Here is a 136,732-nt window from a genome sequence, read left to right on the forward strand (position 1 = left end):
CACCAAATTTAGACAGAAGGAAGGAAAAAGAGAGGAAGAAAAGAAAAAAAATAAAAGAGAAAGGCTGGGCATAGTGGGGTAAATCTATCAGTCTAAGTATGCAGAAAGCATAAACAGAATCATGCTCCAGGCCTGGTCCCAGCCTAAAGTAAGATACTATTTGAAAAATAATAAAAACAAAAAAGGCTGGAGTTGTAACTCAAATGGTAGAGCACTTCTCTGGCAAGGCCCTGAGTTCAAAACTCCACAACTCAAACAAAAGAAAAAAATCTAAGAACTTGAATACACATTGCATGACTCCAAAGATCCACAGATTGCCAATTAGCACGTGAAAATCTGACCCACATCACTAATTATTAAGAAAATATAAATCAGAGCCACAATATAGCACTCATACCCACTATAATGACAGCATGAAAGAGTTAGTGAGGACTTCCCAGAATTGTGCAAATGAAAGCGGTGCAATTAAAAAAAAAGAAAGCGGTGCAATTGGTAAGGCAAAGTTACTGGTTCTTGGATAAGTGAAAATAGCATAGGGCCCAAGTAATTCCATCTCTTATGCTACCCAAGAAAATGAAAACAAGGCGTGGTCATTCCAACTCTCACTCTCCAGTGTTTACCACACTCCAATCAAATAGATTAATTCAGCCCAAGGCCAAAGGGTTTTTTGTTTTTTAAGTGAACCCCAGATGCTCCTTCCCTGCCACACTGCCATCAAGTGTTCCACTGTCGCAAAAGAACCGCGTCTATGCGTCTTTTCCCTTCTGCCGTCAACCGCGCTCTAGCTTAGCCCCCCCCCCCCTTTCCGGAAAGACGCAAAAAAGCTACTTAACGAGAGTGACAGCGCGCTTTACGACAGTTGCTTTGTGGTAGCGCTGGAGGAGGAAGATGGCGGCTACCTTAGTAACTGCAGCGGGAATGGGACCTTCCCCGGCCTGGGGGCCCGAGGCCCTTGCTCCTGATTGGGAAAACCGGGAAGTGACCACAGGGGTGAGAAAAGAAAGAATCAGGGTTCAGGAGATGTGAACCCAGCCGAGCTCGGGGGAAGGGGGAAGCCTGGGTGGGGTTGCGCGGGGCGGATGGGGGAGGGGAGGCAGACCCTGCGGCGCGGGAGGCTGCGGGAGACGACTTCTCGGGATGCTGGAGGGGGCCAGTACTTCATTTCGTAGAACTTCATTCTGCCTGCATCCTGAAAGCGACCGAATGTGAGAGCTGACATTCTGATCTTCTGCAGGTGTTGACCCCCCTTGAGTGTTGCACAGATTTGGTAGTCTGGAAACCGGGTGAGGGACGGTTGAAGTTGGGGTGTGAAAAAGCCTAGACTCACCCTTCCCTTCCTTTTTCCTAGACCACGATCATGGCTGTGCAGTTTGACGGGGGCGTGGTTCTGGGGGCTGATTCCCGAACAACCACTGGGTAAGCCGTGCTCAGGACAGATTGGTGAACACCCATCTTTCTTAACCTGCCCTGTCTGCCAGCTCTTTTTTTTTTCCTGCCGTACTAGAGATCAAACTCAGGGCTTTGCACATGCTAGGCAAGTGTTGTGTCACCGAGTCATCTCCTCAACCCTTCCTGCCCATCCTTGCCCTTCACAGACTGTGGAAAAAGAAGTTTCAAATCCCCCTGAAGATAAGGATTTATCCCTGAAACGACTACTTCCAGTTTCCCTCATCCTTTGGTGAAATATTTGTAAAAATCTGATCTCCATCCAGTTTTGAGTGAGAATCACTAGGTAATAACTTGATTTTTTTTTTTTTTTGAAAGGAGGATGATTTGGGGTTCTAACTCAGAACCTTGACTTTGCTAGGCAAAAGTCATTGCCACTTAAGCTAGTCTCTGATAATGCTTTTAGATAATTTCTCCCCCCAAGTACTGGCCAGCACTGTCCTTTAGCTTTTTCACTCAAGACTGATGCTCTACCACATCTAGCTTCTTTTTTATTTGAGTCCGGTCGTGGGTCCTGAACTCTGGGCCTGGGCACTGTCCCTCAGCTCTTCAGCTCAAGGCTAGCGCTCTACCACTTGAGCCACAGCATCACTCCTGGCTTTTTTCTTTTTGCTTATGTGGTGCTGAGGAATTGAACCCAGGGCTTCAGGCATTCAAGGCAAGCGCTCTACCACTGAGCCACCTTCCCAGCCCCCACATCTAGCTTTTTGATAGTTAGAAATAAGAGTCTCACAGACTTTCCTACCCCAGGCTGGCTTTGAAACTGTGATCCTCAGATCTCAGTCTTCTGAATAGCTGTCAAAACTGGCTTGAGTCATCAGCACCTAGCCTTGAATTTCTGTCCTTGAGCCCTGAAGGAGTGGATGGGATGGATGGAAGTAGAAGGAAGATGAGGTCCTTTCCTCACTATTCTGCCATCCTGTAGGTCCTACATCGCCAACCGAGTGACTGACAAGCTGACCCCCATTCATGACCGAATTTTCTGCTGTCGCTCAGGCTCAGCAGCTGATACCCAAGCAGTAGCAGATGCCGTCACTTACCAGCTTGGTTTCCACAGGTGCTTGTGGGCAGGGGAGGAGCAAGTAGCCAAAGGGATCTGGGACTTAAGACATTGTCTTAGGTTCTGACACTTAACTTTCTCGGTGTCCTCTCCTTCCCCAGCATTGAGCTTAATGAGCCTCCACTGGTTCACACAGCAGCTAGTCTCTTTAAGGAGATGTGTTACCGATACCGTGAAGACCTGATGGCAGGAATAATCATCGCAGGCTGGGACCCTCAAGAGAAAGGGCAGGTCAGACCCTCCCTCTGCCAGAGCACTGGAGTCATATCTGTGATCACCCTATCCTAGCCATTTTTTATTTCTCTTTTTTGTCTCTACCTCATTTTTTAACTCTCCCTAAAGCAGCCTAAAATGGACACCTGTATTGGGAGAAAGTAAATTTGGTGACTTTTCTCCCTTCATCTGGCAGGTATACTCCGTTCCTATGGGAGGTATGATGGTAAGGCAGTCCTTTGCCATTGGAGGCTCTGGGAGCTCATATATCTATGGCTATGTGGATGCTACCTACCGGGAAGGCATGACCAAGGATGAATGTCTGCAGTTCACTGCCAATGGTGAGTATTTGGACTTCTGGGCCTATGACCTTCCTACTCTCCTACCCAAACCTTTTTTTTTTTTTTTTTAATGTGCTGTTCAAGGCTAGTTCTCTACTACTTGAGACACAGCTTTGCTAACAGTTTTTTGATGGTTAGTTGAAGATAAGAGGCTCAAGGACTTTTCCTGCCCCAACTGGCTTCAAACCATAGTCTTCAGACCTCAGCCTCCTGAGTAGCTAGGATTACAGGTGTGAGCCACCAGCACTGGGCCCTTTCTTTATTCCTTATGGCATTCCCAGCAACTAACTCTAAGCCCAACTTTCTCCTTATATCCACAGCTCTCGCTTTGGCCATGGAACGGGATGGCTCCAGTGGAGGTGTAATTCGCCTGGCAGCTATTGAAAAATCAGGAGTAGAGCGACAGGTCCTTTTGGGAGACAAAATACCTAAATTCACTATTGCCACTTTACCGCCCTCCTGAATTCTGAGATTCTAGAATACAATAAGAGACAACCCTCCACCCCCATACTAATACCAAATTTAATAAACAGTTTGTCAAACAGAATCTTTGGACTTTGGGGTTCTTTTCTTGACTTCAAGCCTGAACTTGTCTAGGCAACTCCTGTTTGTGCACTGAGCTTTCAGGAAGTTGGGAGAGAGATAAAGTGAGCTTATGAGTGCTTCATTACTACTAGAAGGCCTTTGAGTGTGTGGTTTATAAGTGTTTTTTCAGACCACCTGGATAAAGCCACTTAAGCCACCAGAATTGGTAGATGTAGGAGCTACCAACTACTCCTTTCCTGTTCAAGTTTGGGGTAGAAATCTAAATTTTTATATGGGGGAATCATCTTCCCTACTTTGCCTCCTGCTAGTCATCAGTGTTAAAACGCATAAGAACTCTCTGACTTTAACCCTTCCATCTTTATCCCCTCTCATCTCATCCTAATGCCAGTATGCAGCAGTGTGACATCTTGGCTTTGGGGAAAGAAGTGGGCCTTGTCTGCAAGTGGAATTTAAAATGGATGTTGGGTGACAGTGGTCAGACGTGGGAAGAGCTTTTGGCCGGCTCTGGAAGTCACCATTTCCATAAGAGGCTGAGAATGGACTCTGGCCCTTCCATAGCTCTCCCTACTTAAGCCAAGGACTAAAAGAGCTTAGTGGCTCTTGTTAACAGTGATACATTCCCAGTCTATTAATAAACCTCCTTTTCTCCCCACCTATGGGTCTGAGGTTCATAGAAACTACATTTGAAATACTCCCCTGAGAGGTTCAGTGAACAGGAGAGAAGATTTCTACAAAACTGATCTGAACTAAAAAGCCAAGAAGTGATAGAGGAGAGAGAATTCCTAAGGAGATAATGAGGTTTTTGATTCAGTGAAGAATAGAGGAACCTCTGAACCTAAACATGTGTACCTCAAAGTTAAGTAACATGCAGTACTTTTTTTTTTTTGGCACAGCCCTGGGACTTGAACTGGGCCTGGGTGCCCCTGAGCTCTTCTGCTCAAGGCTACTGCTCTACTACTTACGCCATAGCTCCACTCTGGCTTTTTGGTGGTTACTTGAAGTTAAGAGTTTCACAGACTTAGCTGCCCAGGCTGGCTTTGGACTGTGATTCTTAGACCTTAGCCTCTTGAGTAGTAAGAATTACAGGTGTGAGCCACTGGTGTCTGACAGTACTTTTTTTTTTTTTTGTCGGTTGTGGGGCCTGAACTCTGGACCTGGGCGCTATCCACCAGCAGTTCAGCTATAGACCAGTGCTCTACCACTTGAGCCTCAGCCCCGCTTCAAGCTTTTTCTGCTTATGTGGTGCTGAGGAATTGAACCGTGAGCCTCATGCATGCAAGACAAGCACTCTACCACTGAGCCACCTTCCCAGCCCCTGACAGTACTTTTAGATTTTTGTAGCAGAGCCTGTTCTTACAGACCTTCCTGTCTTACCATCACCTTTTTTTTTTTTTTTTGGTTATGGGGCTTGAGTTCTAGGCCTGGGTGTGCTGTCCCTCAGCTCTTCAGCTCAAGGTTAGTGCTCTACCACTTGAGCCACAGCGCCACTTCTGACTTTATCTGCTTATGTGGTGCCGAGGAATTGAACCCAGGGCCTCATGCATATGAGGCAAGCACTCTACCACTGAGCCACCTTCCCAGCCCTCTTACCATCATCTTTGATTCTTTTTTCTTCTCCCTTGCACGACAGGTTCAACCTAGTAGTTATGTTCTAAAAATGTGTTCAAAGGGGGCTAGAAAGTTGGCTCAGTGGTAGAGTGCTTGCCTCGCATGCATGAGCCCCTGGATTTGATTCCTCAGCACCACATAAGCAGAAAATAATCTGGAAGTGGTGCTGTGGCTCAAGTGGTAGAGTACTAGCCTTGAGCTGAAGAGCTGAGGGACAGCGCCCAGGCCCAGAGTTCAGGCCCCATGACTGACCAAAAAAAAAAAAAATGTTCAAAGTAAATAATAGAATTAATCTCCCTCTAACCATGTCCACACTACTGTTCTGAACCATACTTAGCCTTGTACAATCCTTTTCCTGTACAGCAACCAAAGGATCTTTGTAACGGAGACTGTGTTGCTTCCTTGCTTAATGTCTTCCCATTCCTTACCATGATCTGGAAGGCCCAGCAAGTCCCCTCACATTGACACTCAAAAGCCACTGGCTTTTTTCTGTTTCCTTCTATGGGATTTTGCATTTGTACTTATAACACTTGGCTATTTTCTCTGCCTGGGCCTATTCTTTCATAATCCCTACCCCTCTCAGGTTCTAGGAATGTGACCCAGGGCCTCACACATGCTAGGCAAGCACTCTACTGCTAGTACAATGCCACCCTTACACATTCTTTTTATAATAAACTGTATTTTTTATTTATTTTTTTTTTGGGGGGGGGTCCAGTCGTAGGGCCTGAACTCTGGGCCTGGGCGCTGTCCCTCAGCTCTTCAGCTCAAGGCTAGCGCTCTACCACTTGAGCCACAATGCCACTTGTAGCTTTTTTCTTTTTGCTTATGTGGTGCTGAGGAATCGAACCCAGGGCCTCAGGCATGCAAGGCAAGCGCTCTACCACTGAGCCACCTTCCAAGCCCCAATAAACTTTATTTTTTAGAGTAGAGTAGAAAGCCCAGAGAGCCCACACCCCCATGCACAGACTCCCTCACTGTCTATACTCTTCCATCAAAGTAGTACATTTGTTGCTATCAGTGACTCACATTGATACATCACTCCTTGGTTTTCCTTTAGCTACTCATCATTCAAGTCTCAGATCAGATGTCATCTCATCAGAAAGGCCTTTCCTAACCTCCTGAAACTGGAGAAATCCCACTCTTTCTGCCCCACTGATATTACCTGTTTAATTTCTTCATAACAGCATCTGTTACTATCATCACTCTTATTTACTTGCTTATTGTCTGCCTTCCCCTAATAGAAAGTCAGCTTAGAAGAAACAATTTTTGGGCTGGGAAGATGGCTCAGTAGTAGAGCGCTTGCCTTGCATGCATGAGGCTCTGGGTTCAATTCCTCAGCACCACATAAGCAAAAAGAAAAAAGCCGGAAGTGGCACCGTGGCTCAAGTGGTAGAGCGCTAGCCTTGAGCTGAAGAGCTGAGGGCAGTGCCCAGGCCCAGAGTTCAGGCCCACAACCGGACCCAAAAATTTAAAAAAAAAAAAAAAAGAAGAAGAAGAAACAATTTTTATCTGGGTGCCAGTGACTCAATACCTGGAATCCTATAATCCTAACTATATAGACAGCTGAGATCTGAGAATGACAGTTCAAAGTCAGCCTAGGCAGGAAAAGTCCATGAGATCCTTATTACCAGCAAAAATCCAGAAGTGGAGGTGTCACTCAAGTAGTTGAATGTCAGCTTTGAGTAGAAAAAGCCAAGTGAGCACGTAAGGCCCTGAGTTCAAGCCCCAGTACTAGCACCAAAAAATAAATAATCAGCCAGGTGCTGGTGGTTCATGCCTGTAATCCTAGTCACTCAGAAGGCTGAGATCTGAGGATCACAGTTCAAAGCCAGCCCAGACAGAAAAGTCCCAGGAAAGTCCGTGAGACTCTTATCTCCAATTAACCACTAGAAAACCAGAAATGATACCTTGGCTCAAAGTGGTAGAGCACTAGCCTTGAGCTGATGAGCTCAGGGACAGCACCCAGACCCAGAGTTCAATACCCATGACCAAAAATAAGTCTTTTTTTTCTTCCTGGCCCATTGGAGTCAGGGAATAGGCACTAGATACTGTGTAGATATGCTGCTTCTTAATCCCATCTACTGTATTGCCCAGACCCCAACCCTGCAGATACTGTTACCACACTCAACTTGCTCAAGGGAAGTTTGCTTGATTTCAGCAAATTTACTTTCCTGCTAGCCCCGCCTGGGATCAGTGTTTTGTTCACCATTCACTGCCCCACTCCCAACACACACATATACAAACACTTGGCAACTCAGGACAAATTTAATGAGGCCATTTCACATTTGGAGGAGCCCAACTCTAGGACCGGAAGGAAGGTTGCCAATTCTTCCTGGAAGTTCAGTCCTCCTGAGAGTCCCCTTCAAATGGTGGAGTCATTGGCTGAGGCCACATCATGGAGCTGGTGGCGAAAGGAGAGTCGGGCTTTCCTACTGAAGTAGGCACCAGTGCCCTGGGAAGACAGCCCTCCTTCAATCACAATGGGAACAATAGCTGGGCTGGGATCTGGAGGAGCAGTGGGATCCAGGCCTAAAAGGGGGATTGAAGGAAGAAAAGAGGGGTTCAATGTTTAACTCCCCTCCACCTTTATCCACAGTTGAGAAGGAAAGAAGCTAGAGAAGATGCCTGGGTTTTTTTTTTGTTTGTTTCTGTTTTGGGGTACTGGTCCTGAGGCTTGAACTCTGGGCCTGGGTGCTGTCCTTGAGCTTTTTTTGCTCAAGGCTAGCACTCTACCACTTGGGCTATAGCTCCACTTATAGCTTGTTGTGGTTAATTGAAGATAAGATTCTATGGACTTTTTTTTTTTTTTTGCCCAGGCTCGCTTTGAACCATGATCCTTAGAACTCAGCCTCCTGAGTAGCTAGGATTACAGGCCTGAGCCACCAGCACCTAACTATGCCTGGAGTTTTGAAGAGGTGCGGAGTGCTGGTGGTAGAAGCAGGGTTGTGAAGAAGAGATATTGAGAGAGAATTGCCTTCATGGAGATGCAGCCAGAGCAATTACAAAGTCTCCCTGCTCTCCCCAAGTCTCTTTTGCTCCAAAGGGCCCCCGTACTTCAGATAGTGCTCTGCCATTTCCATCTTGCAATGCTTAAAGCTTTATCACCCTGCACGGTGAAGAATCCCCCTCCCACCAGGGATCCTCTTCTGCTCGCTGATTTGAAGGTTGGTGTCTCTCCTACTCAGCTGCCTGCCTGCCAGCCCCCTTTATCCTCATCTACCTCCATACCTGCTCCTCTTTCAGTCCTCCGCTGTCTCCGGCACCCACACCATGGGAAACACCAAGCGCCCTTCAGACCCATCTCAACAATGGAGGGATAGGGGTTGCTGGGAATGGCCAGGATGGCCCCTGGGGCAGGCGTGGTTTCTAAGCCCCCCCACCGTGGGCAAAACTACCACTTAGCCTCAGACCGACTAGTCATTATAGGCGCCAAGGGATAGAAGGGGGGAGAAGAGGGAGGAGGAAAAGGATGGGGGGAATACCCCCATTCAAACACTTACTTTTGTGCCCCCTTAATTTTAGGGTCCTCTCATACTTATGGAAAAGCTGGTGGATGTTGGCAGGGGTAACATGGCAAAGACAGACACAGGGGGCTATGGCAGAGTGAAAATTCAGTAGACAAATACTTGGTGCCCTGCTAGATTGCGATGTGTGTGTGTGTGTGTGTGCTGGGGTTTGACCCCCAGCCTTTCTTGGTGTGCTATAGGTCAAACACAGAGCCACCTGCATGCTAGGCAAAGGCTCTGGTTCCTCATTAATCTTCTTCCTCCTCCTCTTTTTTCCCCTTATACTTTAGAATGAGAATTTGGGGTCCCAAGATGTAATTGTTTTTCTTTTTGATACAAGGTTAGAACTTGAACTCAGTACTTGATTCTAACTGCTTTTTTTTTTTTTTTTGGTCAGTTGTGGGGCTTGAACTCTGGGCCTGGGCGCTGTCCCTGAGCTCTTCAGCTCAAGGCTAGCGCTCTACCACTTGAGCCACAGCGCCACTCCCAGCTTTTTCCTTTTATATGGTGCTGAGGAATCTAACCCATGCATGGAACTCATGCATACCAAACAAGCACTCTACCACTGAGCCTCCTTCTCAGCCCAGTACTTGATTCTTTTTTTTTTTGTCAGTCATGGGGCTAGGGCGCTGTCTCTGTGCTCTTCAGGTCAAGGCAAGCAGCTACAGCACCACTTCTGGTTTTCTAGTAGTTTATTGAAGCTAAGAGTCTCACGGCCTTTCCTGCCCGGGCTGGCTTTGAATGGTGATCCTTAGACCTCAGCCTCCTGAGTAGCTAGAATTACAGGGGTGAGCCACCAACGCCTGGCCCAGTACTTGATTCTTTTGCTCATTGGCTGGCATTCTACCAACTGAGCCATGCCTCCAACCCTCAAGATGCAAAAAAAAATGTTAATCTTTTTTTTTTTTTGGCAATACTGGAGTTTGAACTCAGGGCCTCATACTTGTTAGGCAGGAATTCTAACACTTAAGCCACATACTTTCCCCTCAGCCTCCCGCCTTTTTTTTTTTTTTTTTTTCTTTTTGGGTCCGGTCGTGGGGCCTGAACTCTGGGCCTGGGCGCTGTCCCTCAGCTCTTCAGCTCAAGGCCAGCACTCTACCACTTGAGCCACAGCGCCACTTCCGGCTTTTTTCTTTTTGCTTATGTGGTGCTGAGGAATCGAACCCAGGGCCTCATGCATGCAAGGCAAGCGCTCTACCACTGAGCCACCTTCCCAGCCCTTGCCTCCCTCCTTTTTATTTCCCAGATATGGGGCTTAAACTCAAGGCCTAGGCCTATCCCTGAGCTGTTTTGTACAAGCTATCTTTCTATCACTTAAGCCATAACTGCACTTCCAGGTTTTGGGGGATTCATTGAAGATCAGAAGAGTCTTAGGGACTTTCTTGCCTGGGCTGGCTTTGAACTGTGATCCTCAGATCTCAGCTTTCCTCTGAGTAGCCAGGATTACACACATGAGACACCAGTGCTTGGCCTCCACAGTCCCTTTTGTTTTAGGGTTTTTGTTTTTGTTTTTCTGACTGGATCTTTAGTTTTTTTCCCAGGGTTGGCTGTGAAGCACAAATTCTACTTAGAGCATCTCATATAGATGGGATTATAGATGAAACTACCATGCTTTGATTATTTGTAGAGATGGGGATCTCACTAACTTTTTGCCCAGGCTGACCTCAAACCTGAATGCAAGTGGCTCATGCCTGTAATCCTAATCGGTGGGTAGGGAGACTCCATCTCCAATTAACCAGCAACAAGCCAGCTGGAAGTACAGTTCAAGTAGTAGAGTACCAGTCACAGGCTAATAAGCCAAGCAGCTCAGAGCCCTGAGTTCAAACCCCAGTACCACAAAGGGGGAAAATTATAGACAGATAGATAGGCAGATAGACAGATAGATAGATAGAGTATTTATATACTGTCTCCAGTATATGAATACAGGCATAAGACATCATGCCCAGCCTCTATTTTTTTTTTTTGGGGGGGGGGGTCCGGTCGTTGGGCCTGAACTCTGGGCCTGGGCGCTGTCTCTCAGCTCTTCAGCTCAAGGCTAGCGTGCTCTACCACTTGAGCCACAGTGCCACTTCTGGCTTTTTTCATTTTGCTTATGTGGTGCTGAGGAATCGAACCCAGGGCCTCAGGCATGCAAGGCAAGCACTCTACCACTGAGCCATCTTCCCAGCCCTCTATTTTTTTTTTAAGAATGAGAAATTTTGCTGGGGAAATGGTCTGGTAGCCTTTTTTTTTTTTTTTTGTCGGTCGTGGGGCTTGAACTCTGGGCCTGGGCGCTGTCCCTCAGCTCTTCAGCTCAAGGCGAGCGCTCTACCACTTGTGCCACAGCGCCACTTCCGGTTTTCTAGTGGTTTATTGGAGATAGGAGTCTCACAGTCTTTCCTGCCCGGGCTGGCTTTGAACTGGGATTCTCAGATCTCAGCCTCCTGAGTAGCTAGGATTACAGGCGTGAGCCACCGGCACCCGCCTTCTGGTAGCCCTTTTTAAAATTCAATTCGGAATCTTCTGGCCATGACCTCCTGAGTCCTGGATTTCAGACATGTATGACCCTTTTTGTTTGTGTTTTGTTGTTTTACCATGTGAAGCTCACTGGGTTGCCCAAGCTGGCTTCAAACTTGAATTCAAGTGATCCTTTTGTGTGTGTGTGTGTGTGTGTGTGTGTGTGTGTGTGTGTGTGTGTGTGTGTGTGTGCAAGTACAGGGGCTTGAACTCAGGGCCTGGACTTTGGTCCTGAGGGCTTTTTTGTTTGTGTGTGTGTATGTGTCGTTGTGGGGCCTGAACTCTGGGCCTGGGCGCTGTCCCTCAACTCTTCAGCTCAAAGCTAGTGCTCTACTACTTGAGCCACAGTGCCACTTCGGGCTTTTTCTGCTTATGTAGTGTTGAGGAATCGAACCCAGGGCCTCATGCATGCATGGCAAGCACTCTACCACTCAGCCACCTTCCAGGCCCAGAGGGGTTTTTGTTTGCTTTGTTTTTTAGTTGTGGGGCTTGAACTCTCAGGGCCTGGGCCTCTTTGTGATCAAGACTAGCCCTCTGCCATGAGAGCCACAGCACCATTTCCTGTTTTTAGTTGTTAACTGGAGATAAGAGTACCTCCAGGGGGGCTGGGAAGGTGGCTCAGTGGTAGAGCGCTTGCCTTGCATGCCTGAGGCCCTGGGTTTGATTCCTCAGCACCACATACGCAAAAAGAAAAAAGCCGGAAGTGGCGCTGTGGCTCAAGTGGTAGAGCGCTAGCCTTGAGCTGAAGAGCTGAGGGACAGCGCCCAGGTCCAGAGTTCAGGCCCCACAACCGGACCCCCCCCAAAAAAAAGAGTACCTCCAGGGATTTTTCTGTCCAGCTTGCTTTGAACCAAGAACCTTAGATCTCAGCCTTTTGAGTAGCTAGAATTACAAGGGTGACTCACCAGCACCCAGTTTCAAATGATCCTCTTGATTGCTGTGACTACAAGTGTGTACGTGGGCCCAAACAGTCTTGTCTCTAGGTAGATGCTAGAGACTTTCACTTGTTACCTTATCTCAGTCATCTCAATCATAAAGTCCTATCCCTGAGGTACCCCCAGCCCTCAAAGGTCTTTTGAGGTGTTATTACCATCCTGATTTTACAGATGAGAAAAGGGAGACACTAAGAGATAAGGTAAGTACATTGCCCAAGGTCATATGGGCAGTTATCCAGGCCAGAAACCCTGCCCCTTAAACCCCACCCCAAGTCATTCTGACTCCAGACAAGGCTCTATTAAGGAGCACACTGAGCTTCCGAAGCACATTCCTGCTGGAAGCCTCAGGACCAGCACCATTGCCAAGGACCCAGAAATGTTCTGGAGTAAAGCTGTGCAGAAGCACTGATGAGTACACTGTACCATCACACATATGCAAACTTGATCATTTGGGGTTGTTGTTTCGTTTTTGCAGTACAGGGATTCAGGGCCTTATGTAGACTAGAGCTTTACTTATTTAATATTGTACATAGTTAACACTAGGTAAGGGCTCTACCATGGAGCTTCTGCCCCCAACCCCTGAATTAAAAGTAAAAATTACTGAAGCAAAAAATGTAAATGTAGGGGCTGGGAAGGTGGCTCAGTGGTAGAGCGCTTGCCTTGCATGCCTGAGGCCCTGGGTTCGATTCCTCAGCACCACATAAGCAAAAAGAAAAAAGCCGGAAGTGGCGCTGTGGCTCAAGTGGTAGAGCGCTAGCCTTGAGCTGAAGAGCTGAGGGACAGCGCCCAGGCCCAGAGTTCAGGCCCCACGACCGGACCCAAAAAAAAGAAAAAAAAAAAGTAAATGTAATTGATACTTTTATTATGTATCATATCAGTATCAAGGCTTGACCTCAGGGCCTTGCACTCTGACTTGGCTTTTTCCACTTAGGGCTGGCGCTCTACCACTCGAGCCACATCTCCAGTTCCAGCTTTTTACTGGTTAATTGGAGATAAGAGTCTCATAGTCTTTTTCTGCCTGGATTGGTTTTGAACTTTTATCCTCAGATCTCAGCCTCCCAAGTATCTAAGATTACAGATCAGAGCAGGTGCTCATCACTTACACTTGTAATTTCTAGCTATTCAGGAGGCTAAGATCTGGAGATCAAGGCTCAAAACAAGCCTAAGCAGGAAAGTTTGTGAGAGTCTTATCTCCAACTAACCACCAAGAAGCCGAAATGGAGCTGTGGCTCAGTAGTAAAACATTAGTCATGAGCCAAAAAAGCTCAGGGACAGCACTCAGATCTGAATTCAAGCCCCAGTACAGGACAAAAAGAACAAAACAAAACAAAACATTCCCATCATTCCAGTACATTTCTTTGAAGAGGTCCTAGGCAACTTCTGATCAGATTTCCATTACTATCTATTGGGTTTGCCTTTTTTCAGAGCTTTATTTACTTTAGGTCTTTTTCTTTTCTTTTCTTTTTTCTTTTTTTTTAATTGTGAAAATACTATACAGATAATGAGTACATTTCTTATCAAGCATTGTTGCCTCCTCCTTAGTTTCCCCTTCCCCTCCCTTCCCATCCTCCCCCCCACCCCCATCCCACTGTCAAATTTGTAAAGTTCATTTTCAACATAACGACTTGTACATCTCGTTCTTTAGGTCTTTTTCTTCTTCTTCTTCTTCTGGGGTTTGAACTCTGGGTTCTGTCCATGAGCTTCTTTTTGTTTGTTTGTTTTGTTGGTCGTAGGGCCTGGACTCTGGGCCTAGGCACTGTCCCTCAGCTCTTCAGCTCAAGGCTAGCACTCTACCACTTGAGCCACAGAGCCACTTCTGACTTTTTCTGCTTATGTGGTGCTGAATAATCAAACCCAGGGCCTCATGCATGCAAGGCAAGCACTCTACCCCTGAGCCACCTTCCCAACCCTTCCCTGAACTTCTTTTGCTCAAGGCTAGCATTCTATCGCTTGAACCACAGTGCCACTTCTGGTTTTTTCTGTTTATGTGGTACTGAGGAATGCTTGCATGTGAGGCAAGCACTCTACCATTAAGCCACATTTCCAGCCCTTTAGGTCATTTTTAAATTTAGAGAATATTAGTTTTTGAAATCACATTCATGTAGGAAAGACTACATATTTATCAGATTTTTTTTTTTTTTTTGGTCGGTCGTGGGGCTTGAATTCTGGGCTTGGGTGCTGTCCCTACGCTCTTCAGCTCAAGGTGAGTGCTTTACTGCTTAAGCCACAGTGCCACTTCCGGTTTTCGAGTGGTTTATTGGAGATAAGAGTCTCATGGACTTTCCTGCCTGGGCTGGCTTTGAACCGTGATCCTCAGATCTCAGCCTCCTGAGTAGCTAGGATTACAGGTGTGAGCCACCAATGCCCGGCTAAGACTATGTATTTAATACACTGTGTTATTCTGTACAAGTAGGTGGGGGTTTTTTGCTTTTCATTTTTGCCAGTTTCAAGGCTTGAATTGTCCTGCTTACTTTTTTTTTTTTTTTTTGCCAGTCATGGTGCCTGAACTCTGGACCTGGGCACTGTCCCTCAGCTCTTCAGCTCAAGGTGAGTGCTCTACCACTTGAGCTACAGCGCCACTTCCAGCTTTTTCTGCTTATGTGGTGCTGAGGAATTGAACCCAGGACTTCATGCATGCAAGGCAAGCACTCTACCACTGAGCCACCTTCCCAGCCCCGAATTGTCCTGCTTACTAACTGTAGCACAGAGCAAGTGCAAAATAACTGCTTTTTTTTTTTTTTTGACAATCCTAGGGCTTGAACTCAGGGCCTGGGTGCTGTCCCTGAGCTACTTTTGCTCAAGACTAGTACTCTACCACTTAAGCCACAGCATGGGCTTTTTCTGTGTATGTGGTACTGAGGAATCGAACCCAGGGCTTCATGCATGTTGGGAAGCACTCTACCACTAAGCCACCTTCTCCAAATAACTGTTATATGAATGAATGCTACAATGTAACTTTATACAGTGATGAACTTGTAGTCATCATCCTTTGGGGCTTTTATCTTCTCATTCCTTTCATCTACAAACGCAATCTGGACCAGGTCAAATAGACTTCTCGGCTAGCCTGATAAGGGGGTGGCACCAGCAGGTCGCCGCCAAGCAGGCGAATCCTGCCACGGATCCCGGGGCCGGAGCCGCTGTGGAGGAATTGTGTAGCGACGACGACGCGCGCCCTCTGGATGGCAGGACACACTCCGCCCGACGGCATGGGACAGACGCAAGGACACTCACCGGGAAACAGAGGGCGGGACCGGGGAGTGGGCGGCCCCCGGGGCCGGGTTGCGCGCCGGACGGCGGGGCGGGCCGAGGGTGGCGAGGGCGGGACAGGACGGGTGACAAACCCGGGGAGGTGAGGCGCGGGGGAGGGGGGGGTGAGGGTGGTGGAAGGGGGCGCTCGTCCCGCCCCCCGGAGAGGGCAGGCCCCGAGCCCCGGCCCCGCCCCCGCCAGCCCGCTGGGGTGTGGGCCGATGCTCCGGCTGCGCCCTGCTCGCTGCGCTGCGCGGGTGCCGGCGCCCGCAGCCTGGGTGAACGGGCCCGGGGAGCGGAGGGTCCCGGGCCCCGGAAATCGGGAAGGGTTGGGGAGCAGGCTGGAGCTGCCGGGCCTTTGGAATCAGCCGCACACCCAGATTTCAGGTTTGTCTCCCGGGCGGGGAGCGCGTGACTTCCTCATTCCCGCCTGGACCCCCGCTCCCAGCGAGGCTGGCCCGGCTTGAGCCCCGGGGTCCCCGAGGCGGCTCAGCCCTCCGGCGCTTCTTTCCGCGGCTCCAGAGCCGGCGTAGTTCCGGGCTATCCCGGCCTGCAAGGGTGTTTCCCAGGACCCCGCCCGCGGAATGGGGGGGGCGCGTGGAGGGGGCCGGCGCGGGGGGGGGGGGGTTCTGCGTGCGGGACTGAAGGAGGGGTGGGGGCTAGAGGGGTGTCGACGGGGCGGGGTCTGCGTGCGGGCCGAGGTCGGCGGTGGGGGAGGGACTTGGGTTCGGGGGTCGGGGAGGTTTTCTTTAGGGCCGATCGCCTCCCTGAAACGACCTCATATTCCTAGGATGACGGCAACCCAGGAGAGCCCCTTCCCTTATGGAGACTACCTGAACTCCAGCCAGTTGCACATGGAGCCTGATGAGGTGGACACTTTGAGAGAAGGAGAGGACCCAGGTACTTAGGAGGATGGCCCTCAAAGAGGTGAGAATTTAAGGTTGAGTCTACATCCTTGGGCTTGCTTTCCTCACAGCTGACCGGATGCACCCCTTTCTGGCCATCTACAACCTTCAGCCTCTGAAGGTGCACCCCTTGGTGTTCGCCCCCGGAGTCCCTGTCACAGCCGAGGTGGTGGGCACTGAGAGATACACCAGTGGATCTAAGGTAGCAGGGCTGGCACTGGGGGGTGGGGATGGTCAGTAGAGGAAGGTCTGCCCAGACCCAAGGGCCTAAGACTCTACTAGGGGACATACATTGAATTCTTTACACCCTTAGGTGGGAACCTGCACCCTATATTCTGTCCGCTTGACTCATGGAGACTTTACCTGGACAACGAAGAAGAAGTTCCGTCATTTCCAGGAGCTACATCGCGACCTCCAGAGACACAAAGTCTTGATGAGTTTGCTTCCCCTGGCTCGGTGAGGGGCAGCCTACTTCCTGTGAGGGGCAGGTCCCCCTCATTCCTGCTCTGTCTCCCCACCCCAGGCCATCATCACCTGTCTTTCTGACTCCCCAAGACACAACCCCCTTTGTTTCTAACCCCCCCCCCCCTTCTCAGGCCATAACACTCCTGTCTCATTCCTTGGCTGTTGGTTCCCCCCTCTCCTGACCCTGGTTACTAGGAAACTTTCCCTGCTCAGCTTTCCCTGTTCATGGTTCTGTGCCAGCATCTCAGGCAGGCTGGATGCCCAAAATGCCCTTGGCATCTTCCCCCTTCTCTTGTCTCCAATCCCAGGGTAGAAAGCCCTTTTTTTTTGGTTTTGTTTTGTTTTTTCCCTGCTAGCCTTGAGGGCTCTGCCCCTCCTCCAAGCCCCCATCTCTAGTGTGTCAGGTACCCAAGCCTCCCAGCTCTTACTGACCTCACTCCATCTGCTCTGCAGCTTTGCTGTTCCCTATGTTCCAGCCCAAGAGGCAACTGACAGGGAGATGCCCCCTCTACCCAGAGGAGGTCCTGAGGGCTCCACCAGACATGCAGCCAGTAAACAGGTATGACTGGACACCATGTCCTCTGAGCATCCAGGGTGCAAGAGCCTTTCTGGTCCATCTTCTTCTCTTTTTTAACTTTTGTTGGTCTTGGGATTTGAACTCAGGGCCTGGGTACTGTCCCTGAGCTTTTTCACTCAAGGCTAGTGCTCCACCACTTTGAGCCACAGTTTCATTTCTAATTTAAGTCTCATGGGCTTTCCTGTCTAAGTTGGTTTTTAACTGTGATCCTCAGATCTCAGCTTCCTGAGTAGCTAGGATTACAGGCCTGAGCCACCACCACCTGGCCCATCTTATTTTCCCTCTTCCATCTCCCTTCAGAAATACCTGGAGAATTACCTCAACCGTCTCCTAACTATGTCATTCTATCGCAACTACCATGCCATGGTAAGGTCCAGGGATTGGACACTGGGGTTCTTTTGAGGTGGAAGAAGATCTCAGACCCCTAGGAGGCCAAGAGAAATGTTAGGGGCTGGGAAGTTGAAAATCAGGTCTCCCCCTAAATCTGTGTGTTCGTTCCTCTACAGACAGAGTTCCTGGAAGTCAGTCAGCTCTCCTTTATCCCAGACCTGGGCTCCAAAGGACTGTGAGTGTGGCCCCTCATCCAGCCCTCTGCAGATATCTCTCCATCTCTTTTGGCCTGAGAATGAGGCAGACAGTAAAGGAGTCTGGAGTCTCCATCTAGCATTGCTTCCTGATTTTCCCTACAGGGAAGGGGTGATCCGGAAGCGCTCAGGTGGTCATCGAGCTCCTGGTTTCACCTGCTGTGGCCGGGACCAAGTTTGTTATCGCTGGTCCAAGAGGTGAGGTCTAAGGCCAAACAGCCAGGCAATGGCTGGGGCAGAGCGCAGGCAGGGAGGATTGTACACAGCCCTTCCACTGCAGGTGGCTGGTGGTGAAGGATTCCTTTCTGCTGTACATGTGCCTGGAGACTGGCAACATCTCATTTGTTCAGCTCTTTGATCCTGGCTTCGAGGTGCAGGTGGGGAAAAGGAGTACAGAGACCCGGTATGGAGTGCGGATTGATACCTCCCACAGGTAAGATATCCCTGGTAGGAGAGTCATCCCTGAGGGAAGTTGAGCAGGAAAGAAGTTTGGTTTTGGGGTTTTTTGGTTGTTTCTTTTTTTTGTCAGTTGTGGGGCTTACACTCAGGGCCTAGGTGCTGTCCCTGAGCTCTTTTTGCCCAAGGCTAGTGCTCTACCATTTTGAACCACAGCCCTACTTCCAGTTTTCTGGTAGTTAATTGGAGATAAGAGTCTCGTGGGGACTTTTTTGCCCCTGCTGGCTTCAAACCAATATCCGCAGATCTCAGCCTCCTAAGTAGCTAAGATTACAGGTGTGAGCCACCAGTGCCTGGCAGAAAGCCTGTTTTACACCCAGTTCCCACCTTCAATCTGGCATGGTGGGGTTTGTTTTGGTGCCCATACTGGGTCTTGAACTCAAGACCTGGGTGTTGTCCCTTATCTATTTCACTCAAGGCTGGCAAGCTATCACTTGAGTCACACCTCTGCTTCTGGCTTTTTGGTGATTAATGGGAGATACAAATATCATAGACTTTCCTGCTTGGTCTGACTTTGAAATTTGATTGTCAGATCTTGCCTCCTAAATAGCTAAGAATACAGGTGTGAGCCACTGGCACCAAGTATTTTCTTTTTCTCTTCTTTTCATTGTTTCATTTTGAGACAGATTCTTCTTATGTAACCCAGGCTGGCCTTGAACTCATAAGCCTCTTAAATGCTGGGATTCTAGAAGTGTGAAGCACCATACCTGGCTGATGAGTTTTTTAAACTAGGAAACTAGTCCAACCAGATGCTTTGGATGTCTTAGGGTCAGGTATTAGTCAGTGTAAGCCTGAAGATTGATGTGATGGGTCATATTGGGTTATCTCCATATTAAGGAAGATCAGTCAGGAGGAACTCTTGGGAAAGTCCAAAGCCAGCCTGAGATACTTAGCAAGTTTGAGGCCTGGGTGACATGTCTCCAAAGCAGAAAGCAAATCACAAAACCAAAAAGAGAATTCTATTCATTTATTCATTCAACAAACTTTGTGCCTGACACAGTATTTGTGGGTTGCTGGTAACCCAACTTTGAGTAAAGCAGGTATCTGCCTTGTGTCTCTGGAGTCCTGATTAGAGACTAAGAGATAGGAGGGATGACAGCCAAAAGTGGGGAGGTCTCTGGGAAGACCCTAGGTATAGAGGAGAAGGAGGATTAGTGGTCATCTCCTTGTTCCTGTCCAGGTCCTTGATTCTCAAGTGCAGTAGCTACCGGCAGGCACGGTGGTGGGGCCAAGAGATCACTGAGTTGGCACAGGGCCCAGGCAAAGACTTCCTCCAGCTACATCAACACGACAGCTTTGCCCCACCCCGGCCTGGGACCCTCGCCCGGTGGTAAGATGCTGATGTCCTTCTCCAGCTCATTTGTGCCTTTCTTGATGCTATTGCTTCTTTCTGACTTCTTCTGACCTCTTTAACCTCATTGATTTTTCTGATGCCTTTTTAACCTTCCTAAGGGCCAACCTCAGTGATCTGCTCAGAACCTCTTTAGACCTTATAAGTTACATGGACTCTCTGTTTATGGTATCAGATCTCTCCAATTTATCTTTCACATAAATAGTTAATAAGCATCTTTTAAAAAAAAATTTTTTTGGGTCTGGTCGAGGGGCCTGAACTCTGGGCTTGGGCGCTGTCCCTCAGCTCTTCAGCTCAAGGCTAGCACTCTACCACTTGAGCCACAGCGCCACTTCTGGCTTTTTTCTTTTTGCTTATGTGGTACTAAGGAATCGAACTCAGGACCTCAGGCATGCAAGGCAAGCGCTCTACCACTGAGCCACCTTCCCAGCCCTTTAATAAGCATCTTATTAAGCATCTACTTTGTGCCCATGGTCTGGTGCTGGCTGTCAGGCACAGGCTTATCTGGTTTAGGAAGGAACATGATCTAATTGGAAGACTCTATGAATTTGCCATACTGGTATTGTGGTATATAGTTGAGGAAGGGATGTCAGGACCAGTTCCCTGAAGGCACATGGTAAGGTTTGCATTAGTAGGATAAAGAAAATAGAGCAGGGAAGCCCAAGCAGAGAATAGGAATAGCTTGGTATGTTTGAGAAGTAGATTGGGAGTTGAAGCAACTGATTCTATGCGGTCCATCATGCTAAGCCTTGGAGATTGAACTTTATAATAGGCAAGAAGAGTTGTGGAAGGAGAGAAAGAGAGAGAGGGAGAGTAAAGAAGGGAGAGAAAATGCTGGTCCTGGGGTTTGAACTTAGCCTGTTTGTGCTCAAGGCTAGCTAGCACACTACTAATTGAGCCACAGCACCATTTTTGACCTTTTTTGAGTAATTTATAGGTGATAAAGTCTTTTTTTCTTTCTTTCTTTTTTTTTTTTGGTTGGTCATGGGGCTTGATCTCTGGGCTTGGGTGCTGTCCTTGCACTCTTCAGCTCAAGGCTAGTGTTCTACCACTTGAGCCACAGTACCACTTCCGGTTTTCTAGTGGTTTATTGGAGATAAGAGTCTCACAGACTTTCCTGCCTGGGCTGGCTTTGAACCGCAATCCTCAGATCTCAGCCTCTTGAGTAGCTAGGATTATAGGTGTGAGCCACCAGCTACAGGCTATCCCTAAGCTTTTTTTTTTTTTTGTCAGTTGTGGGGCCTGAACTCTGGGCCTGGGCGCTGTCCCTCAGATCTTCAGTTCAAGGCTAGCTCTCTACCACTTGAGCCACAGTACCACTTCCAGCTTTTTCTGCGTATGTGGTGCTGAGGAATTGAACCCAGGGCCTCATGCATGCAAGGCAATGAGCCACTGAGCCACCTTCCCAGACTCTCCCTAAGCTTTTTTGCTTAAGGCTAGCACTCTACCACTTGAGCCAGAGCTCCACTTTTGTCTTTTTGGTGATTAACTGGAAAAAGAATCTCACAAACTTTTCTGCATGCGCTAGCTTTGAGCCTTGATCCTCAAATCTTAGCCTCCTGAGTAGCTAGGATTACAGGTTTGTTGACCTGGGTTTTTTTGTTTGCTTTTTTTTTGTTTGTTTTCATGTTGAGCTGTGTTTTTAGTTTTTTGGTTTTTTTTGGGTCAGTTGTGGGGCTTGAACTCTGGGCCTGGGCACTGTCCCTCAGCTCTTCAGCTCAAGGCGAGTGCTCTACCACTTGAGCCACAGTGCCACTTCCAGTTTTCTGAGTGGTTTATTGGAGATAAAGAGTCTCATGGACTTTTCCTGCCCGGGCTGGCTTTGAACTGAGATCCTCAGATCGCAGTAACTAGGATTATAGGTGTGAGCCACCGGCGCCCAGCCTGAGCTGTGGTTTTAAGATTTGGTTTTGAGGGGCTGGGAAGTTGGCTCAGTGGTAGAGTGCTTGCCTTGCATGAATGAAGCCCTGGGTTTGATTCCTCAGTACCACATAAGCAGAAAAAGCCAGGAGTGCGCTGTGGCTCAAGAGGTAGAGTGCTAGCCTTGAGCTGAAGAGCTGAGGGACTGCGCCCAGGCCCAGAGTTCAGGCTCTAGGACCAACAACAAGAACAACAACAAAAGATATGGTTTTAAAACAGGGTCCCACTATCTTTTGATTGGGCTGGCCTTGAACTCTTCCTGAGTAGCAGGGCTTACAGGTATGTGCTATCATGTCATATAAGATTAAAAAAACAAAACAAAAAAAGTAAGTAGTAATAATAGTACTTAAATAGCATTTATTATGGGTCATAACTGTTTTACATATATTAACTTTTAGGATGCTCCCCACAACTCTATGAGGTAAATTGTTATCTCATTTTATTGATAAGAAAACTAAGCAAAGAGTTGTTAGCTAATTAAGGTTATAACTCTTGTGAACCATGAAACTAGGAATCAGTTCAGACAGCCTGAGTCAAAAATGTTCTTTTCCATCACCCTAAATTGTTGGTTATTAAGAAGTCAGGAGTTGCCTGATGCTAACAGCTCATTCTTGTATCTTAACTACTCAGGAAACTAAGATCTGGAGGAATGAAAATTTAAAACCAGCACTGGCAGAAAAGTCAGCAAGATTCCCATCTCCAGAATAACCAGCAAAAAGCAGGGCTAGAAGCATGGCTCAAGTGGTAGAGCACCAGCCAGGCAAACACAAAGCTCTGAGTTCAAACTCCAGTACCACCTAAAGGAAGAGAGGGAAGGAAGGAGACAGGAAAGATTCCCAGCCCTGAAAACAAAGTTAAGCAATAAAGTAACACATTAAGTACAAATTTTGCATCCCTACTCATTGCACACCTACACATTGCACAATCCTTTACTCCACGTCACCGTTTTTTATTCCTCCTCCCAACAATTCCATTTTTTCTTTCCAGAAGTAACCCAGTAACCCAGGGGTTGAGAAGTTAGCTTAGTGGTAGAGTGCTTGCCTTGCATGCATGAGACCCTGGGTTCGATTCTTCAGCACCACATAAGCAGAAAAAAGCTGGAAGTGGCACTCTGGCTCAATTGGTAGGGCACTAGCCTTGAGCTGAAGAGCTGAGGGACAGCGCCCAGCTCAGAGTTCAGCCCATGACCAAAAAAAAAAAAAAGAAGAAGTAACCCAGGCAACAGTTTGGTATTTATCCTCCTAGATCCTTTTCTGCAATTTTAGTTTTTGCTTGTATATGTTACTTTTTGCCTTATCACAAATGACATATCACATGCCCTCTTCTGCAACTATTTCCACTTAATACATATGTTAGAGAGTCCACATTTAGGTCATTTCCTGACTTTCACTCTTACAAATAATGCTTCCATAAATAGAATTTTTGCCTAAGCATTTTAGAATATGTATTTCTAGAAATAAAATTGCTCTATGTACTTATTAGTACTTAAGAATATGTGCAGCTAGGGCTGGGAAGGTGGCTCAGTGGTAGAGCGCTTGCCTTGCATGCCTGAGACCCTGGGTTCAATTCCTCAGCACCATATAAGCAAAACGAAAAGAGCCGGAAGTGGCGCTGTGGCTCAAGTAGTAGAGTGCTAGCCTTGAGCTGAAGAGCTGAGGGACAGTGCCCAGGCCCAGAGTTCATGCCCCACGACCGGACCCCAAAAAAAAAAAAAAAATGTGCAGCTGCATATGTAATGCATTCCTATAATTCCAGCATTTGGGAGCCTGAGGTAGGAGAAATCTTGAGTTTAAGGCCAGGCTGAACTACATAGTGAACCTTATATAAAAAAGCAAGCCAAGGGGCTGGGAAGGTGGCTCAGTGGTAGAGCGCTTGCCTTGCATGCCTGAGGCCCTGGGTTCGATTCCTCAGCACCACATAAGCAAAAAGAAAAAAAAAAGCCGGAAGTGGTGCTGTGGCTCAAGTGGTAGAGCGCTAGCTTTGAGCTGAAGAGCTGAGGGACAGCGCCCAGGCCCAGAGTTCAGGCCCCACGACCAGACCAAAAAAAAAGCAAGCCAAAAAAGTATATATGCATTTTATATAGGTGTGTATACATATATATGTATATTTAGTTATGGTCATTTGAAACAAATATTTATTGGCTATTGTTTTCCTGAACAATGCCCGACAAAAAAGAAAAAAAAAAAAAGAGATGAGAGAAATATGGTGGCTCATACATGTAATCCTAGTTATTCAGGGAGCTGAAGTCTGAGACTCAGGGTTTGAAGCCAGCCTGAGCAGAAAAATCCATGATAACTTTTATTGCCAATTAACCCACAAAAAGTTGAAAGTAAAAGCTTGGTTCAAATTAGAATCATTGGTAACACACAATAGTAACACATGAGGAAGTGGGTAGTTTCATAGATTATGGGAATAGATATTGGTTATTTACTTTTTTGTGTGTGTCAGTCGTGGGGCTTGAACTCTGGGCCTATGTGCTGTCCCACAGCTCTGCAGCTCAAGGCTAGCACTCTACCACTTGAGCCACAGTGCCACTTCTGGTTTGCTGGTGGTTTATTGGAGATAAGAGTCTCACGGACTTTCCTGTCTGGGCTGGCTTTGAACTGCAATCCTCAGATCTCAGTCTTCTGAGTAGTTAGGATTACAGGTGTGAACCACTGGCGCCTGCCTGACTTTTTTTTTTTTAGACAAGATCTAGCTATGTAGCCCAGGCTGTCCTTGAACTTATTATCCTTTTGCATTAGCTTCCCAAGAGCTGGGATTATAGTGTAATATCACACTTAGCTGGTCATACCAACTTTTTAGAAGACAGTTTGGCGGTATCAGTCAAAATAGCAAATATTTGAAGTAACATCTTTTTTGTTTTGGTCTGAGACTGGTACTCAAACTCAGTATCTGATGGCTAACATACTACTAACTGAGCCTTGACACATCTTTCTTTCTTTCTTTTTTTGTCGGTCATGGGGCTTGAACTCTGGGCCTGGGCGCTGTCCCTCAGTTCTTTAGCTCAAGGCTAGCGCTCTACCACTTGAGCCACAGTGCCACCTCTGGCTTTTTCTGCTTATGTGGTGCTGAGGAATCAAACCCAGGGCCTCATGATGCAAGGCAAGCGCTCTACCACTGAGCCACCTTCCCAGCCCCCACATCTTTCTTTCTTTCCTTCTGTGTGTGTGTGTGTGTGTGTACCTGTACTGGGGCTTGAACTTGGTTTTTTGCTCAAGGCTATCATGCTACCATTTGTGCCATACCTCCACTTCTGCCTTTTTGCTGGTTAATTGGAACTAAGAGTCTGTCAGGTTTGTCTGCCTGGGCTGACTTTGAATTGTCATCCTCAGATCTCAGCCTCCTGAGTAGCAAGAATTATAGGCATGAGCCACCAGTACCTGACTGTATGCCCTTTTCTTATTGATTTATATATGGCTGTCTTCCACTACCTTAGTTTTTTGTTTTTTTGGTTTTTTTGTCGGTCGTGGGGCTTGAACTCTGGGCCTGGACACTGTCCCTGCACTCTTCAGCTCAAGGCAAGCGCTCTATGGCTTGAGCCACAGCACCACTTCGGTTTTCTAGTGGTTTACTGGAGATAAGAGTCTCACAGACGTTCCTGCCGGGGCTGGCTTTGAACCGCGATCCTCAGATCTCAGCCTCCTGAGTAGCTAGGAATACAGCGTGAGCCACTGGTGCCCGGCTACCTTAGTTTTTTATGTAGCTTATTCTGGCTAATCATACTGATAAACCCTACTTTGATTTATCTGATGCCATCTGACCTCTCTAATCTCGGACACTGCTGTCGATCTCTGACCCGTGACTATCCTCTTTGATCTTTACTCTTCAGAGCTTTCTGGCTTCTGACTCCCCTGACCTCCTTGGCTTGGCCTCCCCCCAGGTTTGTGAATGGGGCAGGGTACTTTGCTGCTGTGGCAGATGCCATCCTGCAAGCTCGACAGGAGATTTTCATCACAGACTGGTGGTAAGTGGGGAAAGTGGGGTGGGGGGAGCAGGACAAAGCCTGGGGCAGCACACAGGGGAAGGGAAGGAATGGTTGGTTGTCCAGCACTTAGTTTGCTCCCTCCACCCTATTCCAAATCCTAGGTTGAGTCCTGAAGTTTATCTGAAGCGTCCAGCCCATTCCAATGACTGGAGACTAGACATTATGCTCAAAAGAAAGGCGGTAAGAAGCATGGACAGGCTGGAAAGGGGAGGCCTGTGGGTAGAGGTTAATTAGGACTGCAGCATAAGAGAAAACTGGGGATCTGAGGTTTCAAGAAGGAAGGAAATGTAACTGTCCTGGCTCAAGGCCTGACATTCATCACCTTCTCCCTACTTCCTCTTCCCAATACATAGACTTCTCTTCTAGTGTCCATATGCTGTCTATATTCTGTTACCTAGAGGCACCCATTCTGTCTCTTTCACTGGAACATCACTAGTTCCAGTACGGAGCACAGCATCTGTTGCGCAGAGGGCATTTGTGACTGTGGATGAATGGGAGGAAGGATACACGAATGGCAGGTGTGCAGATAAGTGGATGGATAGATGGTAAAAAGGGAGAGGAATGGAAGGATATGAGCTGGAAAGGTGGAAATATAGAAGGATGTGTGGGAAGGTAGATGAATGACAGAGGGTAGATAAGATGATGAATAAATGTTTGGGAAGATGGATAATGAAGTGTAGGTGACAGATGACAAGGCAAGAAGAGAGCTGACAGTCTATGTTTGTTATAAGTGTGATGGCACGTGGGAGAGCATCTGGTCTCTCCAGGCAGGGTGGAGGGTATACAGGCATCAGAGTGTGGTGAAGGTTTTGGGAGGGTGGAAAGGAGCCACTCCGGAAGAGGCACTGGGATCTGATTCTTCCACTCACCTAAATTTAAGGAGGAGGGTGTCCGGGTGTCCGTACTACTGTTTAAGGAAGTGGAATTGGCCTTGGGCATCAACAGTGGCTACAGCAAGAGGACTCTGATGCTGTTGCACCCCAACATAAAGGTGACGCTTCCTTGCCATTCTTCCCGACCCCTCTCTGGAGGGTCAAATCCTTTCAGCTTTTTCTCCTCTTACCTTCTCATGAAACACACACCCTCATGAACTCCGGTATCTGCTCCAGGTGATGCGCCACCCAGACCTGGTGACATTGTGGGCCCATCATGAAAAACTTCTGGTGGTAGACCAAGCTGTGGCCTTCTTAGGAGGGCTGGACCTTGCCTATGGCCGCTGGGATGACCTGCACTATCGACTCACAGACCTTGGGGACACCTCTGAGTCAACTGCCTCTCAGGTAATTCCCCTGAGACCTTCTCAAGCTCTCCCAAGCCCAGATAACATAGATTCACACCCCTTTCCAGTTGCATCCTTCTTCTGCTAGTCATCTACTGGGTTTCTCAGCCTCGGTTGCTGCCCCTTAGCTTTTTCACTCAAGACTGGCACTCTACCACTTGAGCCACAGCTCCATTTTCAGCTTTGGGTGGTTATTCAGAGAGAAAAGTCTTGGGCGGGGAAGGTGGCTCAGTGGTAGAGTGCTTCCCTAGCATGCAGGAAGCCCTGGGTTCTACTCCTCAGAACCACATAAACAGAAAAAGCTAGAAGTGGCACTGTGGATCAAGTGGTAGTGCTAGCCTTGAGCAAAAGAAGCTCAAGGACAGCGCTCAGGCCCTGAGTTCAAGCCCCAAGACTGGCAAAAAAAAAAAAGTCTGAGAAAAGAGTCTTACGGACTTTCCTGCCTGGGCTAGCTTTGAACTGTTACTCTCAGATCTCAGCCTGAGTAGCTAATTATAGGTATAAGCCACTGGCACCCAGCAGCACCCACTGTTTTTTGTTTTTGTTTTCTGGCCATGAGGCTTGAACTCAGGGCCTGGGCACTATCCTCAAGCTTCTACCACTTGAAGCCACTGCTCCACTTTCGGTTTTCTGGTGGTTAATTGGAGACAAGAATCTCACAGACTTTCCTGCTCAGGCTAGCTTTGAACTGTGATCCTCAGATCTCAGCCTCCTGAATAGCTAGGATTACAGGTGTAAGCCACCAGCGCCTGGCTACCCACTGTTTTTGAAACAGGATCTCTCATTAGATATCCCAGACTGGCCTGAAACTCTTGTGCATCACCACATGTAGCCAAAAACTCACTTTGAAAATACTATCACCCAAGTGGCGCTGTAGCTCAAGTGGTAGAGCGCTCGCCTTGAGCTGAAGAGCTGAGGGACAGCGCCCAGGCCCAGAGTTCAAGCCCCACGACCGTCAAAAAAAAAAGAAAAAGAAAATACTATCACCCAATCCCTTCCCAACATCCACGGACCCCCAAAATGCAGCTGAACGTGAAGGGCTGGCATGAGGGGCTTTCTGTGTCTCTCATACTTTAGTGCCCTTGTCTTCTCCTTGGCCTGGTTCTCTAGGGCCTATGACCTCATCTTGCCCCTGGCCTTGGTGTGTCTTCTGCAGCCTTCCACCCCGTGCCCAGACTCTTCGGGCACTCCAGACCTGTCTCACAACCACTTCTTCTGGCTGGGCAAGGACTATAGCAATCTTATTACGAAGGATTGGGTGCAACTGGACCGGCCTTTTGAAGGTGAGGCTCCCCTCCTACAAGGCCTGTGGGAGCTGGGAGCAGGGCAGGAAGATGGGGCTGGAGCTGGGGTGGGACTGGGTGAGTCAGTCAGCCTTTGCCTCCTCCCTGTTCCAAGAATTCCTCACACACACCAGCCCTGACTTTTCTCCTGACCCTTCTGGGTGGGGCGCTCAGATTTTATTGACAGGGAGACTATCCCCCGGATGCCATGGAGGGATGTGGGCGTGGTCGTCCATGGCTCAGCAGCACGAGACCTAGCCCGTCACTTTATCCAGCGCTGGAACTTCACCAAGGTGTTTGCTCCCTTTGGGGTAGTAGGGGGAGCTGGGGGGAGGGGGGTAGAAAGAGAGACAGAGACAGAGAGAGACAGACAGGCTTAATTGCTACCTCCTTCTAACTCTGCCATCCTCCTTCTACCTCAGACCACCAAGGCCAAGTACAAGACACCCATGTACCCCTACCTCCTACCCAAATGCACCAGCACTGCAAGCCATCTGCCATTCACACTCCCCGGTGGGCAGTGCACCACTGTACAGGTAAGGCTCCTGACTTCCACCAGCCCCTTCCTTTCTTGCCTTTAGCCCTATGTTCCACTTCCTTTCCTGATGGGAGAACCATTACCCTTCCTCCCTCCACCCCCCATCCCTGCCCCAGATTCCTCTTTTCTTGTGATTAGGAATCACATCATATCCACCATTCACTAGGTGCTGCGGTCTGTGGACCGTTGGTCAGCCGGGACTTCGGAGAATTCCATCCTCAATGCTTATCTCCACACCATCAGAGAGAGCCAGCACTTCCTCTACATTGAGGTCTGACTGGGGTGAGGGTGGAGGTGAGGACCCAAGAGAGAACTTGGGGATGCCAATAGGATCAGTATCTAGGGCTGGTGTGGCTGGGACTGAAGCACATAGAGAATCGTGGGGCCAAGGCCTCTGGGCTGGGGCTAGGGACTGGAGAATGGGAGCCCAGGCAGGGACCAGGGCCAAGCGGCTGATGTTGCTTTCTGGTCTCTGCCCCAGAATCAGTTCTTCATTAGCTGCTCAGATGGTCGCTCGGTTCTGAACAAGGTGGGCGATGAGATTGTGGACAGAATCCTGAAGGCCCACAAGTAAGGTGGACTGTCAGGAAGGTGGGGGCAATGGGTATGGTTTAGACCCAGCTAGATGGGGTGAGCTCCCTGGATCTGTCCAGTGCTGACTCTGCCCCTCTGTCTAGACAGGGCCAATGTTTCCGTGTCTACGTGCTCCTGCCCTTGCTTCCTGGCTTTGAGGGGGACATCTCCACAGGTGGCGGTAACTCCATCCAGGCCATTCTGCACTTCACTTACAGGTGACTCCCCCCCCCCCACTCCACCTTTCCATGGCCCCACCTAACCCCTCCCCATTCCTTCCTGTTGGACCTCCCTCTCTCCCTCCTTCCCCCCTCTCCCTCTTCTCTCTCTCTCTCTCTCTCTCATACTGGTACTGGTACTTCAACTCAGGGTCTCACAATCTTACTTGCATTTTTACTCAAGCCTGGCACTTGGGTTGGGAAGGTGGCTCAGTGACAGAGCATTTGCCTTGCATGCATGAGGCCCTGAGTTCGATTCCTCAGCACCACATAATCAAAAAGAAGAAGCCAGAAGTGGCACTGTGGTTCAAGTGGTAGAGCACTAGCCTTGAGCTGAAGAGCTGAGGGACAGCAACCAGGTCCAGAGTTCAGGCCCCACAACCGGGCCCAAAAGAAAAAAAATGAAAAAGACTGGCACTCTACCACTTGAGCCATGGCTCCATTTCAGGTTTTTTGGAGAAAAGAGTCTCATGGACTTTCCAGCCTGAGCTGGCTTCAAACCACAACTCTCAGATCTCAGCCTTCTCAGTAGCTAGGATTACAGGCATGAGCCACCAATGCCCAGCCTTTTGGGCCTTTGAGGTCTACCTTTCTCCTGATATTGGCCCTCTCAAAACAAAACAAAACAAAACCCAAGACAGCCTTACTCTTTCCTTTCCCTCAGGACCCTGTGTCGTGGGGAGTATTCAATCCTACATCGTCTCAAAGCTGCCAGTGAGTGCTGGGGACTATGGGGGACTGGGGAGGCCACATTCTGATATATGGGAAGAGGGAGCTGAGGGGAAAGGAAGCCATCATTCTAGCATGCCTGGGGGCTCCTCAGGACCTAGGTGGCCTCTCACTTCTAGGAGAAGTATACGCATTAGACTAGGCAGGGCTGAAGTGAGGAGAGGTGGGAGAGGGGAGCCTTCAACTCACTCTCCCTCCTCTTCCCCGTCTCTTGAGCAGTGGGGACGGCATGGAAGGACTATATGTCCATCTGTGGGCTTCGCACACATGGAGAGCTGGGCGGGCATCTGGTCTCAGAGCTCATCTATATCCACAGCAAGATGCTCATTGCAGATGACCGGAAAGTCATCATTGGTCAGTATTGGATTTGAGCCTGGTGTTCAGAGGAGGGTGGGGTGGGACAAGGTTCTGGGAGATGACAGAGACTGCATCTGGGGCTCAAGGTAGAGATTGCCTCAAGTCTGGTGCTTGGGTGAAGGTGATGAGGAATTCTGGGAGAGAAATCCTCCAACCCAGACAGACACCATGTGTCCCATACACACCCCAGGTTCTGCAAACATCAACGACCGAAGTTTGCTAGGGAAAAGGGACAGTGAGCTGGCTGTGCTGATTGAGGACACAGAGATGGAGCCTTCCCTCATGGATGGGGTAGAGTACCAGGCCGGCAGGTTTGCCTTGAGTTTGCGGAAGCACTGTTTCAGGTAGGTCAGGTGGGATGCTACTAGATGGAGGCAGAGCAGTTGGTATGGAGGGCGGGGGGCGCAGGAAGATCCTGACTTTTTGAGCTGGACATGAAGTCTCCTTAGAGCTAGTTCTGGATTTCCCTGTAGGCACATTAACCCAGTTAAGAGTATTAGCAAACTAAGGACACACACATACACACACACACACACACACAAAATGAGGGGATGCTAGGGGCTCACATCTGAAGGCTAAGATCTGAGGATTGCTGTTTGAAGCCAGCCTGGGCAGGAAAGTCTGTGAGACTCTTTTTTATTATTATTATTATTGTGAATATACCATACAGAGGGGTTACAATTACATGGGCAAGATAACGAGTACATTTCTCATCAAGCATTGTTGCCTCCTCCTTTGTTTCGCCTTCCCATCCCTTCCCATCTCCCACCCACCCCCACCCGCAGCCCCCTGTGAGACTCTTATCTCCAATTAACCACCAGAAAACTAGAAACTAGAAGTGGAGCTGCAGCTCGAAGTGGTAGAGTGCTAGCCTTGACAGAAAAGCTCAAGGATAAGTCCCAAGACCAACACACACACACACATACACACACACACACACACACGAAAAAATACTTATATTTTTAAGAATACATATATTTTTAAGAATATATATATAATATATATATATATATATATATATATATATATATATATATATACATACACACACACACACACATATATATTCAGCCAGTCCTGGGGCTTGAACTCAGGGCCTGGGCACTGTCCCTGAGTTTCTTTTGCTCAAGGCTAGCTCTTGAGCCACAGTGCCACTTCCAGCTTTTTCTGTGTATGTGGTACTGAGGGATCGAACCCAGGGCTTTATGCATGTAAGGCAAGCACTCTGCCACTAAGCCGTATTCCCAGCCAAGATTTTTTTGTCAGTTGTGGGGCTTGATTTCTGAGCCTGGGCACTGTCCCTGAGCTCTTCAGCTCAAGACAAGCATTCTACCACTTGAGCCACAGAGCCATTTCTGGTTTTCTGGTGGTTAATTGGAGGTAAGAGTCTTACAGACTTTCCTGCCCAGGCTGGCTTTGAACTGTGATCCTCAGATTTCAGCCTCCTAAGTAGCTAGGATTATAGGCATGAGCCAGCTAAGAATAATTTTTTTTTAATATCAAAATAGTTATCAGCAGGCAGTGGTCGCTCACATCTTCAATCTTAGCTACTCAGGATGCTGAGGTTTGAAGCCAGTTCAGGCAGACAAATCTGAGAGACTGTTATCTCCTATTAACCAGAAGAAAGCTGGAATTGGAGGTGTGATTCAATAGGTAGATCACCATCTGCGAGCAAAAAAGCCGAAAAAGCTGATTGAGAGCACAAGGTTCTGAGTTCATGCCCTAATACCAAAGTAGTCATCAAAGTAGAGAAAAATCTACTGGACTCATTTGAACTTATTTTACTGTTTATTGAATCTATTATTAAGTATTAAAACTAGGATTTTTTTTTTTTTTGGGGGGGGGGGTCCGGTTCTGGGGCCTGTACTCTGGGCCTGGGCGCTGTCCCTCAGCTCTTCAGTTCAAGGCTAGCGCTCTACCACTTGAACCACAGCGCCACTTCCAGCTTTTTTCTTTTTGCTTATGTGGTGCTGAGGAATCGAACCCAGGGCCTCATGCATGCAAGGCAAGCACTCTACCACTGAGCCACCTTCCCAGCCCCATAAAACTAGGATTTTTTTTTTTTTTTTTGCCAATCCTAAGGCTTGAACTCAGGGCGCACTGTCCCTGAGCTTTTTTTTTTCCTGCTTTTTTTTTTTTTTTTTTTTTTGGTTGTGGGGCTTGAAATCTGGGCCTGGGCACTGTACCTGAGCTCTTCAGCTCAAGGCTAGCACTCTAGCACTTGAGCCACAGTGCCACGTCCAGTTTTCTGGTGGTTAATTGGAGATAAGAGTCTTAAGGACTTTCCTTGTGAGCTGGCTTTGAATCGTGATCCTCAGATCTCAGCCTCCTGAGTTAGCTAGGATTACAGGCCTGAGCCACTGGTACCCAGCTTCCTGAGCTTCTTTTGCTCAAGGCTAGCATTTTACCACTTGAGCCACAGCACTACTTCTGGCTTTTTTCTGTTTAGGTGGTACTGGGGAATCAAACCCATGCTAGACAAGTACTCTATCACTAAGCCACATTCCCAGCTCTGAAACTAAGATTTTAGACCCCAAGCACTGATGTTAAGTTTGACCACTCAATCCTATATGCCAGAGTTGTTGTGAAAGGCAGAGAACAGAGATTTATTACATGGTAACCATGGAAAGACAGAACTTTAGTACGTTTTCAGCACGGTCATCTTCAGGATACAGACACTAGCTTTAGGATAGAGAAAATTGGAGGTGGAAGATGAAAAAATATGTATAGTTAAAACAGTACCAAAGTGCCAGGCTCTGGTGGCTCATGCCTATAATTCTACTTTTTTTTTTTTTTTTTTTTTTTTGTCTTTTCTTTTTTGGTACTGGGGATCGAACCCAGGACGTTGCACTTGCTAGGCAAGCACTTTGCCACTGAGCTACATCCCAGCCCCCATGCCTATAATTCTAGCTACTCAGGAGGCTGAGTTCTGAGAATCAAAGCCAGTCCATCCAGGTAGGAAAGACCGTAAGACTCTTATCTCCAATAAACTATCAGAAAAACTGGAAGTGGTGCTGTGGCTCAAGTGGTAGGATGCTCAGTTTGAGCTAAGAGCTCAGGGACAATGCCCAGGCCCAGAGTTCAAGCCCCATGACCAATAAAAATATAAAATACAAAAATAGAAAAAAAAAAACAAAAGGAAGTGGCGCTGTGGCTTAAGTGGTAGAGTGCTTGCCTTGAGCTGAAGATTGCAGGGACAACGCCCAAGCCCAGAGTTCAAGCCCCACGACCGACCAAAAAAACAAAACAAAACAAAAAACAGTACCTAAGCTAGGTACCAGTGGCTCACGCCTGTAATCCTAGCTACTCAGGAGGCTGAGATCTGAGGGATCATGGTTCAAAGCCATCCTGGGCAGGAAAGGTTGTGAAACTCTTTTTTTTTTTTTTTGCTTATATGGTGCTGAGGAATCGAACCCAGGGCCTCATGCTCTACCACTAAGCCACCTTCCCAGCTCTGGTTGTGAAACTCTTATCTCCAATTAACCACCAGAAAACCGGAAATGGTACTGTGGCTCAAGTGGTAGAGCACTCACCTTGAGCTGAAGAACTGAGGGGCAGTGCTTAGGCCCAAAGTTCAAGCCCCATGACCAACAACAACAAAAAAGCCCCAAATCACAGGCATTACCTGGTTATCTAAGCTTAGTCTTTGTCTCTAGAGGCATTCCAGAAAAGTTAATCACTTTACCATAGGGACAAGTGGCCTAGCTGATGATGAGAGTTTTGGGCTGCTTCCTTTAAGATGCTAAGAAAGCATTGCCTCTTTGAGGGGCAGTTTGCCTTCCATACAAGATGATTATTGGTAGCGGGTTTCCGTAGAGTAGTGGTTATCATGTTTGCCTCACAAGATGATTATTGGTGAATCTTCTCTTTACTGGAGCCAAAGGTGGTTTTAAACTGATTGCTTCAGAGAATAGCTCAGATCACAGGGCACAGATATGAAGTTGAGGGACTTTTAGTTAATTCACAGGGCTCAGCAAAAGCATCTTTTCAGTTGTCTCTCTTTTTTTTTTTTTTGGTTGGTCATGGGGCTTGAACTCTGGACCTGGGCACTGTCCCTCAGCACTTCAGCTCAAGGCTAGCACTCTACCACTTGAGCCACAGCATCACTGCCGGCTTTTTCTGCTTATGTGGTGCTGAGGGCCTCATGCATGCGAGGCAAGCGCTCTACCACTGAGCCACCTTCCCAGCCCCTCAGTTGTCTCTTACAGTACCTGGAGAGGAAGGTCATGACTTCTGTGGTCTTTAGAATCAATCTGGCCCCATTGGGACCATTTCTTCCACAGTGTGATTCTTGGGGCAAATGGCCGGTCAGACCTGGATCTTCGAGACCCTGTCTGTGATGACTTCTTCCAGTTGTGGCAAGAGACCGCAGAGAACAATGCCAATATCTATGAGCAGGTGGGAAATGAGGGGTACTGGCCTAGAGTGACTAATGGGTTATCCTGTTCTGTGACATGGAGAGAAGCCCCACTACACAGTCCTTCTAGAAAGGGGATGAAGGCTGAGTGCTTGTGGTTCACATCTGTAATCCTAACTGCTCAGAAGGCTGAGATCTGAGAACCTTGGGTCCAGATTAGCCTGCAGAAAAGTTTTTGAGCCTTATTCGGTCCACTTGACCAGCAAAAAGCCGGAAGCAGAGGTGTGGCTCAAGTAGTAGAATGCTAGCCTTGAGTGAAAAAAAAAAAACAAGTGAGAATGCAAGGATCTGAGTTCAAGTTGCAGTACATACACAAATGTGTGTGTGCATGTGCATACACATATGTGCGTGCACACATACACACACAGAGGAAAAGGAATTAATAAGGGTCTGATAGCACTTACTACTGGGAATTGAGTATCCCCAGTCAGTATGAAGGGTATTTCAAGGAGATATGAGATGTGTAGAGTCCATCCTAGCTGGCTTGAACTCTTGAGACTCCCCTAACCTAATTAGCTTCCATGTCCTTTCTCTCATCCTCAGATCTTTCGATGCCTGCCAAGCAATGCCACACGTTCCCTGCGAACTCTCCGGGAATATGTATCTGTGGAGCCCCTGGCTGTGGTCAGCCCTCCCTTGGCTCGGTCGGAGCTCAGCCAGGTCCAGGGCCACCTGGTTCATTTCCCCCTCAAGTTTCTGGAGGAGGAGGAGTCTTTGCTGCCCCCGTTAGGGAGCAAGGAAGGCATGATACCCTTAGAAGTATGGACGTAAGAAGGTCACCAGGTCTGCCTCCCTGCCCCAAATCCTGAGAACCGAGGGCCAGAACCCCTTGAGCTCTGGAGAGATGGAAATCCCTGAAGAGGATTAGAGGAGTCACAGAGTACCCTTACTTGGAAAGTATGTAAAGGGGGTACCTCGAGCCTGGCATACAAAGACAAAAATGGGGTCCTAGTGATGTTCATCCATCTGCTGCCCAGCTGAAACCACTACTACAAAGGGGAAGCATGGGAACTGGGCCTCTTATTCCAGGAATATAGGGTGCTGTCTTAGGCCTTTCCTGACTCTCCCTCCTCCTGCTCTTAACCCCCTCCATGTTCTAGGCCCATTCCTAGCCCACTGCTCCAAGATGGAGGGCAGGATGGATCCACTCTGGCTGCAGCCTCTGCTGGAGATTAGGACATGGAGTACATATTAACTCCCTCAACCAACCAACCTGTTGAAAGACACTAATTTTGTACCAGTTCAGTAAACATTTCATAAATAAAAAATGTAGGAGAAACTCATGTCCCTTGGAGGAACTAAGTGCTGCTGTCTTACCTTATTTTTCTTTTATTTAATTTTATCATCAAGGTGATATACAGAGGGCTTAGTTAGATAAGTAATGAGTACATTTCTTGTCTAACAATGTTACCTTTCCCTTGTTTTCTCCCGTTTTCCCTCCCCCCTCTTACCTTCTTTACTTCAGTTCTTTCTGCATTTCTGTGCTGCTGCTTTTTTTAAATTAGCATATATTGTACAAAAGGGTTAGCATTTCTTTTTTCAATTTTAAAAATTATTATTAGGAAAGTGATACGCAGAGGGGTTACAGTTGTATAATTCAGGTAAAGGAAGTTTAGGAAGTGGTGCTTGCTCAAGTGGTAGAGTTGGGCTGAAGAACTCAGGGATAGCACTCAGGCCCAGAGTTTAAGATCCATGACTTGGGACTGGGAAGGTGGCTCAGTGGTAGAGTGCTTGCCGTGCATGCATGAGGCCCTGGGTTGGATTCCTCAACACCACATAAGCACATAAGCAGAGAAAGCTGGAAGTGGCACTGTGGCTCAAGTAGTAGAGCGCTAGCCTTGAGCTGAAGAGCTGAGGGACAGCGCCCAGGCTCACGACTACCACCACTAGCAACAAAAAGATCCACGACCGACTGAAAAAAAAAAAGTACATTTTATTTTTTATTTATTTTATTTTTTGTGCTAGTCCTAGGGCTTAAACTTAGGGCTTGGGCACTGTTTCTGAGCTTTTTTTTGCTCAAGGCTAGCACTCTACTATTTGAGCCTCAGCTCCACTTCTGGCTTTTTGGTGGTTAAGTAGAGATGAGAGTCTTAAACATGCTAGGCACCAGGGGCTCATGACTGAAATCCTAACTACTCAGAAGGCTGAGATCTGAGAATCAGGGTTCAAGGCCATCCTGGGCAGGAAAGTCCATAAAACTCTTATCTCCAATTAATCATCAGAAAACTGAAAGTGGTTATGTGGCTCAAAGTGGTAGAGCGCTAACTTAGAGCAAAAAAGCTGAGGAACCACTCCCAGACCCTGAGTTTAAGCCCCATGACCGACCAAAAAAAGTCTCAAACATTAATCTAGGCTGGCTTCAAACCCAAATTTTTAGCTCTTAAGTGTCCTGAATAGCTAGGATTACAGACATGAGCCACTTATACTTGGCTACTTCTTCTTCATTTATGCAAATAAACGACAGTCATCATATTCATCCTCAATTTCCCTCCCTTTCATGCTGGTAGCCCCTCCCCCAGCAGAACTTGTTTTACATTTTACTTTCCTGTCTTTTTTTGGGGGGGCGGGGAAAGGGTGGTCAGTCCTGGGGCTTGAACTCTGGGCCTGGGCGCTGTCCCTCAGCTCTTCAGCTCAAGGCGAGCACTCTACCACTTGAGCCACAGCACCACTTCCAATTTTTCAGGTAGTTAATTGGAGATAAGAGTCTTACAGACAGGCTGGGAAGGTGGCTCAGTGGTAGAGCACTTTCCTTGCATGCCTGAGGCCCCGGGTTCGATTCCTCAGCACCACATAAGCAAAAAGAAAAGCCGGAAGTGGCGCTGTGGCTCAAGAGGTAGAACGCTAGCCTTGAGCTGAAGAGCTGAGGGACAGCGCCCAGACCCAGAATTCAGATCCCACGACCGGACCCCTCCCCCCCCCAAAAAAAAAGAGTCTCACAGACTTTCCTGTCTGGGCTGGCTTTGAACCTTGATCCTCAGATCTCAGCCTCCAGAGTAGCTAGGATTACAGGTGTGAACCATGGACTCCTGGCTCTGTCATTTTTTGTTGTCACAATTTTTGTTTTGTTTTTTTGGTGGTTTTGAACTCAAGGTCTCCCTCTCATTGGGCTTATTACTGAGCTGGCTTCTTACCCCTGGAGCCATGTATCTAGACCAGCTCCTTTGCTGGTTATTTTGCATATAGACTCTCTTGGACTTTTCTGCCCCCAGGCTGATTTCTAACCTTGATCTTGTAGATCTCAGCTTCCCTGAGCTTCTAATGCCCAGCTTCACTTTTTTTTTTTGTAGTGCATATTAATTGTACCATAGTGTTTCATCATGATGCTTTATACATGTATGCAGCCTTCTGAATAACTAGGATTACAGACACCAACATGGCTTATCTATTTTTATCAGAATGACTCTCTGCTGTTTTCCCAGTCTCCTTAATCTTCAGCTGGGTGCTGGTGGCTCACACCTGTAATCCTAGCTACTCAGAAGACTGAGGTCTGAGGATCATAGTATAAAGTCAGGCCAGACAGGAAAGTCCCTGAGACTCTTATCTCCAATTAAACACCAGAAAACCAGAAGTGCCACTGTGGTTCAAAGTGGACCAAAAAACTGGAAGTGAAGCTATGGTTCAAGTGGTAGATCACCAGTCTTGAGCAAAAAAAAATCTCAGGGACAGCCCTTAGGCTCTGAGTTCAAGCTGCAGAACCACCATGTATATATAGAGAGAGACACATACACACACACACACACACACACACACACACCACACAAATATATATCACTGAGATTCCTTATGCCATCATACATAGCTACAATGCATTTCAAAATTATTCACCCTCCATTTTTTTCCTCATCTCCTTAACACAGTCTCAAAGTTAGAATCATGTTCTTTGTGTATATAAATGTACATATATAGATTATATTCAGGAAGGGGTGCTGTGGCTCAAGTGCAGCGCACTGGCTTTGAGCTGAAGAGCTCGGGGCAGCACCTAGACTCAGAGTTCAAGTCCCATGACTGACAAAAAATAAATTAAAAATTAACAGTATTATATTCATACATATGTGAACACGTATGTCTTTTATTTTTTTGGGTCCAGTCGTGGGGCCTGACCTCTGGGCTTGCGCACTGTCCCTCAGCTCTTCAGCTCAAGGCTAGCGCTCTACCACCTGAGCCACAGCGCCACTTCCGGCTTTTTTCTTTTTGCTTATGTGGTGCTGAGGAACTGAATCCAGGGCCTCACGCATGCAAGGCAAGCGCTCTACCACTGAGCCACCTTCCCAGACCCATGTATGTCTTTTATGTCTAACTGACCCATATGAGTAAAATATATAATATTTGGCTTTTTTTTTTTTGTCGGTCGTGGGGCTTGGACTCTGGGCTTGGGTGCTATCCCTGCCTTCTTCAGCTCAAGGCGAGCGCTCCTCCGCTTGAGTCACAGCGCTCCTTCCATTTTTCTAATAGTTAATTGGAGATAAGAGTCTCACAGGATTTTTCTGCCCGGGGTGGCTTTGAACCATGATCCTCAGATCTCAGCTTCCTCAGTAGCTAGGATTACAGGCGTAAGCCATGGCGCCAGCTTATTTGGCTTTTTTCAACTTGGCTTTATATTGCTGAATTTAAATATTCTCCAATTACATCAATTTTCCTATACCTTCTCTTGACACCCTTCCTCTCTCCCTTCTGCAGTCTCTGTACCTCCTTGTCCAAGGCTAGCCTGGGCAGAAAAGTTTACTAGGCTCCATCTTCAAAAGATGTGGCAAAAAGCAGTGCTGAAGGCATGAATCAAGTAGTAAAAGCCAGTCTAGTAAGCCCGAGGCCTTGAATTTAGTCATCTAAACTCTCAATCCCTCCCTCTCTTCCCCCTTTCTCTCGCTCTCTCTCTCTCTCTCTCTCTCTCTCTCACACACACACACACACACACACATACATCCAAGAAATCTCCCTCCTACACAAAGCAATCTCCTGGTACTAATTGGCATTTTGTTAATTAGTCTCATTGTTGGCACCAAGTGCCTCTTTCCCCAAGGGAACCATTGCCTACTTAATGGTGGGGCAGGGTAGAAGCAGCAGCTGCCCCAGGACAGTGCACGGACCAAGTGGGCTTCTTCTGTTTTCACATCATCTGCCCTCTCTTTTATCTTTTTTCATCTTCTTCCCCTAGATTGGGTCTTGCCTAGGCTGACCTTGAACTCTTCATCCTCTTGCCTCCGCTTCTTGGGTTCTGGGATTTCAGGTGTGTGCCCCCAAGTCAGGCCAGTCCTGGAGTCTTGACTGGAGGCAGAGAAGGAAAGCAGAGAAGGCTTAGGATATAAAGTGGCTAGGGCTAGGAATGTGGCTTAGTGGTAGAATGCTTGTCTAGCATGCATGAAGCCCTGGGTTCGATTCCTCAGTACCACATTAATTGGAAAATCCAGAAGTGGCACTATGGCTCAAGTGGTAGAGTGCTAACTTTGAGCAAAAGAAGCTCAGGGACACAGTGCCCAGGCCGTGAGTTCAAGACCCAGAACTGGGAAAAAAAAAAAAGTGTCTGTAGGGGTTGGGAGTGTAGCTTAGGGGCAGAGCTAGTGCCTAACATGCTGGAGGCTCTGGGGGAAAAAAAGTATTAAACCCAGAATGGAAAGAGTCCAAGATCAGTGGTAGCTCTTGAGGACAGCTAAGTCTGGTCCAGTGTCCATTCATCTTCCAGGGGACCTATAATTAGTTTTCCTGGATCAGGCCAAGGGCACTGCTGCATGCAAAAGCACATGGTTCTATTACTAAGCTATACACCCAGCCTATCTTATGTTTGATATTTTGATTCTTTCTCCATCTCGCTCTTCCTTCCTTCCTTCCCTTCCTCTCTCTCCTATCCTGGGGCTTGAACTCGGGGCTTGGGTACTGTCCCTGAGCTTGATTGCTCAAGGCCAGCACTCTACCACTTGAGCCACAGCTCCATTTCTGTGTGTGTGTGTGTGTGTGTGTGTGTGCACGTGTGTGAGAGACAGACAGAGAGAGAGAGAGAGAGAGAGAGAGAGAATTGCATCACACACTTTCCTGCTCAGTTTGGCTTCAAACCTCAAACTTTAGATCTCAGCCTCCTGAGTTGCTAGGATTACAGGGATAAACTACCAGATCTCAGCTTGCTTGTCTTTTCTCTTTTCCTTTGTTTTCTTTTCTTTGCCAATATTGGGATTTGAACTCAAGTGCCTGGCCATTGCTTGCTCAGCTTGCTTGTTGTTTGGCTGATGCTCTATCATTTGAACCACACTTCTGAATTTTTTGCTGGTTAGCAAATGAGCCATAGTGCCACTTCCAACTTTTTCTGCTTATGTGGTGCTGAGGAATTGAACCCAGCCTCATGCATGCAAGGCAAGTACTCTACCACTGAGCCACCTTCCCAGCCCCACTAAGTACTTTCATATATATAATTTTATTTTATTCCAACCTCTGTACTATTATGTCTGTTTTACACATGATTATTGTAGCGCTTCAGAGGTTAGTGATTTGCCTAAAGCACTAACTTCAAAATTTGTGTTTTACTTACTATTCAATGATCTTGATGTGAACCTGCCAGGTAACAAAAGTCTTCTTTTTTGGGGGGTACAGGGCTGGTCCAGAGGTTGAACTCAAGCCTTAGGTGCTATCTTGAGCTTTCTTTGCACAAAGCTAGTGCTCTACCACTTGAGCCATAGTGCCCACTTCCAGCCTTTTCTGTTTATGTGTTAACTGAGAAATCGAACCCAGGGCTGCATGCATGCTAGGCAAGCACTCTACCATAAGCCACACCCCCACCCCCTGTCTGGGAGACTCTTAATCTCCAATTAACTACTCAGAAAAAGCTAGAAGTGGTGTTATGGCTCAAGGGGTAGAGTGCCAGTCTTGAGCACAAAGAAGCTCAAGGACAGTGTCAGGACCCTGAGTTCAAGCCCCCCAGAACTGGAAAATAAAAATCATAGTGAAAGAAAAGCTCAGAAAAGTAAATCCACTTGTTCAAAGTCAGTCAGTAGTCTAATAACATGCTTTTCTGTATTTTCATAAACATCATCAGGCTTCGAGGGAGGCTAATAGCTTGGGGCGCTGTGCCAACAGGACTAGATCTAAAGTGACTCTTGCAAGATAGGAAGGTACTGGATACAGTTTCTTCTCCTTCCACTTTGCCACTGAGGATTCCATCAATTGTTCCTCTGTGGAGAACACTTTGCTAAGAGAGGTGCAGAGATAAAGTTCGGCAGTAGGATCACTTACCCGGAGATAGGAGATCCACTCCCCAGCCCTCCCTCCTCCAGCTAGGGAAGGGAGTCAAAGGGCCCTCAGAGGCAGCCAGACTCCCCTCCCTCTCCGCCCCCCACGTGGTTTCTCCAGCCGAGTTCTCCCCCAGAGCCCCCCCCTCCGCGGCTCCGCTGTTGCCATGGCAACTGAGTGGGTGGACAGCTCGTCCTCTCCAGAGGCTAGCAGCCCTCGCGTGGGGAGTTACCATAACAACCCCCCTAGTAATAGAGGGGGTTGAATTCCGCCTCCCTTCCCCCGCAAATAGAGAGGAGGGTGGCTTGATTGGCAGCTGGGCATAGGGAAGAAAGAATGAAAGGGAAAGAAAGGCATCAAAGGAGATCTACGGAGAAAAAATAAGGAAGAGAAAGGGGGGGGGAGAAAAAAAAACAGGGAAAGCGTGTGCGCACGCGCAACAGCCGGTGGGCGCGCTACGCAGCCGCCTCGGCCGCCACCCACTGCTTTCACGCCAGGCTCGCAAGGTTGCCCAGTCCCCGCGTGCGCCTTGCGCCGGGTCTCCCGCGCGTGCGCGCAGGTGTGGGCGCCTAGGGGGAGGGGGGAGCCCTGCGCGCTCACGTCACGTTCCCTCTTCCCCCCTCCCCTCTCCTGGGGCTCGGCCGCTCAGCGCCTGCGCAGAAGCTCCGGCGGCTCGGGTTGCAGGCTCCCGGGCGCGCACGCTCCCCTCAGCCGGTGGGTCGGTCCTCCCGCCGGCCCTCTCCGCCCCGTTCCACGGGGGAGGCGCGGTGGAGCCCGCCCCCAGGGTCCCCCCGATGGGGTTGAAGCGGCGTCGGCGGCAGCGGAATAACCGAGCCGGAGCGTGAGCGGCCCCGGGGCCCGGTTTCCCCCCGCGGAGGCCATGGGCGACTCAGCCCCAGCCCGCAGCCTGGACGACATCGACCTGTCCGCCTTGCGGGTGAGCGTCCTCCCTCCCCTCTCCCGGGTCCCCCTCGCACTCGGTTCCAAGCCTCGCTGCCGGCGACGGGGAGCGGCGGCCGCACGCTTCCCCGGCTCCCCGCTCGTCCCCTCCGCCAGCGCCGGGCCCCTCGGCGCTCCGCGCCCCATTCCCGGGCTCCCGCCGCCCCGGGGCCCTCGGCCTCCGCTCGTTCTCCTCGCTGCAGATTCTGAGAGCCAGCTCTCGGCCTCCACCCTGTGGGTGCCCCGCCTCCACACTTGCCTGACCCCCTTCCCTTCATTCTGGGGGGTTCGGGACTCCCTCCAGAGTATCTGAGGGTCACCTCTGGGTTTGCCTGCACCCCACCGTCCCCAAGCCCACGGAGAGACTTCCTTGCGGCCTCTCACCCATCTACCCTCTTGCTACCCACTTTCTCCTTCCTCCACCTCCTCTCTCTCTCGGCTCTTCAGATTTGACTTTGCAACTGCCTTGACAGCCTCCCCCTCATTCTTTCTCTTCCTCGCCTACCCCTGAATCGCAACTCTCTGCTGGTCGGCATTTCAGCCTCCCACCCCACCCCACCACATCCACGGTCTCCCTCAATCCCACATTCATTTTTCTGTATCCCTTCTCTGGCGTTTCAAGTGCTGCAGTCCAGATCCAGGCATTTCCGGTCTCGGGGTCCCTGCAGATTACATTGCCAACTCTGCAGCCATGTGTGTGTGTGTGGGGGGGGGGTGCGGATTGACAAGTGCACTGATTCCCTTGGGAAACTCGAGCTGGGAAGAGGATGTTTACATACATGTACACACACAAAACATGCTGCGTGTTTTGGAAGGCAGTGAGGGTGCAGGCCATGGCAAGCTGTCTCAGGGGAGGTGTTCATTAGGAAAGGGGTTAAGAGGAAACCATCGCAGCGGAACCCCATTTCTTGTCCACGTGGTCTACTTACTTGCTCTCCTTTAAGAGCATTTATGTTTTTCTCCCAGGAAGCTTTGGCTTAAGGGCAGCGTAGTGATTTCAAGGTGAACGTTCCAGACTGTTCCCCAGGTGGTGTTTTGATCCTGTACCCTTTCAGGTTTATCAACAGGCCAAGGTGGGGGGGGGGAGGGGAAGAGGAGGAGGGAAGGCGCGAGAGTGCAGAGTGCGATCCAGCAGTTTTTTTTTTTTTTTTTCAGGAAACCCCTTGTGTACATTGTCTTATGGTTTTTGAGCCTGGGGTATGTGGGTGGCAGGGTGGTGAGAGGAGCAGCTTGCCCACACATAAATGCCCCTGATAGGACTGGAGGGAAAAAGAAACTAAAGAGAGCAGAGTCATGTTGTTAATTGGGTTTCTCTAGGTGACACACTTTTTCTTGCCATTCAGGTCATAATTTGTTTGGTGCAGTACTGGGCTATGAGACCTGACTTGCTGGAGATAAAATAAGTTGCTGAGGAGAGAGACTGAACAGTGAATTCCCATTCCCCCATGTTTTCATAGGGAGAGAGTCTGAAGGATTCAGAGGTTAGCCTAGTCAGGGTTTAAACTGGGGTGCTCACCTCAGTTGGGATGTAAGCAGGCTGGAAGTCCAGGTTATGAGTAAAAGTTTCCTCAGGTACACTTTAGGATGAGCCTCCACCTTCCTGTACCATCTTGGTTGTTGATAACTTTGGCCACCAGTTCTTTGGTTTTGGTGACTGAAATATAATACAAAATGGGTGGATCCAAACCATGACCTTTGATTTTGACGCTTGTAGGACTCTGCTTGCTTTTCTTTTTGTTTCTTCTGGTAGCATGGCTTGGCCCCCAACCTGAGATTTCCAACAATTCTACAAGTACCCTTTGACCTTGGAAATGATATTTCCCTCCGGACTTCCTGCTTAAAGAACTGTTAACTTCCTTCCTCAATTATCTCCTGCCTTATTTTCCTCTCTTTTTGTTTGAGAGAGCCAGGTGACCTGCTCCCTGGTCTTCTGTGCATTCTGCTTAGGATCCTGATGAAAACATTGCACATCCTCTTATACTACCACTACAAGACTTGAAAGAGATAGCTGAGTTTTCTTTCTAATAGAGCTGGAAAGGACTGTTTTCTCCTTGCTGCTGATCCTTTCTCAGTGCCATCCCCTCCACATCACCTCTGAGAGCTGCTCTGGCAGGGTTAAGCACTCAGTCATCCTGGTTTAGCTCCTGACTGCTTTCCAGAGAGACGTGGTAACCTGAAGAATTTGCAGCCAAAGTGTGTTTCCCTTTACTGTATCATCTTGTGTTGGGGACTGGGGTAGAGTAGCTGGCCCTAGAGAGCCCAAGTTGTCTTTCTCCTCTTGTTTAAAGATAAGGCTTGCTTTTCAGCTAGTGATGAGATTAATAGTACGCTATTAATCATGTGTGGGGAAGCCAGATGGACCTGACACTTTGTGACCACAGCCACACTTGACCTCTTTGTGGTCTGTGCCTCTACCAACATGGTAGAGCTCTGGAGTTGCATTCTTGAGTTCTTAAATCCTGACTTACTTGCTTCCTCTGTAACTAGTCCTTCATTCTCCTTTGCCTTCCCGCCCCATACAGCAGACTGTAAACCTAACCTTTTTATCTACAGTCTATTTTCTCACCTATACGGTGGGAATGGTAATAGCACTGAATTTAGAGTTGCTGAAGATTAATGCAAACGAGTACCTATAGTTCTTGGTGCACAGTAATCATGTATGTGGTAGTTTTTATTATTGCATCAGTCAGAGAAGCCTTCCAGAACAATTCTATCACATCTCCCTCCCCTTGCTTTACTTATTCTTGTTATTTGTTCATTTAGTGGTACTGAGGATGGAATCTAGGGTTTCATGTTTGCTAGGAAAGTGTTCCACCACTGAACACCATTTTATTTTTTTCTTTCAACCTTAACATGTAGTTTCAGGTTGGGGGAATAGCTCGATGGTAGGTTTGTCATGCACAAAGCCCTGGGTTCAAGCCCTTAGCACCACAAAAGTAAAATATAAGTGAAAGCATGGATTTTGACTGTTTTGTTCATTTTTGTGTGCCTCAAACAATATTTTGCTCATAATGGGTCTCAAATGTTTGTTAAGTAATAACAATCATTACAATAATCGAATATAACACTTGGTATAACAGTAAAAAAAACTCAGCACAGTGCTAAGAGTTTTTCTACCTCTAAACATATACATACACATACACATTGCAAACATGATTACAAACATGTCTTTTTTGAGATGCTTTTAGATTCAGACCTTGTCTTGCTTAGATGCAAGCTTCCATCTGAGTGATGACCCTTGCCCTAGTATTAGGATCTTCCAAGAGAAAATTTGGACCTCTTGTTTTAAACCTCCTTTCTCTGTGTCCAAGCCTGGTTATATTCCAGAAGAGCCTTGTGATTTGTAACTCTGGGCTTCTCACAGTGGGTAAAGTATGAACGGAAGTGGGCAGGAAATGTTGACAGATCCCAGGCTGTCCTCTTTCCTTTCTCATTGCCTCTTTTTTGGTTGACCCATTTCATAAATCTCTTACTGTCCAGCCAGCTAGAAGTTTCAGACCACAGAGGAGCTGGTCTGTGTTGCTGTATTGAAATGATGTCATGGAGGACATTTAAGAAGGTCTTATTACTAGGTGGTAGTTGTTGATGGAGATATTCCTTTTCAAGCGTTGTGCGGTGTTGTGTCTGTTCTTTGGGGAAGTCTCTTCCCCTTCCTTTCTCTTCAAGTAACTGTGGAACCAGTACCAGTTGGAAAGCTGGCAGCTCGGGGCATATGTTTCTAGGCTGCTGAGCAGTGCAGGACTGCTGCTGTGTTCTGATGTGAGAGCTGTCCAAATGTTGACAGCAGACAGAGGACTGGGAAGACTGACCTCCTTCAGCAGAAGGGCATTTAGTGCCTTTTTTTTTTCCCCCTAGAAAACTGCACATGGGGGTTGTTCTTTCCAAAAGTGCTGGTGACATTTGGAGTGAGATGCTGCTGTAGCAGAATGATGGAAGATACCTTAGAATGTTGCTAAAATTAGGCGTTCAGTCACGTCCTAGACAAGGGGAGGGCTACAACACAATATTTCAAGTGGTGGGAGAGGACAGATTGCCATTGCTCTTAGCAATACATTGAGGGGAACTTTGTGGAAAAGTGAGGTTTTGACAGGTAAAAGATAGGAAGGTGAGGCTGGGAAGGTGGCTCAGTGGTAGAGTACTTGCTTTGCATGCATGAAGCCTTGAGTTCGATTCCTCAGCACCGCATAAGCAGAAAAAGTTGGAAGAGGTGCTATGGCTCAAGTGGTAGAGTGCTAGCCTTGAGCTGTAGAGCTGAGGGACAGTGCCCAGGCCCAGGGTTCATGTCCCATGACTGACTGAAAAAAAAAGGAAGGTCAGCAAGACAGCCACCCAGTGTTCCCTTTACTCTTACCTTCAAGAGCTTGGTTAACATCATGCTATATGGGATCTTGACATCAAATCAGGCTTCTGATGCGTTCAGCTATAAGCTGTGTGCCTAACATGCACAGTTAGGGTTATGTAGAACATTCATTTAAGGGACCGAAGGACAGGAAGTGTTTTGTTGCTTTTGATAAGCTTGTGTTCTGGTGTAGCTCTGTAAATAAGAACTACAACCCAACTATATACTATAGTGCTGGGCCTGGAGAGCATCTCCAGAAGCTGTCTCTCTGTGGAACCTTCAAAGTTGCATCTGAGAAAGGACTCAGTACTATCTTTCTTGCATCATTTAGACACTAGGTATTGTTAGTGTTCCATTGAGAACCATATTCTAGATCCTATGGGAAGGCTGAGATATTGTACTCACTATTATAGTAAACTGCTTAACTAGAGTTCTGTAACATCCATCTAAGAAATGCCTTTGTAAGCTCAGGCTTGTTTTCTCTACCCACCTCTTTCTGTCTGTCTCGTCTATCTCCATCTCTCTCTCTTTGTCTCTGTCTGTCTCTCTTTCTCTCTTTCCGCCTCTCTCCCTCTCCCCTCCTCCCTGTCTTTCTTGCTCTCTCTTGGATTTGTTGGTATTGTTTTGTTATTTAGATGGACTCCATGCTGCCTAGGCTGACCTCAGACTACTTGGACTCAAAAGCTCCTTCTATATCAGCTTCCAAAGCAGATGAGAATAGGCTGAATAGGCTAGATGCCCAAGGGTTGCACCTGTAATCCTACCTACTAGGAAACTGAGATCTGAGGATCAAAGGCTTTCCATTTCTCAACTTTTTTTTTTGGTCTGTCCTGGGGCTTGAACTCAAGACCTAGGTGCTGTCTCTGAGCTTTTCTGCTCAAAGCTAGTGCTCTACCACTTTGAGTCACAGCTCTGGTGGTTAATTGGAGATAAGAATCTCACAGAGACTTTATCTGCCCAGGCTGGCTTCAACCCTCGATCCTCAGAGCCTCCTGAGTAACTAGAATTACAGTTCGAAGCCACTGGCACCCAGCCCCTTTCACTTTTTCATACTAATCAACCAGTTCTTAACTTGAGTCTGGGATTCTGTATCTATAGGAAGCTTCTCTAGAGGATTGAGAAAGTACATTAGATTCCATTTTTGCCAATAGTAGGGAATAGTGGAGAGAGGAGAAAGGAAAGGGACCCAAAAGGAGCCCCTGAAGATTTTATCTAGTGGTCAGATAGCCTGAGAGTGTACCTGCAATATGTAAATAGGATTTTGTGTTCTGGTCGAGAAAAGGCCTGGGGCTAGTAACAGAGGACACAGTGGTGAAGAAGACAGATATGGTTTTCCTAGTCTAGTAGGGAGAAGGTTAAGTATAGCTGGCCCTCGGTATCTATGGTGTCTACTTCAATGGATTTAAACCAAACTCAGATAAAAAAAAAAATACTGGAGAAGCTAGGCCTGGTAGCACATGCTTGTAATCCCAGTACTGGGGAAGCTGAAGCAGGAAGATTTTAAGTTCCAGGCCAGCCTGGGCTACATGGGGAGACCTTGTCTCAAAAAAATCTAAATATAGGAAAAAGCTGGGTGTGGCGGTAGACACCTGTCATTCCAGCTACAAGCATATTACTGTGAGGATACATGCCTGGACAGGAAATGAGACACCTCTCTTCTGCCAAGGGCCATGGGATAGTTTTACAGTAACATAATTCAAAAACCATACAGAATTATGAATACAGGTTGAATTATATGTGTCTATCCTATCATGTACCAAATAGTTTCCAGGGCCTTATAGTGCCCATAGGCTAGACATTCCCCATTCTGTAACCTTGAGGATAACCAGTGCTAAAAAGGGAGGTTCATTGGCAGAGTGCCTGCCTGGCAAGTGCACGGCCCTGAGTTCAAATTCCAATACCTTCTACAACTCCCAAAAAACAAATTTGTGTGTGTGTGTATGTACACACATACATACACATACACAACTATATATTCAGGGAAATTTTTTCTTCTGTATTTAACATGTACAGATTTTTTAAAAATCTTGTCATCATTCAATAAACAATACAATATAAAACTATTTACATTGTAGTAGGTATTAAAAGTAGTGTAGAGATTATTTAAATTATTACCCAGAGAGCCCAGTGTTGGCAGCTCACACCTGTAATCCTAGTTAAGACCTGGATGATTGTGGTTCAAAGCCAGCCTGCGCAGAAAAGTCCATAAAACTCCATCTCCAAAACAACCAGGAAAATATAGGGTTGAACGCATAGCTCAAGTGGGCAAATGGAAGCCACAAGCAAGAAAGCTGAATGAGCCCGGCGCCAGTGGCTCACACCTATAATCCTAGTTACTTAGGAGGCTGAGATCTGAGGATCTTGGTTCAAAGCCAGCCTGGACAGTAAAGTCTGTGAGACTCTTATCTCCAATAAACCACTAGAAAAATGGAAGTGGTGCTGTAGCTCAAGCGGTAGAGTGCTCTCCTTGAGCTGAAGAGCTGAGGGACAGCACCCAAGCCCAGAGTTCAAGCCCCACAACTGACCAAAAAAAAAAAAAAAAGCTGAATGAGAATGTGAGGCCCACTACCAACAGAATATGAGCCACAGTACCAGCACATGCGTGTGCACGCGCACACACACACACACACGCACAATGTATGCAGGAGGATCTGTATAGGACCTGTGTAGATAGCATACTAATTAAGGGACTTGAGCATCCATAGATTTTTATATCCTCAGAGAATATCCTGGAATTAATCTGCCCACAGATACCTATGGATGACTGGATATGTAAAATTGCAAGCCGTGGTAAGGACTTTAACAGAAGATTTTAGTATGCCGTGAGTACATGATAGTGGTAGTTTGGAGTTGGCTAGATTTGGGAAACCCCGGAGGGAGGCCATTTTTAGTGTGTAGCATTTGGTCAGCAGTCAAGGGCCAGGACTCTGAGGAAGGATGGGGACTACAGAATTGACTTGGGTTCAAAAGGATATTATGGACTTTCCCTATGGGAACTGAAAAAATTGTTTTGAAAGGTGAGGTCATGAAAGCTTATAGCTTTCATGTATGTTTATTGGGGAGAAGGTCTCTGGGTACTAGATCTGTGGTCTCACTGTGGCTCTGGGATGAGGGTGGTGTGTGAATGTACTTGCAAGCTGGTATATGAGAGAGAAGGGTATTCATTGTGTGTGTGTGTGTGTGTGTGTATGTGTGTGTGTATGTGTGTGTGTTTTGTTTGTTAGTTGTGGGGCTTGAACTCTGGACCTGGGCACTGTCCCTCAGCTCTTCAGCTCAAGGCTAGAGCTCTACCACTTGAGCCACAGCGCCACTTTGGGCTTTTTCTGTTTTTGTGGTTCTGAGGAATCGAACCCAGGACGTCATGCATGCAAGACACTCTTGCACTGAGCCACATTCCCAGCCCCTATTTGTTAGGTATTATTAGTCCAAGTGATAGCTTAGTGATGGCCAGAGTTTGATAGGTAGGTAAGTCACCTGGAAGAAGAACAAGTAGACCCAGCCTTGGGCTTAATGTCTGTGGGAAGTGGGATTCTTCCTAATGTTAGATAGAAACTATATAAATAGATAAGACTCTCAATTTACATTGTGTACAAGTAAAGGATGAGTGGGGTGTGTAGGGGGAGTGTTAGTGATTTGGCATGTTTGAAGTGAAATAGGGCTGGGAAAGTCTTAAGCAGAATGGAGGAGCCAGACTCCAGGAGCAGCTTGAATGTCAGGTGGATGGTGGTGTAGAAGATGGTGGGATGGGCTGTGAGAAATATTAATGTAGGATCCAGGGAGGAGCCTGAGAAGCTGTAGGGAGATGAATGGAAGGACTATTTGCCTAAGAAAAATGGTGATGTTTGGGGAGGGAGGCCAGAGGAGGTAGTAAAGGCCTGACAAACCTGTGTCCCCACAGAAGGAGACTGTTAGAGCCAAAGGCAGTCACATCTGGGAATCCAACCACTCATCGTCCATGACTTAAGTATATATCGCAGTGAATGCTTTTGGTTCCTGGACACTTCTACCTTGCCTTTGGGATGAAAGGCCTACCTAAAACAGGCCTGCGGATAGCTGGTCTTCCGAGAGAGAATGGAAATTTTCTCACTCCCTTTTTTACCAGGGGTTATGCTGAATTAATTAATCCTGGAACCACATATCAAGAGGTTTTCCATAAACAGTAGTCCTTGCAGGAAAGGACAGGATTAGAAGGGCTAAGTAAAGACTATTATACCACCTAATAGCCACCTCAGCTTTGGTGTTGCCCACCCCCTAAAAAACAAAAACCTCCACTGACAAGGCAGGCTTTAACTGATTACCTTATCCACTTCTTCACAGGCTTTCTGATTTAATTTGATTAGATATTACATTACATTGAATGATGTTTTATGTGTTGGACTGTGATCTACATTTCCTATTGACTCCTTAATGTGCCTTTAAAAAGCTGAGTCCATAGAAAGGGTTCAGCAGTTACTTGCTTGGTTAGAGGAGGAATATAAGTATTTCTGTGATTTGTCCTTTCCCACTAAATTCAAACTGCAGGACATAAAAGGTGCCTAGTATGTGCTGGGCCCCAGGAGACCTCAGAACAAATACATACTCAGTGTTGCTCAGTTGGGATGGTACTGGCCTCCAGGAGATATTTGGAAATGTTGAAGAAGGAGGTTTAACTGGGACTGGGTCTTGGGAGCACTAATGATACTTAGTACCTGGGAATGAAGGATGTCTACCATTCTGCAGTCTCAGGGACTATGTGTGCATTGAATAATTGTTTCTCCACAAAGATTGCCTCTAGAGTCCTGGTGAGTGAACTTCCCGTGGGTGGACCTGGAGAGACCAGGAAACAACCAGATAGGATTCTGTGGAGTCAGAAGGAGTACCTATATTCCTTTGTTTACTTCTTCCTGGGTGGGAAGAGGAATGTAGGCTCTGAATTACTCTTAGGCATGGCATGTATCTCTTAGACTAACAGCTTTTATTTGTCTGCCAGCACACCTCTGAAGGTAAAATGGGTAGGCTCCAAGCCAGACTGTAAGGAAGACTGCTTTCATGTTCTCTCCTCACCACCCACCCACACTTTCTTTCAAGGCACATTTGTAAGAAAGTGGCTGAAGCAGGCAGTCCTTGGGCTTTAATTCTCAGTGGCTGAGGAAAGAGTCTTCAGGAAATCATTTGAACAGCCTAAGCAGCATGAGGCAGAGGTAGGCGGTGCATGTAGTGTTGAGAAAGGGTGTCAGCACATTGTCTTTTCTCTTGTGCCCTTTGAACCTATGGTTGTCCCCTTAAAGACAGATGTGAACAATAATTGTCATCTCTTGAGATGCTGAGGGTAGAGGCTCCTTGCCCTAGTGTATCCTTTGGTGGCAGGGCCGCTGAAGTTGTCTTTCCGCGTAACTATCTCCAGATCTGAATTAGGAGAGCAGAACTAGGTGCCTAGCATTGTCTAGCTGAGGTTTAGAGAAGTCCCTCTGTCCCTAACAAGCTGTTCCTCATCGTGGAATGACCACAGACCCACATGACAGAGCAGGGTTATGACAGGCAGCACATAGTTAGGAGTCTGTGGTCTCTGTACCCTCTGTCCTCTCTAGTAAGCCCTTCTTTTTTTGTCTGTCTTCAGTTCAGAACAAAGATCGCTTTGATACTAGTCATTTATATTTTAATGTGGGTTCTTTGGAGTTTGGGGGCTGGCATATGAACAAGGAGCAACTTGCTATGCAGTAGGCTCTTTCCTTATGTAATCTCATTATCCCTCACAATAACCCTTTGAGGCAAATGATTGCCCACACTTTCAACATGAAACACCAAGTCTTAGAGAAGTTACTTGGAAATGAGGTAACTTGTCTGCCGTTGGACAGCCAGTAAGTGGCAGGCCCCAGAATCAGCTTCAGGACTGATTTCTCCCAGAGCCTCGGTTTCTCCAGCCTCTTGCTCCCAGGTGGCACGGAAGGGGGCACATGTGGCATGGAGGGAGCATGTGTGGCAGGAGGGCAGAGTGTTTCCAGTGTGCAAGACTGCAACCAGCACTGTTTTCTGCTTGCTTTAACTGCAAATGTGTAATATTTCTGTGATCTGTGGCAAACAAGTGAACACCATCCATGTTTCTTGGTAAAGAACCTGGAGACTAGCACTTGGCCTATTTCATGGATTAGAAACAGACTGTTTGAGGAAGTGGCGCTGTGGCTCAAGTGGTAGAGCGCTTGCCTTCAGCTGAAGAGCTGAGGGGCCAGTGCCCAGGCCCAGAGTTCAAGCCCCCAGCTGACCAAAAAAAAAAAAAGTTATCCAGAAACAGACTGTTTGATCTTCCAGGAACAAGTGGTTCAGATCTGTGTTTTAAAGGAGAGACCTTATTTGTGTACTTGAAACTTTTTTTTGTGGGTAGGAGGAAACTGCAGGTGGATTGGCATTAGTGGACACATTTTTGGAATACAAAACTACATAGGATCTGTGCCCTAAACTGATGGCAGTTTCATTGGGTTGCTGGGTAGAATGCTCCATTGACAGGAGAGAAGGACATAAAAGAGTTCAGAAGATTTTGTTTGAAAGGGAATGTTAAATAATTCAAAAGAGGGCCTGTGCTTTGGAAAGAAGAGAAAAAGCCTGTGTCATTACCTTTTTCCTTAAAAACAAAAAACAGCTTTTTTATTATGGTTAAATATTCACTATACTTTACTTTTACTTTTTTTTTTTTTTTTGGTAGGTCTTGGGACTTGAACTTAGGGCCTGGGCAGTGTCCCTGAGCTCTTTAGCTGTAGGCTAGTGCTCTACCACGTTGAGTCATAGCTCCACTTCTGGTTTTCTGGTGGTTAACTGGAGATAAGAGGCTCACCAGGAGGTACTGGGAAGGGGACTCAGTGGTAAGAGTGTTTGCCTTACATGGGTGAGGCCCTGGGTTGGATTCTTCAACACCACATAAGCAGAAAAAGCCAGAAGTGGTGTTGTGGCTCAAGTGGTAGAGCATTAGTCTTGAGCTGAAGAACTAAGGGACAGCGTCCAGGCCCAGAGTTCAAGCCCCATGACCCCCCCCCCCCCCCAAAAAAAAAAAAAAAAAAAAGATTATCGTGGTCTCACGGGACTTTTCTGCCTGGGCTGGCTTTAAACTATGATTCTCAGATCTGTCTCCTGAGTAGCTAGGATTACAGGGGTGAACCACCAGTGTCCAGCTATTTTAAGTATTTTTAAATGTATAGCTCTATGGCACAAAATACAGTCACATTGTGCTAGCATCATCACCATCTAACTCCAGAACATTGTCATCTTCTCCAACTGAATCTCTGTACTCATCTACTGTTCCCCCAGACCAGGCAGCCACTATTCTTTATCTGTGTGTGAGGAGTTGAGTTAGACACAACAGATGCTTCATATTTGTCAAGACAGGTGAAATGAACTGTCTCATGAATCTATGTGACCATCAGCCCAGAACACTATCTTCATACTGGCTCTAATAGAAGGTGATAACAGCCTTGAAAGAAGGTGCAAATGGGGCTGGGAAGGTGGCTCATTGGTAGAGTGCTTGCCTTGCATGCGTGTGGTCCTGGGTTGGATTCCTCAGCACCACATAAGCAGAAAAGGCCAAAAGTGGCGCTATGGCTCAAGTGGTAGAACACTACCCTTGAGCTGAAGAGCTTGAGGGACAGCTCCGAGGCCCAGAGTTCAGGCCCCACGACTGACAAAAAAGAAAAAGAAAAAAAGAAGAAGGTACACATGAAATGACTGTAAGGCATCACAAGAGGATGGAGCAGTGTAAAGAGAAGCAAAGGTTTCTCTTCCATGTTCAGAGATCCCAGCTTTAACTTTCCTGTTTTATTATTATTCTGTGTTATCTGCTTATTCTCATCCTCTTCATCTTACCTTTAGGGCTCTAGAAGTTGGAAAGAAGGTCATTTAGAGGATGAAGATGATAAGATTTAACTGCCATTCTGCATTTATTACATGAAGGGTTCTGTGAGGGTGTCAAAGGGAAAGTTTAGAGCCAGGTTAGGCATCCCTCTCATGGACAGACCCAAGGCAAGAAGTAGAAGTGTGCTAGAGATCTTAAAACAGAGGTGATCAACTTGATGACCTGCCTAGCTTTCTAACTTGCCCTTGTCCACACTACTTATGGTTTCTACTTCCACCTTCATCTAGGAAATGGGAAAAAGTGGAGAGGGAGACAGGCTTGGTATTCAGGTGATCCAGGAATAGTGGGAGAGGAGATCAAGAAAGATTATTGTCTAGGGGCTGGGAAGGAGGCTCAGTGGTAGAATGCTTGCTTCGTATGCATGAGGCCCTGGGTTCGATTCCTCAGTACCACATAAGCAGAAAAAACTGGAAGTGGCATTGTGGCTCAAGTGGTAGAGTACTAGCCTTGAGCTGAAGAGCCAAGGGACAGCGCCCAGGCCCAGAGTTCAGGCCATGACTGACCCCCCCCCCCAAAAAAAAAAAAAAAAGAAAAGAAAAGAAAGATTATTGTCTAAAGAGTCCTGTCTAGGATAAATCAAAATCCAGGCAATGGGGACAAGAGGGAAAAACTGGGAGAGAGAAAGGAAAGGGGTGACATTGTCTAAAAAGAGATGTACTCATTACCTGATTATGTAATTGTAACCCCTCTGTACATCATCACTTTTATAATCATAAAGAAGAGAAAGAGGAAGAAGAAGGAGAGGGAGAAAAAAAGAGAGAGAGGAAAAGAGAGAGAGAGAGAGAGACATATCCAGGCAGAGGTCTCTGACAGGAGGCCTCTGGGCAGTAAATTGGGATGGTATTGTGGTGGTGCATTGATCAGGACTGTCCTCCTGGATTGCCAAGCAAAAGCTTGCAGCATGAATCTTCTATATTTCCTCAAAACAGTGTTGAATCTCAAGGAAAAGCTAGTGAACTCATGAGACCTTTTTCTCTGTCTGCTATGCAGGACCTTAGGGAAGACTGCATTTACATCACCTTCATTGGCTGACCAATACTCAGTGCAGGTCCTCCCTCTGCACAGCCTGCTTTTTTCTTAGATCAAGAGACTGAGCCTCATCTATCCAAATTCAGTGTTCACAGTTTGAATGAAGGAGTGTTTCAGTTGCTCACTTCTAGAACTCTGACCTTCCTGAGGGGTTATCCTGTGGTCTGGTATTATGCACGTCTGGATGTTACTATCACCACCCCTAGAAGTAAAAAGTAACTTAAGTGCTTGTACGTAAAGTAGAGCATCTCCTAGCCATCTTACATTTCAAAAGGCGTCAGCAATGAGTAAGCCAGGGTTCCAGAGCTAACTTCACTGGAAGACTGGTAATACCTGGTTATTCTGCTGGGTGGCTCAGTTCCCACCAGAAATGAAATGGTCATGTGACAGACATCCTGGGGTACCAACTACAGTCTCTGTAGATTAGGTATATTTTGTAGTTTAACAAGAATTGCCCTGCTATTACTCAGATTTCCTGCCATGGCATGGTGATCTGCTTGGGTAAAATTGGTGTCTCTAAAGAGCTCTCCATTGGAGGCCTGTTGGCATGTAGGCCTATTCAGTTTGGGCCTTTGGCCATGTGATCCATGGAGGGAACATGACATTAGGAGCTTGGAGACCTGGTTCTATTTCTAGTTTTTAGTCTCTCTGGGACTTGGTTTTCTCACTTGAACAACTGAGGCTTTCAGAGGCTTAATCAGAATCGCTTGGGTAGCATTTAAATAAACCCTGAACATGGGCTGGGAAGGTGGCTTAGTGGTAGAGTGCTTGCCTTGCATGCATGAGGACCTGGATTCATATTCCTCAGCACCACATAAGCAGAAAAAGCCAGAAGTGATGCTGTGGCTTAGATGGTAGAGTACTAGCCTTGAGCTAAAGAGCTGAGAGACAGTGCCCAGGTCCAGTGTTCAGGCCCCACGACCGAAAAAACAAAAAACAACCACAACAAAAAAAGCCCTGCCCAGGAGGTGATTCAGTTCACTAGGGCAGGGCCTTAGTTTATGTGCTTTTCCTGTGAGCAGATGGTGACTTCCTGCAAAGAACAGCAGGATCACATGATTGCTAAGGGCCCTCTAGACCCACAAGGCCTTTTTCCATCCCTAGAAATTTTCAAGTGCCTACTCTGTGTTGTGCTGTTTGTTTTCAGTACTAAGACAGGAGTAGATCCAATCTGGAATTTTTTTATGTTCTCTAGAAGGAAAAATGCTTGTATGAGATGGTGTTGATATATTAAGCTGGGCAAAAAGGGATTGAGAAAAATGATATTGGGGTAGCGGATGGTGGCCAGGATGGGCTAGGGTCTCAGAGCTGCTCTAGAAGAGACATAGTTCCCATTGTGTGAGAATCTCATGTGGGTGTGATGTGGGAGGGGTAGATATAGGGTGATCTGTGGGAAGGACACAGAATAAGTTAGGTGCCCTCAGGTACCTCAGAACTGTTTCCTGAGTCTTTCATTGCTGACAGGGAAGAGCAGTCAGAACGAATGAGATTATTTGAGAAAGCAGGGAATTTGATTTGCATTTTAAGGATCAGGAGGGACCTAGAATAGGTATGGCTCTTCTAAAAGTGTAGGCCTTGAATACAGATGTGGATTCAAATCCCAGTTCTGCCACATACTGTATGTATCAATACTACATACCTCATTTTTGTCCTTTGTAAAATGAGGACAAGAGAACCCACCTAATAGGGCTGTTCAGAAGATTAAATAATGGTGGGAAGTGCTTCACCTGATAAATGCTTATTATTGAAAAAAGTACCCAGAAGGAGTGTCTCCTGGGCTCAGTTAACATTCCTTTGCTCCTCACCCAGTGTTTTATTTAAGAAAGAGAAAACCGCCCAGCCTATTGATTTTAGTCTCAATGGCTGAGTCACAGCCCCTGGTGTAGGCCTTGTATTCTGTGTACCTGGCTCCCTTTCCCTGTACTAGAGTCTGCCATCTACTGAAAGTCTTCCAGCTCCACTGGAAGAAAGAATGACTTGAAAATCACACCAGAACATGTAACCTATTTGTCCTGCCCCCTAAGTCAGGAATTCCTACAATCCCTGTAAGTCATTCACTCTGGCCCCATGTGCCAGAGTGAATGGACCCACCCAAGAGCAAGCATTCAACCTGCAAGGGAATGCGTGTGCCTCACCTTAGAGACATTCTGGCAAGTTACACTTGGGATATGAGAGGGGAGACATCTAGACAAGTGCGTGAGTGTTACCATAGCATTGACTCAGGGCTAAGTGGTTGAGGGTGGGTGGTTTCTTCCACTGCCTGGAGACTTGCGCTTCTTTTCTGCCTTAGAACCTTTGCTTCTCCCCCTCCTCATTCCTCCACTCTGCCTCGGCTTTTGCTTTGTTAAATATTACTTGTCTTTCTGGTCCCAGCTTAGGTGGTACTCCCTTACCTGGTCTTTCCTGGCCCTTCCCTACCATTACATGGCTCATCTTTATGTTAGTTCTTAGGATCTTTTCTTCAGTTTCTCACAGGTGCATGTTCTGTAATTGTTTTTCTTTTCTTTCTTCCTTTCTTCCTTCCTTCCTTCTTTCCTTCCTTCCTTCCTTCCTTCCTTCCTTCCTTCCTTCCTTCCTTCCTTCCTTCCTTCCTTCCTTCCTTTCTTTTCTCTTTCTTTCTTTCTTTCTTTCTTTCTTTCTTTCTTTCTTTCTTTCTTTCTTTCTTTCTTTCTTTCTTTCTTTCTTTCTTTGTTTTGTTGGTCATGGGCCCTGAACTCTGGGCCTGGGCACTGTCCCTCAGCTCTTCAGCTCAAGGCTAGCGCCCTACCACTTGAGCCACAGTGCCATTTCTGGCTTTTTCTGTGTATGTGGTACTGAGGAATAGAACCCAGGCTTCATGCATGCTTAGGCAAGCCACATTCCCAGCCCACATTTTAGTTTCTTGGAGTCCCTAAATCCCAAGCACACAGTGTTTGTTGAATGAATGCATGAACTGGTTCTTTTTTTTTTAAAACAAGAAAGAGAAAAGACAGGCATGGTAAAAAATTGAGCATGCTTGCTCTATCCTGTTAGTCAGGAAGTGCCTCCTCTGTCGTTACCTATATCCCTTCATCTGTAATTTATTTTGGGTTGGTCCTTGGTGGAGCTGGAGCATATCTGGTCTCCACCCTGTGGAAAGTAACCCTGGTCCTCCTTTGCTAGTCGGTGATTCAGTCCTCACTCCCTCCCTGCCAGCCCCACCCTCCACTGGCTCTTCTTCCTCTGACTCAGCTTGCCTGCTTCTTGTCTTTCTTCATTATATCCTGATCTTTCACAGCCTTTTCCTTTGCTCTCGTGACAACTGATTGGACTTCTTCCAGATTAGAAGCAAAATCGAGGGAGAACAGATTTGAAGAATGACTTGTGCCCAGTTATGAAGCATGGCTTGGCCACACAGTCTTCTCCGATCTCTTTCTTGGGCTTTGTAGACACCTGACTCCCAACAGTAGGAGGCTGGCAATGAGGTATAATGATTTGTTTGTGCTACAATTGAAAACCAGCAGGGAGAAGCCTTATTATTACCCAACCCCTGATTACTAGTGTCTTCCTCCGTTAGCCTGGTTTCTGCCAGTCTGGATGGGCCTCAAATCTCCCTACTTACCCACCCGCCTGCTTCTCCTGCGTTTAGACTGATCTCTGCCTCTCACTGGTGTCTGTTTCCAGAGACTTACCCTCCTTCCCTTTTTTCACTAGCCTCAGTGCTACCTTTTAATCCTGTCTGCTTATGAGCTACCACTCTTTACCCTAAATTCCAACAATACCAACCATTTTTGTAAATCACCTTTTGTCTAGTTTCTCTGCCCTCGCTGAGTATACTTTTTTTACAGTAACTCTGTGCAAATTTGTAGCATTTTATGGATTTCAAAGTGGTTTTTTTTTTTTGTTTGTTTTTATTTTTGTTCTTTATTTTTTGTTTTTAGCTAGTTCTGGGGCTCGAACTCTGGGCCTGGGCACTGTCCCTGAGCTTCTTTTGCTCACTCAGGGCTAGCACTCTTACCACTTGAGCCACAGCACCACCTCCGGCTTTTTCTGTTTATGTTGTACTGAGGAATTGAACATAGGGTTTCATGCATGCTAGGCAAGCACTCTACCACTAAGCCACATTCCTAGCTCCTGGGTGGTTTTGTATTCATGAATTTTTGTGAGATGAGATTGGGTAGATGAGAAGCCATAAGAGAAATTAAGTGATTTGCTTTGTTGCCTAATTATATAAAGGAATCAGAGCCAGGGCCCAGGCCAGGGGGTTCTTGGTACAGTAAAACCCTAACCATTCCCTCTTGTTACGTCTTACCACAATTCTGGCTTTCTTCTTCACCATGTGTCATCCTCATACACTTTTTTTTGTTGGTGGTGTTAGTCATAGGGCTTGAACTCAGGGCCTGGATGCTGTTCTTGAGCTTTTTCTACTCAAGGCTAGTGCTTTACCACTTGGAGCCACAGCTCTGCTTCCACTTTTATCATTAATTGGAGATAAGAGTCTCAAGGATTTTCCTACTCAAGCTGGCTTTGAACTTACATCCTCAGATCTCAGCCCCCTGAGTAGCTAGGATTACAGGCATGAGCTAACCACTGCCTGGCCTCATACACTTGAACTTTTCTGGTAGGCTGTCCTCTAACAGGTGAGGCCTTCTGCTCTTCTCACCTTGCTCAGCCTTCTTTAACTCTGTTCCCTTTAAGGCCCTGCTGCCTTCTGTGGTCTTTTGGCCCTTATTAGTGTTCCTAAGGTTTTGCTGACCCTTGGAGAGTTTCCTTCTTTAAGAAAGTCCACTTTCAGCTGGGCACCAGTGGCTCATGCCTAATAGCTACTCAGGAGGGTGACATTTAAGGATAGCAGTTTGAAGCCAGCCCCAGAAGGAAAGTCCATGAGACTTACCTCCAATTAGCCACTAGAAAAGTGGAAGTGGAGCTGTGGCTCAAAATGGTAGAATGCTAGCCTTGAGTGAAAAAGTTAAAGTACAGCACCCAGGCCTCTGAGTTCAAGCCCCATGACCAATAAAAAAAAAAGAAAGTCAGGACTGGGAAGTTGGCTCAGCGGTAGAGCGCTTGCCTTGCATGCATGAGACCCTGGGTTCGATTCCTCAGCACCACATAAGCAAAAAGAAAATAGCCGGAAGTGGTGCTGTGGCTCAAGTGGTAGAGTGCTAGCCTTGAGCTGAAGAGCTGAGGGACAGCGCCCAGGCCCAGAGTTCAGGCCCCACGACCGGACCCCCCCCCCCCCCCAAAAAAAAAGAAAGTCTACTTTCTAGTAATACTTATTTAACCAAGCATCTGAATTATGGGGTACTAATTCACATCACCAAGAAAGATTCACTTTTAGTAGTTACCCTAATGTACTTAGGAGCCATTTTGGAATGATGAAGGTAAACCTACAATAGTGTAAGAAACTAGTGCCTTAAGGAACAAGGAAGGCAGTGTTGTTTAGATAACACCAACTTTTATCCATTCATTCAACCAATAGTGAGTGCATCCTGATCTCTCTCTTTCTTTCTCTCTCTCTGGTGCTGTCCCTGAGCTCTTCAGCTCAAGGCTAATGCTCTACCATTTGAGCCTCAGTGCTACTTCTGGTTTTCTGGTGGTTAATTGGCTATAAGAGTCTCATGGACTTTACCTCCATAGGCTGGCTTTGAACCATGATCCTCAGATCTCAGCCTTCTGAGTAGCTAGGATTACAGGAGGGAGCCATTGGTGCCCAGCTGCATCCTGATCTCTAAGAACTTAGTCTAGCTGAGGAGACAGAGAAACAGAATGTTGATTTCAAAAATATAATTGGTGTCATGAAAGGGACACTATAGGATGCTGTGGGAGTGGGGAAGCGCAGGAGCACTTCTTGGTGGTAGGATGTTTAAACAGGTCTGGAAGGATAGGCAGGAGGTAAGAAGAGGGGAATGATGAGCTTGGAATAAAGAAGAACATGTACAAAGACCCAGAAGCAAGAAAAGATGTGGCACAGTATAAGAACAATAGAGACCCAGTAAAGTGAAGGGCTCCTATGCTACCCTTCTCCCTCCCCCACATAAGCCAGAGACAGGAGTACCATATGGCAACTGGAAAAGCGCCAGGTAAACCATACCTGGAACAGTCCGCTCTAAGGCAGTCATATATGAGCCTGAGCAGTTATTCTTTGCTCTGCAAATGGCAAATGGAATCTAGTAGACAGAGCTGGTAGGGGACAGTGTGTGTTTTCTTCAAAAAACTAAACAGCCTTGAATTCTGGCCTCACTTTGACCAGTGGAATGATAATTCCTTCCTAGCTTCCCTGCAAGTCTGAAGAATAAATGAGCTAACAACTGAAATGCCTTATAGACTGTAAAGTGCTGCGCCATTCGAGGATGGCAGCTGCCATTAACTGATGAAATAGATTACTCACCAGGGACAGAAACAGGAGACAGACCCAAGCTTCTCTGACAGCTTTTGTAACGTTAAAAGCTAAGACCTTACTTACCTCAGGCAAGACTTGGGAAGGAGGACTGGAGAGGTAAAAGCAAGACACCATTTTGGCTGTCTGGAAGATTTGCAGGATCTTCCAATTAGGGTCAGGCTAGTGCCTGGAATGCATCCATTGTTTCCTGACCCCGGCCCCTCCCCCCCTTAGGGCTTGGCCTTCCTGGCCTACAGCTCCCTATTTTCCCTTACAAGACTGTAGGCAGGCAGAACTTCAGAAAGAAGCTGTTTATCTTTTAGGTTTTTCAGTTTATTTTTAAATTCCTGACTGTGGTGGTATTTATTTTTTCCTTTTCCCTTTCTCTGTTTCCCCAGCTCAGCATCAGAAGGAGACCATCTGTCTCTGCCTTGCCTATGGCCATTTTAGAACCAGCACCAGGCTGCTTGATTTCTGGTTCCCCCTTTCTCCCTCCCTTCCTCCCCCACTCATTTTTCTACTTTGCACAACCCCAAAAGCTCTCTCATGTAGCTTCCTCTACATGTCAGCTGCCACCTCCTCTGGGTCAGGCAGCCAGCCCAGGACACTCACTGTCTGGGGCTACTACAAACATGGATGGAGGCAGCAAAAATATGTATGGAAGGAGGAAGGAAGATTCCTGCCCTCCTTGCTGCAGGCAGGACCCTCTGCTCTGACTAGTTTATGATGAGAATGGTATTTGTGTTTATGAATGTGTCATGTCTTAACTTGTTTCTGCCTCTGCCTGTATCTGTACATGCACATGTGCGTGTTTTACATGTCCTTCTGACTTAGAGACCCTGAAGAAAGTAAGTTATAATTACTCCTTGTTCCTAACATAAGCATCTTCTGCTTTCTTTCCCTCCTCTTTGTTGTTGGAGTCTACTTGATTTCCTCTTTCCTGTGCTGCTTTCCCATGAAAACACTTGAGAATATGGATACGCAGAGGACTAGTGCCTCAATACACAATCTGAATAGAAGGAGGTGATTGAGTTCCTCAGTATGATTGCTAGGGCAAGCAGAGTGGAGTTGGTTTTAGACAGTAAGTTCAATCAGGAAATGAGCTGTTTTTTCCTTTTTCAATTTTTAAATATATTTTGAATATTTAAAATTGGTATGATAAAGCAGTGGATATTCTCAGGAGTTAATTTTACTTCTGTGATGAGTTGATGCTTCGAAATAGTGTAACCTTTTTCTGCTTTATTGTTGTTTTGGAGATGATGTACAATGGGGTTACCCTTACATCTGTCAGATAATAAGTATATTTCCTTTCCCACAGTGTCATCTGTTCCTCCATTGTCTCCCCTTCCCTCCCTCCCATCTCCACCCATAAGTTGTATAGTTCACTTTCATTAATATCCAGTGCGCTCTACTGCTGTACTTTTTCACCCTTTTCCTTCTGATTATGTACCCTCCCCCAACCCTCCCACAGATGGGCACATGAGTACACCATATATAAGGTAAAGAACATAAAGTCATCAAAAAAAGAAATAACAAATTAAGAAAGAAGTCTTTTGTTTCCATATCTTTGGAGTTATTTCCATATATATGAAAAGGAGTTTTTGGAAGGTCTTATGATAGAGTGCAGTTTATTAATGGACATGATAAATAATAGGGAATTAGGTGTGAATAATTAAAGGATGCGTGTAGGAGAAAAATATATAAGCAGGAATGTGAGAATGTCAGTGTGAGAAAGGGTTTAGTCTCCTTTTCACTGGTTCACTGCACCCTCTTCTGCATTCACTTCCTTTCTCCTCCTAGGAATATTTAACTTGTCCCAAATACTTTGGGTCTGCTCTCCAACCTGAGCTCTCTGGGGTGGGAGCAGGGTCAAGTTGCAGACTTCCCACAGTTGGCTCTGATACATGGAGGCTTAATCTAACCTCACAGGCTATCTCCTGTTGACAGTCAGGCATCTGCTGGCTACTTTCCCTTTGGGTCCTTAGGGCTGGTGTCTGGTGTCTGCTTAGGCAGGATGCTTGGGTAAGGAGTGATGTCATGAGTCTTTTCCTGCCCTCCCATCCACATGCCCATTCCCATTTTCTCTCTTACACTCTTGCTGGCTGGCTTTCTTACATTCCTGCTTACATTTTGTTTTTCTTTTGCATACAACCTAAAGCTACTTGTATCTAATTAAAGGATATCTAAGACTCCACGCCAGAATAATTGCATCTCCTTCCACATCTCTGCCATTGCCAACTGGATAAGGCCTGTGTCCTTATGGGCCTTGAGTTGTTGGGGAAAACCAAGTCCCCTTTCCTGGTGGTGGCCTGTAGGAGGGTTAGCGAGCTGGTTGGTGTAAGGGAGTAAGGGATATGTTTTAAAGCTATATTTGCACAGTATATGCTGTTTTATTATTTCCATTGTTGGTGTTTGGAATGGCTTTAAGAGTCCCTTAGGACTGCCACTGCCTTTAACCCTCTCCCTCTCCTCTTCTTGTGGGCCTTCTGGATTACAGGAAGAGCTCAGGAAAACAGGCGTATTGTTTTCATGTGGGTGGGAGAGAGGGAAAGGGAGCCCAGCTTCTCAGCCCAGCCCAGCCGCAGTCTCCTTTCGCATGGTAGCAGATAAATAAAAGCTCCCTAGGCCCTGGCATCCCTGTCTTTCAGATCAAGTTGCCTGGCTTGAAACTTGGTTAAGTCACTTCTTGTTGCTTCTCTGTTCATACCAAGTTTCCATTCTCCTTCCTTAGTAACCCCTAGTTCTTTTTCCCCCCTGGCCCCATCTCCTCTTCTCTATCATGGGGTTTCTCTGGGTCTCTCAACCATAACCTGGTCACAGGAGGAACCTGCTACCTGTGCGAATGAAGAGCTGAGACTGTGGCCCAGCCTCACTGTTAACCTACTTTGCCTTATCCTCCTGTCCCCTCACACCATTCAGCATCAACACCCAGCACTGGCTGCAGCAGCAGGATCTACTGGGGCATAGCTGAGTGAATAATCACTGCTGGGTTCAAACCACAGGGAGACCAGTCCTTCTCTGGGCCTTTTAATGCTTCCCAAAGACCTCCTACCTTTCCCTCCAGGATGTAGGGTTCCAGATCTTTCTACCATTCAAGCAGCTTTTTAGACTTTCTGGTTTAGATTCATAATGAATCCTTTCAAATCTAAATTTCTATAATTATAAGACTCATGGGTCAGCAAAAGCAGGATCCATTTTCTCCTCCTCTCTGCTTCTCTTCTAGTTGGTTCACAAGCATCTTACCCTGTGTGCTTTTTATTAGCACATGCGATACTTTCTTAGGACAGTCATTCTCTCCTGCTTGTCTTCTGTTTGTGTCTGATTTTAAAGCTAAAGCCAGGCAACAAGGTATTCTTTAATAGGTACTTATTTATTGGCTAATACTGATAACAGTTTGCATTTTTTTTTCAAGTATTACGAACCTTACCCCATCAAGGGTTTCATCTATAGGCAAGGCCAACCCAGAGGAATTACTTTTTAGGGTACAAAGATACCCTAGAAAGAAATCTGGGGCACAGACAAACAGGCCCTGATGTTAGAGAAGTTATTGTTAGTGGAATGAGGACAGGGGCCAGAGTTCTAGCTCTAACTTTGAGCCACTTCCAAGAAATTTCATTCCAAGTCTCAGCTTCTGACCCCCTTTTAACCATTCTGTCATCTATACCTTTCTTTTCCTTCCTCCTGCCTTCCCCCACTTTTTTTTGTCATATGTGGGGCTTGAGCTCAGGGCCTGAGCACTATCCCAGAGCTCTTTTGGCTCAGGGCTAGTGTCCTACCACTTTGAGCCACAGCTCCACTTCTGGTTTTCTGGTGGTTAATTGGAGATAAGAGTCTCACAGAGAGGAGGCAACAATGCTTGATAAGAAATGTACTCATTATCTTGCCCATGTAATTGTAACCCCTCTATACGGTATTTTCACAATTTAAAAAAAAAGGGGGGGAGTTGGGAAGGTGGCTTAGTGGTAGAGTGCTTGCCTTGCATGCGAGAGGCCCTGGGTTCGATTCCCCAGCACCACATAAGCAAAAAGAAAAAAAAGCCAGAAGTGGTGTTGTGGCTCAAGTGGTAGAGCCACTAGCCTTGAGCTGAAGAGCTGAGGCGCCCAGGCCCAGAGTTCAGGCCCCACAACCAGACTCCCTCCCCCCCCCCCCCAAAAAAAAAGAGTCTCACAGAGGAAGTGGTGCTATAGCTCAAGAGGTAGAGTGCTAGCCTTGAGCTGAAGAGCTGAGGGACAGAGCTCAGGCCCAGAGTTCAAGCCCCATGATCAACAAAAAAAAAAGGAGTTTCATTTTAGCCGGGCGCTGGTGGTTCACACCTGTAATCCTAGTTACTTAGGAGGTTGAGATCTGAGGATTGCTGTTCAAAGCCAGCCTGGGCAGTAAAGTCCGTGAGACTCTTATCTCCAATTAACCACTAGGAAACTGAAGTGTTGCTGTGGCTTAAGTGGTAGAGCGCTCTCCTTGAGCTGAAGAACGCAGGGACAGTGCCCAAGCCCAGAGTTCAAGCCCCATGACTGACCAAAAAAATAAGAATCTAACAGACTTTCCTGCCTCAAGCTGGTTTCCGACAGTCCTTAGATCTCAGCCTCCTGACTAGCTAAGATTTCAGGTCTGAGCCACCAGTGCCCCCACTTTTTTCCCCCTCCTTCCCTGCCTTTTTTCTGATATGGGGGCTTGAACTCAGGTCCTGGACACTGTCCCTATTTCTCTCAAAGCTTGCCTGCTCTACCATTTGAACCACAAATCCACTTCCAGCTTTTTTGCTGATTGCTTAAAGAGTCTTACAGACTTTCCTGCCTGTTTGGGCTTCAAACCATAATCCTCAGATTTCTAGTGTAGCTCACCACTTGAGCCACAGCTCTACTTTGACCTGTTTATTTTCATTTGGTAGTTTATTGAAGATATAAGTCTAATGGACCTCCCTTCCTGGGCTGGCTTTGAACCATGATCCTTAGATCTCACCCTCTTGTGTAGCTAGGATTATAGGCGTGAGACACCAGCACCTGGCAGATCTCAGGTTCTTGAGGAGCTATGACTACAGGCATGAGCCACCAGTGCCACTTTATTCTTTATCCAGGTAGAAGCCATGGGAAGAGCCCTGGTAGGGAGCCCGTGAGAGTCAGCAGAGCAGGGAAGGAAACGTGCCAAGGCTATGGCTGCTTCTTTTCTAGTTAGTTTTGATGAGCAGAGTCCAAAGGCATAAATAGTGTCCATGGAGAATCAAGATTTGCTCTGCCCAGTTGGCCAGAAACTCTCACGCCCCTGGGCTGAGGAGAGTCTAAAGCCTTTAGGAAGTTTAAGGCTATAGCTGGGAAGACTGACCAACACTCTGAGGCCAATTCAAGACCCACGACAGACAAAAAAAAGCAATCCATGTAATTTTATATCATCGATGAGCTGATAGGTATAAAGCACAGGGCCATGTTGCTTTCTTTTTTCCCTCTGTAGTGCTGTGGGTGAGCCCTGGTGCGTGTACAAGGCAGTGCTCTACCATTGGACTGCATCTGAGCCACATGAGGAGATCGGTCAGTTTCTCAGAGGCTCCTTCAATAATTGAGGCTTACTTTTTTTTAAACTTTAAAAAAAATTTTTTACTTTTTAGTATAAATGTTTTTTTTTGTTTTTTGGTTTTTTTTTTTGTCGGTCGTGGGGCTTGAACTCTGGGCCTGGGCGCTGTCCCTCAGCTCTTCAGCTCAAGGCGAGCACTCTACCACTTGAGCTACAGCGCCACTTCCGGTTTTCTGGTAGTTTATTGGAGATAGGAGTCTCACGGTCTCTCCTGCCCGGGCTGGCTTTGAACCGCGATCCTCAGATCTCAGCCTCCTGAGTAGCTAGGATTACAGGCGTGAGCCACCAGCGCCCGGCTTAGTATTAATGTTTTTTTCATTGTGAAAATACTATACAGAGGGGTTACAATTAGCAAGGTAATGGGTACATTTCTTATCAAGCATTGTTGCTTCCTCTTTGTTTCCCCTTATCATGTTTCCCCTTACTATCCCTGCCCTCCACTCCCCTACCCTCTCCCCCAACCCCCAGCCAAAGTTGTAAAGTTCATTTTTCGACATAACATTTTGTACATCTCATTGTTGCAATGGGTCCACCTGTATCCCTGTTTAAGCAATTTGTTTTTTCCCTTTCCCTCCACAAATTATACCAACATTAAATACAGTGAAAACAAGTCAGTGGCTCATGCCTGTAATCCTAGCTACTTAGGAGGCTGAGATCTGAGGCTCTCGGTTCAAAGCCAGCCTGGGAAGGAAAGTCCGTGAGACTCTTATCTCCAATAAACCACTAGAAAACTGGAAGTGCCGCTGTGGCTCACGTGGTAGAGTGCTTGCCTTGAGCTGAAGAGCGCAGGGACAGTGCCCAAGCCCAGAGTTCAAGCCCCATGACCCACAAAAAAAAAAAAAAAAAAAAGTGAAAACAGGGATTATACGGTGGGGGAGTTGAGCCTAACTCTTTTATGATGCCTCCCACAGTTTCTACCAGCTGGAAATTTTAATTAAATGGGAAAATGTTAATGTTTGTAAAATTTGGGAAGAAATGCTCTAGTGAGATTAAATGCTGCAAACCAAGGTCCAGTGGTTCATGCTTAAAATCCTAGCTATTCAAGAGGGCGGACCTGGAAGATCACAGTTTGAGACCAGCTGGAGCTGAAAAGTCTTAGAAACTCCATCTCCAATTAACTAGCAAAATGCCAGACTGGAGACATGGCTCAAGTGATAGAGCACCAGCCATGAGCAAGAAAGCTAAGTAAGAGCTAGAGGCTCTGAATTCAAACCCCAGTACTGGTACAAAAGGGGAGGGAAAAAAAAAAGAGACAGACCTTGATTGTTCACTGCTCAGTGAAAGTAGTTTTGCATCTGCCTTATAGTTAGTCTTTTCATTTGTTATTTTTCCTCCTGGCATTATATCATTATGAATCTATAAGTCTCATACTGTGTATAATACCCAGGTGTCACCTAAACATAGTTCTTGCCCTTAAGCAGCTTCTTTTCTAGGTGGGAAATGAGACCTGTGTGTGGTCTCAAAGTGAGGATAATAATACTGTCTACCTCACGGAGTTATATGAGGATTAAATTGTTGGTATGTGAAAAACTCTCAGCACTGTGCTAATTAGTTGAGAATCTCATTGGCAGCTGAGAAGAACTGCAGCATAGCTGAATCCTTGAAACTGGAATTGTGGGGGTAGTTCTGGACTTGTGGTAACAGCAGGGGATGGCTAGAATCCCTCACTCCCCCCCCCCCCCCCCCCCCCACTTACAGCTCCTCTGTAGCTCCTCTCCCTTTGAGTCTGCTTTGCTCACTATGTATAGTCTGCCCTCTCCTGACAGCTCTGCTTTCCTTTACCTGAGATAATAATGGCTTCTCCAGACCTGACCTTCATTTTTCTATCTGGCATCTTCCCTCTGAGTTGGAACAGCTGAGAGGAAGTTTGCCCTAGGTCATTGTTCCCCTTCAGTGTTGAACTGATTATCTTGGGTTAGGAATTCGTTTCTTGGAATCTTGCTAGGACCAGAAAGGGAACCAAATGGTTAAAAACACGTTCAGGCAACAGGAGCTGTGAACTCGCTCGGCAAAGCGCTCTGTGGGCCTTGGAGTCAGATTTTTTTTGAGGTCAGATCTTGGCTCTACTACTTCCTAGTTGTATGTAACCCTGAGCAAGTCATTGAATTGCCCTGTGCTTCCTTCAGCCGTGAGCTGAGTCTAACAATAGTACCTACCTCAAAGTTTGTTATTAGACAATACCTCTAAAGAACTCGGCAGTACCAGGAACAAAAGGAAGTGCTTTAAAATTACTAGCTATTATGATTATTAAGGCACATAGGGAGCTTGGGCAGTGAGCCCATTCCTGAGACAGCTCGGTGGAAGATGGCAGGAGGTGGTGTAGGGAAGGCTGGAGGAGGAATAGATGATTGCGTGTATTGTTCAGAGGTGGCACTGGGAAGATCGCAGCTGTGAACGTACTCCATGATGCCTGTATTCGGGACTTGGTCAAGTTTGTTCTCTTAAAGCACTCTGTACACCTCCATAGCACTAAGACTTACCATAGCTATAGGTAAATAATCAGTTGTAGAGTTGTTTTGTGTATGCCTCCCCATCAGTATGTTACCCCATTTTACTCACTGTTCTGTTTCCTAGCCTAACATAGTCGCTGTCAGAGGAAGAAGGAGTAGACTTACGTTATCAGCATCACGGAATGTGGACTCGAATGATAGAATTCGAAAGGTTTCTTAGCTTGTCAAAGGGAACCCAGAGATTTAAGTGATTTGTGCTCAAATACAGTAAAGCTGAGAATTGAAACCAAATTGTCTGTTAATGACATGAATAAGTTATTTTATTACATTATTTTCTTTGTTTGATGCAGGACTTTTCATATGTGTTATTAGACCTGAAGCTCTTTTTTTTTTTTTTTTTGCGGGGGAAGGGGGGGGTGTCAGTCATGGGGCTTGAACTCTAGCCTGGGCGCTGTCCCTCAGCTCTTCAGCCCAAGGTGAGCACTCTGCCACTTGAGCCACAGTGCCACTTCCAGTTTTCTGATGGAGATAGGAGTCTTACGGACTTTCCTGCCCGGGCTGGCTTTGAACCGTGATCCTCAGATCTCAGTCTCCTGAGTAGCTAAGATTACAGGCATGAGCCACCCTTGCCTGGCTAGACTTGAAGCATTTTAAGGCTTCCCTTCCATGTTGGTAGGAACTTTTAGTACTCTAGCTAGTTTTCTTAAGAGGGGAAAATGGGATTAATGAGAATTTATTGAGTACTATGCAAGATAATCTTAGGGTTTTTTTTGGGGGGGGGGGGGTCCAGTCGTGGGGCCTGAACTCTGGGCCTGGGCGCTGTCCCTCAGCTCTTTAGCTCAAGGCTAGCGCTCTACCACTTAAGCCACAGCGCCACTTCTGGCATTTTCTGCGTATATGGTGCTGAGGAATCGAACCCAGGGCCTCAGGCATACAAGGCAAGCGCTCTACCACTGAGCCACCTTCCCAGCCCAATCTTAGGGTTTTTTAATAATAGCTTTATTGAGATACAGTTCACACCGCATGAAAATCTATATCCCTTTCAAAGTATTTCGGATGGGCTGGGAATGTGGCTTAGTGATAGAGTGCTTGCCTAGCATGTACCAAACCCTGGGATCGATTCCTCAGTACCACATAAACAGAAAAAGTCGGAATTGGCTCTGTGGCTTAAGTAGTAGAGTACTAAGCTTTGAGCAAAAAGAAGCTCAGGGACAGTGCTCAGGCCCTGAGTTCAAGTCCCACTACTGACCAAAAAAAAAATGCTGAGTAGCTAATTCTAGAACATTTCATCAGCCCACATGAAACACAGTTGTCACTAGCAGTCTCTGTCCATGCCTTCCCTCTCTACCAGACCCGGCCAGCACTAACCTACTTTCTGTCTCTGTGCGCTGACTTGCTTCTTCTGGACATGACATGTTAAGTGGGTTCTAGAATGTGTGGCCTTTGTGACTGGCATCTTCCATTACAACATTTTCAAGGTGTTAACAGCATTTAGCAGCAGAACTGCATTTCATTTTATTGTCAGTAATCTCCATTATATAGATAGAACATATTTATGCATCTGTAAGTTGATGGGCATTGGGGTGGTTTCTGCTTTCTGACTATTGTGAGTAATTCTGCTGTGAACGTGCACATACAGGTTCTTGTTTGGACATGTGCTTGACTAGCATTCCGCCTTGCCATGGGATTGCTGACTCATGATAAGTCTGCTTAACCTTTGAGGAATTGCCCAACTGTTTTCCAAAGTGGCTGCATCATTTCACATGCCTGCCAGTAATCTTACTTTGGGGCGGGAGGGGTGGGGTGGGAGGGAAGGATTCCCAATTCCCAATTCCAGTTCCTTGCCAATACTTGTCATTGTTTGTCCTCTGGTTATAGCCATTGTGGTAGGAATGACCTGGTATCTCATTGTAGGGTTTTTGTTGTTGTTTTGTTTTGTTTTTGTCTCTTGTGGGGCTTGAACTCAGGGCCTAGGTGCTATCCCTGAGCTCTTTTGCTCTAGGCTAGCACTCTAGCACTTTGAGTCACAGCTTCCCTTCCAGTTTTGTCGTAGTTAATTAGAAATAAGAGTCTCACAGGACATGTTTCTGCCTGGGCTGGCTTTGACAGTGGTCCTCAGACCTCAGCCTTCTGAGTAGATAGGATTACAGGCATGAGCCACCAGCACCCGGCTGAGATAGGATCTTAACTATATTGCCTAGGCTGTTCTGAGTCTCCTGAGTTGCTGAGACTACAAGTGTGTACCACCCTGCCCAGTCTGCTTTTGGTGTCATTTATAAAAATCCATTATTGATCCCTGGTCATGAAGACATACTTTTGTGTTTCTTTGCTTTTTTGTTTTATTCTTAGGTTTTTGTTTGTTTTTTGTCGGTCATGGGGCTTGAACTCTGGGCCTGGGCACTGTCCCTCAGCTCTTCAGCTCAAGGGCTAGTGCTCTACCACTTGAGCCATAGCACCGCTTCTGGCTTTTTCTGCTTTTGTGGTGCTGAGGAATCGAACCCAGGGCTTCATGCATGCAGGGCAAGCACTGTACCACTGATCCACCTTCCCGGCCCCATTCTTATGGTTTTAACTCTTCCATTTTTAAGTCTATGTTCTATTTTGAGTTAGTTTCTGCCTGTGATAAACTACAGCGGTCCAAATTCTTTTTTTTTTTTGTCTGTCGTGGGGCTTGAACTCTGGGCTTGGGCGCTGTCCCCATGCTCTTCAGCTCAAGGCGAGCGCGCCACTGCTTGAGCCACAGCACCACTTCTGGTTTTCTAGTGGTTTATTGGAGATAAGAGTCTCACAGAGTTTCCTGCCCAGGCTGGCTTTGAACTGTGATCCTCAGATCTCCGCCTTCTGAGTAGCTAGGATTACAGGCGTGAGCCACTGGCACCCGGCTAACTTAATTCTTTTTTTTTTTTTTGGTCTGGTCGTGGGGCCTGAACTCTGGGCCTGGGCGCTGTCCCTCAGCTCTTCAGCTCAAGGCGAGCGCTCTACCACTTGTCACAGTGCCATTTCCGGCTTTTTTCTTTTTGTTTATGTGGTGCTGAGGAACTGAACCCAGGGCCTCATTCATGCAAGGCAAGCGCTCTTCCACTGAGCCACCTTCCCTTCTTTTGTATGCAGCTATCCAGCTGTTTCTGAGCCCCTTATTGGAGAAACTATAGAATGATCTTGGCATCGTATTGAAAATACGTTGATCATTAATTTAAGAATTCTACTTTGGGGCTGGGAAGGTGGCTCAGTGGTAGAGTGCTTGTCTCGCAAGCATGAGGCCCTGGGTTCAATTCCTCAGTACCACGTAAGCAGAAAAAGCTGGAAGTGGCGCTGTGGCTCAAGTGGTACAATGCTAGCATTGAGCTGAAGAGCTTAGGGACAGCACCCAGGCCCAGAGTTCAGGCCCCATGACCAACAACAAAAAAAAAATTCTACTTTTGCCAGTGCCCGTAATCCTAGCTACTCAGGTGACTGAGATCTGAGGATCATGGCTCAAAGCCAGCCCGGACAGAAAAGTCTGTGAGACTCTTGTCTCCAATTAACCACCAGAAAACTGGAAGTGGTGCTGTAGCTCAAGTAGTAGAATATTAGCCTTGAGCTGAAGAGCTGAGAGACAGCGCCCAGGCCCAGAGTTCAAGCCCCACGACTGACCTAAATAAATAAATAAACAAACAAATAAATAAAAGACTTCTACTTTTGTATTCTCAATTATTTTCCTCTATCCTGTCTACCCTGTATTTCTGTCATTAATGCCAGTATGAAGCTGTCTTGATTACTGTAGCTTTGTAGCAAATTTTCAAACTGGGAAATGTGAATCTTCAACTTTGTTCTTCATGACAGATTTGTGTGTGTGTGTGTGTGTGTGTGTGTGAGAGAGAGAGAGAGAGAGAGAGAGAGAGAAAGAGGAGAGGGAGGAAAGGAGGGAGGGAGGGAGGGAGGTAGTGAGTGGGAGGAAGAAGGAGGAGAGAGAAAGCTGAGGCTTGAACTCAGGGTGTGGGCCCTGTCATTGAGCTTTTTCACTTAGTGCTGCCTCCCCTCTAGAGTCTTCTTCAAAGAGAGTGACCCAAACCAGGTAGTACAGTATTTGAAGGGCTACATTTGTAGACCCGTCAGTACACAAATCAAATCTAAACTGTTATCCATCCCTAGGCATTTTGAATCCTTGGATTTGTGTATGAAAGGGAAATAGGCAAGGTTGGATTTTTATTGCTGCTACAAACCAGAGGAAGCAAGTAGAAGCATATATATTCCCTGGGTTGGGAATGTAACTCAGTGGTACATTGTTTGCCTAGCTTATTAAGACCTGAAGTTTGATCTCCAGCATCACCAAAGAAAAAACTAAACCAATCCTTCCCACCCCCCAAAAAAACCCTATCATACTGACATACAGATACATACATGTGTATATAAAATTAAATAATCAGCTGGGTGTCAGTGACTCACGCCTGTAATCCTACTCAGGAGGCTGAGATCTGAGGATCAAGGTTCGAAGCCAGCCCAGGGCAGGAAAGTTCATACGTCTCTTATCTCCAATTAACCACCAGAAAACTGGAAGTGGCACTGTGGCTCAAGTGGTAGAGCACTAGCCTTAAGCTGAAGAGGTGAGGGACAGTGCCCAGGCCCAGAGTTCAAGCCCCACAGTTGACAAACAAATAAATAAATGAAATAAATCAATCCATCAAGTTTCCTGATCTGTCACCTTCCTGTTTCAGCTTCTTCCTATCCACAGGCATGTCCCACTTTGAGAACCCTTTCATCTGACCCTGCTGCCTCCTCCAGGCATCATCTGATTTCCCTTCCTCTCAAAGTTAGATTCTCCAGAGGGGACACTTCCTCCAGCCCATACTTCCTCATCTGCTGTCTCCTCCTGCCCTGCTGTCTGCTGTGTTCCAGGAAGGGTCCCTAGGTTAAAGTTTGGTGTCTGACTGCTCTGCTGCCAGCCTGTCATCCACACAGAAAGGCTCAGAGTCTGTTCAGTCTGCTGTGCAGCATGCAGCCATTCCTGCTGCCCATTCCTCTAATCCATCTTCTTTTCACATTCACCAGGGCCTCTGCATCTTCATTTCCAGATTCTGTTTCTAATTGCTTGATAGATGTGGCCTCCTACACCTCCCCTAACATCCCAAACTCAGCATCCAAACCCAGAATGCTGCCCCTCAGCAAGACACAGCCTTTGCCACTCTCCAGCTCCTGTCACCAACGGGAAACTTACCCAGTTTCCTAAGCCCTCCAACCCGGTCTCCTCCAGGGACCTGCTGGAAACTTCCTTACCTAGACTTCCATTCTCTTCCCTAAAGCCAAGGAGCAGACTTTCTTTCTTTCTTTTTTTTTTGTCGGTCATGGGGCTTGAACTCTGGGCTTGGGCACTGTCCCTGCGCTCTTCAGCTCAAGGCGAGCACTCTTACTGCTTGAGCCACAGTGCCACTTCGGTTTTTCTGGTGGTTTATTGGAGATAAGAGTCTCACTGACTTTCCTTGCCCGGCTGGCTTTGAACCATGATCCTCAGATCTCAACCTCCTCAGTAGCTAGGATTACAAGCATGAGCCACTGGCGCCCAGCTAAGGAGCAGACTTTCTACCCAATGCAGTTCCCTCGCAGTTTGTGAGAAGAAATGAGGCCCCAAGCAAGCACTTGCTCTGGGACCCATGGCTGGTGTCCAGGTTCTCACTGGAAGCTGTTTGCCAGTGTTTTCCCACACCAAGGGCATTTCCAGCAGCTTTCATGCTTTCCACTGCTCTGTGCTGTGTAGCCTGTGTGTCTGAAATGCTGAGGTAATAGTTCTCGTGTATGCTTGGCCCTGTTGTTTAGTCCCCTGTGTGAAATAAGATAGGCTTTCTTATTGATTTCTCTGGATTAGGGCCCAGCCCAGTGTAAGGCAAACAGATACTAATGCAAGATGGATAATAATGGGGCAACTGTAAATACCAGGCTCAAGCGGGCCTTTCCTTGTGAAGCAGGTAGGAGTCTTGTCAATGCTGGGACAGGAGCACATGTGTTAAACCTGTCACTGGAGGCAGCAGGAGCTCCAGGAAGAAGGGCAGAGGACAGGCCTGACTGGCAGCCCAGGAATTGAAAGTAAAGCAGAGACCTGGAGGAAAAAGGGAAGGACGGCTGTGGCTTGGAGAGAGGAGGCATGGAGCCTAGATGGGATTGTAGAGTGAAGAAAAAGAGCTGCTCACGCCTGTAATCCTAACTACTCAGGAGGCTGAGATCTGAGGATCATGGTTCAAAGCCAGCCCGAGCAGGAAAAGTCCTTTATCTCCAATAAACCACTAGAAAACCGGAAGTGGTGCTGTGGCTCAAGTGGTAGAGCACTAGCCTTGAGCTGAAGAGCTGAGGGACAGCGCCCAGGCCCAGAGTTCAGGCCCCACAACTGACCAAAAAAAAGAAAAAGAAAAAGAGCTGCTGTTGAAAAAGCAGGGTGGGCTCAGTCTTTGTGGAACATCTTTGGGACTGGGGGTGTACAAGAAGCTGGCGATTTCTATCTCTAGGAAGTGTGGTCAGGAAGCAGAGTTGAAACTCATTGGATATTAATATCTGAACTCAGTGATCCAGCTTACAGAGATTATTAAGCCAGGTGCTAGTGGCTCATGACTATACTTGCTACACTGGAGACTGAAATCCAAGGATCAAGGTTTAAAGTTAGTCCAGGCAGGAAGAGAGAGACTCTTATCTCCAATTAATGGCTAAAAATTAAGCCAGAAGTGCAGCTGTGGCTCACAAGTGTTGAGTGAAAAAACTCAGGCACAGGCCCTGTGCTCAAGCTCCAGGACTGGTGTGTGCGTGTGTGCACGCGCGCGTGCGTGTGTGTGTGTGTGTGTGTGTGTGTGCGCGCGCGCGCGCATACACACAAATTATAGCATTAAAATGCATTGTGGGGGGGCTGGGAAGGTGGTTCAGTGGTAGAGCACTTGCCTTGCATGCATGAGGCCCTGGATTCGATTCCTCAGCACCACATAAACAGAAAAAACCAGAAGTGGCACTGTGGCTCAAGTGGTAGAGCGCTAGCCTTGAGCTAAGGAGCTAAGGGACAGTGCCCAGGCCCAGAGTTCAGGCCCCATGACCGACAAAAAAAAAAAAGGTTTTGTGGCCAGGGAGCCAGCCAGTGGCTTATACCTGTGATCCTAGCTACTCTGGAGGATGAAATCTGAGGATCATAATTCTAAGCCAGCCTGGGCAGCAAAGTCTGTGAGACTCTTTATCTCCAATTAACCAGCAAAAAGCCAGCAAAAAGCTATGGTTGAAGTGGTAGAGAATGCCAGACTAGAGCAAAAGTGTTAAGAGAGAGAGTCCTTGCCTTGCATTCAAGCCCCAGTACCAGTATGTGCACATGTGTGTGCGTGTGCGCGTGCCTTTAACAGTCCCATCAGATTTTCCTAGATTTGGAGATTCTGAAAATAACAACCGTGAGTCCTTATTCCTGTCTCACTCCACTGAAAAAAGAACTAATTAGATTCAAGAAAGGACTTCCCAACAGTGAGTGTTACAAGATCCCAGAATGTTGAGGTCCTTTCTTGGGGAGATTTTTAAGGAACTATGTTCTCTTCCAGCCAAACCTTAATGCCTAGAACTTCAGATAGATAACTTCTTTCCAAATCCTGGCAGCTTTCAGATTCAGACAAACCTCTCATTCACAGCACCTCCTCCTCACCGCCCCCCTCCCCCCCACATTGACTTTTTTTTAACTTCCTTTCTTTTTTTTGGCCAGTCCTGGGGCTTGAACTCAGGGCCCTGGGCACTGTCCCTGAACCTCTCTATGCTCAAGGCTAGCACTCTACCACTTAAGCCACAGTGCCACTTACAGCTTTTTCTGTTTATGTGGTGCTGAGGAATTGAACCCAGTGCTTCATGTATGCTAGGGAAGCACTCTACCACTACGCCACATCCCAGCCCCCATTGACTTTTTAGATCTAGTAAAGATTTTCAGTAACTTTAGGTGGAACAAAATAATTGACTACGTACAGACCATGAGGTGCATTTTTGTTCTTGTTGTTGGTAGTGGGCTTTGAACTCAGAGCCTTATGCTTGCTAGGCAGGTCTATCATTTAAGCCATGTCTGCAGCCCTTTTTGCTTTTTAACCCAGTCCCCCTCAGCTGTCACACCACTGCCTACACTTCCTATGTAGCTGCAGTTATAGTTGTGTGTCACAGTGCTTGGTCACCAGGACCCATCAGAGCATGTAGAAGGCCCTTGGAGTTCTGCCCGATGCTTTCTGGATTGGTCTGTCCAGGTACTCTTGGGCTATCAAGTCCCAGCCATTAGTGCTAGACAGATTTCTTGAGCAAGGACTGCTTCCCTCTCTCTGGGGAATTGACAAAATACATTTATAGCCAGGCACGTGCCCTATAATTCTAGCTATTCAAGGAGCTGAGATCTGAGGATCACGGTTTAAAGTGAGCCTGGGGAGGTAAAGTTAACCACCAAAAGGCCAGAAGTAGGGCTGGGATGGTGGCTCAGTGGTAGAGCGCTTGCCTTGCATGCCTGAGGCCCTGGGTTCGATTCCCCAGGACCACATAAGCAAAAAGAAAAAAAGCCAGAAGTGGCGCTGTGGCTCAAGTGGTAGAACGCTAGCCTTGAGCTGAAGAGCTGAGGGACAGTGCCCAGGCCCAGAGTTCAGGCCTCACGACCGGACCCGGAAAAAAAAAATCAATTTTTTATTAGGATTTATACATGCTTTAGTCTAGCTGTTGAGGGAGCTGGGCTTTGTCCATTCCTTCCCTTCAGTTCCTCTGACAAAGTGGCAATGAGTTCAGTGAAGACATTCTTGGAAAGCCTTAGGCTGGTGCCTGCTGGTCTCTGCCATGACCAAGTCCTGCCCTGTGTGCTGATTATTCTAGTGAATGAAGGCGTTTGGGGCTTGTGTGTGGGTCTCTTCTGTTGTATTTTTTGTTTTTTAATTTTAGAAATACTATATTTTTCAAAAACAATGAGAGAGGTTTAGATTTCATACTGTTACCTGATCTCTACACAGTTCACTCCTCAGTGGCTGCCTTCCTCCCTGCCTCCTCCCCCAGGAGCTGCAGAGCAGGATGGTACAGGGACCAATTTCTCCAGCTCGTAGCCCTACCTTCCAGTTTCTCTCTTTCAAAAAAGCAGTTCTGCCATGGGTGTGTGGGGAGCCTCGGGACAGGCTGGCAGCTGTGTAGCTCTGGCCCGCACAAGGATAGGCCTCTTTAGAGGCTTTGTTCAGCCCTAGGCCCTCCTCCTGGCACTGCTAGGCTCAGAAGAAAGGGGATGCAGAGTTCTCCCTGTTCATCTGACCCATCAAAGGCCCTTTCCCAAGTCACCTGCTCTCCCTTCTTTCCTTTACCTGCTCCTAGATGACCCAGCATCTGGCCAGAAGCCCTCAATTTTTGGAAGGATTCAGAAGGGGAGGGACGGACTAAAGGAGGTGGCTCCTTGCTCCCTCTCCTGTGATCATCCTGTCTTTAAAATAAAATAAGAACAATGACAATTAACTTTTATTGCGCGCACACACTCTGTGCCAGGTTCCATCTTGGCATTTTATGAGCATTACTTCATTTAACGTCCTCACCAGACCCGAGGTGTGTCCTCAGGCACCCAAGGATAGAACAGAGATTGTCAGCAAGTTAGAAATTGGGAGTCTGCCTTGAAAAGCCATCAGGACTCTGACATTCTTCTTCTCTCCTTTGAACTCTTCCCTTTCTCCCATTCCTTCCACCATCAGGAAGAGGGCCCCCCATAGGCCCCCAAGTAGGTCCTGCTCCCAAAGTGCAGTCCGAATGAGTGCTCTCCTCCCTTCTAGCATCAAATCCTTTTTGGAGTTCTGACATCTGTCCTTTCTGTCTTCTTCCCGTCCCCTTACCCCAGGACCCAGCTGGAATCTTTGAGCTGGTGGAGGTGGTTGGCAATGGAACCTACGGACAGGTGTACAAGGTGAGAGACTCATGGTGCAGAAGTGTGACCTGGACAACTGTGGGCTTTCTTGAGAGGAGTGGGAGAATGGTTCTGGGCCTGAAGATTTGAGGGGAGCTACAAGAGATCTACAGAGGATAGGGGGACCTAGGAAAAGAAGGGACCTGAGAGGAAAACAGAACAGCAGCAGGCCCGCAGCGGGTGGGGGTGGGGGTTGTCATTGGCTGGTTTCTCCCTCTGATACAGAACTGGTTCTGGGTGTGGCAGGACAGGACAGGGCTGGAGCTGGCAGCTGTGAGACTGGAAACAGGAAGCGCCAAGAGGGCAGTGGGGAGAATGTGGCCATGTGGGTGTCAGAGTTCACCTGGGAATTCAGGCCAGAGATATGGGCTTGGTTCCTTCCCAGGTTTGACAGGTGGCCTTCTGCAGAGAAGACGCTGCTTTCTTGACCTCCTGCAGCTGCCTCCCAACAGAGCTGCAGCCAGAGCACAGACGGGTTTTTGAGGGTGTCTATCTTCACACAAGCAGTGTGTGAAGCCATTGATTGCAGCTGTTAGCCTGGCCAGCCAGGCAGCCCATTCACATGACCTGCCAACTGCCCACACTTGAATTGGGGAGGGGAGCAGACACAGCAGGGAGCAGGTGTTCAAGGTGGTGCTACCCTGCACTGGTGGAACACAGAGCGAAACCTACTTTTTCTTTTTTTTGGGGGGGGGGGGGTCCAGTTGTGGGTCCTGAACTCTGGGCCTGGGCGCTGTCCCTCAGCTCTTCAGCTCAAGGCTAGTGCTCTACCACTTGAGCCACAGCACCACTTCCGGCTTTTTTCTTTTTGCTTATGTGGTGCTAAGGAATAGAACCCAGGGCCTCATGCATGCAAGGCAAGCGCTCTACCACTGAGCCACCTTCCCAGCCCTGAAACCTACTTTTTCATCTCCAGACATAGTGCTTGCTGTTTCCACGAGTCTAATGTATTTCTGGGTTACTAGAACCACTTCCTTCTTCCCTTGTAAGCTTTGGGAAACAGGCATCCTTACTTCTTGCCTAGTTGTTTCCATGGGAAAGGCAGCTCTGTGTGCTGTGCTTCTCTGTTCTTGGAACCTTTTTTTTTTTTTTTAAGTTTTAACCAGGACTTATGATAATATAACAGGATAAAGTAAGGAGAGTTGAAAAAAGGAAGATACACTTCCTGTTCTCCACACAGGAATTGAGAGTAAAGCACACCCCCTGGGCTTGGGATTCATGAATGGCTGCTGAGAGCAAGATTAACCCAGGAGCTGGCAGTACCCGCGTCTGTTGCACAAAAGGCTGCCTCCCCCCACTCCGCCCTTCTCAGGAAGCTGTGGGCTTTCCTGTCTAAGCCTTTGATGGCTCTGGCTAAGAATTTCTCCAGGATGGTGGAGAGAATGAGGAATAGCTGGGGCACAGTCAACAAAGGGACTTTCCTGTTAGACTGATTTTGGGCCAGGTGCCAGTGGCTCACGCCTGTAATCCTAGCTTCTCAGAAAGCTGAGATCTGAGGATCTGAGTTAAAAGCCAGCCTGGGCAAGAAAGTCAGTGAGACTTTTATCTCCAATTAACCACCAAAAAAACCCGTGGCTCAAGTAATAGAGCACTAACCTTGAGCAAAAGAGCTCAGAGACAGTGCCCAGGCCCTGAGTTCAAGCCCTAGTACCAACACACACACAAAGACTCGTGATGGTAACTGGGTCCCTGTGGGTCACACCTATAATCCTGCCACACCTATAATCCTACTTAAGAGGCTAAATTCAGGGTATTGTGGTTTCAACAAATCCTAGAGACTCTTACTTCCAATTAACCAGCAAAAAGCCAGAAATGGTTCATGTGGTAGAACCCCAGCAGTAAATGCAGAAAGCTAAGTGAAAGTGAGACCCTGAGTTCAGATCTCAGCACATACAAGACCGGTGCTGCGGTGTCAACCTGTCAGCCAGCCCCTCTCTTTGCCCAGTCTCAGTTGTGCCATTCTTCTTTCCCTGTTAACAATGAAAAGCTTTAGGAGTGGGTTTAATCATAGAATAGGCCTTCTGTCTGGAGTAGGCATTTTGTTTTACATAGAGGAGAAGGGTGAAGCCCCTTCCTTCCCAGCACCTCCACTGGGATGCAGAAGTACCTTTACTCTGACGGAAGTCTGTGCCAGGGAGGTGGAATAGAACACCCTGCCTGTTACTCACCTTTACTGGGGTTTTTTGTTTGTTTTGTTTTTCTGGGAAACCCTCATCACTGTCACGTCTTATCTTTATAGTGTGGAAATGGCAGTCTAAGTAGTTTTTCTGTTAGCCACTAGGCTCAAGAACTCTCTCTTGATTCCTACTCCTGTGACCACATATAGACTCAGGTGTCTAGCCACAGTGAAGGCACAGAAAACAGCTCTAAGATGTACTCCTCCAGAAATCAAACCTTCGTTATTGTTCTACTCCCTGAGCACAGATCCTCCACACTGTGCTTTTTGCCCTGTAGGGTCGGCATGTCAAGACTGGGCAGCTGGCTGCCATCAAGGTCATGGATGTCACGGAGGTAGGGAGTGGAGCTGGGCAGGGTGGGGATGGCATCAGCAGGGGCTGTTGGGGTCTCAGGGCTTGCCTCCTCCCATTCACCTAGGATGAGGAGGAAGAGATCAAACAGGAGATCAACATGTTGAAAAAGTATTCTCACCACCGCAACATTGCCACCTACTATGGGGCCTTCATCAAGAAGAGCCCCCCTGGGAATGATGACCAGCTCTGGGTGAGAAATGCCTCTGTCTACCCCTCCTGCGTCTCCCACCTCCAGGCACTCATGTGGAGCCCCAGCATCTCTTCCTGCCAACGGCCCTACCTTCAGTGTACCCAGCCTCTCCTGCTTGCGGATCACCTTTGCCCTGGCCAGTCTGACAGGCACTATATAAATGGCCATAGACACCTGGTGTTGGCCAGAAGAGACTGGGGAAACTTCTCCTACTTGTGAGCACAGCTCTAGGATCCTGGGAAAGCCACAGAACCAAAATTCCTATGGGAAACAATAGGACTCAGATACCAGCACTGTACCCCTTCTAGCAGTATACTTGTGGGTTTTGAACCAGAGCCTACCCAAATTCCTTATGACCCAAAACATTCCTAAGAGTCATTCCCCTCCCTAGCTTGGGCATGGGTGCCAACAATTCTCCAAGCCTCACCCTAAGGAAAGAACAGCATTACAGTGGCTGTGGGCTTTGATGATCATGTTAAGTCTCCCCTCCCACAAGTCAGCAAGACAAATATTCAGCAAGCACCTTCTGTGTGCCCTGCACAGATAAGCATGAGCCATAGTTCTAGCTTCTGCAACGGGGACCCCTCCCCACACACACACACATTGCCAGGTTGTGAGCAGTGGGAGATCATTGAAGACTAGCAGTGAGCCATAGTTCCCTGGCACCCTCTTGACATATTGGGCACCATCCTCTTGTCCCTCCCTCCCCCCACCCACTGCTTTTTTTGTCCCAAGATCAGGCCCAGGACTTAGGGCACATGCAAATTCCTTTTATTGCATAGCCAATATCTGTCCCATCTAGCATTTTCCTGCATTGTTTGAGGCTTTTGGAGAAGACACTGGGAGAAGAAGTCTTCCCAGGTTTCCTCTGGGACTCACTGGGTGCATTCCCTGCACTTCTCTATTAGAGCAGGCATGGAGGACCAGATTCCTAGCCTCATTTTTATTTTTATTTTATTTTATTTTTTTTGTCGGTCGTGGGGCTTGAACTCTGGGCCTGGGCGCTGTCCCTTAGCTCTTCAGCTCAAGGCGAGCGCTCTACCACTTGAGCCACAGCGCCACTTCTGGTTTTCTGGTGGTTTATTGGAGATAGGAGTCTCACGGTCTCTCCTGCCCGAGCTGGCTTTGAACCGCGATTCTCAGATCTCAGTCTCCTGAGTAGCTAGGATTACAGCTGTGAGCCACCAGCGCCTGGCTTAGCCTCATTTTTAGAGGCAAACTATTTCTGTGGGGGGGCAGATAGTAAGTAGTATTGGTTCTGCTGGTCATATTTGCTCCATCACAACAACTCAGTTCTGCTGCTATGATGTCATAAGAAAAGCAGTAGACAATATGTAAAAAAGAAAAGTATGGCGGTATCCCCAGACACTCATGTTTTGGTCACTAAAATTGAATTCTATATCATTCTCATATGTCATGAAATATGATTCTTTAGAATTTTCCCCCAACCATTAAAAATTATAAAAATCAGACTGGAGATATAACTTAGTGGTAGGATGTTTGCTTAGCGTTTATGAGGCCCTGAGTCTGATCTCCAGCATGGAAGAAAAGAAAAATTACAGAACCATTCCTTGTTGGGTGGATGAACAAAAGCAGCCTTGAACCACTGCAGTTTGCTGACCCCTGCCCTAGAGCAATGGCTTACTTTAGGGTCAAGTCCTAGTGAGAATCTCATAAAAGCATGAGCCCTTCTTTGAGCAAAGTGTGCCCTGCATTATTTGTGTGCAGTTTTAGGGTTTCCTTGAAGAAACACCTTGCAACACCATGTGGACAGTTTCACGGGTCCCTTGGGGAATAACATACCCTGCATCACTATGGGCAGTTTCAGGGAGTCCTGGGACTCCTGCCCAAGGCTCAGCTTCATCCTGCCAGTTCCTTCCCAGCAATGTGCCTTTTCCTCCATTCCTCCCTCCCTCCTTGAACTCTGGGCCTAGGCACTATCCCTGAGCTCCTCAGCTCAAGGCCAGTGCTCTACCACTTGAACCACAGTGCCACTTCCAGTTTTCTGGTGGTTAGTTGGAGATAAGAGTCTCACAGACTTTCCTGCCTAGAATGGATTTGAACCACATTCCTTAGATCTCAGCCTCCTAAGTAGCTAGGATTACAGGCGTGAGCCACTGGTGCCTGGCCTTCCTTTCTCTTCTGATCTCAGAAAGTCCTGGAGGGTTCATGCAGACCCTGCCATCTGGCTCAAACCAGTTCTGGTCCCAAGACCTCCGGTCCTCCTCCAAGGGTCTGGAATGAAGGCCAGGGGTAGAGGCCTTGCCTGATAAATAATTTCTCTTCTGATGCTTCCTGGGATCATAGCTGGTGATGGAGTTCTGTGGTGCTGGTTCAGTGACTGACTTGGTAAAGAACACAAAAGGGAACGCCCTGAAGGAGGACTGTATTGCCTACATCTGCAGGGAGATTCTCAGGGTGAGCTTGGGCCCTTGCCTTTTGTCTCACTGACTACCCTCAGGAAGGAGTGGCTGGCCTGATGGGGTGGGGTGGATATAGGCTCCCAGCTTTGGGAACTCGGGCTGCTGGAAGAGACAAAACTGTTCCCAGGCTGTGCCATGGCTCCACTTGCAACCCTGCAACTGCTGGTGCCTCTCCAGAGGCATCACTTGGAGGAAGCTCTCCTCAGGATTGCTCTGCCTGTACTTAGGACTGTGGGGTAGGAGTCTAGAGAGCCCAAGTTCTGTGTAGACTGATGGCTACCCCTCCCTGAGCCCTTCACCTCCTTACTCTTTCCCACCCCTCTTTCTCTACTCTGCTGTCCCAGGGTCTGGCCCATCTCCATGCCCACAAGGTGATCCATCGAGACATCAAGGGACAGAATGTGTTGCTGACAGAGAATGCCGAGGTCAAGTTAGGTGCGCTGCTTCCTTCTGAGGTGCTCTTACCTCCAACACAGAATGGGGTCCCTTTCTCTCTCCAGTGTGCTGGGGAGGCCTACTCCCTCCCCTGCTCCCTGCCCTGGGATGCCTCTTTCCTGCTGAAAAATCTTAAGGAGCTTCTTAGCTGCCACCTACTTAGCACACAGGTGTCTACCCACAGTCAGCGGGAGATGGGATGGTGTGATCCTCATTGTCAGGGATTCTTTCCCTTGGTCCCCAAGAAGCAGGAAGAACAGGTCAAGGTGGAGGGGAAGGGGGGTAAGGTGACTGGATAGAAACAGGCCTCACTGCCCCAGGCCAGGCACACCCACATCCTGAGATGTGAGGCAGTGGAGCCCACAGTGCTCCCCATGCTAACTCCTCCCGTTTCGCAGTGGACTTTGGGGTGAGTGCTCAGCTGGACCGCACTGTGGGCAGGCGGAACACTTTCATTGGGACCCCATACTGGATGGCCCCAGAGGTCATTGCCTGTGATGAGAACCCCGATGCCACCTATGATTACAGGGTATGAAGTGGGAAGAGGGGAACGAAGGGGCTTCCAGAGGACGTGTATGACTCATATGGGGTCTAATGGATAGCTTCAAAGTCAGGCATAAACAGAGTGGGAAGCAAAATGAAGATGTGCTAGCATGTTAGCAGTGAGATTGAGTGCAGCGAGACCTACCTGCTTGCCTGCCTCTAATGTCAGCATTTGGGAGGCTGAGGCGAGGATCTCAAGTTCCAGACCAGCCTGAGCTATCTCAAAAAATTGGGCACTTATGATTAAGTCCTTTTATCTTGGCTACTTAGGAGGCTTGGTTCTAAGGATTGTGGTTCGAAGCCAGCCTACACAGGAAAGTCTGTGAGACTCTTATGTCCAATTAACCCCAAAAAGCTAGAAGTGGAGCTGGGGTTTTAGTGGTAGTAGCACTAGCACCGAGGCCCAGTGTTCAAGCCCCATGAATGACAGAGAAAGAAAAGAGGAATGTTTTATGGCAAGGAAGGTATGGATGGGAGGCCCAGATGACTTGGCATACACTGGTCTTGGGAAAGAGTGTGGAGCAGAAAGGAGTTGTGGAGATGGCAGTGTGGTAGGTAGAAAAATCACTGGGCATAATTGTCGGGAATACTCACCTGTCACCACCTCTCTCCCCTCCACAGAGTGACATTTGGTCTCTAGGAATCACAGCCATCGAAATGGCAGAGGGAGCCCCCCGTAAGTGCTGAGTCTCTCCTGGGTAGGATGTGAGAAAGGGGACCGAGAGGTTGGGCGTGAGGGAGGAGGTCATGTTGAGGAGTGGTCCTTTGGGCTCACCAAGTGGCAGAGGGGACCAACTGTCCTTTCCGTGTCGCAGCTCTGTGTGACATGCATCCCATGCGAGCCCTCTTCCTCATCCCTCGGAACCCACCACCTAGGCTCAAGTCCAAGAAATGGTAAGTCTTTGAAGGGGTGAGATGGGGGAAGAAAGGTCATACCAACCCAGTGTCCCTTTGTGTTCAGGCTTGGATCTATATCATGGAGGAGGTGTACGGGTGGTGGGATTGGGTATGGAAGTCAGGAAGGGAAGTCAAAGTGGTTTGGGATAAGTGCTTCCGCCCTCTTCTTCCTGTGATCCTCCATCCTAAGGGGGGCCCCCGAGTGTGAGCCACCACCATTTCCAGGTCTAAGAAGTTCATTGACTTCATTGACACCTGTCTGATCAAGACTTACCTGAGCCGCCCACCAACAGAGCAGCTGCTCAAGTTTCCCTTCATTCGAGACCAGCCCACGGAGCGGCAGGTCCGCATCCAACTCAAGGACCACATTGATCGCTCCCGGAAGAAGCGGGGTGAGAAAGGTCAGTGGGCAGATGGGAGCCAGAAACACTTAGGAGACACTTCTGCCCCATCTATTTTCTGCTGCCCCTGTGGCTTCTTTGCACATCTCTCCCAGGCCCCAGCTCTCCCCGTAGAAGGAATATCCCCAGATATCCAGCCCGAGTCACCTTTCCGAATGAGGATGGCCTTTCTTGTCCCTCACGCGCATGTGTGAGCGCACAGAGCATCTTGAACCCTGCCCGCTTTGGGGTATGGCCCCTGTCTGTCCAGCTCCAAACTGAGATGTCTCCCCACTGCTCCAGGAGCTGGGCCACCTAGACAGGCCTTACTGGCCATCTAAGATTGCCCTAGTCCAGAGTGGGGCCTGGGGCACTGGGCAGATCAACAGAGGAAGTCTACCCCCTGCAGAGGAAACGGAGTATGAGTACAGTGGCAGTGAAGAAGAAGATGACAGCCATGGAGAGGAAGGAGAGCCAAGGTGGGTTTGGCTAGGAGGCAGGCAGGAGCTGGAGGGGACAACAGTGGACATTGGCTTGGGGACTGTCAGTCTTGGGGAGGGAGAGGGTGGTTCAGAGCTGAAGTGGACAGAAGGCTGGGCGGAAGCTGGCTGTGGTGCTGTGCATCTGTGCGCTCCTCACCACTCAGGAGGCTGCAGCAGGATTCCAAGTTTGAGGCCAGCCTGCCCTATATGATTATCCAGACTGCCTCAAAAAAAAAAAAAAAAGACGGAGCAAAAGAGAAAACAGATCTCCTGGGAGTGACCAGAGGCAGATTGACCTAGTGGATAGGTTCCCCTGGGCTGAGGGAGCACTAGCGAGTTCTGACCTTGTGCTCCTTTGTGTCACTGATTCAGCTCCATCATGAATGTGCCTGGGGAGTCTACACTACGCCGTGAATTCCTCCGACTCCAGCAGGAGAATAAGAGCAACTCAGAGGCTCTAAAGCAGCAGCAGCAACTGCAGCAGCAACAGCAGAGAGACCCAGAGGCCCACATCAAACACCTGCTGCACCAGCGGCAGCGCCGCATAGAGGAGCAGAAGGAGGAACGGCGGCGAGTAGAGGAGGTAGGACCATTCTGGCCCACCTGCCTGCCTTGACCCCCATCCCTGGCTCCAACAGGACAGTGGGGACCATAGGGGAGTGACCAGGGCCTTGCCTTCCTATTCCTTCTCTAACACATACAACCATGTCATGCATATTAGAACACAGTCTTACACAAATGGAAGAATTTGAAGGAATTTTCTGGTTTCCATGTTCATAGATGGACTTTAAACTTTTGTCTAGACAGGAGGTAGCAGGCTGAAGCATCCTCCCCACAAAGCAGGTCCCCATCTCTGTTGAGCAAAGACTAGGTTACAAGAAAGCCTGCTACAGAAGCACCTTCTGCAGTTTTCTTTTAGTGTAAATAGCATTAGGTAGTGAGGAACAAAGGCGAGCCTAATGAGGTATGTGAAGGCTGGCCAGCAAGCTCACTGCCGAAATGGTCCCTCCATGTGTATGGACTCCTGCAGCTGTGCTTGTTTGGGGGAGACAGATTCTGGTCATGAAGATTACTGGTGTGTCAAAAATCACTCCTTAAAACCACAGATTGCTTCCCTGTGCATGGCCACGTAGTGTCCTCTAGTGGCCAAATGCTGTCACTGGTGTCCACCAGCGAAAGGTTGAGTTGGGTTTACTGTGGTGGGCCCTTGGTTTCATTTGTTGTTTTGTGGGGCCCAGAGGAGAGAAAGGTGTTACCGAATTCCTCCTACCCCAAGGTCAGAGTTTGCTTTCAGTTCCTCTAACCCCATGCTCACAGCCTCTCCAGAGGAGCCATCTTCCCAAGCCAAGCCCTTGCTGGTCATGGTGCACCAGGAACTGACTCCGAAGCAGGTGTATTATGCAGAAACATGGTGGAGCCATTCTCTTACTACCATCCCTGTGAAGCAAGGAGTCACTCCCCTACCATCCATGGGAAGGGTCCCCCCCCCCAGGGCTGTGCTGCCCTAACATATAGTGCGGTCCTCAAGAGCACCCCTATTGGACCCACAGCAACAACGGCGAGAGCGAGAGCAGCGGAAGCTGCAGGAAAAAGAGCAGCAGAGGCGGCTGGAGGACATGCAGGCCCTGCGTCGGGAGGAGGAGCGGCGGCAGGCAGAGCGCGAGCAGGTACTGAGGCCAGAGCGCGCTGCACACACCCGCCTCCCGGCCCTTCCCTGCCCCGCCCCCCCCCCCCCCCCCCCCCCGCTCCTGCTGCCTGCCCCCGCCCCCCGCTCCTGCTGCCTGCCCACCCCCTTGTTGCTCCCTGACCCCCAGATTCCTCCTATCTTTTCTAGCTTCACTCTTTCTCTCTGTTTTCTCCCACCCTTCAACCCCCACCCTGGCTCCCTGTCCTCCTGTCTCTGTGCCTTCATTCCCCATCTCTACCCATCCCAACTCCTCTCCCTGGTACCTTCCCTCATGGTCCCCACCTGCTTCCTCCTCATCACCTCTGCCCTCTTCTTCCCATATGTACCTCCTCACCACCCCCCACTCCGGGGGGGCTCATTTTTCCTCGGCTCCCCCTCATCCTCACCCTGCTGATTCCTTCCTTTGCCGCCGCTGCACCCTCCTCCGCTGCCTCTCCCACTCTCCCTGCCCTGTGCCCCCACCCCACCCCCCAGGAATATATCCGTCACAGGCTAGAGGAGGAGCAGCGACAGCTCGAGATCCTTCAGCAACAGCTGCTCCAGGAACAGGCCCTGCTGCTGGTAACGGGGTCCCTTGGCGTCCTCAGGAAGATACCATCCAGGGCTGTTTTGCTGGATTGGGATGGGAACACTGTAGGGGAAGGGACTCGCCAAGATACCAGGGGAAGCAGCTCTTCTAGGCAATTGGAGGAAAGATAGGGCATGCCTGCTCGAACTCCCAGGGCCACATCCTGCTGAGCCCTCCCTTTCCCTACCCTTGGGCCCAGGAATACAAACGGAAGCAGCTCGAGGAGCAGCGGCAGTCCGAGCGGCTCCAGAGGCAGCTGCAGCAGGAGCATGCCTACCTCAAGTCCCTGCAGCAGCAGCAACAGCAGCAGCAGCTCCAGAAGCAGCAGCAGCAACAGCAACAGATCCTGCCTGGGGACAGAAAGCCTCTGTATCACTACAGCCGGGGCATTAATCCTGCTGATAAGCCAGCCTGGGCCCGAGAGGTACTCACTGTCTCCTTTGGCCCTAAGAAATACTCCATTCTGCCTGAGGCCAATGAATTTGTGAGAAGCAGCTGATCTACCACACTGGGCCCTGGGAAGGGGGAAGATTACCTGGCACAGGCCATCGTGCTGCAACAGTTGGAGCAGTGGGGATGTAAATGTTGAGATGAAGGAAGCAAGGCATCCACCTGCTTAACACCTCTTTGTATCACAGGTAGAAGAAAGAACAAGGATGAACAAGCAGCAGAACTCTCCCTTGGCCAAGACCAAGCCAAGCAGTACAGGACCAGAGCCTCCCATTTCACAGGCCTCCCCTGGTCCCCCAGGACCCCTTTCTCAAACTCCTCCCATGCAGAGGCCGGTGGAGCCCCAGGAGGGACCACACAAGGTGAGTCTCTGCCATTCCTAGATACCACATGGGCCCAGGGATCCCTGCGCACAGCACAGGTACAGTGTCCATGTCCCCAGGCACAGACATGCCCTCCTTCATGCACACAGCACAGGTCATGTCATGTCCGCCTTCCATGTATACAGCACAGGACATGTTGTTCTTCATGCACAAAGCACAGGCCACCTGGGCAGATACCTTCAGCTGCTGGCTGCTGTGTGTCTGCCCTCCTTACCTGCTAGTCCCTTGATGAAAGGGGCAAGTGATGCCCTTTCTCAGCCCAGCCCCAGCCGCAGGTGGGGGTGCAGGTGGCAGAGCAGGCTGCCCACCCTCCCTGGTCTCTCCCTGCAGAGCCTGGTGGCACACCGGGTCCCACTGAAGCCATATGCCGCACCTGTGCCCCGATCCCAGTCCCTGCAGGACCAGCCCACTCGAAACCTGGCTGCCTTCCCAGCCTCCCACGACCCGGATCCTGCTGTTCCCACACCCACTGCCACACCCAGTGCCCGAGGAGCTGTCATCCGCCAGAACTCTGATCCCACCTCTGAAGGGCCTGGCCCTAGCCCGAATCCCCCATCCTGGGTCCGGCCAGATAATGAGGCCCCACCCAAGGTAAGGACAGCACTGGAGAACAGACAGAACAGAGGGCGGCGAAGGCAGGGCAGGCAAGGCAGAGTTCTGAGTGGGAAGGGAAGAAAGAGAAGGCAGCCCTGCTATGCATGGTGATCTGCACCTAACTGGACCGCCAGGACACTAGGGAGCAGCCTTTCTGGGCAGGAATCCCAGCTCCAATTCCCAGCTTCCACACTTCTACCTGTTTGCCTATCCACCAGTGCTGGGAAGGGCATCTCAGGGTGGCAGGAGGAGGATGAGTGTCCATGATGTGCTGCACAGGGCTGACAGGCTACCCTGGCTGCTCTCTTCGTAGGTGCCTCAGAGGACCTCATCTATTGCCACTGCCCTTAACACCAGTGGGGCTGGAGCATCCCGGCCAGCCCAAGCTGTCCGCGCCAGGTAACCCTGCAGAGGGACTGGGTAGCAGCCTAGGGAGTAGGAGCATAGGGGACTTGACCAGGTTCCCCACCCAGGGACGGGCAAGCCTGACCCGGTCACCTCAGCCCCTCCCTGCCCCCTCCCGCACCCTGTGCTCCCTCCACAGACCTCGCAGCAACTCCGCCTGGCAAATCTATCTGCAAAGGCGAGCAGAGCGGGGCACCCCCAAGCCTCTAGGGCCCCCTGCTCAGCCCCCTGGCCCGCCCAACACCTCTAGGTAATGGAGTCGCCCCTCACTCACTGTCACCTCTCACTTCTGCCAATGGCTTTCCTGGTGATGGCCCCCTGCAGGTGCAGCCGGACCCCAGGGATGGGGTGCAGCTCCTTGACCCTCCGCTCTGCTCCCTTTCAGTAACCCTGACCTCAGGAGGAGCGACCCTGGCTGGGAGCGCCCCGACAGTGCTCTGCCTGCTTCTCATGGACACCTCCCCCAGGCTGGCTCGCTGGAGCGAAACCGGAACCGGGTGGGAGGTACGTGAGCCAGGGCTGTGCCTTGGCCTGGCCCTTGACCCAGGCTTGATCTGGATAGGCCCTGTCTTTGGTGGCTGTGGGCCAAAACAGCAGAGGGGCAAAGGAGACCAGGGTGGGCGTGGAACATGGTGCTGGGCCGTGGGCTCAGAGCCACAGGACCAGCTAGGGTGTGGGCAGGCCACCCCCTCCAGGTGCCAGTGACCTCCCTTCTCCCACCTTGCCACGGCCAGCCTCCACCAAACTGGACAGCTCCTCCCCAGTGCTTTCCCCTGGGAACAAAGCCAAGCCTGATGACCACCGTTCCCGGCCAGGCCGGCCCGCAGTGAGTCATCTGGTGGCAGGCGTAGCCCCGCATTCTCCGGGTGGGGGGGCCTAGGGGCAGCATGTGGAGCCTCCAGAGCCCTGGGGTGGGCACTGGGTACCAAAGATGGGACCTTCACTAATGCACACAACAGGAGAACTGTGGGGATCGTGACAACGTGTCTCATGTTACTAACCTCTCTTACCTCTTATGCCTCCTCCTGGCTGCCTTTCTCCCCCTGCGGCCCCTCCCAGAGCTATAAGCGAGCAATTGGTGAGGTTAGTGAGCTGTGGGAGCTTCTCCTGTCTCTTGGTCCCCTCTGTACTGCCTTGTACCTGAGCCCTACTGGCTCCCCTCAAACCTCTCCTCTCCTGTAGGATTTTGTGTTGCTGAAAGAACGGACCTTGGACGAGGCCCCCCGGCCTCCCAAGAAGGCCATGGACTATTCATCCTCCAGCGAGGAGGTGGAGAGCAGTGAAGATGAGGAGGAGGAAGGCGATGGTGAACCGTCAGAGGGGAGCAGAGATACTCCGGGAGGCCGGTAAGGGGCATCCTGGGGTTGGGCCCACCTGCATCAGAGGTGAGCAGTGGAGGAGGGGTTACGTTCCAGCTGTGGCAAGTGTGAAAATGGGGAGGTGCGGGCCTTCCACCTCTCCCACAGTTCTGCTGATGGTGAGGCCCTTGCAGATGCTCTGTCTCTGCACCAGCCTCTCTGAGTGCCACATGGGGAACCCCCCCCCCCTCCATTCATGGAGGGCTGAGCAGTGTTTCAGTTATGCTGAGAGCCCAAGTCACTGTGATGTGCTTTCTGTGGCATTTGGGTGTCAGGCAGAACCTGGAGGTCTCTCTTCTCTTCCACAGCAGCGATGGAGACACAGACAGTGTCAGCACCATGGTAGTTCACGATGTCGAGGAGGTGTCTGGGACCCAGGCCCCATATGGGGGTGGCACCATGGTGGTCCAGCGTGTAAGTGGAACCCTCTTGCCTCTGCCCGTACCTGAGCGTGCCTTCTGAAGACCCTGTGCTAACCCTTCCCTCTGTTGTTCAGACTCCTGAGGAGGAGCGGAGCCTGTTGCATGCTGATAGCAATGGCTACACAAACCTGCCTGATGTGGTCCAGCCCAGCCACTCCCCAACAGAGAACAGCAAAGGCCAAAGCCCCCCATCAAAGGACACAGGCAGTGACGTGAGTGGGTTGGTACAGGTCCCTGGAGTGAGAGGAGAGCCCTCGGGGTGGGCAGGAGGCCTGGGCTTGCTGGGGCCCTGGAATCGCGTTATTCGCCTGACTGCTGCCTCTCTCTGCTCCCACAGTACCAGTCTCGAGGGCTAGTGAAGGCCACTGGCAAGAGCTCCTTCACAATGTTTGTGGATCTAGGGATCTACCAGCCTGGCACTGGGGACACCATCCCCATCACAGGTAAGGACACAGCTGCTGTGAGGCCTGCCTGGCTCACAGCGGGCCTGGGGGGGAGCACAGCTGGGTCTGAGGATGAGCTCTTTCTTTTGGGCCTTAGCTCCTCTCCTGGTACAGGTGCAAGAGAAGGGCTTCCCAGACTGGATGGGGAGGGGAGTGCTAGAGTAGTGTGTAAAGGAAGCCAGGACTGTCATCAGGCATTTTTCGCCTTGAGGCCACAGTGCTCTTCATCTCTTCCCTGAACCTCCTATTCTCCAGTCTTTCCCTTCCTTCCTGATTATCCCGAGACACCAAGATCAGATGTTAGAGGCTTAGGGTAGATGAGAGATAGCTGAATGAACTGCAGATTACCCCCCTTCCTCTTCCTCTAGCCCTGGTGGGCGATGGTAGTCGGCTGGATCAGCTGCAGTACGACGTGAGGAAGGGTTCTGTGGTGAATGTGAATCCCACCAACACCCGCGCTCACAGCGAAACACCTGAGATTCGCAAATACAAAAAGCGGTTCAACTCGGAGATCCTCTGCGCAGCCCTCTGGGGTAAGCTGGGGCTGGGAAGGTGGAGAGGGGTCTAGTGAGTAAAGGCTTGCTTCTCCCTCTCACCTACCAAAGGGCTCCTGTTGTAGGAGTCAACCTGCTGGTGGGCACAGAGAACGGGCTGATGTTACTGGACCGCAGTGGGCAGGGCAAGGTGTATGGACTCATCGGGCGGCGACGCTTCCAGCAAATGGATGTACTGGAAGGCCTCAACTTGCTCATCACCATCTCAGGTATGTGGGTGGGGGCTGGGGCTGGGGCTGGGGCTCAGCCCTTTGGCTCTGTTGCTGTCTTCAGCCTGGGAGGAGGGCAACCTTGGTCCAGAAGACAGAAGGTGGGACAGCTTTCTCACCCCTAGTGGTGTGTAGGGGTGGGGGAGGCGGCAGCTTGGGCCTTCGATGAGGACGGGAGTGTGTGTGTGTATATGTGTGTGTGTGTGTGCATGTGCGTGTGTACGTGTATGTGTGTCTGTGTGTCCATCTCTCAGGGAAGAGGAACAAACTTCGGGTATATTACCTGTCCTGGCTTCGAAACAAGATTCTGCACAATGACCCAGAGGTGGAGAAGAAGCAGGGCTGGACCACCGTGGGGGACATGGAGGGCTGCGGGCACTACCGTGTCGGTGAGAACGTCACTGGGGGCCTGAGCTAAATGCTGGCAAAGCCTTGAAGTCCAAGAGTTGGGCCTGGGGCTGGGGTGACCTGGGGAAGGGACCTGCAGCATGAGAAAAGGGAGTCCCCACACGCCTCTTCTTTCCTGCCCCCAGTGAAGTACGAACGCATTAAGTTCCTCGTCATTGCCCTGAAGAGCTCTGTGGAGGTGTACGCCTGGGCCCCTAAACCCTACCACAAATTCATGGCCTTCAAGGTAATCTTAGCCTCAACTCCTAAACTCTATTCTAAGGTCCTGCTTCTCCACCTGCCCACCCTGATCCCTTCTCTCCTCAACAGTCCTTTGCTGACCTCCCTCACCGCCCACTGCTGGTGGACCTGACGGTGGAGGAGGGGCAGCGCCTCAAGGTTATCTATGGCTCCAGCGCTGGCTTCCATGCTGTGGATGTCGACTCGGGGAACAGCTACGACATCTACATCCCAGTGCACGTGAGCTCAGCAGGGCTGCAAGGAGAGTGGGGCCAGGGAGTCTGGGTTCCTAGACCAGAGACCCCAGCCTGCCCTGTCCTCCTCAGATCCAGAGCCAGATCACACCCCATGCCATCATCTTCCTCCCCAATACTGATGGCATGGAGATGCTGCTGTGCTACGAGGACGAAGGCGTTTACGTCAACACGTACGGACGGATCATTAAGGATGTGGTGCTACAGTGGGGAGAGATGCCCACCTCTGTGGGTGAGTGTGGGGTGTCCTCCAAGCTGCCCATCCCTAGGGTGACCCAGGAGTGGCTTACTTACCCTTCCACTACCCTCTCCCCACAGCCTACATCTGCTCCAACCAGATCATGGGCTGGGGCGAGAAAGCCATTGAGATCCGTTCTGTGGAGACAGGCCACCTGGATGGGGTCTTTATGCACAAAAGAGCCCAGAGGCTCAAGTTCCTGTGTGAGCGGAATGACAAGGTGAGAGGCTCTGCTAGAAGGGCCTGAATCCCTGTACCAGGCTGGCTCCTACCACCCTGGCGTCTATTCAGAGATCTGTAGGAAGGGACGGTCCTGGTGTCTTAGTACAGTACACAATCACAGCCTCCCTCATCTCCCTCTTGTCCCATTCTGCGGTTTCTTTCACTTCTCTGTTCATTGAGACTCACCCCCATCCCTTGGTGATGGCTTCTTCTACCCCAACCAGGTGTTTTTTGCCTCAGTCCGCTCCGGGGGCAGCAGCCAAGTTTACTTCATGACTCTGAACCGTAACTGCATCATGAACTGGTGATGGGCCCCGTACTGGGACTGCTCCACTTGGACCCAGCTCTTCTCCAACAGCCAAACTTCCCAGGCTGCCCCTAATTCCCCTCCCTGGGCTTTTGCTTTACTGGTTTGATTCACTGGAGCCTGCCGGGAACGTGACCTCTGATCCCCGATGCTTTTGTGATCACGTGACCATCCTCTTCCCCAAAATGTTCTTTCCCCAAAACTGTGCCTGTCCCCAACTTCTGGGGAAGGACACAGCTCCCCTTCCCAGGAATTGAATGGGCCTTGTCTCTCCCCTTTAATTAAGAGGAGAGTGCTTGGGGCTTGGACCCCTTAATCCATTGCTGCTGACTAGGCAGGGCTCTGGACCCCCTTATTTGCACGACAAGGGAGCCGGCTCCCCCCTTGAATGTACCAGACTCTGGGGGGGGTCACTGGGCCCTAGATTCTAAGGGGGGGGGGTCACCAGCCACTCCAGGGGCAGGAACCATTTCCTCATTTTCTGAAAGCACTTTAATGATTTCCCCTCTCCCCAAACCCCAGGGAATGGAGGGGAGACCCTGCCAGCCAAAACATTCCCCCTTTCTAGCCCCCATCTCTCCTAGCCTCTCCCCTTTCCTGGTAGGGGGGAGGGGAAGGAACAGGGAGTTCTTGCCCTCCACAACCCCTTGCTTGCATCTGTATATAGTGTGAGCAGCAAGTAGCCCTTCTCTTCCCCTGACCCCCCTCAATGTAGTGGCCTTGGATATTCCGTTTGTTAATAAAGACAGTTCAACCAGCTCCCACCATTTCAGGCCTCTTATTATTGTATTTTTTCCTTTTTTCTTGTTACTAGTTCTGGGGCTTGAACTCTGGGCCTGGGCTCTATCCCTGAGCTTTTATGCTCAAGGCTAGCTAGCATTCCACCACTTGAGCCACAGCTCCACTTCCAGCCTTTTTGGTACTTAAAAGTCTCATGGACCTTCCTGCCCAGGCTGGCTTCCAACTATGATCCTCAGATTCAGTCTCCTGAGTAGCAAGTATTACAGGCGTGAGCCACCAGCACCCAGCTTTTGTATTTTCTTTCACAATACTGGGTATGAGTCAGGGAGAGCCAGCAGGAGTTGGGACAGGAGCACTGTGTGTGTAATCTGTTAGTGATTACACTCATAGAGGTGAGATGTATGAGGCCGGGCCCAGAAAACTTAGGTGTCATGATTGAGGAAGGGCAGGACATCCGGGCCCTAAACCTGTAATGGTCTTCCCCTTCAGCAAGATAAAGCCAAAGAAGCTGTGGATGCTCCCCAGGCCTCACTTTGTGGGGACTATTCTATTGTCTAGCAAATGGATAAAGATCACTTAAAAGCTCATAGGTCTAGAGAGTCACTGTGCTAAGAGAAAAAGGCAGAAATCTACAGAGCTAAAGTGAGGGCAAACTGCTCTCTGGAGGGTTGGCACCAAGGGCATGCACCCCCTACGGGACCACAGTGGCACATGCAATCTCTGGGGGAAGTTCGCAAAACAAATTCATTGTCAAGGGATTATAATTCAGCTTTTCGAAATCTATGTCCTGAGTAAGGGGAATTGACGCCGGGGCAAGTGCAGGCTCAAGGTTGGATGCATGGCGAGTAAGGGAGATCGGGCACTTGGTTGAAGTAGCCCCCAAGGAAGATGAGGGCGGAACCCACACTGAAAAGCACCAGGGCGGCCCAGAAGCAGACGTTGTCCAGCGCCTTTCCCATGCGCACCCAATCGGACACCTCCTGGGGAAGAGAGTCAGGCTGAGTCCCGGGAAGGGGCAGCTTCCCGGCCCTAGGCCCCTGCCTCTGGCTCCTGGCCCACCTCGCCGGCAGCCTCCTGATCTCGCATACTCTCGGCCACGAAGTTCACAGCGTCCACACAGCACCGGATCTCGGGGGCTGCGGCTGCCAGGCTCTGGCAGAGGGCCGCTGGCGGAGGGACACGGCCTTTCACGAAGTGCTTCCTCCGCCGCGGCACCCTCCTGCCCCCGCCTCCCGCCCGGGACGCGCGGCTCACCGGCGCAGGCCCCGTGCCGGTGCCGCTGCCCCTCAAACACCAGCTCGCTCCGCGGCTTCTTCAAGATCAGCTCCTCCGCACGGAGCAGTATGCCCACGGAAGAGGCCCGCCGGGGCGGCGAAGCGGCGCTGGGCGTCTCGGAGGGCGGCGCCGACCCCAGGAGCCGCGGCAGCAGCTCCAGCAGCACCTGCGGCCGGGGGGCGGGGTCAACCGGAGGCCCCGCCCCCGCCCGCCCCTCCGCTCCCTCCCCCCCTCTCCCTCCGTACGTGGCGCAGCCTCGGGGACGTGGCGTGAGTTGTGGGTGTCCGCAAGGAGACGTTGAGCACAATGACGCAATTCATGACAATGAGCGTGGCGACCACCATGACGAAAATGAGATACCTGGGGAGTCCGGGGTGCGTGACGTCACGGCACCCCCGCCTCTGACGTCACCTCATTGCCCACAACCAATAAAGACGCTGGTGCGAGCCTCTGACCTCACAAACGCACCCCCTCCGCAAGTGGTGGTGATACGGCCCTTCAGGGTCCCCCTCGGCGAGGCCCCGGGCATCCACTAGCCCCTCTGCCCTCCCTACCATCTGTGGCAGCCATGAAGGGCGCCCCCAGCAGCCTGGAAACGCTGCTATGGGTCTACAACTTCCACAGCTCCACCGAGGTGAGGCCGCAGAGCGGCTGGAGACGCCGCCCCCCCCACGGCCTCACCCCCCCACCCCGCCGGGAGCCTGGCTCCCTAACCCCAAGGCCCCGCACCCCTGGTCCTCCCGCAGGTGGCCCTCCAGTCCCCGCTCCTGTCCTCCCTGGAACTCGCCGTGGCCGCCGCTCACGAATATCTGGAGCAGAAGTTCAAACAGCTCAACTCCACTGAGCCGCAGGAGCCACGCGAGCCGCAGGAGCTGCCCACGCCGCCCGCCCCGAAGCCCACCCTAAGGCTGGTGCTACGAGAGGCAGCAGCCAGCATCGTGAGCTTCGGCGCCACCTTATTAGAGGTACGGCGTTGGGGGGGGGGGGATGGAGGGGAGAAAAAGGGGCAGCAAGAGGCAGGAACCCCACTTCCCCGGCCCTGTCCCCCTCCCCATGCAGATCTCAGCCCTATGGCTACAGCAGGAGGTGCGGCGCCTGGACGGCAGCGACAGCTGCTCTAGCCTGGCCCCAGACGCCGGGAACCCGGCCGGAGCGCTGACCCGCATAGCCCAGGCTGCCGGGCAGGGGGCTAGGCAAGCGGGGGCCGCCGCGGGCGCGAGCGCCCGGCTCATGGTGCAGGGCGCGTGGCTGTGCCTGTACAGACGGAGTCTGCAGGGATCCGCCACACTCCTGGAACAGTGGGGACGCCAGCTGGGCTTTGGAATCCCCGGGGAAGCGGTGAGTTCGGGAGGGGGGGAGGGGGTACCCTCGGAGCCTTGCTAAAGGGGAGGGGGGCTGGGGAGACATTAAGCCAGATTGTCCCCTCCATAGACATCTTCAGCAGACCTCCAGGTGTTGCCCAGCAGCAGTGAGGAGGAAGAAGCAGAGACTCCATCGCAGTCCCAGCCCCACTCCGCATCCAAATAAAGCCCCACAAAGAACGTCCGCCCAAGGCCCTCCTCAAGTCTCTTGATTCGCGGCTGCACCTCTACCCAGGCTGCCGCTGGCTACAACTCCAGCCAGCACGGCCCCGCTCCTACCCCCCCCCACGCCTTCACAGGCCCCGCCCTCGTGACCACGCCCCTTCATCCTCACGGCCTTCTCAACCCCGCCCCGCAGGACCCGCCCCTACTGACGCCCGTCCTCACCTGGCCTCGGCCCCGCCCCCTCCGCAGAGCTCCGCCCCTGCCTGGCCTCGGCCCCGCCCTCCCGCAGAGCTCCGCCCCTGCCTGGCCTCGGCCCCGCCTCCGCAGCTCCGGGCTCCGCCCTGCAGTTACCTGCCTAGCAGCGGCACGCTCAGAGACGTCTCTGGGATTTTCTGGGCAATTAGGAACAAGAAGACAGTCTGGGCGAGCAGGACGTTGATAGAAACCGTGCATTTCTGGCCGCCGGCTGCAAGGAGCCTCCGGTGAGACCCAGCCCCGGCCTTGGAAGCGAGTTGGGGTTCAAGTTCGGGATCCCTTCTTACCCTGCGCTGGCAGGAAGTAGGCCAGCAGCACGAGGCCCGAAATGAGCACGCAGGGCACGATGATGTTAATGATGTAAAAGAGCGGCTTCCGGCGGATGATAAGAGAGTACATGACGTCAGTTTCCCCCTGGCTGTCAACCGAGTCTCCTTGGTGGCGGCGGATCACCCCAGGGCAGAAGTCGATGGCCCACTCCCCGTTCTCTGCACGAAAGGATGGGGCTCAGTCTGGCCGCTCTCACACCTGACCCTGAAGTCTGTAACCCCATCCTCAGGAGGAGAAGAGGCCGGGTGCACCGCCCTGGCCCCGGGCCTTCAGGATGGGGACATTTCGGGCAGCCAGAGGACAAGAGAGGAGACAGGACTCGTGTGACAGCCGAGGATGACTTTAGAAAGGGACCAGCTAAAGCCGGGTTGCTGCAGTCAGACCTTGGTATGTATGGTCGGGGGGCACCCTATTCTGGAAGACCCCTCCGGAGCTTGTGTAAAGAGAGAGGGGGGGAAGTCTGGGGGCACATGGGGGCTTCACCAGTAAAGGCCTCCGTGTCGATTTCAATCTTGTCGATAGTGTCGCCATTGTCGTCCACAGCAAAGATGAACTCCACCTCTTGGGCATTGTAGGTCTGAGAGCTGTGGGACCAGAGCCAGGGTTCCTATGGCAAAACCTCAGGCCTGGGCCCTGCCTGCGGCCCGCCCTTGAAGCCCGGATCTGGCCCGATAATAAGGCCCTGCCCGTACACCTGTTAACATCCCTAAGTTATGGGGGGGGGGGGTGTTTTTTTGGTCGTGGGGCTTGAACTCTGGGCCTGAACGCTGTTCCTCAGCTCTTCAGCTCAAGGCGAGCACTCTACCACTTGAGCCACAGTGCCACTTCTGGTTTTCTGAGTGGTTTTTTGGAAATAAGAGTCTCACAGACTTTCCTGCTCGTGCTGGCTTTGAACCAGGATCCTCATAGGATTACAGGTGTGAGCCACCAGGACCGGGCTCCTATGTTTTGAGATAACGCCTCAAAACCAGCCTAAGCGGTTCTTGAACACCTGGCCTCAAGTGACTTCTCCTCCTTCCAATCCATCACCACCCTCCCCCACACACACACACACTTACACTGGGACTACAGGCTGGAAGTACTGGTCAGTGCCTCTCAGCCTGGTTCCAACCACTAATTGATTAGAAGGAGGTCCCCTGGTCCACCCTGGCATCCCACTTCCCCATCTGGCCCCGCCCCCTGCTCCAGGCTCTTCTAATCCGGGGATCTCTGAGTGACTCTTCCCACCGGAAAATGAGCGAGCAGTTCTGCCAGTCGAAGGGGAAGTAGGTGACCTCCACGGCGCAGGTGCTGCGGTAGATAGCTGGGGGCAGCCAGCTCACGTAGCCACCCTCCGAGATCAGCACGTTGCACTCATAGGCCACGCCAAATTGGCCATCAATACTGTGGGTTCGGGAAACGGAGCTTTTCACAAAAGGTCCACACCCCGGTCCAAGTACCCCCCAAGCCCGGTGCCCCACACCAAGCCTAACCCAGCCGCCGCCTCCAAGGCTTCCCTGAATCCTGGCTTTCTGAGCAGTCCTCACTTATTTTCCAGCACAATCTCGGGCAGCCACACGAGTTCCGAAGGGACCCGCAGCGTCTCTATGCCCCCAAAGTCGTCCTTGCTGTAGTTGAGTCGGTAATCTTGCCAGTCCTGGAGTTGGGGGACAGAGGGGCTGGGCCTCTCCTCCCCCCACCAGCTGGCTCCCAAGAGGAATGGAGGGGGAAGGGTCCACACTGCTCCCACATCCCACTCACGATTCCAATCCAGACGTTTGTGGTGAGAGTCTCCTCCTTCTCGTTCTACCCTCAGGAGGGAGGAGGGCAATTGAAACGGGGTTCAAGACCCGTAGGAAACATTAGAGTGAAGCTCAGGGTTTGCAGCCCGCTGTGGGATTGCAGGTTCTGGATTGGGGCATCTTACCAGTGAGATGAGGTTGGTCAGGGTGACCTTGAGGGTGATGGACACCGTGTCCTCCGGTGCCCTCACAGGCCGGCACCCGGGGTCATAGTTGTCAAAGAGGTGGTGATAAAGACTCTCCTCCTCATTCTTCCCGGAACCTCTGCCTGCCAGGAGTCAAGAGAAGCAGCTCCCTGGACATGAAGAGCGGAGAAGGCCTCTCCTCTCTGCTCCTCTGCACAGAAGCACTGAGTCCGTTTGGAGTCTGTCTTTGCAATCAACTACATCGCACCTGGGAACCCAGCACTATACCGCAGGCTACTGCTTTACCCTGGCCCCTTCTTGTCACTCACGCTATGTGTCCACTTGCCTCCCCTGACCCCTGTCCCTACCTACCAACAAGCCCCAAGAGAAGCAGGACGCACAGCTGAGTCCTGGCCATCCTGCCGTCTGACTCTGGGTTATTCTGAGCTTTGGCAGGCCTGGAGGGAAGCAGACTAAGGTGCACATGGGGGGGGGGGGGGGGTGAGTTCCGGGCGGGTTAGGGAACTGTCACCTAATCCTTTCCTCATCCCAGCTGCAGCTGGGAACAATTTGGCTGCTTCCAGAGGCAGCTGCCCCCTCCTGTGTTCCCTGCCTCACCCCATCCCAGCATCCTTTGCTTGATCTTCAGCCAGCTCCCAGACCTGAATCAGGACAGGAGCAGACCTCTTTTCAAAAAACAAAAAACAAAAAAAACCCCACCCATATTGGGACCTGAACTCAAGGCCTGAGGTGCTATTCCTTAGCTTTAACTCTCAAGATTAGTGCTCTACCACTTGAGCAAAGGCTCACTTACAGCTTTTTGGTGGTTAATTAGAGCTGAGTCTCACAGACTTTTCTGCTTGGGCTGGCTTTGAACCTCAGCCCTCTCAGCCCCCTGGGTTGCTAGGATTACAATGTAAGCCACTGGCACCAGGGTTAGGAGCATGCCTAGAACTACAGACAGCAGGGAGGGATAGGGACCTTGCTCCTGGCAGGCACTGGTGTCCTTTGAGTAAACTGCCATGTGTAGGTGATTCTGCCTGATTGAACACCCACCTGCGGCCCTATTTACCCATGTAGAACCCACGCAATCACTACCCACACTCTGGCCAAGGTTCACTAACTCAGTTTCTACCAGCAGAGTTTGGAAAAATACAAAATCTCCATAAAGACTTAGTCATGAGACACGCAGTCACAGGGGATTATTCTGCAGTAACAGATGCCACCTGGCAAAACCACACTACAATGAAGAACAGAGCCAGGTGCTGGCTGCTGCAGAGCCAGCACCTAGAATTACACCTGCAAATCCTAGCTACTCAGCAGGCTGAGATCTGAGGATTTCTATTCAAAGCCAGCCCGGGCAGGAAAGTTTGTGAGTCTCTTCAATTAACCAAAAAAACAGAAGTGATGTTGTGACTCCCAAGTGGTAGAGCGCTAGCCTTGAGCAAAAGAGCTCAGGGACAGGGCCCTGAGTTCAAGCCCCACAACTGACAAAAATAAAAGACAGGACTCCTTTGATAACCTGATCCCCAGGTCTGTCTACTCCTTGTGAGAGCATTTACCAAAGAGACTCCTGTTTTTCCCTCACCTCTTGCAGATGCCACCTCTAGTCACTGAGTGATAGGACTGTCTATCTACTCATTACCCAAAACACACCTACTGTAAGTGATGGGAACTGAAGCTGTATTGTAGCCCAGCTGGCCACCTGCCACAGCCTCCTGAGTACTGGGATTACAGGTGTGTAGCACCAGCCAACGTAACAAGCTTGCTCTTTGAGTCGCACTTCTCAGTCACCTAGGTGCTTATTTAAAATGCAGATTCCTATGCTACATCCCCAAATAAGACTGACTGGGGAAGATGAGTGGCTAGGGATCCGTAATTTTGTGTGTGCCTGAACCAGGGCTGGAATTTGGGGCCCTGCATTCTCTCTGTTTTCTTACCCATGGCTGGTACTCTACCACTTGAGCCATGCCTTGTTAGTTAATGGAGACACTCTGGCTTTTATTCCTGGCTTCAAACCATGATCCTCTGATCTTAGCCTCCTGAGTAACTGGGATTACAGGCTTGAGTCACTGGTGTCCAGAAGTAATCCATATTTTTTCTTTTTTTTGGGCGGGGGGGGGGGGGGCATCCGGTCGTGGGGCCTGAACTCTGGGCCTAGGTGCTGTCCCTCAGCTTTTTAGCTCAGGGCTAGCGCTCTACCACTTGAGCCACAGCGCCACTTCCAGCTTTTTTCTTTTTGCTTATGTGGTGCTGAGGAATCGAACCCAGGGCCTCATGCATGCGAGGCAAGCACTCTACCACTGAGCCACCTTCCCAGCCCCTCCATATTTTTTCAAAGCCAAGTATTCTTCATGAAGTCGGAAATACAAGAATAAACACTTTTTGTACCATATACTTCACCAATCCAGCAAAGCAATTACCATTGTCCTGAATTTGTGTACAAAGTCAAAGGTTGAAGCCTAAGGAGATTGGAAATAATGCATAAAACATAGCAATCAATGTTATTATCAATTATGTACATCTGTGTTCACAAATACGTGTCAGGGACTAACCTGGATAGTGACCCAAGGACAGACAGTAACCCCCAGAACTATGAGCAGAGTAAAACCCAGGATCCATGGAAGGTCTTGGTAGGGTAAACCAGATCTACCCAGATTTGTCTTTTTTTTTGTTTTTTGGTTTTTTTTTTTTGGTCCAGTTGTGGGGCCTGAACTCTGGGCCTGGGCGCTGTCCCTCAGCTCTTCAGCTCAAGGCTCTACCACTTGAGCCACAGCGCCACTTCTGGCTTTTTTCTTTTTGCTTATGTGGTGCTGAGGGATCGAACCCAGGGCCTCATGCATGCAAGGTAAGCGCTCTACCACTGAGCCACCTTCCCAGCCCCCCAGATTTGTCTTTAAGAACATGAAAGCACTGGACGCCAGTGGCTCATGCCTGTGTGCCTGGCTACTCAGGAGACTAAGATCTGAGGATCACGGTTCAAAGCCAGCCTGAGCAGGAAAGTCTGTGAGACTATTATCTCTGTTTAATCCCCAAAAATGCAGAATTGGAACTGTTGCTCAGTGGTTGAGCACTAGCCTTGAACAAAAAAGGTCAGGGACAGTACCCAGACCCAATGACCAGTACCAAAAAAAAGTCCTTTTCAGCACTTGGGAGGTAAGTAAAAGAGGATCACAAAACCAAGCATTATGAGTTTGAAGCCAGCCTGGACAAGAGCCTCTCTTCAGACAAAACAAAATGCCAGGTGTTGATGGTTCACACCTGTAATCTTGGCTACTCAGGAGACTCAGATCTGAAGATAATAATTCAAAACCAGCACAGGTAGTCTCTGGTCTCCAATTAACCAGTAAAAAGCAAGAAATAGAGGTGTGTCTCAAGTGGTAGAGCATCAGCTTTTCACAAAGTATCCAAACAATGACATAGGCCTTGATCAAGCCCTAGTACAGGCACCGTACTAGGGAAGGGTGGGCACTGGTGGCTCATGCCTGTAATCCTAGCTACTCAGGAGGCTGAGATCTGTGGATCGTGGATCAAAGCCAAACCAGGCAGGAAAGTCTGTGAGACTAATCTCCAATTAACCACCAGAAAACTGGAAGTAGCACTGTGGCTCAAGTGATAGAGCACTAGCCTTGAGCTGAAGAGCACAGGGACAGTGCCCAGGCCCACAGTTCAAACCTATGACCAACAGAAAAAGAAAAGAAAAGAAAAAGTATAATATAAACACATATGAAACAACAAAAGACCTAGAATAGTGAAAGCAGTTCTAGGCAGGGGGGCAGGGGGACAGAAATGGGGGTGGATGGTATCACAATAACAGACCTCAAACTCTACTACAGAGCCATGATTTAAAAAAACAAAAAACCAGCTTGGTATTGGCGCAAAAATAGACTTGAAGATCAATGGAACAGAAGATCCAGAAATAAAACCATATATCTGATATTTGATAAGGAAGCCAAAGATATACAGTGGAGGAAAAAATAGCCTCTTCAGTAACTGGTGTTGGGAAAACTGAGCAGCCATATACAGAAAACTAAACGTGAATCCCTGTTTGTTACCATGTACTAATATCAATTCAAAGTAGATCAAAAACCTCAACATCAGACCCAAAATTTTGAAACTACTGCAAGAGAGAGTAGGAGAAACATTAAAACGTACAGGTAGAAACTTCTTGAATAAAGTCCCAGGGGTACAACAAGAGAGATTTGACAAGTGGGACATCAAAATAAAAAGTTCCTAGGGCTGGGAAGGTGGCTCAGTGGTAGAGCGCTTGCCTTGCATGCTCGAGGCCCTGGGTTTGATTCCTCAGCACCACATAAGCAAAAAGAAAAAAGCCAGAAGTGGCACTGTGGCTCAAGTGGTAGAGTGCTAGCCTTGAGCTGAAGAGCTGAGGGACCCAGGCCCAGAGTTCAGGCCCCACGACCAGACCCCCCAAAAAAAAAAAAAAAAAAAGTTCCTGCACTGCTAAAAACATCGTTACTGAACTAGAAAGACATCCAACAAACTGGGAAAAGATCTTTACCAGTAATATATCAGACCAAGGCCTAATATCCAATATATACAAGGAGCTCAAGAAACTAACCCCTCCCAAAGTTAATACACTAATCACTAAATGGGCAAGGGAGCTAAGGAGAGACTTCTCAGAAGAGGTGAGAATGGCAAAGAAATACATGGGAAATGCTCATCATCCCTGGATACAAAGGAAATGCAATTCCATCTCACCCCAGTGAGATTGGCCAACATTGTGAATTTGAACAACAAATGTTGGCAGGGATGTGGGGGGGAAGGACCCCTACTGCACTGCTGGTGGGAATGTAAACTCGTACAACCACTCTGGACAGCAGTCTGGAGCTTCCTCAAAAAATTAAATGTAGACCTTCCTTATGACCCAGCCGTACCACTCATAGGCATCCACTCTAAACACGAGCCGGGATATGATAAGGACACCTGTACATCCATGTTCATCCCACACTATTCACAATAGCCAAGATGTGGAAACAACCAGATGCCCCACAACGGATGAGTGGATCCAAAGTGTAGGACCTATACACAATGGAATTTTACACAGCCATTAGAAAGAATAAAAGTCATTTGCAGGGCAATGGATAGCACTAGAACAAATCATGTTAAGTGAGGTAAACTAAGCTCCCAGAGATAAGGATGCATGTTCTCTGATCTGTGGAAGTTAGATCCAAAATACACTAGGATAGGATAAGTTCGAGAAGCCCACATACAGTGAGATACTCTTAGGAGAGAAACACAAAGGCACAATGCCTAAGTGGCTCCTCGAATTTATCTAAAATAATATGCATACTGAAACTAACTCCAAGATATGGAAACAAGGGAACTTTTTTTTCTTTTTTTTTAGTTTTGAATGATTCTGTGTTCTTTATGTATGATGTATTCAAGATTATGTCTTTGGGAGGGGCAGTCACAGAACTTGAGGGAAAAAGGGTAAAAAAGTGCAGCAATGGAGTTCACTGGACACTGATGAACACGAACTATACAACTGATGGGTGGAGACAGGTTGGTGGGACTGAGAGATAATGAGGGAACAAATAACACTGTACAAAGAGAAATGAACTCATTACCTGACTCATGTAATCCCTCTGTACATCACCTCTATAATAACAATAAAGTAAATTCATAACATAGATATAGATATATAAATAGAGTCTAGAGTCCTTTGGTTCAAGTATAGTCTCCAAATGATGGACTTTAACCACAGCAACACTTCCAGCTTTTTCTGAGTAGTTTATTGGAGATAAGAATCTCACAAACGTTTCTGTCCAGGCTGGCTTTGAACTATCATTCTCAGATCTCAGCCTCCTGAATAACTAGGATTACAGGCAGGAGCCACTGGCACCCAGATTTTTTTTTTTCCCGATTGTAGGGCTTGAACTCTAGGCCTGGGTGCTGTCGGTCAGCTCTTCAGCTCAAGGCCACAGCTTCACTTCCGGCTTTTTCTGTTTATGTGGTGCTGAAGGAATCAAACCTAGGGCCTCATGCATACTAGGCAAGCGCTCTACCACTGAGCCACCTTCCCAGCCCTATGATAATATTTTTTTTTCTCTTTTTTTTTTTTTTTGGGTCTGGTCGTGGGGCCTGAACTCTGGGCCTGGGCACTGTCCCTCAGCTCTTCAGCTCAAGGCTAGCGCTCTACCACTTGAGCCACAGCGCCACTTCCAGCTTTTTTCTTTTTGCTTATGTGGTGCTGAGGAATCGAACCCAGGGCCTCGAGCAGGCAAGGCAAGCGCTCTACCACTGAGCCACCTTCCCAGCCCCTGATAATATTTTCTTTAAAACAACAACAACAAAAAGCTGGGGCTGGGAAGGTGGCTCAATGGTAGAGTGCTTGCCTCACATGCATGAGGCCCTGGGTTCGATTCCTCAGCACCTCATAAGCAAAAAGAAAAAAGCCGGAAGTGGCGCTGTGGCTCAAGTGGTAGAGTGCTAGCCTTGAGCTGAAGAGCTGAGGGTCAGCGCTCAGGCCTAGAATTCAGGCCTCAAGACCGGACCCCCACAAAAAAAAGAAAGAAAATATTATCATAAAGGTGATGTTACAGTTACATAACTAAGGCAAAGAGTACATTTCTTTTTGAACAATATCACTTGTTCTATCATGTTTTACTTTGATTTGAGACAAGGTCTCACTATTCCTGCCTGGAGTTCACTATGTACTCCAGGTTAGCCTCAAATTTCCAATCCTCCTGCTTTAGCCTCCCAAGTACTGGGATTACAATTGTGCACCACCATACCTGGTGCCTCTCAAGACACAATATCTTTCAGCCTGGGCCAATGGTCCCACACAGAAGAACACTTTAGGTGGCCTCAACAGCTCTCCTGCAGTCCATACATCAGAAATCTTTTCCCTGCAGGAGGTTTGAGAGGCCTCTTCATAGCTGCTGACCCCATACGAGTCTATTCCTGCTGATGCTGGGCCCAGAGCAGGAATCACAGTTGTGACACACTGAGGCTTTGAGACCTCCCAGCCAGATCAGGAGGTAGACACAGGCCTGTGAGCTAGACTGGGAGTTTGTAATTTATATCCTGAGATTTTCATTTGGTTTCTGGGACTGCCTTGCGTCACAAGCGAGACCTCGGACCTTCAGCAACTTCAGCTGAACAGGAAGCCACTCCCTTCACCAACAGTTCTTGGCCAGAGACTTGGAACAGCTGCAGCAGCTGCCAGTGACATGGCTGCCAAGCAGTGGCTTCTCAGCCATCAGGGCATTGCTGAGTAGAAATATCCCCCTGCTGGACTGATGAGGGCCCCCTCTGCACGAGGAACTGCTGCTTTCTCCTGTGAGCAGGGGAGGTAGGCCTGACAGATAGGGCAGTGTCTAGTAGATGCTAATGGCTCGGCTGCTTTCCTCGCTACAGTCTAAGCCAATGCCTGAGATGGAGTCTTTTTCTTTTTCATTTTATTGTAAAGATGTTGTACAGAGGGGTTACAGTTCCATGAGTAAGGCAGTGAGTACAGTACTTGTCGATCATTGTTACTCTTTCCCTTCCTCTGTGTCCCACTATCTTTTTCCTCCCCCACCTCCCCCACTCCTCCCCACCCCACTCCATCTCCCCCCACCCCCTGAAGTTGTACAGTTCATTTCCAGTATACTGTCCTGTGGGTATCCTTGTTGCAATGGGTCATCCTGTGTCCTTGTTTCAGTGTTTGTTATTCCCCTTCCCCTCCCCAGATTAGACATGTATACACAAGATGCAGGGGACCAAAATGAAGTACAGTGACAACAGGGGGTATATCATAGGGGAAAGAACATACAAAGGAAACAACAACAAAAAATAAAATCACCTGGTACATTTAAAACAACAATAAAGGCAGACCTCTTATGTCCAAATCTTGGGGTTCATTTCACTTAGCATCATCTTATATAATCATATGTATACTAATTATTGCAAATAAAGGAAACCATGGGACCTAAATTTCTTTGGGACTGGCTTACTTCACTTCATGTGATTTTTTTTCCAAGTCTTTCCATTTCCTAACAAATGGGGTGGTATGAGATAGAGTCTTGCACATGACTAATGTCTGAAAACTATCTAGTAGACCAACACTGGAAGTGGAGGTATGGTTCAAGTGGTAGATCACCAGCATTGATAGAAAAATCAAGGCTCTGAGTTCAAGCACCAGTACCATCATACACCCCCAAAAATAGTTGGGTGGCAGTGGTTCATGCTTATAATCCTAGCTACTCAGGAGGCTGAGATCTGAGAATTGTGGTTCAAAGCCAGCAGAAAAGTCTGTGAGACTCTTATCTCCAATTAAGCACCAAAAAGCCAGAAATAGAGCCTTGGCTCAAGTGGCAAAGCACTAGCTTCAAGAAAAAAAAAAAAACAACAACTCAGGGACAGTACCCAGACCCTGACTTCAAACCTCAGGACCCGCACACCTTCCCATCCCCCCCCCACACACACATAAAGAGAATGAATAGACAAACACTGTGCCAGCACCCTACCTTGGCTTAAGAACTCTTCAACAACAATAAAGAAATAACCAAGCAAATAAACTTTTATTTACCCTTGTGTCCCATAGGCTCTTCCAGTCACCTAAAGACCCTACTCATTGGTCAGAGTTAATTGGTCCTTGGGGGAGGACACCTAACCTACGCTAGGACAAAGAGAATCTTTCCCTGGGAATTCTGTCAAGCAGGAGCTCTGGAAGACAGTCTCTGCTGAGATTTAGATGGATCACTGGGCACTGGTGGCTCACGCCTGTAATCCTTGCTACTCAGGTGGCTGAGATCTGAGGATCGTCATTAAACGCCAAACCCCGGCAGGAATGTCTCCAATTAGCCACCATAAAAAAGCCAGGAGCTGGGAATGCGGCTTAGTGGTAGAGTGTTTGCCTTGCATGTATGAAGCCCTGGATTCAATTCCTTAGTGCCACATACACAGAAAAAGTGAGAAATGGCACAGTGCCTCAAGTGGTAGAGTGCCAGCCTTGAGCAAAAAGCAGCTCAGGGACAGTGCCCAGGCCCTGAGTTCAAGCCCCAGGACTGGCACAAGAAAAGCCAGAAGGAGCAGGGCGCCGGTGGCTCACGCCTGTAATCCTAGCTACACAGGAGGCTGAGATCTGAGAATCAAGGTTCAAAGCCAGCCCAGGCAGGAAACTCCGTGAGACTCTTATCTCCGATATACCACTAGAAAACCGGAAGTGGCACTGTGGCTCAAGTGGCAGAGCACTTACCCTGAGCTGAAGAGCTGGGGGACAGCGCCCAGCCCAGAGTTCAAGCCCCACGACTGACAAAAAAAAAAAAAAAAGCCAGAAGGGGAGCTGTGGCTCAAATGGTAGTGCTCCAGTCTTAAATAAAAAAGTTCAGAAACAACACTCAGGCCCTGAGTTCAAGCCCTGGTACCAGCATACACACACACACACACACACACACACACACACGCACACACACAGAGTGAAGAAATTTAGATCCATTCAGTAGGCATGTTCATCCCTCTCCTTTGTATGGAATGAGGTAAGAGGCAGCTGCTCCACAAACAAGTAGGGACAAGAAAGAATCTTGAACATTCCAGCCCCTGGGCCCGGAAATTCCTGAGGCCCAGTCTTGCTGGTCTCCTCCCACAGGGAAGTTGCCCAAACACTTCCTTTGGATGAATGAAGTACCTCAGCATCCCCTCAGAAAATCCAATCCTCCTTTTCTTGGTTTAAAAATATGAGGGCTCTTAGGGTTTCAATACAGTTCAGTGTTAGAGCCTAGCAGATACATAAAACCCCAGGTTCAATCCCCAGCACCACCAAGAATAAAAAAACAACTGATAGTAGCAAGCCCCATGACATAATACCCAGAAAAATCCTACTGACAATAAAAAAGCAATCCACGAGCCAGGTATGTATTACAAAAGTGGTGCATGCCTGTAATCCCTACACTGAGGAGAATAAGAAAGAAGGAACTAAAGCTTAAGACCAGCCTGGATCCTAAGGTAAAATTATCTCAATAAACAAGTGGGCAACGTGTGTGTATGTGTGTCACAGAGAAAGGGGGATGGGGGATGAGGAGAGGACGAGAGCTCAGCAGGCCCTATGGGGATGATGCAATCAGTGAGTTCCCGGACCCAGGCCCAGGGACAAAATATTTTCTTTTCTAGCAACTTGAGTATGAAGAAGAGAGAAACTTGTTTTCTCTTCCCAAGACTCCCTGGTACAAGAGCATGTTCACAGCAATCATCTGTGGAAGGGGACCTCAGATCAAACTTCAGAGCAGAGAAAGAAGATGAGAGAGTGCATCAGAAAAGGCAGTAAAGCTGTAATCCTAGCTATTCAGGAGGCTGAGATCTGAGAATCGTGGTTCAAAGCCAGCCTGGGCAAAGAAAGGCCGTGAGACTCTTATCTCCAGAAAACTGGAAGTGGCACTGTGGCTCAAGTGGTAGAGCACTAGCCTTGGGCTGGAGAGCTGAGGGACAGCGCCTGGGCCCAGAGTTCAGGCCCCATGACCAACAATAAAACAAAACAACAACAACAATAAAGCTCACGAACTTTCTAAAAAAAAAAAAAGCCAGCCCAGGCTGGAAAGTCCATGAGCTTATCTCCAATTATCTACCAGAAAACCGGCTCAAGCAGTAGAGTAGTTGCCTTGAGCTGAAGAGCTCTGCCCAGGCCCAGAGTTCAAGTCCCAGGACTTGAAAAGATAAGAAAAAGCAGTAAAGAATTGATGGTAGGACTTGGAATGTGGCTCAGTGGTAGAGTGCTTGCCTAGCATGCATGAAGCCCTAGGTTTGATTCCTTAGTACCACATAACAGAAGAAGCTGTGGTTCAAGTGGTAGAACTCTAGCCTTGAGCACAGAGAGGCTCAAGGACAGTGCCCAGGCCCTGAGTTCAAGCCCCAGGACCAGCAAAAAAAAAGAAAAAAAAAGAATTGATGGTACGGTCACAGAACTTTCTGGAAGTCACAGACTTGGATTCAAAATAGAAGATGGTGGTAGAGATGATATAATTCTAGGTGCAGCCTCCAGGATTTCACTGATCCTGAAAGGTAAGAAGATAGATTCAATCAGAAAAAAAAAATTTCTAGGAACTTCCAGTTACCAGTGTGATGAGGTGGGAATGAAGTAACTATGGCTTTGGGTGAGTTTCATTTTGCCATCTTCATTCACAGATGCAATGGATTCAGAAGTGTTCCCCTTCTAACATGCTCTTTTTTTTTTTTTTTTGGTCTGGTCGTGGGGCCTGAACTCTGGGCCTGGGCGCTGTCCCTCAGCTCTTCAGCTCAAGGCTAGCGCTCTACCACTTGAGCCACAGCGCCACCTCCGGCTTTTTTCTTTTTGCTTATGTGGTGCTGAGGAATCGAACCCAGGGCCTCATGCGTGCAAGGCAAGCGCTCTACCACTGAGCCACCTTCCCAGCCCCCTAACATGCTCTTTTTCATTCCCCATGTCCCTCAAATTGTCCCACATGTTCTATTCTTTTGAACCAAAGCAACGCTAAGAACAAATATACAAGTCATGCCCCAGTGGCTCATGCCTGTCATCCTAGCTATCAGGAGGCTGAGATTTGAGGATCACAGTTTGGAGCCAGCCTGGGTAGGAAAGTCCCTGAGAATCTTATCTCCAATAAACTACTCAGAAAAATCTAGTGTTGTGGCTCAAGTGATATTGCACTATCCTTGAGCACAAAGAGGCTCAGGGACAGTGCCCAAGGCCCTAAGTTAAAGCCCCAGGACCAGCAAAAATAAGCAAATAAATAAATAAAATTTCTACTAAGACTGGGGCTCACACCTGTAATCCTAGCTACTCAGGAGGCTGAGATGTGAGGATCATGGTTTGAAGCCAGCCAGTGCAGAAAAGTCTGGGAGACTCTTATCTCCAGAAAACCAGAAGTGGTTCTGTGGCTCAAAGTGATAGAGCACTAGTCTTGAGCAAAAGAGCTCAGGGACAGTACCCAGGTCCTGAGTTCAAGTCCCATGACCACCACCACTACCACTACCACCACCACCACCAACAACAACAACAACAACAAAGCAACAGTAGAGAACTTCCCTAACATGGATGAGGCTCTGGGCTCCATCCACTAACCATAAAAAGAAAAGAGGGCTGGAAAGGTGGCTTAGTGATAGAGTGCATGCATGTAGTCTTGGGTTCCATTCCTCAGTACCATACAAACAGAAAAAAAAACAGACGTGGTGCTGGTGGCTCAAGTGGTGGAACGCTAGCCTTGAGCAAAAGCAGCTCAGGAAGAGTATCCAGGCTCTGAGTTCAAGCCCCAGGACTGGCAAGAAAAAAGAGAGTGAAAGAAAGAAGAAGGAAAGAAGGAAGGGAGGGAAGGAGGGAAAAGAAAAGCAAGCAAATTGGAAAGAAAGCAAGAAAGAAAGTGTTCTTTTAGCCAGGCACCGGTGGTTTACGCCTGTAATCCTAGCTACTCAGGAGGCTGAGATCTGAGGATCAAGGTTCAAAGCCAGCCCAGACAAGGAAAGTCCATAAGACTTTTATCTCCGATTAACTGCCAGAAAACCGGAAGTGGCTCTGTGGCTCAAGTGTTAGAGTGCTCACCTTGAGCTGAAGAGTGAGTTGAGGGGCAGCCCCAAGGCCCTTAGTTCAAGCCCCACGACTGACCAAAAAAAAAAATGTCTTTTTAACAAATAAGTAAGTAATATATTTGGTCAGAATCATTAAGACTATAATTTAAGAAAGTGATAGGGATGTAGCTCACTGGGACAGTGCTTGCCTAGCATGCCCAAGGCCCTGAGTTCCACCCCCAATACCACCTCAAAGAAAAAAAAAAAGGCTACAATAAAATGATATTAGACAAAGCTTGTAACAGCAAGATGCGAAACACACAGAGAGAACACCAAGGAAGGCCTCATTTAATGTTTTCCATCCTCCCTCAGTCCATGGAACAGCTTCTCCCCTGAGAAGATGGGCTAGATTGCTCTCCCAAAGTTTGCTATCTTTTTTTTTTTTGTCGGTCATGGGGCTTGAACTCTGGGTCTGGGCGCTGTCCCTCAGCTCTTCAGTCAAAGCTAGTGCTCTACCACTTGAACCACAGCACCACTTCCAGTTTTCTGAGTGGTTTATTGGAGATAAGAGTCTCTTAGGAGCCGGGCGCTGGTGGCTCTCGCCTGTAATCCTAGCTACTCAGAAGGCTGAGATCTGAGGATTGCGGTTCAAAGCCAGCCTGGGCAGGAGAGACCGTGAGACTCCTATCTCCAATAAACCACCAGAAAACCGGAAGTGGCGCTGTAGCTCAAGTGGTAGAGCGCTCGCCTTGAGCTGAAGAGCTGAGGGACAGCGCCCAGGCCCAGAGTTCAAGCCCCACGACCGACAAAAATAAAAAAATTAAAAAAATAAAAGAGTCTCTTAGGGGCTGGGATGATGGCTCAATGGTAGAGCGCTTGCCTTGCATGCATGAGGCCCTGGGTTTGATTCCTCAGCACCACATAAGCAAAAAGAAAAAAAAAAAAAAGAGTCTCTTAGACTTTCCTCCCCCGGCTGGCTTTGAACAGCGATCCTCAAATCTTAGCCTCCTGGGAAGCTAGGATTATAGGCGTGAGCCACCAGGCACCTGGCAAGTTTGCTATCTTGAGGGGAAGACAGACCTTAAAACAAAAATTCAGCCTTTTGCAGTAGTGAATTTTTGTAATCCCAGCATTTGGGAGGCTGAAATAGGAGGATCATAAGTTCAAGGGTAGCCTGGGCTGTATAAGAAGACTCTGTATTAGCCAGGAGCTGGTGGCTCACGCTTGTAATCCTAGCTACTCAGGAGGCTGAGATCTGAGGATCATGGTTCAAAGCCAAGCTGGGGCAGGAAAGTCTGTGAAACTCCTATCTCCAATAAACACTCAGAAAGCCGGAAGTGGCGCTGTAGCTCAAGTGGTAGAGCTCTCACCTTGAGCTGAAGAGGCACTGGGTTCATATTCCTCAGCACCACATAAGCAGAAAAAAAAAAAGCTGGAAGTGGCACTGTGGCTCAAGTGGTAGAGCACTAGCCTTGAGCTGAAGAGCTGAGGGACAGCACCCAGGCCCAGAGTTCAGGCCCCACGACAGGACCGCCCCCCCCCCCAAAAAAAAAATAGTGTTTCCCAACAGCTTTGGCAAGATACTGTAGGAATGTATAATACAGTAACTAATCTAGCCTAGAGAGATCAGAGTTCAGTTTTCCCCCTGGAACCTACCTCCAGGTCAGCTAGTGGCTAGAGTCATTAATGCACAGAAAACAGAGTGCTGTGTTTAGCTAGGTTCCCAGGCCTGTAATCCTAGCTACTTAGGAGACTAAGTTCAACTCCTGGTACTGGCACCAAAAACATAAAAAATATGGGCTGGGAAGGTGGCTCAGTGGTAGAGTGCTTGCCTTGCATGCATGAGGCCCTGGGTTCGATTCCTCAGCACCACATAAGCAGAAAAAGTCATTAAAAAAAACAAAAATAAATAAATAAAAATCACTTAAATACACTCAAAGGAAATATTTAAGACAATAATAAATGGAGGAGGATAAAGAAATGAGGTGTTTTTGTTTTTGTTTTGTTAGTCGTGGGGGCTGAATGCTGGGCCTGGGCTCTGTCCCTCAGCTCTTCAGCTCAAGGCAAGTGCTCTACCACTTGAGCCACAGCATCACTTCCTGCTTTTTTCTGCTTATGTGGTATTGAGGAATCAAACCCAGGGCCTCATGCATGCAAGGCAAACACTCTACACTGAGCCAACTTCCCAGCCACCTGCAGCAGCTATTAAGCACACTATACAAATAGATATAGCCAAAGATACTATAAATAGATACACTCCAAAATACTGTAAACAGTTACATTCAAAGATACAATAAATACAGGTTGGGATGTAGCTTAATGGATGGAGCACTTGCAAGAATTCAGAGACCCTAGGGGCTGGGGAGGTGGCTCAGTGGTAGAGTGCTTGCCTTGCATGCATGAGGCCCTGGATTTGATTCCCCAGCACCACATAAGCAAAAAGAAAAAAGCCAGAAGTGGCGCTGTGGCTCAAGTGGTAGAGCACTAGCCTTGAGCTAAAAGAGCTGAGGGACAGCGCCCAGGCCCAGAGTTCAGGCCCCACGACCGGACCCAAAAAAAGAATTCAGAGACCCTGGGTGCAACTCCAAGCAGTGTAAAAAATAAAAATAACATTGAATAAAAATAAATAACATTGAATTCCATGAAATGTTCAAGTATCTTATAGGAAAACACAAAAAAAGAAGGGCTGGTAGTACGGCTTTGTGGTATAGCATTTGCTCCACAAGTATAAGGCCCTGGGTTTGTTCCCCAGCACTGAATTTAAAAAACAAAATAAAACACAGAAATAGTGAAGGATTGACCCCCCACCCCACTCCATTTTCACAGGTGCCAAAGATATGCATAGATTGTCTGGTGCAGGCTGGGCAATCTAATACCTAAGGCCTGGCTTAAAGCATTCCTTTGTGAGCTCAGCTGAAAGCTCCCTAGCTCCCTAGACCCAATGGCTTTTTCATTAACCTCTGAACCCCTGCTAAACCCCAAAAAACCTCATTCCCTAGCCCATCTCTTTTTTTCTTCCTTTTTTAAAAATTTTGGTGCCAATCCTGGGGCTTGAACTCAGGGCCTGGGCACTGTCCCTGAGCTTCTTTTGCTCAAGGCTAGCACTCTACCACTTGAGCCACAGCGCCACTTCCAGCTTTTTGTTTATATGACACTAGGAATTGAACCCAGGACTTCATGCATGCTAGGCAAACGCTCTACCACTAAGCTAGCCTCAGCTCATCTCTTTACACAACCTATATACCTGTGGGAAGGTCTGTGTCCCTCACTGGCAATAAACAGTCCTAGACTGTTGAGATCGTGTCCGACCTATTCTAGAAAAAGAGAACATCAGACTTAAGTCCTAATCTATCAACAATTACATTAAATGCAAATGATCTAATATATCAAGTAAAAGACAGATATTAGCCAGATGCTGGTGGCTCATGCCTGTAATCCTACTACTCAGGAGGCTGAGATCTGAGGATCACAGTTCAAAGCCATCCTAGGGAGGAAAGTCTGTGGGACTCTTATTTCCAATAAACCAGAAGTTTATTTCTTATCTCCAGAAAACCAGAAGTGGCACTGTGGCTCAAGTGGTAGAGCCCTAGCCTAGAGCTGAAGAGTTCAAGGGCAGCGCCCAGGCCCAGAGTTCAAGCCCCACAACTGATATCGACAGGGTAAATTAATTAAAAAGCATGACCTAGCTGGGTGCCAGTGGCTCACACCTGTAATCCTAGCTACTCAGGAGGCTGAGATCTGAGGATCACAGGCAGCCTACGCAAGGAAAGTCCATGAGACTCATTTCCAATAAACCTCCAGAAAACTGGAAGTAGTGCTGTGGCTCAAGTGGTAGAGCACTAGTCTTGAACTGAAGAGTTGAGGGACAGAACCCAGGCCCAGAGTTCAAGCCCCATGACCACCAAAAAAAAAAACAACAACAAAAAACAAAAGAAAAGAAAAGCATGACCTAAGCCAAGCAATGGTAGCTCACACATGTAATCCTATCTACCTAGGAGGCTAAGATATGAGGACTGAGGTTCAAAGTAGCCTGGGTAAAAAAGTCCATGAGACTCTTATCTCCAGTTAATCACTGAATAGCAGGAAGTAGAGCTGTGACTTAAGTGTAGAGTGCTAGACTTGAGCTCAGGGATAGTGCCTAGGGACTGAGTTCAAGCCCCAGGATGGGCACACACACACACACACACACACAAATCACCCTATAAGCAAGCTGAATGAGCCAAGTGCTGATGGCTCACGCTTGTAATCCTAGCTACTCAGGAGGCTGAGATCTGAGGATCGAGGTTCAAAGCCAGCCCGGGCAGGAAAGACCATGAGACTCCTATCTCCAATAAACCACTAGAAAACCGGAAGTGGCTTGTGGCTCAAGTGGTAGAGTGCTTGCCTGGAGCTGAAGAGCTGAGGGACAGCGCCCAGGCCTAGAATTCAAGCCCCATGACCGACAAAAAATAAAATAAAAAAGTAAGCTGAATGAGCCTTAGTTCAAGCCTCAGTTCAAACCATAGTAATACACACACATACACACACACACACAGAATCATGATTCATGACTTGAAGTATATAACTTGAGCTACATTGAAACATCCTATTTCAAATAAATATATAAATAACTGACCCAACACATGGAACTCATATTTGCAATCCTATTTCCTCAGGAGGCTGAGATCTGAGGATCATGGCTCAAAGCCAGCCTAAGCCGACAAATCCAAGATTTTATCTCCAACCAGAAAAAAGGGGGTAGATCTACAGGCATGCTTCAAGGGTTAGAGTGCCTGCCTAGTAAGCCCAAAGCCCCAAGTTCAAGCTCCAGTACCAGCACACACACACACACACACACACACACACACACACTTAGCAAAAATATATAAGAATGCAAGAACATCATCAGCCAACAAGATCTAAGTGACATTTGTAGCCCATTCCACTACATAACAGCGGAACAATCTTTTCAAATGTCCAGAATGGGGGATATGGAATAAAATGGAACTTCCTGAACTTGATAAGAATATCTACAGAGCAAGGTGCTGGTGGCTTATGCCTGTAATCCTAGCTACTAAGGATGCTGAGACCTGAGGACTGTGGTTCAAAGCCAGCCGGGGTAGGAAAGTCCATAAGACTCTTATCTCCAATAGACCACTAGAAACCTGGAAGTGGCAGTGCAGCTCAAGTGGTAGAGCACTAGCCGTAAGCTGAAGAACTGAGGAACAGCCCCCAGGCCCAGAGTTCAAACCCCACGACAGACAAAAAAAAAAAAAAAGCACATATCTACAGAGAGCCCGGTGCTGGTGGTTCATACCTGTAATCCAGGTGTACTCAGGAGGTTGAGGTCTGAGGATGAAGATCTGAAGACAGCCTGGTAGGAAAGTCTGTGAAACTTTTATTTCCAATTAAGCACAAAAGAGCTGAAACTAGAGTGGTAGAGCACTAGTCTTGAGCATAAAAACTGAGGGACAGTGCCCAGGCCCTGAGTTCAAATCCTAGTACTGAAACCAAAAAAAGAGAGTATCTACAGAAATCATACAGCTAACCCTATACTTAATGACAGAAAGTGAGTGTTTTTTTCTTAAGATTAGGAGGTAGGCCTGAGTATCTGCTATCATTCTTATTCAGCTTAGTACTAGAAGGGCTAGACAGTGCAAGAAACAGGAAAAGGAAAGAAGGGGCATAGAGATTGGAAAAGAAAAAAATAATACTGTCGTTATCTGCCAATTAGTGACTGTCCACATAGAAAACCCAAGGAATCTACAAAAGAACTCCTAGAACTAAGTATGGATCAAGATACAAAGTATGCCTACAAAAAAAATCGTTTATTTCTGTGTGCTAGCAGGCAATATATAGACAGAAAAAAAAATTTTTTTAAGCAATACAACCAAGCCAGATTCCAGTGGCCAGTAGCTACTGAGGAGGCTGAAATCTGAGGATCAAAGTTCAAAGCCAGTTCAGGCAAGGAAGTTCATGACACTTATTTCCACTTACTCACCAAAAAGCTAGAAGTGGAGTTATGGCTCAATGGTAGAGTATTAGCCCTAAGCAAAAAGGCTCAGGGACAATGCCCAGTAGGACTTGTGCATGTGCACATGCCCCCACACACACATACACACACAAACACATATACACACAGAACATTAAAGCAAGACCATATACAATTGCTAAGAAAGAAAGGAAGGTGAGGGGAAAAGGAGATGAGGGCACAACATGCTTGTCTAATAACAGCTAGTTGCAGAGTTGGGAAAAAGTATAAGGCTCTAAAAGAGAAGTGTGAGAGCATTTACAAGCAAATGACCAAAAACTACCATATAGAAGGAAGGAAGGAAGCCTGGTGTGAGTGGATCATGACTGTGATCCTAGCTACTCAGGAGGCTGAGATCTAAGCATCATGGTTCGAAGCCAGCCTGAGCAGGAAAGTATATGAGGCTCTTATCTCCAATAAACAATTCAGAAAAAGTTGGCAGTGGTGCTGTGGTGCAAGTGGTAGAGCACTAGCCTTGAGGGAAAAAAAAACAACTCAGGGACAGCACCCAAGCCCTGAGTTCAAGCCTCAAGACTGGCTCAAAAAAAAAGAAGAAGGAAAAGGAGGAGGAGGAGGAGGAGGAGGAGGAGGGGAGAGAAGACTAAAATGTAAATTTAATGATTCATAAATAAAGCCTATATGCCGAGAACTATACAATATTGATGAAAGAAGTGAAAGAAAGAAATAAATGGAGAAAGTATATCAAGTTCATGGAGTCTAAGACCCAATAAGAGCCAAGGAGAAAAGATGTTAATTCTTTTCAAATTGTTGTACAGACTTAATATTTCTTTTTCTTTCTTTCTTTCTTTTTTTTTTTTTTTTGTCGGTCCTGGGGCTTGAACTCTGGGCCTGGGCGCTGTCCCTCAGCTCTTCAGCTCAAGGCGAGCGCTCTACCACTTGAGCCACAGCACCACTTCCAGTTTTCTGGTGGTTTATTGGAGATAGGAGTCTCACGGTCTCTCCTGCCCAGGCTGGCTTTGAACCGTGATCCTCAGATCTCAGCCTCCTGAGTAGCTAGGATTACAGGCGTGAGCCACCAGTGCTCGGCAAGACTTAATATTTCTAATCCAAATCCTAGTAACCTATTTGTAGATACAAAGAAGATTGTTTTTCATTTTTACCTGGGCTGGGTGTGATAGCTCACACCTGTAATCCCAGCTACTCAGGAGACAGAGACCAATAAGAGCCTCAACAAAAATGTAAACACTCCAGTGGCTCCAGTGGCTGAGATCTGAGGATTGTGGTTCAAAGCCAGCCCAGGCAGGAAAGTCCATGAGACTCTTATTTCCAATTAATCACCAGGAAACCAGAAGTGGTGCTGTGGCTCAAGTGGTAGAGTGCTTGCCTTGAGCTAGAGTTCAGGAACAGTGCCCAGGCCCAGAGTTCAAGCCCTACAACCAACCAAGAAAAAAAAAAAAGTGGAAAAATCAACCCAGAATTATATTTAAAGGAACAATTGATTTGATTAGACCAAATAAGATTAATTCTAGACATCTCATTATATAACTTTTGAAGAAAAACCAGTGGTACCAAAATTTATCACATTGACATTTGAAGACAGTAAAATAGGATTACTTCGGTACAAATCAAAACATGTGAATCTGTTTTTGTATTTGGAAGATTCTTCAACTTCAGATTTTTTTAATTTTTTTATTTTTATTTTACTTATTTTTTTTTTTTGGCTCTACCACTTGAGCCACAGCACCACTTCCGGCTTTTTTCTTTTTGCTTATGTGGTGCTAAGGAATCAAACCCAGGGCCTCATGCATGCAAGGCAAGCGCCCTACCACTGAGCCACCTTCCCAGCCCTTTATTTTTATTTTTTGGCTGAAAGGCGAAACTCTATCACTTTTGGCTTTGAGCCAATAAATAAATAAATAAATTCTAAACCTTCCAAACCTTCCAAACACAGAAAATAGATTCACATGTTTTGATTTGTACTGAAGTAATCCTGTTTTAATTTCTTCAAATATCAATGTGATAAATTTTGGTACCACTGGTTTTTCTTCAAAAGTTATATAATGAGATGTTTAGAATTAATCTTATTTGGTCTAATCAAATCAATTGTTCCTTTAAATATAATTCTGGGTTGATTTGTTCACCTTTTTTTTTTTTTCTTGGTCGGCTGTAGGGCTTAAACTCTGGGCCTGAGCACTGTTTCTGAGCTATTTAGCTCAAGGCTAGCACTCTACCACTTGAGCCACTCTACCACTCTGCCACTTCCGGTTTTCTGGTGGTTTATTAGAGATAAGAGTTTACAGAACCGGGCGCCAGTAGTTCATGCCTGTAATCCTAGATACTCAGGAGGCTGAGATCTGAGGGTCATGGTTCAAAACCAGCCAGGGCAAGAAAGTCTGTGAAACTCTTATCTCCAATAAACCACTCAGAAAACTGAAGTGGAGCTACGGCTCAAGTGGTAGAGAGCTAGCCTTGAGCTGAGGGACAGAGCCCAGGCCCAGAGTTCAAACCCCATGACTGACTAAATAGTTTCACAGATCTTCCTGCCTGGGCTGGCTTTGAACCACTATCCTCGGATCTCAGCCTCCTTAGTAGCTAGGATTGCAGGTGTGAGCCACCAGCACCCGGCAGCTTCAGAATTTTTGGAAAGGCAGTATGTGTTTTCTATGAAGCTGAAAAATGTTAATACATACTGTTCCAGACTCCCTTGCAGTTCAAACACAGGCATGTCAGATTCATACTTAGATTTAAATTAGGCGCTAGTATCATAAAGGAATAGAGATGGTGTGGGATTCTCTTTCAGCAGTAGGAGAGGTTGGGGGCACATTGCTGGCTCTGCAACTGGAGTGATACAACACAGCTCTTGAAGCTGAAGCTGAGTCTTGCTCACCAGACTGGTTCTGCTGCCTGGTTCTGGGCACCGTTCCTGGCTATATAGCTCCATGTCAAGGGGGAAATAAATCTGTGAAGTAGCCAGTTCTTTTCTTTTTTATGAGACAGTGTCTCACTGTGAGTAGCATGCATAATGTGCATTTCAAGGTAATGTGATGGCACCTGGCTCTAGCCAATGTGTTTTTGTGCTATGTGTGCCAGTACTGGGACTTGAACTAGAGGCCTGGGCGCTGTCCCTCAGCTTTCTCACTCAAGGCTGGCCCTCCTCCACTTGAGCCACACCTCCACTTGTGGCATTTTTTTTTTTTTTTTTGATAACTGAAGATAAGAGACACATGAACTTTTCTACTTCAATGGCTTCAAACCTCAGTCTTCAGATTTCAGCCTCTGAGTATCCAGGAATGCACATATGAGCCATATGTTTAGCCAAAGTGTGTATGTGTGTGTGTGTGTGTGTGTGTGTGTGTGTGTGTGTGTGTGTGTGTGTGCGCACGCGCATGCACACGCGCATGCATGTGTGTGCAATCCTGGGGTTTGAACTCAGGGACTGGGCACTGTCCCTGAGTTTGTGTACTTGACCAGCATTCTACCACTTGAGCCACAGCTCCACTTCTGGCTTTTCTCTGGTTAATTGGAGATAAGAGTCTCACAGATTTTACTGTCCAGGCTGGCTTTGAGCTGTGATGCTCAGATCTCAGCCTCCTGAGTAGCTAGAACTACAGGCGTGATCCACTGGTGCCCAGCCTAACCAATGTATTTTTGGTAAATTCCTTTTGACCTAAATTAGCCAGAACATTTTCTGTTGCTTACAGCTTAAATACTAACTACTCCCAGTGCAGTTAAAAACAAAAACAATATCCTCAAAGGCCTTGTTAACCATCCTGGTTCTTGAAATAAACTTCTACCTGACTTGCTGATTTCCCGCACACTTCCCAAATGTTTTCAGATGACAAATAGTATTAATGGCAAGTCTATGAATTAATTGCGTCTGGCACAAATGTCTACCTCATTGTTCAGTCACAAACAATCCACAGAGAGGGGCAGGCTCGTGTGGTTGTGCAGCTGCTGGTCTGGGGAGCAGAAAGTGGGGCATCCTCATCATTAGATGCCCAACAGACATGGGGGCTGGCTGTCTAAGCAGACCTCTAATCTGTTTTGGGGAAGTCAGAAAAGGCTATCTGAAGGAAGACATTCTGAGCTGGAATCTGCCAGATTAAGTATAAGTTAGGCAGGAGGTAAGGTAAAATGGGCACTGGTGGCTCTCACCTGTAATCCTAATACTCAGGAGGCTGAGATCTGAAGATTAGGATTTGAAGCCAGCCCAGACAAGAAAGTCTGAGATTCTCATCTCCAATTAACCACCACCAAAGAGCTAGAAGTGGGGCAGTGGCTCAAGCGGTAGAGCACTAGCCTTGAGCAAGAAAGCTAAGGGACAGCTTCTCTGCTTCCACAATCCTCAGATCTCAGCCTCCTGAGTAATTAGGATTACAGATGTGAGCTACCAAGACTTTGCTTGTTTTGTTTTTTTGTGAAGGCTTTTCTTATCTAGGCCAGACTGATCTCAAATTCCTGAGCATCCTTCATCAGCCTCGAGTCTTGGGATTATAGGCACACACTATCAGACCTAGATCAACATATTATTTTCTGTACTTGTGGGACATGTGAAGACAGAAGTTCGGAAGGCAGTTGGACATATGTATTTGGTCTCAGGAAAGGGGTATGAACTAGAGATCCGAGAGTTACTGGGGTAGCAGTGTTGTTGAAGGCTAGAAGAATGGTAAACACCATGCCAGGTACTTATGGTTCATAAACATAAAGAGAGCCTAGGAACAAGGCCAGCTGCTGAGGAAGGGCAGAGGGAAAAGAATTCATAAAGGAGACTGGGAAGTATCAATCAGATAGGTAAGAGAAAACCAAGAACACTGGCGATGCGGTCAAACATCACCCAAACAGCTGTACTCATGAACTGTGCTGAAACCAAAAATACAGTCCCAAGAAAAGTAGTAGGCGTGAGTATGAAAGCTACAAGATCGCCGAGCACTGGTGGCTCATGCCTGTAATCCTAGCTACTCAGGAGGCTGAGATCTGAGGATCACAGTTCCAAGCCAGCCCTGACAGGAAAGGCCGTGAGACTCTTATCTCCAATATACCACTCAGAAAATTGGAAGTGGTGCTGTGGCTCAAGTGGTAGAGCGCTAGCCTTGAGCTGAAGAGGTGAGGGACAGCGCCTAAGCTCAGAGTTCAAGCCCCATGACCAACAAAAAAAAGAGAGAGAGTTATAAGGTCAAGTAAGATGGTAATGGCGATGTCAAGTGGAGGGCATCAGCAACTGTGGCACAACCAAGTCAATGGGGGTAGAGGAGGTGCAGGAAGGAAAACCAGCCTAGTGGGGTAAGAGAAGGCTGAGAGAGGGAGGTCAGGAAGAGGAGATTTAGAATTAGGTATCTGAGAAAATGGCTGCAATGGGGAGGAGAGGAGCCCTGTGGTGAGGCTTTTAAAAGAGGTTGGTGGTCAGAGGAGTCCACCCCACATCCCCCCAAGCATGGAAGGAAAGGGGAGACAGTTGAGCCAATAGGAAGGCTTGGGGGAAAGTTATGGAGGGAGATGATAAGGACTTGTGCCCTGGAGGGAGACTATTGCCTGGGTTACAGGAGTCCTTAATCAGGCTAATATTTCCTGTTCATCCTCATCCCCTTCCTGACTCTGGCCTGACCCTCCTTGGAGCTGTAAGAGTAAAGGATCAAGTCATACCCTGGAAGCAGCTTGGAGCCTCTGGAGGTCTTTCTGCATGCCTGTATGCTAGGGCTGGAATTGGGGAAGGAGGAAGATCCTTGTGTGTTGGGCGGGGGTGGGGGCTCTGGGGGGGGAGGGGAGGTGCGTGGTATTAAGAGGCCAAGAACCTGGAGATGCTAGTTTAGGCTTTGTAAATAAGTTTAGGAGGTTGAGAAGTGTGGAAACAAGAGTTTCTGAGGAATAGTAGGAGCTACAGGAGTAGGGGACAATGGGGGAGCAATGCCAAGGGCTGATGGGACATCTGTTCAAGTTCCTCTCCTCCACAGGTCCCCATGCCTCTCCTCTTCTTGCTGGTCCTGCTGCCGAGCCTCCTACGCTCCCATCCCCTGTGCGATGTCTCCAAAGTGAGCAGTCAGCTGGAGGTGAACTGTGACAACAGGAAGCTGAAAGCCCTGCCTGCTGACCTGCCCACAGACACAAGCATCCTCCATCTGGGCAAGAACCACCTGGAAACCTTCTCCTTGGCATTGGTGGTGCATTTCACTCAGCTCACTGAGCTGTACCTGGATCACAGTGAGCTGTCCACCCTGCAGACTGATGGGACCACACTGCCACTGTTAAAGAAACTGGATCTCTCTCACAATAAGCTGAAAAGTCTCCCCACCCTAGGGCGTGCATTGCCTGCACTTACCAGCTTGGACGTCTCCTTCAACCAGCTCAATTCCTTGTCTCCTGATGTCCTGGATGGCCTCAGCCAACTCCAATATCTCTGCCTGCAGGATAACAACCTGGGGACCTTGTCCCCTGGCCTCCTGATATCCACAACCAGACTGGAAAAGATCAATCTGTCCAACAACAGACTCGAGGAGCTGCCTCTAGGGCTCCTGGAGAGGCTGGAGGGGCTTGACACCCTCTACCTTCAGGGGAACTGGCTCCGCACCATACCCAAAGGCTTCTTTGGGAATCTCACCCTGCCTTTTGTTTTTCTCCATAGCAACTCCTGGTTCTGTAACTGTGAGATCCTCTATTTCCGACGCTGGCTGCAGGACAATGCCAACAATGTCTACTTATGGAAGGAGGGTGTGGACGTCAAGGCCATGACCCCCAATGTGGCAAGTGTACGATGTGCCAACTTGGGCGGCACACCCATCTATACCTACCCAGGGAAGGACTGCCCTGATCCCGGTGACGGGGATGATACGATCTATGATGACTATGAGGATGTCTCTAGGAGTGACCCCATCCATGCCACCAGGATTGTGGTCAAGTTCTCTACCTACGCCAAGGCCCACACAACCCACTGGGGCCTCTACTCGGAGTCGACTTCTGCTCCAGACAGAAAACTGTTCTCTTTGCCTTCAACCCAAGAATCCACCGAGAAACTGAGTACATTCCCAGCCAGACGGCTGTCACAGTCCTCTGCCTTCCTGATGACCATGGGACCTACTGCCTTCTCCAAAATTCTAGAACTTTCTACTGAATCCACCACGACCCCAGAACCCACTACCACCGCAACCACCGCAGAGTCTACCACCACCCCAATCACCCAGGAGCCCACCACCACCCCGACCACCCCAGAGCCCACCACCGCACCGATCACCCTGGAGTCTACTACCACCCAGACCACCCCAGAGCCCACCACCACCCCAACCACCCCAGAGCCCACCACCACCCCGACCCCCCCAGAGCCCACCACCACCCAGACCACCCCGGAGCCCACCACCACCCAGACCACCCTGGAACCCACCACTACCACAACCACCCCAGAACCTACCTCAGTCCCAACTACCCCAGATCCCACCACAACTCTGACCACTCCAAAACGATCCTTTCCCACAGAACTTACTTCATTCACTAATGCTGCAGAGCCCATCCACATAATCCACCTCCCAGAGCCCCATTGGGTGGCAGCTCAAGGGAATTATGACAGCTCTAGGAAGGACCCTTTCCTCCCCGCTGATGCCTGCTGCCTCCTCTCCATGGGCTTCTACATCCTGGGTCTCTTCTGGCTCTTGTTTGCCTCTGTGGTCCTTATCTGCCTGCTGACCTGGGTCTGGCATGTGAAACCACACGTTTTGGATCCTGACCTGGCCCCAGCCACACAGACTACACAGGTGGAAATACAGAGGGCCAGACAGGTGGCGGTGCCCAGAGCCTGGCTGCTCTTCCTTCAAGGGGCACTCCCTACTTTCCGTTCCAGCCTCTTCCTGTGGGTACGGCCAAATGGCCGGATAGGTCCTCTGGTACCAGGACGGCGGCCCTCAGCCCTGAGTCAGGGTCGTGGTGAGGATCTGCTGGGCAGAGTGGGCATTAGGTATTCTGGTCATAGTCTCTAAAGGCCAGGGCTTTGGGGGACCTTGGGAAAAACTCTGATGGGTTCTCCTATTGATGTCTGGCTAAGGCACACAGAGCCACAGGGAGGTCTTAATAATTATTTTTAAAACTCCAAAGCCCACTCTTCACAACTGGGCATATGAACCCAGACCCCATAAATTGGGAGGGTTAGTGTGACAATGGAGTTGGCAGGATCACAGAGCCACGATCCCTTTGCTGCGTGGGAGTGAAGGGAAGGTTACCAGGCCACATGACTATTGTCATCACTTTGGGAAAGAATTTAAGAAAGAGCAACTAAACCACAGGTATCCACATGTAGAAGACAATTTGGAAAATGATTTGTAGAGGTGAGCACTGATTACTTCCAAGTGTCTTAAACTATGTTTCTCCCCTCCCACCCCTGCTTAGCATTTTCTAGTTTCCACCATCATTGTATACTACTTATACAATAAAAATAATTTACAAAATTAAACATTTGTTTTGATGAAGTGACTAGGGAACCTGTTATGATTTCTCAAGGTACGAGCTGGGCACTGGAGGCTCACACTTGTAATCCTAGCTACTTGGGAAGTTGAGACTGGATCAGTTTGAGGCCAGCCTGGACATAAAAAGGTTGGGAGATTCTCTTTGATTGAGGGCTGGGCTCGGTGGTGCATGCCAGTTGTACTACTTTTTATCAGGAAGCCTAAAGTAGGTAGATCATGGCCCTAACATAAGCCAGGGTAGAAAGCAAGACTCTACATGGAAAATAACCAGAGCAAAAAAAAGGGGGGGGCTGGAGGCATGATTCAGTGGCAGGCTGAGTTCAAGTTCAAACCCTAATCTGCCAAAATAATAGTAATAGCAAAAACAATAAATCCGAAGTTCCAACTGCTCCTTAGTCCAAAATTCCCAACCAACTCCACACATAGGGCCCTTTCTCCTGCCTAGGATGGCTCCTCTCCTGAAGGGTCCAAAGCATGAGCTCTCTAACAGTCTGGAGAGTTAAAAAGCATTGCTAAGGCCTACCTGCTGGTAGCCTACAGTGCTAGTGAGAATGGTGGTGCCTAGAGCCTCAGAACTGGGAACACAGCCCTTCTCACTGTACAGGGGGAGGTGTGGTCTACCAATATCTCATCTAGGTTGATCAGATGTCTCAGGTTGTTGTTTTTTGTTTTAAACCATTAAAGCCAAAACACAGGTAAATGGGTTCCTTTACTCCTGATTCTGCCATTTGCTAGCCACATCTGTGAGGCCTTCAAGTCTCAGCCCAAGCCAGGACTTCGGGCCAGAAAATGGGAGTGAAGACTACATCTTTCTGAGATCCCTTCTTCTAGGTGGCTCTGGAAGGGTCTTCTTTTTTTTTTTTTTTTTTTATTGTAAAGCTACTATACAGAGGGTTACAGTTGCATGAGTGAGGTTATGAGTACACTTCCTCTTGAACATTGTTACCCCCTCCATTGTTTTCCCCCTACCATCCCCTCCCTCCCTCCCTTCCCCGAGGTTCTTTTTTTTTTTTTTTGATTGTGATTAAATGATTACATAATTTCAAAGTCACAATTTCATTCTAACTTCCCTGGAGCAAATTGTCTACCACAGTCTGTAATATATAACAGTGTTCACATGTTATATACCATATTTGTGATCAGCAGCATGAGGATATTTAGTAGTGGTTCAACCAGATGAGCGGGATGGAAGGGTCTTCTTAATCTGAGACCCTGACCGAATTTCTGTCCTACAGTGAATGCTTCTCCAGGTAGAAGACAATTTTTTTTTTTTTTTGCGGGGGTGGGGGGGGGAAGGGGGTCCGGTCATGGGCCTGAACTCTGGGCCTGGGCGCTGTCCCTCAGCTCTTCAGCTCAAGGCTAGCACTCTACCACTTGAGCCACAGCACCACTTCCTGCTTTTTTTTTTTTTTTTTTTGCTTATGTGGTGCTGAGGAATTGAACCCAGGGCCTCATGTATGCAAGGCAAGTGTTCTACCACTGAGCCACCTTCCCAGCCTGACATTTTTATTATTATTATTTTGGTTGGTTGTGGGGCCTGAACGCTGTCCCTCAACTCTTCAGCTCAAGGCTAGTGCACTACTACTTGAGCCACAGCGCCACTTCTGACTTTTTCTGCTTATGTGGTACTGAGGAATCAAACCCAGGGCCTCATGCATGCAAGGCAAGCACTCTACCACTGAGCCACCTTCCCAGGCCCTAGAGGATACTCTTGAACTCAGCAATCAAGGACTTCTAGACACTGATTCCCTTTATCAGTGCAGCTTCATCTTCCATCTGTGCATGAACCACTGTAAACACCTCACAAATCACTGCCTCCAGCAATGTTCCCTCTGAGCTTTCACCCTCTGTCCAATTTTCTACCTCTGTCCACCTTATCAACCTGTCCAACTGCCACTGTGTGCAAGTTTCTCCTCCTGTACTAGGCTGAGAGCAAGACCCATCGCCACCCCCTCTCCCACATCCCCACAACTCCAGTTGTTTCTCTTAAGGATAAGGTCCAGGTTTGATGTGTCTCAAAGTAGCCATGGCAGGGTATGGTGTGAGGCAGGGCTGGATGTCAGTGGCTCACACCTGTAATCCTAGCTACTCAGGAAGCTGAGATCTGAAGATCACAGTTCAAAGCTAGTTTGGGCAGAAAGTCTGGGAAACTCTTACAACCAGTTAAAAGCGGAAAGTGGAGGCGTAGCTGAAGTAGTAGAGTGCCAACCTAGAGTAAATAAGGCAGACAGTACCTGGTCCTTGAGCTCAAGCCCCAGTACTGGTACCAAAAAAATAAGTAAATAAAAGAAGCAGAAACAGGAGCATGAAGAGTCTGAGTTCTACTTCTTGCGGAGTCTTATTAGGCTCTGCCAAGGGGAAAAGCTCTCACCTGTTGCCTGCCTGTCCTCTGGACTGGCAGGCAGCCCTCAGGCTGCCAGTACTCCTTTTGGATTGACCTTGCCATTCCCCTTTAGGGGCTAAGACGTTTGTCAGCTCCTTGAGGGGAGAGCCTGGGAAATCCACTTTTCAAGATGTGGATAGGGCAGTCACAGCCCTTCCCTCAATCCTGGAATCTGGCTCTGGGGCCCACCTCACCCCCAGCCCCACCCGTGTGGCTCCAGCCTACAAGCCTGACTCAGCCTCTTTATCCCTTTATCCCCTCCCTCTTAAGGCTGCAAAGACGGTCACTCAATCCCAGAGGCTTTTCTGGGGACTGTGTCAGATGATTTGTGTGCTGGCTGCATTCTTGGGCAAGTGGCTTGGGAGTAGCATGGGGCCTGGAGTTTTCAGCTCTGCCCTGTCAGCTGTTGGAGCATGACTGATTTACATAGCATTTTCATAAAACCAGCAGGTGCTTTTTCTTTAATCATTTTTTCTTAAAATCTCCAGTTCCTGTTTTCCAGGGACATCAGCTTCTTTGTCCAGTCTCCTCCCCGCCCTGAACTCCCACAACTGTCCGAGATTTGAGGGCGGTGTCACCAATTCAATTTATTAATTAGGTCTTCAGTGAGTGGGAGGAGAGGCCAGATTCTCCCACCGTGGACTCTCTCGACCATCCAGATAGCTTCTGTTCTCTCTCAACTCAGTTCTACCTTGGTTTCCCCACTGAGAAGCAAGATCTGCTTTCCTGTGTGCCCTGAGATATATCCAAAAAGGAACTAGAAATCCTCAGGGAGTTTCCCAGCTTCCCCCAAGAAACAACCAGGGACACAGTGATCATAGAATCAGGCCAAGCAGGGCAAGCTGTAACAGAGAGTAGAACAGATTGAAGTCCTTTACCGCAAAGGAGAGAACCACACTGGAGGGGAAATAAATAGAGGGGCTGGGGGCAGCAGAGACCAGGCCCCCTGGAGCAGTGGTGACTGGAAGCTCCAGCACACTGGCTCCAGGACCTCTGCCACCTCAGCCACTGAGGAAGAGACGCTTGTAGGCCTTGTTCATCTGTTCCAAGAAGATGAAGGTGAGGACAGTGTGGGGGCCCAGGCGGGCATAATATGGTGTGAAGCCCTTCCACAGGCTGAAGAAACCCTCATAGCGGATGACCTTCATCAGCACATCCTAGACAGACAGGCAGGCAGGGTGCTGGGGCTAGGACTTGGTTTTTAGGACTCCATCTCTTTACCCGGTTATCCTCAGAGCCCTCCCGGGGCATGGGACCCTCCACCCCAAGCCCCCTCTGCCTTGTTTCCTCACCAGCCCATTCTTGTATTCTGGCTTCCCGTCAATCATTCTCATATTCTGGATCCTGCAGGAGAGGACAAAGGGGCATGAGAAACCAAAAGCCCTCCTATTCCACTCCAGGGCCAGGCCTGAACACTCACCGGGTCTTGACAATGTCCACAGGCATGGAGGCGGCAGTAGTGACAAGGCCGCTGATCATGCTTGCACAGAAGTGACACAGGATATTGTCGGAGAAGTAGCCTGTGGGGGAGAAGTGTTGGGGAGGGGTGATATTCAGCTCAGCAGTAACCCAGGGCAGACTGGGAGCTGAGGGCCAGTTTGGGGTCTTACCTGAGTCCAACAAGAACTGCTTGGATTGGGAGTATGAGGCAAGCTGGGCAGCATTGACAACAACAGCCCGAGCCATGGTAGGGATGCAACCCTGGGAGTGAGCAAATGGAAGAGTAAAAAAATGTCAAAGACATGACCACACATCCTCCAAGTCCCCACTCCCTTCACTCACCCGCCACAGTGTGGGGACTCCCTCTTCCCGGGCAATTCGAATCAGGGCATTAAACACATTTTTGTAGCCACGACGCTGGTCAGCTGGAAGCCTGGTGTTGGGGCAGGAAGAGACCAAGATCAGGTCAGCCCACAACAGCAAAGACAGAGAGGCCTGAACAGACAGCTGCTCTGTTCTAGGCCTGAGATGGAAACAATGCCAACAACAACAAAACAAACTGGTCCTTTCATTTTTAGATTGCAGAAATGGGGTTGGGGTTAGGCTCAGACCTGGAACTCACCGGCCATCAGCAGTCATGCGGATAAGAGCTACCTCAGCTGGTGTTCCCACAAATGCACCAGTTGCACCTGCAGTCATGCCAATCAGGGCCTTCAGCAGAAAGCCAGGGGGTGTACCATCTGCCCCAGTCAGGCGCTCAAACAGCACAGTATAGATGCCGAGGCGGGTAGTGGTGTAGGTGGCCTGGCGAAGCAGGCCAGCTGACAACCTGGAAAGCAAAGGGATCAATATGTCAGGGCCAAGGTCTGGACTTGCTGACAACACACCACATACCCTCCCTCCCAACCTGAAGCTCCAGTACCCAGTGTAAATGCCCTTCAGACCCTCAGCCTTCAGGATGCTGGTGAGGGCATGGAAACTGGTTTTGTATTCTCGAGTTTTGGCGCCTTCTCCACTCAGCTGCATCCGGTTCTTCACCAAGTCCAAGGGTTGCACAAAAACTGTAGCTCCCATCCTGGGGGAACAAAGGATTAGAGCAAGAGGTCAGTTGTTTCAGATCTACTCATGCCTGCTTAAGTCGGGCAGCAAGAAGTTACAAAGGTCAGGGCCTGCTGGTGTACATGTGTGTAAGAGTGTGGGCAGCAAGAGAAATATGCCTGAGAGGTATAGTTGTCCAATAGGGTCCATGCAATGAAAGTGCTTTAGGCAGTTCCACGAAGGTCAAGCGGTGAACAGGAACCACCGAGCGGGTGGAGGGAGCATCCATGGCCTGAGACCCTGACATTACTATTTAATGAATCGTTTAATGACATGGAATCTCAGCAAGCTAGATAGTCCCAAACACCCCAGCCGGCCAAGCAGAGTCAAACAAGTGGACTGGAAAACTCAGGTGTTTAGCCTGGTGAGGGTCGTGCAATAAAACCTGAATGCAGCCCAGTAAGGACTTGCAATGGGAGAAAAGATCCTGGCTGCCCATCAAAGCTCCTGCAATACGACTGGAGATCAACTGAACCCAGTGCAGGCTCAGTTCACTGAAAAACATTCCGAGATGAACCGGGCCCGGGTGCTAGCGCCAGTCCCTTCCTCCTCCTTTCCCACCCCTGGGGCCTGAGCTTACCCGGCCAGGCCCCCAAACAGGAACTTGACGGACTTAGGGGAGGTACGGGGCTTCCCGTCCACCCCGCGGATCCCGGCATTCGCCGTCGCCGCCATCGCCACTCAAAGGTCCCCGGCTTCGGGTCCCGTACGCGCGCGGCCCCGCTCGCGCCCAAGGTGACACCGAGCGCGCCACAGAGCGAGGGCGCGCGCGCGCGAGCCCCGCCGGCATTCAGGTCCAGCCCCGGCTGGAAGCTGGTGCCGGCGCAGGCGCGCAGCGCAAAGGCGCCTGGGAATGGGCGTGGCCGAGGGTGGAGCTTGAAGGGTGTCTGAGGGAAGGGGTGTGGCCGATTTAGAAAGCAGAAGCGTGGGCGCAGTTTTTACCGAATAGGAATCGCGGGAAAATAGTTTGTTTGAAAGTCTCGCGAGAGCCAGTGAGTCAGACTAGCTGGACTTAGGAAGTCTCTCGCGATAAAGGCCACAAGCTTTCCGATGCAGGGGAGGGGCGCGTGGGAGGAGGGCCAAGCACTCTCGCGATATTTGGAGGTACGGCGGCGGCTAGACGGAGGATCAGAGGTTTGTAAACAGGGCAGCTCCAGAATCTCGGGCAATAAAAGGAAACGATTAGGTTGTCTTCTGGGTACTGGTGCTCCCTTCACTTTACAGGCTCTCCTTCCATCCCTCACATGTCTTTTAACCGGCCTTTCAGGACCGGAAGTCCTTCGTCTTGAGCATCCAGTGTTGGAAGCGGCCTGACTTTACCGGAAACCCTTTTCCCGGGGATAGGAAGACGACCCACCTGGCCGGAAGTCATTCCTCCTTGTGCTTTCCTCCCCCCGCCCCCTCTCGGAAGTTTCTGTCACCTGTGTTTGCCTCCGATCCTTCTCTGTTTTATTTCCATACTAGGAAGAACCCACTTACCTAAGTCTCCTTCCCAGTTCCACTAAGCGAATTGGCTATCTCCCTCCCCGAGTCGGGGCTCCTCCCCCGGCGCCCCCATGTAGCTGAGAAGGGGGCCCTAGGGGTGGTTAGACCCCTAGGATCCTGAAGGAGGGTCCGAGAGCG

The 136,732-nt window shown here is 48.7% G+C and overlaps 9 protein-coding genes across 19 annotated transcripts in view; 6 read left to right on the plus strand and 3 right to left on the minus strand.

Annotated features, from left to right (window-relative positions):
• Nucleotides 1–847: 847 nt before the first annotated feature.
• Psmb6 (proteasome 20S subunit beta 6) lies at nucleotides 848–3,607 on the plus strand. Of its 2 annotated transcripts, none has more exons than XM_042680610.1 (6): nucleotides 848–990; nucleotides 1,349–1,416; nucleotides 2,372–2,503; nucleotides 2,608–2,737; nucleotides 2,916–3,060; nucleotides 3,381–3,607. In XM_042680610.1, the coding sequence occupies exons 1-6, from the start codon at nucleotides 889–891 to the stop codon at nucleotides 3,521–3,523; spliced, it is 720 nt and encodes a 239-aa protein (XP_042536544.1). In that variant the 5' UTR covers nucleotides 848–888; the 3' UTR covers nucleotides 3,524–3,607. The 2 variants fall into 2 exon arrangements, with proteins under 2 accessions (XP_042536544.1, XP_042536545.1); XM_042680611.1 differs by having other exon boundaries at nucleotides 856–990; nucleotides 2,916–3,064; nucleotides 3,356–3,516.
• Nucleotides 3,608–7,541: 3,934 nt separating this feature from the next.
• Nucleotides 7,542–8,515, minus strand: LOC122108581 (uncharacterized protein C17orf114). Its single transcript, XM_042680570.1, has 2 exons — nucleotides 8,443–8,515; nucleotides 7,542–7,743 (listed from the first exon to the last, which is right to left on the minus strand). The coding sequence occupies exons 1-2, from the start codon at nucleotides 8,513–8,515 to the stop codon at nucleotides 7,577–7,579; spliced, it is 240 nt and encodes a 79-aa protein (XP_042536504.1). The 3' UTR covers nucleotides 7,542–7,576.
• A 7,125-nt stretch (nucleotides 8,516–15,640) lies between these two features.
• Pld2 (phospholipase D2) lies at nucleotides 15,641–36,310 on the plus strand. Its single transcript, XM_042680626.1, has 25 exons — nucleotides 15,641–15,784; nucleotides 16,188–16,297; nucleotides 16,374–16,504; nucleotides 16,616–16,758; nucleotides 17,221–17,326; nucleotides 17,645–17,710; nucleotides 17,851–17,909; nucleotides 18,034–18,126; nucleotides 18,209–18,361; nucleotides 19,565–19,714; nucleotides 25,539–25,622; nucleotides 25,745–25,823; nucleotides 26,524–26,634; nucleotides 26,753–26,923; nucleotides 28,079–28,205; nucleotides 28,380–28,498; nucleotides 28,628–28,741; nucleotides 28,910–29,014; nucleotides 29,225–29,313; nucleotides 29,421–29,534; nucleotides 30,199–30,248; nucleotides 30,483–30,617; nucleotides 30,811–30,964; nucleotides 34,904–35,018; nucleotides 35,581–36,310. Exons 2-25 carry the CDS (start codon nucleotides 16,189–16,191, stop codon nucleotides 35,806–35,808), a joined length of 2,805 nt encoding a protein of 934 aa, XP_042536560.1. The 5' UTR covers nucleotides 15,641–15,784; nucleotide 16,188; the 3' UTR covers nucleotides 35,809–36,310.
• Nucleotides 36,311–42,921: 6,611 nt separating this feature from the next.
• Nucleotides 42,922–98,026, plus strand: Mink1 (misshapen like kinase 1). Of its 9 annotated transcripts, none has more exons than XM_042680545.1 (33): nucleotides 42,922–43,186; nucleotides 80,599–80,664; nucleotides 83,119–83,175; nucleotides 83,260–83,385; nucleotides 85,693–85,803; nucleotides 86,153–86,243; nucleotides 86,642–86,772; nucleotides 87,408–87,462; nucleotides 87,602–87,680; nucleotides 87,909–88,084; nucleotides 88,473–88,542; nucleotides 88,918–89,128; nucleotides 90,096–90,212; nucleotides 91,000–91,224; nucleotides 91,439–91,612; nucleotides 91,964–92,224; nucleotides 92,541–92,626; nucleotides 92,772–92,882; nucleotides 93,018–93,136; nucleotides 93,367–93,458; nucleotides 93,692–93,715; nucleotides 93,815–93,978; nucleotides 94,302–94,404; nucleotides 94,487–94,624; nucleotides 94,750–94,855; nucleotides 95,224–95,388; nucleotides 95,475–95,618; nucleotides 95,873–96,007; nucleotides 96,152–96,252; nucleotides 96,336–96,485; nucleotides 96,572–96,731; nucleotides 96,818–96,957; nucleotides 97,184–98,026. In XM_042680545.1, the coding sequence occupies exons 1-33, from the start codon at nucleotides 43,130–43,132 to the stop codon at nucleotides 97,265–97,267; spliced, it is 4,029 nt and encodes a 1,342-aa protein (XP_042536479.1). In that variant the 5' UTR covers nucleotides 42,922–43,129; the 3' UTR covers nucleotides 97,268–98,026. The 9 variants fall into 9 exon arrangements, with proteins under 9 accessions (XP_042536479.1, XP_042536481.1, XP_042536486.1 ...); XM_042680544.1 differs by having other exon boundaries at nucleotides 42,924–43,186; nucleotides 94,299–94,404; XM_042680549.1 differs by having other exon boundaries at nucleotides 42,924–43,186; nucleotides 92,024–92,224; nucleotides 94,299–94,404.
• A 218-nt stretch (nucleotides 98,027–98,244) lies between these two features.
• Chrne (cholinergic receptor nicotinic epsilon subunit) lies at nucleotides 98,245–103,975 on the minus strand. Its single transcript, XM_042680655.1, has 12 exons — nucleotides 103,672–103,975; nucleotides 103,300–103,442; nucleotides 103,134–103,178; nucleotides 102,920–103,029; nucleotides 102,621–102,776; nucleotides 101,877–101,977; nucleotides 101,351–101,551; nucleotides 101,160–101,274; nucleotides 99,528–99,642; nucleotides 99,262–99,448; nucleotides 99,067–99,173; nucleotides 98,245–98,987 (listed from the first exon to the last, which is right to left on the minus strand). The coding sequence occupies exons 1-12, from the start codon at nucleotides 103,715–103,717 to the stop codon at nucleotides 98,832–98,834; spliced, it is 1,482 nt and encodes a 493-aa protein (XP_042536589.1). The 5' UTR covers nucleotides 103,718–103,975; the 3' UTR covers nucleotides 98,245–98,831.
• Nucleotides 99,661–100,909, plus strand: CUNH17orf107 (chromosome unknown C17orf107 homolog). Its single transcript, XM_042680656.1, has 4 exons — nucleotides 99,661–99,916; nucleotides 100,029–100,247; nucleotides 100,342–100,620; nucleotides 100,714–100,909. Exons 1-4 carry the CDS (start codon nucleotides 99,851–99,853, stop codon nucleotides 100,807–100,809), a joined length of 660 nt encoding a protein of 219 aa, XP_042536590.1. The 5' UTR covers nucleotides 99,661–99,850; the 3' UTR covers nucleotides 100,810–100,909.
• A 23,726-nt stretch (nucleotides 103,976–127,701) lies between the features above and the next one.
• Gp1ba (glycoprotein Ib platelet subunit alpha) lies at nucleotides 127,702–130,118 on the plus strand. The gene has a single exon (XM_042680604.1). It carries the CDS (start codon nucleotides 127,702–127,704, stop codon nucleotides 129,703–129,705), a length of 2,004 nt encoding a protein of 667 aa, XP_042536538.1. The 3' UTR covers nucleotides 129,706–130,118.
• A 3,020-nt stretch (nucleotides 130,119–133,138) lies between these two features.
• On the minus strand, nucleotides 133,139–135,907 carry Slc25a11 (solute carrier family 25 member 11). Its single transcript, XM_042680600.1, has 8 exons — nucleotides 135,690–135,907; nucleotides 134,934–135,086; nucleotides 134,634–134,840; nucleotides 134,354–134,444; nucleotides 134,182–134,272; nucleotides 133,992–134,091; nucleotides 133,864–133,915; nucleotides 133,139–133,728 (listed from the first exon to the last, which is right to left on the minus strand). The coding sequence occupies exons 1-8, from the start codon at nucleotides 135,782–135,784 to the stop codon at nucleotides 133,573–133,575; spliced, it is 945 nt and encodes a 314-aa protein (XP_042536534.1). The 5' UTR covers nucleotides 135,785–135,907; the 3' UTR covers nucleotides 133,139–133,572.
• A 267-nt stretch (nucleotides 135,908–136,174) lies between these two features.
• The window catches only part of Rnf167 (ring finger protein 167), a 5,426-nt gene continuing 4,868 nt past the window's right edge, over nucleotides 136,175–136,732 (plus strand). The window contains exons 1-2 of one of the 2 annotated variants that reach the window (XM_042680564.1): nucleotides 136,175–136,243; nucleotides 136,377–136,732. The exon at nucleotides 136,377–136,732 is cut by the window's right edge and continues 139 nt beyond it. The gene's annotated coding sequence lies outside the window, so the exon portion shown is untranslated. Of the gene's footprint in view, nucleotides 136,244–136,354 lie in introns of those variants that run through there. The other variant, XM_042680563.1, reaches the window with a different exon arrangement.

Source organism: Dipodomys spectabilis, unplaced genomic scaffold (assembly GCF_019054845.1).
Source record: "Dipodomys spectabilis isolate Male_0828 unplaced genomic scaffold, ASM1905484v1 ptg000062l, whole genome shotgun sequence".
In the NCBI taxonomy this organism is placed as follows: domain Eukaryota; kingdom Metazoa; phylum Chordata; class Mammalia; order Rodentia; family Heteromyidae; genus Dipodomys; species Dipodomys spectabilis.

Coding starts and splice junctions, on each gene's coding strand:
- Pld2 (XM_042680626.1), top strand. CDS start 16,189: ATGACGGCAACCCAGGAGAGCCCCTTCCCTTATGGAGACTACCTGAAC. Junction 29,535..30,198: donor ATTCTGCACTTCACTTACAG/GTGACTCCCCCC, acceptor CCTTTCCCTCAG/GACCCTGTGTCGTGGGGAGT. Junction 30,249..30,482: donor ACATCGTCTCAAAGCTGCCA/GTGAGTGCTGGG, acceptor TCTCTTGAGCAG/TGGGGACGGCATGGAAGGAC.
- Slc25a11 (XM_042680600.1), bottom strand. CDS start 135,784: ATGGCGGCGACGGCGAATGCCGGGATCCGCGGGGTGGACGGGAAGCCC. Junction 135,087..135,689: donor CTGTTTGGGGGCCTGGCCGG/GTAAGCTCAGGC, acceptor TTGTTCCCCCAG/GATGGGAGCTACAGTTTTTG. Junction 134,445..134,633: donor CGCATGACTGCTGATGGCCG/GTGAGTTCCAGG, acceptor CCCCAACACCAG/GCTTCCAGCTGACCAGCGTC.
- Psmb6 (XM_042680610.1), top strand. CDS start 889: ATGGCGGCTACCTTAGTAACTGCAGCGGGAATGGGACCTTCCCCGGCC. Junction 2,738..2,915: donor ACCCTCAAGAGAAAGGGCAG/GTCAGACCCTCC, acceptor TTCATCTGGCAG/GTATACTCCGTTCCTATGGG. Junction 3,061..3,380: donor TCTGCAGTTCACTGCCAATG/GTGAGTATTTGG, acceptor TTATATCCACAG/CTCTCGCTTTGGCCATGGAA.
- CUNH17orf107 (XM_042680656.1), top strand. CDS start 99,851: ATGAAGGGCGCCCCCAGCAGCCTGGAAACGCTGCTATGGGTCTACAAC. Junction 100,248..100,341: donor TCGGCGCCACCTTATTAGAG/GTACGGCGTTGG, acceptor CTCCCCATGCAG/ATCTCAGCCCTATGGCTACA. Junction 100,621..100,713: donor TTGGAATCCCCGGGGAAGCG/GTGAGTTCGGGA, acceptor TCCCCTCCATAG/ACATCTTCAGCAGACCTCCA.
- LOC122108581 (XM_042680570.1), bottom strand. CDS start 8,515: ATGGGTCTGAAGGGCGCTTGGTGTTTCCCATGGTGTGGGTGCCGGAGA. Junction 7,744..8,442: donor GAGGACTGAAAGAGGAGCAG/GTATGGAGGTAG, acceptor TCCCCCTTTTAG/GCCTGGATCCCACTGCTCCT.
- Gp1ba (XM_042680604.1), top strand. CDS start 127,702: ATGCCTCTCCTCTTCTTGCTGGTCCTGCTGCCGAGCCTCCTACGCTCC.
- Mink1 (XM_042680544.1), top strand. CDS start 43,130: ATGGGCGACTCAGCCCCAGCCCGCAGCCTGGACGACATCGACCTGTCC. Junction 89,129..90,095: donor AACGGCGGCGAGTAGAGGAG/GTAGGACCATTC, acceptor TTGGACCCACAG/CAACAACGGCGAGAGCGAGA. Junction 91,225..91,438: donor AGCCAGCCTGGGCCCGAGAG/GTACTCACTGTC, acceptor TTTGTATCACAG/GTAGAAGAAAGAACAAGGAT.
- Chrne (XM_042680655.1), bottom strand. CDS start 103,717: ATGGCCAGGACTCAGCTGTGCGTCCTGCTTCTCTTGGGGCTTGTTG. Junction 103,443..103,671: donor GCTTCTCTTGGGGCTTGTTG/GTAGGTAGGGAC, acceptor GACTCCTGGCAG/GCAGAGGTTCCGGGAAGAAT. Junction 99,643..101,159: donor AGCGTGCCGCTGCTAGGCAG/GTAACTGCAGGG, acceptor CGGACTCCCCAG/GTATCTCATTTTCGTCATGG.